Here is a 137,400-nt window from a genome sequence, read left to right as displayed (position 1 = left end):
AGCACACCCAGGACCATTACCATTGTTGTAAAGTTACAGAATCATGGAAGTCTGAAAGGACCAATCCCATCCCTCATTTTATTTTCCCTAAAGCTAGAGAGTTTCTGAAATGCTTTTGCCACTCTTCCTTCTCTGGACTCAAATTTCATTTAACAGATCTTTGTCTTGACAGTAGTTCTTCCTCCTGTTTCCCAAAGCCATTCCCACATACTATTACAACATCCTGTTGAAGCAGCACATCCATAACTTTATTATTATTATTATTATTATTATTATTATTATTATTATTATTATTATTATTATTATTATTATTATTATTATTATTATTATTATTATTATTATTATTATTATTATTATTAGCTTCTTCTGAAAAAACCAGTACAATCAGTGGCTAGGGGAAGCTTTGCTCAGCTTTGATTCGTGTGCTGCTGGAGACAATAGATACTCGTGTCCATGTTATAGATTAGATCACTACTGTAAAGCATTCTACTTGGGGCTGCTCTGAAGACCACTCCAAAACTTTACTTGGTACATTGTTAGCTGGTGAAGGTTATAGACGGATACTATGTTAGTTATCAAGATTTTTCTGAGTTCAGTTCAAGCTGCTGTTGTTAACCTATGATGGTCAAATATCGAAGGGGGAGGGGAAGGAGGCTGGGGAGGACAGGACTGCTTACAGAAAAGGAGACAAAGAAGGTATGTTTCCAGATTCCAGGAGATTGCATTGTTTAATTTAAGGGACCCAGAGCTGGCCCACCAAGTTGGGATGGGCAGAGACAATTGGATAGTCAGGGAGGAGCCCATTTCTCATGTTAGTCCCCCCAAACCAGGCTACGAATTTCTGATATTTCAAAAGGCTAAAACAAACAAACAAAACCCCTCTGTAGAACATCGGAGACTTCACTTCTTGTTGCACCAGGCTGGTTTTAACTCTGATTTTTAAAATTGGTTAATGGTTCATTTTAATTTTTAATTTTCCTTTTAGTAGACTTTCTTATTTTAAATGCATGTCTTAGATATTTATTTGTGCTTTTTGCCCAGACAGGACATGAATTTCATTTATGAAAGGTGGACAATAAATCACAAAATTTAGTGCTAGAAGATGCATGAAAATTGCAAGAGTGAGGATAATGCATCTGCACTTCCTCATAAAAAAGGGCAAATAAAACCATGAAATTACTTTTGCTTTTATGGCATCCCTGTTTGAATACAGAACTTGTTAGAGCTTATTAGAAGTTATGATATTCACATATAGAAATAAAATTAAGAATTTACAGTATTGTTGCTTACCCCCCCTTCTTTTCAATTTTGTACAATTATTGGGGACAGCATTGAGAAATCCCTGCAGTTTTGTTGGCAAGGTTTCAAAACTGGTTGCCATTGCCTCCTTCCTAGAGCTGAGATAAAGTGACTGGCCTGAGATAAAGTCATCCATGTCTAAGGCAGAACTAGAACTCATTGTCTTCAGTCAAATATTGGTTACACTATACTAAATCGCCTTTTGCTGCTGCTTAAATGCATTTAATTCTTGGACTTGTTCAGGTATAATTATTTTTCTTATATAGCTATGTAGGAATGTGCTGCTTTGATACAGAGAAACCTGTTTATTTTAACAGAATGCAGTGATTCAGCTGCGATTTGATCTAGTTTCAATAACTTTGAAAATTGCATGAACTACTGTTATCTCATGCATCAGAAATAATCAATATATACAAACTGACAATAAGTTTGCTTTAGTTATTTTTACTTTATTTTCCAAATTAGTACGCAGAAAACCTTTTCTTTTTAATGTCTTCTTCACATTCTCAAACATTTCTCAGCATTCTGGGCTTTTTCATCTGAACCTGAAAACCATTTAAGGATGTTGAGTTTCCTCATATTTTTTCTGCTTAAATATGATATTTTCCATATATTTAGTATGCTAAGTAGAGTTGAAGTTTACTGTTTCTTCATTTGAATTACTCTGATTTTTTGCCATTAATCATGCTTTGATTACTTTTCACCATTTATTCTGATTTAATTACCACAGTCAATTATATTGCAATGTTTCATTTATTGTCCTTTAATGCATGCATCTTTATATATTATCATTATTTTTTTTCAGAATTTCTCATATTTTTGCTTATTGGTCTTAAACTGATACTTCCCAAATGCTGTTTTGTTACAATGGACAGCTTCCTGGAGCAAAACAAGATAAAAGGAGCTAAAGCAACAAGTAGTTTTTAATTGAATTACAATATTTAGGCTTTTTTTATTGTCTGACAGCTGTTCCTATTATTGCCATATCTATAGAGCTTTGTTGAAAAATTGGCAAGACTACTATCAAAAGCAAGAAAACAAAAGTGGCTCTTCCATACTTCTTTAATTAATTAAATTTATAGGCTACCCATCTTACTTTGAAAAGCAACATGTGTTAATTGGCATGCAAAATCTCTTATTTAGATAAAATAGCATTTTGATTGAAATTTAAACTATGCAGCAGCAAAGACAGCATCTGAATAAACTAAATTCAAATAAACTTGGTTGTTGAAGAAGATTCTTGAGCCAGCTTTGTAGACAACCAAGAAAGAAAGCAATGAATCATCAAACAAATCAACCCAGAAGTCCCACTTGGGGCACAAATGACCAGACTCAAATTATTCTACTTCAGACACATTATACAAAGACCCAATTCTCCAGAGAAGACTCTAATGCTGGGAAACATGGAAGGAAAAAGAAGAAGGACAGGATCAGCAGCAAGGTAGACGGACTCAGTTATAGTGGTGATGGTACACTACTGGAAGTCCTGAAAGACCAAATGAGGGATAAATGGTCATGGAGAAAATATCCATATGGGGTTGTTAAGTGTTGAATATCAAAATTCAAATTTATTGAAGGATTTTTTTGTAATGTGTTTATGATGACACATGATATAATGACATTTTAAACTTAACAACGGCCAAATGATAATAATGTCAACTGCTGCCGGCATCAACTTCCCTTCGCCCTGTGCGTTCCCACAGAGAGGGCCTCCTCAGGGTGCCACCGGTCAGAGAATGTCGTCTGGTGGCCCCCAGGGGGAGGTCCTTCTCTGTGGGTGCCCCGGATTTATGGAATCGGTTGCCGGTTGAGCTCCGGATGGCGCCCGACCTTCGCTCCTTCCGACGTGATCTGAAGACTTATTTGTTCGAACAAGCCGGCCTGGCGTGATGGGGGATGGGTTGGGATTTTATTGTTGTTTTTAATATATTTATTTATTGTTTTAGCTTGGGCATTGTGTTTAATTCTTTTTTAACTTTTGTATCTTTGTATTTTTATATGTTTGCGCCGTTCACCGCCCTGAGTCCTTCGGGAGAAGGGCGGTATACAAATAAAATTATTATTATTATTATTAATATTCAGTACAATTTTGTGCAAACTACATGTACATTATCTATCATCTATCATCTATCTATCTATCTATCATCTATCTATCTATCTATCTATCTATCTCTATCTCTGTCTCTCTATGTCTATCTATCTATCTATCTATCTATCTATTTATCTATCATCATCATCTATCTAGCATATGCATCTAGATTTGCACAAGAAGTCTTTATGCATACAATTTAGCTATTAATTGCATTTTCTCTTTTTATTTTTTAATATTTCTTCTTTTCCCTCTTTGCTGTGTTCTGTTACATAAAATCTAAGGAACTCTTAATTTAATAAATAAAATAAATTATAAATATTTTATAATCATGAAGTCAAGAAAAGAAATGTAATTTAGTGGTAAAGCAATATATTCCAGAGTGCTCAAACTCTGGGACCCAATTGTCTGTTCCAATGGAATGTTTCCTGCAGCTCATGGATGGCCTGGTAGAAAAATATAGAATGAAGGAAAGGGAAATTGCTATTGCATTCATGGACTTCTTAAAGGTATTGACAGACAGTCCTTGACTTACAACCACTAGTTTAGTTTGAATTTACAATGGCACTGAAAATAGTGACTTATGACTGGTTTTCACACCTATCATCATTGCAGTATTCCCATGGACACGTGATAAAGATTTGGGCACTTGGCAACTGGCATGTATTTATGACAGTTGCACTGTCCTGGGGTCATGTGATCACCATTTGTAAGCTTCCTAGCTGGATTCCAACAAGCAAAGTCAAGAGAGGGAAACAGAATTGCTTAATGACTGCATGATTCACTTAACAACTGCAGTGATTTGCTTAACAATTGTGGCAAAAATGGTTCTATTCACTACTTTGGGGGGTATATCTTACAGCAGCCTTTTGGGTACCAGGGACTGGTTCCATGGAAAGAGGTTTTTCTGCAGATTGCAGGGGTGGTGGTTTCGTGTGCTGTCTGCATCCCGTGGACGGGGCTTCGCTTGTTTGCGCAGCCCGGTTTCTGGTACGCTGTGGACCAGTGCCAGTCAATGGATGGGGGGTTGGAGACCCCTGTCCCAGAGAGCAACTACTGCTGAGAAAAATCAGGATTCAGAGCCATATTTTTAGGGGGATTTACTCACAAACATTTGGAGTTGTTCAGATCCAAGAAATAACCTTTTCTAATGAAAGCTAGACATAAAAAATGTGGGATTGCATTTATGTATAATATCACATTCTTTCTTGAAATAAATGAGAAGCTGCATGTGCCATCTACGGCCAGGAGCCGTATATTAATTAACAGTATGATTTGATCATCTGTGCAACAAAAATAAATGATTGCTCTTGTTAATGAAATAATGGTCTTGTTAATGGGATAATTCCAGATAAATGAATCAGTCTACGCATTGAATTATCACACTGATGGATGATTTGGCTTTTCCTGGAGCATGGTATGAAACCTTGCTTAAATAAGAATGAATAAAACATTTTTTTTAAAAAAAATCTGCTCAGAACAAATGTAGAAATATTTTCACACTCAAAAGCATGCCATATAATATAGCTGTTCCTAACCACCTATATGGTAGAGGTGGATTCAGCAGTCTCTAAATCAAGGATGTCCATTACAAAACGAATCCCACTCAGCTTCAAGGCTGCCAAGTGCCCTACCAATATGGGTAGGAGAAAGAACCTTGAATTTAAACACGCTGGAATTTAAATTATTGATGTTTTTGCATTAGCAATAGGCAAACAATTGGTTTATAAGATTTTGTTCTTCTCTACAATAAAGATCTTAAATTATCAGAACCCCATATGAGACTTTTCAGACAAGTCTAGCCAAGGAATCTAGCTAAGTTGTGGAAACAGCAATTTATGGCTGAGCCCAGATTAGGATGTCTGACAGATACTAATGAAGATGTAAACTATCACTACTAGCTGACTCCAGTCTTCCAAGAGATAGCATCTTCTAAGACAAGTACATATTTTCCTTAGGTACGCAGGTATAAGGTGCTGATGGAAACTGCCTTGTGTTGTCTTTCTAGCTTAGTAATCTGAAGGCAGATCATAGCACAGATCTTCCTCATCACTTCCCTGATTCTTTCTAACCAGAGATTCATTTTGGAATATTCTGCTTTATCAATGAATCTCAGGTAAGTGTGCACTGGATGAAACCCTTAAGAGATTGTAATTAAAACAGGAAATCTAAGAGAGAGAGAGAAAAAAATCACTTATAAAACTATGGTAGAGAAGTATTCCAGGTAGATTATGGGGAGATATTTAACTTTAATTTTTCCTATAAAATATTTTTCTGTAATAAAGGCTATCTTTTTTAAAAAATTAAGGTTCTGACCTTAATCAGAGCTGTTAACATTGTTCCCTAGTAATGATTGGCTATGCCTGAAGCCATCTGGAGTGTGAAGTTTTAATCCATCTGTTTAAATGTTCTAGTGAAAGTGTTGTACATATGAAGTCTTTGAATTGTGAAGATGTTGGCCTCACTTTCTTATGTATATCAATGTATCTGAAAAGCACAGATATTTTCCCCAAATGTTGTGACTCATAAAAGGAAGGATGTTCTCCACTAACTTCTCCAGGAGATTTTAAATATGGTGTCCACTTACATCTACTGTTTTTAGGATTTATGCATTTTCCTGATGGTGAAAAAAAATAGCCAGCCTTAGAAATAGGGATCTGAGGGTCCATCTTGCCATTTGTCAGCTCTTGACATAATGTAAGCTGAATTCAAAGATTGTACACAAAGGCAACCGTGCTGCTGGGTTGAGGTTTTTGTTGTTGTTGTTTTTACATCTCACACAACTACAAAGATGGAACAAACTTCAGCTGACAATAATTTCCCTTTGGTACAGTTCTTAATACTATAGTAAACACGCTTGACAATAACCTTATTAATACATACAATAGTGAGAAATATGAGAATCTTGCGCTTTTGAGAACTTCAACTTCCTCAGACACTAAACCAATAGGGAAAGATAATCGGAGTTGTGATTTTGAGAAGGGATGTCTAAGATAAGTCTTAGATTTTAGATTCTGCAGTAAATACAATGACTATACTGGGTTTTTTTGATGTTGGGTATATCATCCATAGAGGGACGCGGTGGCTCAGTGGGTTAGGATGCTGAGCTTGTCGATCAGAAGGTCAGCAGTTTGGCGGGTCGAATCCCAAGTGCTGCGTAGCAGAGCGAGCACCTGTTACTCGTCCCAGCTTCTGCCAACCTAGCAGTTCGAAAGCACGTAAAAATGCAAGTAGAAAAATAGGGACCACTACAGTGGGAAGGTAACAGTGTTCCATGTGCCTTTGGCATCTAGACATGCTGGCCACATGACCACAGAGACGTCCTCGGGCAAGCGTTGGCTCTTCGGCTTTGAAACGGAGATGAGCACCGACCCCTAGAGTTGGAAACGACTAGCACACATGTGCGGGGGAACCTTTACCTTTACCTTATATCATCCATGTCCATCAAATTGTTTCTTTTATAGAGGAGTCCTTACTTTCATCTCTCTTTTGCTGCTACAGTATGTACACAAAAGTTGGAATAACCAAACTTCAGGACTATCCATGGCAAATACACACAGTATATTTCCAGTAACCCTGGGAAGTACTATGATGTTTGTTGTTATAGATATAATATTTGGATTGTTGATATTAAGTCCTCTGGCTATTCATTTCTCTATTTCTTAGTGTCTGCTCGCTTTTTGCTTTCTTTGTTCTACCGATTAAATATTTTGATGTTTGCTGATGTTTATTAAAGAAACTTTAAGCTATATGCCTCTTTTTTGCTGGCGTAATTGAGTGTTGTTTCTGCTTGCTCTGATCTGGAATTGACTGGGTATGAGCCGGGGTTAAAACTAAACTGGAAATTACTCACTGTAATTTTCTAGCACTTGTCACATTAATATGTAATGGCAGGCTTGAAAAATATCTAGAGAATATCTATAGCAAAATGATTCTTAAAAATAGCAATATGAAAAGGGGGGAGGGATATTAATGTGTGCATACCAATAGGTCTTATTGTGGTAGTATGCAGATACAGGATTTTGTTAACTTTTCTACACCTGGAGCTAGCATTATTTTTCACCATCTCCATCCTACAATTTTCCTGACAGATAGAACAATTAGTCAGTGGAACAATTTGCCTCCAGAAGTTGTGAGTACTCCAACACTGGAGATTTTTAAGAAAAGATTGGACAACCTTTTGTCTGAAATGGTGTAGGGTTCTCTGCCTAAGCAGGGGGTTGGACTAGAAAACCTCAAAGGTCCCTTCCAACTCTGCATTCGGTTATTTCTGTTAAGTCCAGATCCTAACCAAGGCACCATCCAATTCTCAAACAACTTGGCTCAGTTTTCTTTCTCTTATTTAACAAATTTATGTTGCTGCTGACGTTCTGCATCTAAGGAATTTTGAGTGACAAACAGAAATAAACATAACTATACTATACCCAATCATATTAAGAGAAAGTGGTTGGAGCCCCTAAAATGACATTATTTATATATCATACAAAACTCCGTCTATGCCAGACTGCCATCTTCTTACAAACATAACTGTGGATTCCTCTATTTTTCAGTCTTTTTTTGATTTAGATTTTTTTTAAATTTTTTAATCAGGTATTCCTACACACCAGTTAGTGGGATTTCCAATCTGAGGTGGGGGTAGGAGCAGTGGGGCCCAATTTTACTTACCATTCATGGGTCAGCCTGGGCTTTTTGGACCTGTAGGACTCTAATATGAAGGTGTTCTTCAGAAGATACTGTTGCACAAAAATCACTGGAAGAACAAGTTGGCAGATTCTGGGGTGAGAATATTGGGTATGAGCAAATTATTATGGTTAATATTCAAGGTGTTAGCTGTTCATTACAAAGCCCTTCAGGGCACGGGGCCAAGATACTTCAAAGTCCATCTCTCTCTGATTCTCTCTATCCATCCTACTCGACCTGCAAGAAGGAGTATGCTTCAAGTTGGCTTTGATACTTGTTGCTATTGGTTTTCTATTTTATTGTATGTTGCCCAGAATCAATGAGAGTCAGGCAGAATAAAACCGAGTGAATGAATGAATGCCTTTCAGTGGCAGCACCCATCTTCTGTAACAACTGAGCATCTGAGATTAGACTGATCCCTATCTTGCTGAACTGAAAGAATAGGCTATTTGGCCACATAGAGTCCATTGGAGTTGTGTGACCAAAAAGTTTGAATGAATGAATGAATGGTTAGTAGTACTGTCATGTTCCTGTCCTAAGTTTTTTTTATAATCATTATTTACAAGATCCCCCTTTGGAAGTGCTATCTGCCTATCAAATGAATGCATCTCACCTAGATGACTGAAAGCAGCTGTGGCAGCTAAAATCATAATTCAGGGAACTCTTTATAAGCATTAGTGAATAGATATACATTTTCAATTTTTCACCTTTATGCTATTATTGCACAATGTCTCACAGGCCCAAGACTGTTACTTTAATCACAGTGTATAATATTCCCACTTCTATCTCTGTGATCCTTGAAAAAGATCAAGAGTACTCAACTGTGAAATGATTTGCTAAAACAAGGGGATATATATAACTGCATGAGAGGAAGCTGGTTTTCAACACAGGGATTGCCCCTGTCTCTCCATATTGCTCTCCTGCCTTATGAGATACAACTCTGAATACATTCTGAAATACAGTATTAATATTCAGGCTGAGACTTCATGCAGAGACATCCAGAATTCACTCTTTAAATCCCAACTTTTCCTGTCATTCTCTTAATGCTCCCCCCCCCCATTTTTTAAAAAGTTTTTTCACTTTGGCCACACTGGTGAAATCTTGCTTTTTTTTCCCTCCTCCCCTCCCAGACATTAAATATCCCATCTTCTTTTACAATGGTCTTTTATGTTAAAAAAAAATGTGTGTAGTTGCTCACTGTGGAAATTGCCAGTGGCTCATGCTGTTTCTATCAGGGAGAACATTAAAACTCTCCGCTAAATGGGAAATGGTGATTCACTTAGCAAAGGTTAATGCCTTCCTGCTGGAGTTCATGTCATCTGAGACCATTGCCTTTTATTAACATGATCATTTCCCCCAGCTACCAGGGAAGATTATAGAACAAAGAGAAAACATTGTCTGCTTGTAAATATGAAGCTAAACCTAGGTAAGATTTTCAAAGTAGAGAAGTGGAAGATTGCTCTTTTCTTTTCTAGCCTTCGTTTTTAAAATGTTTTCTCTAAGTGGGTATATTTCTTCTAATACAAAAATAAGGACTTTCTCACTTCCTGAAGCATTTGTTTGAGAAATGCCTTGGGTGATTATCCCATTGTTATTCATGATCAGGTTTTTCTTAAACCACAGTTCCTTTCCTAATTTTGTTTTATTTAAATCTCAGTGGATGAATTGGATTGGGATTTCACACTTTCAGCCAGACTATTAGAGTGTTTATTAAGGAGTGGCTTTTATAGTTCGGAAAGATATAGCAACCACAGCACTTGACTATAGTTTAATCAGTGATTGAATAATATCAGTTAAACTTTGGGATATTCTTTAATACAATTATCATCCAAGGTTGTTTTCTTGTCTTCAAGTCACTGTTGATTACTGGGAACTGCCTGGACTAGCCCCTGCAGTTTCCCATTGTCTCCTTCCTAAGACTGAGAGAGAGGTACTACCCTAAGGGGGGGGGGTCTATGGTAATTCGCTGTGGTCAACTCGCCATGGCCAACTTGCCACAGGACAACTTGTTGCTGGACAAAAGAATAACAAAGAAATTGTGGAAAAGAATCATTAAAGAAAGGATGCAAAAGGAGGGACAGAATGAAATGTGGTCGACAAAACATAATTTTTTTTTATTTAAATAATTAAATAGAACTGTTAAACTGTTCCACAGTGAATTGTCTCATGGCAAGTTGGCTGTGACGAGTTGTCCTGTGGCAAGTTGGCCCCAGTGAGTCGTCCCATGGCAAGTTGTCCCATTCCTGCCCCAAGGTTACCCAGCTGATTTTGTCTTAAGTCAGGACTAGAACTCATGGTCTCCTGTTTCTAGCCTACACCAAAACTGTCTCACCTTATGTCTCAACTACCCATGTAGAAAAAGAGGTTAATGAATTTAATTGGATTATATGGATTAGGAAACCCATATGAACCAAGCAAATACCGGCGGACAATACCCAGGGGGAGGGCCTTCTCTGTGGTTGCGCCGGCCCTTTGGAACCAGCTGCCTGTAGAGCTTAGGACTGCCCCTGACCTTCGCTCATTCCGCCGGGACCTGAAGACCTGGCTCTTCGAGCTTTCTGGCCTGGACTGAGAGTATTAACTGGGGTTTTAATTGTATTTTAATTGTAATTGGGGTTTTTAGTTCAAGGTTAGTGTAATCATTTTAATTGTTTTTAATTTTTGTAACTTCTTGTATTGTTTTTAAAAAACCTTGTGAACTGCCCTGAGTCCTACGGGAGAAGGGCGGTATATAAGTCTAATAAAATAAATAAATAAATGATTTATTAATTTCTGCCCATGCAAAAATATCTTCACAGGTAATGTGGTCTTTTAACAAACCAAATTATGCCTGTATGTATGGGCATCACCAGATAGAATACATAGAAATAAAATTAATAAAATTAATTGTATTATTGCTAAAAGAAGGGCTCAGTTATAGTATCTAACGTATGGCCAGGACATAAGTTTGACTCTGACTGTGGACAGAAATTGCTCATTCACAACTTCCAAGTTAAGCTAAAATAGCAGCAGCAGAGGGCAGTCAGTTTCCATGATATACAGGTAGCCTTCACTGACTGCAATTGGGACTGGACAACTCTGTCAGTAAACAACACGGCTATGAAGTGAAAAGTCACATGACCACGCCTCATGACATCAGTTCATCGGTTCTGACTGTGGTTGTTCAGCAAATCACTGCAGGTTAAGTGCAAGGCCACATGACTGCAACTTGCAACTTCCTACCAGCTTCCTCATTGAATTTGCTTGTCAGAAGGCGGCCGTGAAGATCAGAAATAATGATGGTGTAATTGCAGGACACTATGACCATCATAAATGTGTGCCAGTTGCCAAGCACCTGAATTGCAATTGCATGACCCCAGAGACACTGCGACAGCAACAATTTTGCGGACAAGTTGTAAATCTTCTTTTTGCAGCTCCATTGTAAATTTGACCAGTTGCTGAACAAGTGGTTGGTGAGTGAGGACAACCTGTATCCATCACTTTCAAGGAGAATATCAGGAATTGCTGTGAAGTCCTTTAAATTCGTTGATACAGAACCTGAAGAACTGTGGAATGAAATGAAAGAAATGGATGAAAGAATGAAAATGGAAAGAGACTGCCAAATATCACAAAAATTGAGGTCAAAACAAATTGTGAAAATTGCCAAGAAGAGAAGCTAAAGTAAATAGTAATCTTAGGAAAAAACTTAACAAAGAGTTTCAGAGAACTATTAGAAGAGACAATTAGTAATATGACAACATCTGTACAGACTTTGAAATGGAAACAAGCCATGGGAAAAATAGAAAAAGTCTTTCAAAAGATCTCTAAACTCAGAAGTTCCCTTCTCAAACTGGAATGCTAAAGTATGCCTATGAACAGGTAGCAAACTGATCCAAAGAATATCAAATAAAGAGGGAAGGAGTTTAATGAAATACAACACAGATTAGGGCCTTACATGGAAAAATAGATGCCAGATGTTCAAACTGGCTTAAGAAAAAGCTGAGGAACATGAAAGACGATTGCGTGCTGAATAAGCAAAAGAATACCAAAAATATCAATATGTGCTTTACTGATAATAGAAAGGCCCTTGGTTGTGTTGGTTATATTAAACTGTGGAATGTGTTTAAAATGTGTTTACATGAAACCTCATATTGAGATATGTGTCCTGTGCTGTTTTAAATTCTGTACTCAGAAGGAGCATCCACCTCAATTCTCTAGTGTAAAATTCAAGATAAAAATTCTGAACCCACAGAATATATCATTTTTGAAAATGGATTTTTTCGTTAATAGTGACACTTTGCCTGGTTCATTTGTCATCGCAAATACAGGAGACTCTATTCTAAATCTGTGACAGCCCAAGAAGCCATTAATCCCAAGGAACTATAAATGATTTCCAAAATGGAAGGCTGATATGGGCAAATATTGTAAAAATACTCTCTACGTAGAAATAAATTCCGTATTTGGGTACACATCATGCTGTAATTGGTTTTGAATTATTGACCCTGTCATATCACATTTATTTTCTTCTGCAGAATGTACATGGATAAAATATATCTTCCTTAGCATCTCAGCTTATACAGTTGAGAGATGAGGTTTGGAAATTTGCCTTTTCTTGATTTTATTGCTTGCTTGTGAAAAGATAAGTGTTTATAAGTGTATCTCCTTGAAAGATACATACTTGTTTCATAACATTTCAGCTTGGTATCCTCCTTGACATTTCCTTGTGACACTTGTCTTCTCCCAAAACACCTTCAAAATTATCATGGTAAATTGAACCCTTTGGTTTAAATGGATACTTAAAAACTGAGTAACCCATAAACTCTGCTAAGTGCAAGAGGATCCCAGAAATTTGAACTGATAACTGAGGGAAAGGACAAAGTAATGCCTCCCCATTATTTATACAAAATCTCAAGTATTTTTATGTTCTTTTGACACTGGAAACGAGCCAGTGTCCTCACTGCACCTTTCTTAGGAGGCAGGGCAATTGTTTAGTAAAAATAACTCAGCCATCTGATATCTCTCTATTACTCTCCATTGCTTCCAACAGGAAAAAATTAAAAAAAATAATCTTATTAATGGGATGGAATAAGTTGGGTTGGAATGGAATAGAATGGAATATTCCGGGAGAACGTGGCTGGTTGGATAGAATCCTGATTCCCTTTATAGCAAAGCTGTTTAAATTTTGGTGGAGGGGGATAACAGAATAACAGAGTTGGAAGGGACCGTGAAGGTCTTTTAGTCTAATTCCCTGAAAGCAGGAGACGCTCATACCATTTCAAACAAATGGTTGTCCAATCTCCTCTTAAAAACTTCCAGAGATGGAGCATCCACAACATCTGAAGGCAAACCATTCCATTGATTAATTGTTTGGTCAGGAAATTTATCGTTTCTACATTGGTTCTCTCTTTGATTAGTATTTTGAGGCAATGTCTTTGGCATTAATCAATGTCTTTGGCATTAATTTGGCATTAATTTAGCTGTAATAAATTATATTTACCTATTTATCTGTCAAAAATGGCTACTATAATGGGTTTGGGAATCTTTGCTTTGAAATGATTAAACTTCATTGAGGAACTGTGGAATTAAATGAAAGAAGGCAGCAAATTGGTAAAGTTGCTTTATTAGATACTTTATTGGAAATATAGCTAATGTTTGGGATTGGGATTTAATTTTTCATTCATTTTTCAGGACAATAGTATTACTGTACTCTGTAATATAACCACGATTGGGTGGTCACTGACCTTGAGCCAGACATCCTAGAATGTGAAGTGAAATGGGCCATAAGAAATCTGAGCAACAACAAAGCTAGTGGAGGTGACAATATTCCAGCTGAGCTATTCAAAATCTTAAAAGACAATGCAGCAAAAGTGCTACACTCAATTTGCCAGCAAATTTGGAAAACTCAACAGTGGCCACAGTATTGGAAAAGGTCAGTTTACATTCCAATTCCAAAGAAAGGCAATGCCAAAGAATGTTCAAACTATCGCACCATTGCACTTGGTGGAGCAGTGGGCTAATGCCTCCTTAAGTAACACCAGCTGCCTGCAACTAGTGCAGATTCGCATCCCACCAGGCTCAAGGTTGACTCAGCCTTCCATCCTTCCGAGGTAGGTAAAATGAGGACCTAGATTGTTGGGGGCAATAAGTTAACTTTGTAAAAATGCCGCTTGGGCCCCCCCGAAAGCCTTAATAAGCAGGTATATACATAGAATGAAGGCTATTGCTAAGCACATTGTGCTTTAGATTGTAAGCCGCCCTGAGTCTTCGGAGAAGGGCGGGATATAAATGGGATTAAAAAAAATTCACATGCTAGTAAAGTTATGCTTAAAATCCTACAAGCTAGACTCCAGCAGTATGTGGATCGAGAACTACCAGAGGTACAGGCAGGATTTCAAAGAGAGAGGAACTAGAGATCAAATTGCCAACATATGCTGGATCATGGAGAAAGCTAGGGAGTTCCAGAAAAACATCTACTTCTGCTTCATTGACTATGCTAAAGGCTTTGATTGTGTGGATCACAACAAATTGTGGCAAGTTCTTAAAGAGATGGGAGTACCAGACCATGTTATTTGTCTCCTGAAAATATGCGGGTCAAGAAGCAACAGTGAGAACTGGACACGGAACCACTGATTGGTTCAAAATTGGGAAAGGAGTCCTGTCAACCTGCCTATTTAGCTTATATGCAGAGCATATAATTCCTGGCAAATAGATGGGGAAGAAATGGAGGTAGTGACAGATTTTATTTTTCTGGGCTCCAAGATCATCGCAGATGGGGACCGCAGCCAAGAAATTAAAAGATGCTTGCTCATGGAAGGAAAGCTATGGCAAATCTAGACAGCATACTAAAAAGCAGACAGCATACTAAAAAGCATCACACTACCAACAAAAGTGTGTATAGTCAAGGCTATGGTTTTCTCAGTTCCAATGTATGGCAGTGAAAGTTGGACCATAAGAAAGGTTGAGCGCCAAAGAATTGAGGCCTTTGAACTGTGGTGCTGAAGAAGTCACCTGGGAGTCCCTTGGACTGCAAGGCGTTCAAATGGGTCAGTTCTAGAGGAGATCAACCTTGACTGCTCTTTAGAAGGCCAGATCCTGAAGTTGAAACTCAAATACTTTGGCCACCTGATGAGAAGGAAGGACTCACTGGAGAAGAGCCTAATGCTGGGGAAGATTGAGGGCAATAGAAGAAGGGGACGACAGAGAATGAGGTGGCTGGATGGAGTCTCTGAAGCAGTAGGCATGGGCTTAAATGGACTCCAGAAGATGGTAGAGACAGGAAGGCCTGGAGGAACGTTGTCCATGGGGTCGCAATGGGTCGGACACGACTTCACAACTAAGAACAACAACTCTGTAATATTAACATATTAATGTCTTAATAGCAAAAATCTGTTTTTTGAATTTAGAAGTAATAAAAGGAAATAAGTTTGAATTTATTAAGGATTAATTATAAAAATAATTCATAATTATACATAACTATAAAACTGCATTATATTGATCAAAGTCTCTCTAGATTGTACTATTGTAATTAAATTGGTATATATGATTATCTCTGGTGGCAATCTCATTTAGATATTCATTTTGGTTATAGGTATTTTGGGGAAATTGGAAAATTACAGAGCAGCCTTTAATAATTAATGCTACTATAATTTTATTGTTAGTCTTTCAAGATCTTCAACAGCTATAAAACACAAGAAATTAATTTAGTTTTTGCTATTTGCTGGAAAACGTCCTTTGATTCTTTTGTGGATCAATGGCATTTTAAAATGTGAGATACAACATTAAATGAAAAATTAATAACTGAGAATCTTGAAGAATTAATAATTATTTTATTCACTATTTGTCCCACTTTTTAATGCTACCAATATAGTAATTCTAAATAGATACCTGCCTATATAAATACAAGATTCATATTCAATGTTTAAAATTGTGCATCTCATTTTAAGATTAATTAATCAAATAATGCAGTTATTTGAGGTTTATTCATTATTTATTTATATATTGATTTAATCTGTTATGTGCCATTGCATCATTGTTAACTCTTAGCAACCATTTCTCCATAAAGGTCTGCCCCTAACCTGATCTTTCAGCACTTCCAATAGTGTACAATTGGATTTCTTTTATCTAATCATTGTCTTAGTTGTGTCTCTTCCTCCTGTTCCTTAAAGTGATTCCTACTGCCCGTTATCCCTTCCTGCTGGTCATCCACTTCTCCCCTGTCCCCTTTCTCAGTACCTAGAGCTAGGGTCTTCTCATAATATGTCTAAAGTAGAGTAATTTGAGCTTGATCTTTTGTACCTCTAATGACAGCTGATTTGTCTGATGATCCCATTAGTTTACTTTCTCAGCTGCCTGTGGTATTCTCAGGAGTCTTCTCCTATACCAAAATTAAAAGCATCAACGCTCTTCCTATCCTGTGTCTTCAAAATCCAACTTTCATTTTTTTAGAGTGTCACAGGAAAACCATGGCTTACGCTATTCAGAATTTTGTGATAGGCATCTGAATCTCTTTCCCAAGGCTTCCATGGCTGCCCTACCAAGTATTAATATGCAACACATTTCTTGACTGCTTGTTTTTTTATATTTGATGGTTGATCGTAAAAAGCAGAAGCTATCTACCACTTTGATATATTCACTGTCAATTCTAAGGCTGGTTGCTGTACCTGTTGTCATTAGTTTGCTTTTCTTAATATTTTAGTCTCGGTTTTTCTTCCACTGTGCTCTCTGACTTGTATTACTAAAGCTTGCAGATAATTTGCATTTTCAGCTATCAGAGTAGTGTCATCAGCATATTGCAGGCTATTGATGTCTCTTCCTTTATTTTTAAAACCATGCTCGTCTTCTTCCAATTCAGTTTCCTTTAATAGATATTCAGCATATAGACTGAATAAATAATTGAGGAGAGATTATACAGTCTTGTTTCACTCCTTCAGTGATCCAGAGGCATTCTGTTTCACTATGACTTCTGTTCCGTGTAGAGGTTTCACATAACAGCAGGAAAATATTCTGGGATTCCCATCTTCCTAAACATATCAAACATAATTTGATATGTTTGACACAATTAAAGGGCTTTTTGTAATCAATTAAGCATATATTAAAACCTTTTTTGTATTCCTTGGACCTTTCTAAGACTGTGTTGGTAGTTCTTACAGGTGGGCCAGGAATGCCTGGGAATTCTCTTTATTGTTGTCACAGTTTGAATATCTGGCATTTCCCTCTCCATACATTCCCTTAATGTAGATCTCTAATCTGCATTCCCCCTTCATGGACTACTGCCTTGTCGTGGTGAAGGGGCTTGTGTAATTCAATGAAGCTATGAGCTATGCCGTGCAGGGCCACCCAAGACGGAAAGGTCAAAGCAGAGAGTTCTGACAAAATGTGATCCACTGGAGAAGGAAATGGCAACCCACTCCAGTATCTTTGCCATGAAAACCCTATGGACAGTACCAAAGGCAAAACGATATGACGCTGGATCAGGTCGGAAGGTGTCCAATATGCTACTGGGGAAGAGCAGAGGGCTAGTACTAGTAGCGCCAGAAAGAATGAAGCGACTGGGCCAAAGCTGAAAGGACGCTCAGCTGTGGATGTGTCTGGTGGTGAAAGGAAAGTCCGATGCTGTAAAGATTTTTTCTCCATAGGAACCTGGACGTGGTCAAACAAGAGATGACAAGACTGAACATCGACATCTTAGGTATCAGCGAACTAAAATGGACAGGAATGGGTGAATTTAATTCAGATGACCATCAGGTATACTACTTCATAGTTAATAAAAGAGTAGGAAAAGCAATACTGGGATACAATCCTCAAAATGACAGAATGATCTCAGTTCGAATCCAAGGCAAACCATTCAATATTACAGTAGTCCAGGTCTATGCCCCAACCACCAGTGCTGAAGAGGATGAAATTGACCGGTTCTATGAAGCACTACAGCACCTTATAGAACTAACACCCAAAAATGATGTCCTTATCATCATGGGGGATTGGAATGCTAAAGTAGGAAGCCAAAGGATAACCGGAATAACAGGCAAGGTTGGCCTTGGAGTACAAAATGAAGCAGGGCACAGGTTGATAGAATTTTGTCAAGAGAATACGATGGTCATAGCAAACACTCTTTTCCAACAACCCAAGAGACGGCTCTACACATGGACATCACCAGATGGTCAACACAGAAATCAGACTGACTATGTGCTCTGCAACCAAAGATGGAGAACCTCTATACAGTCAGTAAAAACAAGACCAGGAGCTGACTGTGGCTCAGACCATGAGCTTCTCATTGCAAAGTTTAGGCTTAAACTGAAGAAAGTAGGGAAAAGCGCTAGGCCACTCAGGTATGAATTAAATCATATCCCTGTTGAATATACAGTAGAGGTGACAAATAGATTTAAGGAATTAGATTTGATAGACAGGGTGCCTGAAGAACTATGGACAGAGGTTTGCAACATTGTACAAGAGACAGCAACTAAAACCATCCCAAAGAAAAAGAAATGCAAGAAAGCAAAATGGCTGTCTGAGGAAGCTTTGCAAATAGCTGAGGAAAGGAAGGAAGTGAAAGGCAAGGGAGAAAAAGAAAGATACGCTCAATTGAATGGAGAATTCCAGAGAATAGCTAGAAGAGATAAGAATGCCTTCTTAAAATGAACAGTGCAAAGAAACAGAAGAAAACAATAGAATAGGGAGGACCAGAGATCTTTTCAAGAAAATTGGAGAGATGAAGGGAACGTTTAATGCAAAAATGGGCATGATAAAGGACCAAAACGGCAGGGACCTAACAGAGGCAGAAGAGATTAAGAAGAGGTGGCAAAATTACACAGAACTATACAAGAACGAGCTTAATGTCCCTGATAACCAGAATGAGGTAGTCACTGACCTCGAGCCAGACATCCTAGAATGTGAAGTGAAGTGGGCCTTAGAAAAGCTGAGCAACGACAAAGCTAGTGGAGGTGACAGTATTCCAGCTGAGCTATTAAAAATCTTAAAAGACAATGCAGTAAAAGTGCTACACTCAATTTGCCAGCAAATTTGGAAAACTCAACAGTGGCCACAGTATTGGAAAAGATCAGTTTAGAAAAGAATGTTCAAACTATCACACCATTGCACTCATTTCTCATGCTAGTAAAGTTATGCTTAAAATGTGGCAAGTTCTTAAAGAGATGGGAGTACCAGACCATCTTATTTGTTTGTCTCTTAAGAAACCTATATGTAGGTCAAAATAGATGGGGAAGAAATGGAGGTAGTGACAGATTTTATTTTCCTGGGCTGCAGATGGGGACTGTAGCCAAGAAATTAAAAGACGCTTCCTCCTGGGGAGGAAAGCAACGGCAAATCTAGACAGCACACTAAAAAGCAGAGACATCACCCTGTCAACAAAAGTGTGTATAGTCAAGGCTATGGTCTTCCCAGTTGTAATGTATGGCAGTGAAAGTTGGACCATAAAAAAGGCTGAGCGCCAAAGAATTGAAGCCTTTGAATTATGGTGCTGGAGAAGACTCCTGCGAGTCCCTTGGACTGCAAGGCGATCAAACCGGTCAGTCCTAGAGGAGATCAACCCTGACTGCTCTTTAGAAGGCCAGATCCTGAAGTTGAAACTCAAATACTTTGGCCACCTAATGAGAAGGAAGGACTCACTGGAGAAGAGCCTAATGCTGGGAAAGGTTGAGGGCAAGAAAAGAAGGGGACGACAGAGAATGAGGTGGCTGGATGGAGTCACTGAAGCAGTAGGCGTGAGCATAAATGGACTCCAGCATATGGTAGAGGACATGAAGGCCTGGAGAAATGTTGTCCATGTGGTCGCAATGGGTCGGACACGACTTCACAGCTAACAACAACACAACAAAATCTGCATTAGATGATCCTAAACATTGTTTTTACTAATATATGACTTTAAGAAAACAGTGAATAGATTGCAATAATTGCATAGCTTATTATGACTGGATTTTTTAATCAACATTCAGTAAATCACAATGGGGTGATGCACACAACAAATTATTGAAAAAATCACAATGAATAGTTCATATAATCAGTGGCTGAAAAACACAATAGCTGAATTGGCCCCAAACCCAAATCAAACAAACCAATCAGTTATGGAGTAATGTAATACACAAATCCAGCCATTATGAGAATACTTTATATGAATAGTATGGAAGAGCTATTTTCATGAATGTTACAGCTCTAGTGTAGAACCCAGGTTTCTACTCTAGCCCTTCCTGAGTGATGCCAACAGGTAAACTGAGATTACAGCACACAGAATTACGATTGTGCCAGTTGATGTGCCAAGCTTTAGTTAGCCTGTCATAATCATAATTAATATTCATAGCCTTTCCTCATTTGTTCTGTCTAACCAGACTGTTTATCAAAATTTAATCCTATTTCCTTCTTTTTGATGAAGATAAATTCTGCCACACTGCTTGATTTGTGCACCAAGCTGTTTTTGCTTCACATCTATAAAAACATCTCCCAACTGGACTCCAACTGAATTTTAAAAAGTTTATACAACAGTTGTGTTAATTCCATTTTTTCCCCAAAGAGGAAAAGTGTGCAAGATTGCAAATGTTGTTAGTTTAACTTCAGCAACTTTGTGTAGGTTCCAGTAACTTACTTATATACTGTTTCATAGTGCTTCCAGCATGCTGGCTGGGAGCTGGAGGCCACACATCTTAAGGTTGCTGAAGTTGAGAAACATTGGTCTACTAATCAGAACTATTAGTCTCAAATACTTTTTCTAGAAACGGAGTCTACAGGACTTTACACCTACTTTACACTGTAGGTGTAGTTCTATGGACAAAGCAAAAGCTTTAAAGGCTGCCACTAAGTCATATATCATATATTGTCTGAACGGTAGTGATAACCACTTCCATACTTCCTACAATACATTATGGACGCCCACAATACATCAAGCCACCAGAAATAAAAATGAACCGAGGGAGAGACTTCAGAATAGCGTAGCAACAATTCCATTCTCCGCAGCTGCCAAGAAGGCGAAAAAGCATCAGCAACTACCTAACGTCTTGAAGACTCCGAGTACGCATGCGCGGAAATGGAGGCATTCAATGATGAGTTCTAGACTAGAGCTTGACGACTCCGGGTTGCGCAGGCGTACTAGCTTGTTTCCTTTACGGCAGCAGCTCCTTCCCCCGAAACAATCATGGCGACCGGATTTGAAAGCGAGCGGGTCTTAGCGGCGCGTAAGGAAGAGAAGCGTCGCCAGCGCGAGGCGCTGCTGCAGCAGGTGACCCACCGGCTCTGCTTTTCGCCCCGCTTTCGCTGGCTTCCTTGGGGGAGTCGTGGGTTTCTGATCTTTAAAGCAAACTCCAGATTTGGGACTCGCCTTCCCTGCTGTCTCTTTAGGACAGGGGTCTTCAAACTTGGCCCTTTTATGACTTGTGGACTTCAACTCCCAGAATTCCTCAGCCAGCAAAGCTGGCTGAGGAATTCTGGGAGTTGAAGTCCACAAGTCATAAAAGGGCCAAGTTTGAAGACCCCTGCTTTAGGACATGACCGAGCCCTCCCGGCTAGACCTCTCGGCTCTCGGCTTGGAGACGTCGCCATAAAAACAAACCGTTATGCCAGATTAGGCGCCCGATGTAATAAGTGGGTATCTTTATCTCCCCCCCCCGAACGTTTTCCGGAAATTATGGGAAATGTAGTTTTACCAATGAAGCCATCACTCGTATTGCTCCTAGAAAGATGCTCCCATGAATTGCGGTCACTGGCAGTTTTGGAGTCGGGGAGGGGTAGGGAAACCCCCTGGGCAATAGCATTTCATTTATTAATATAGATCCCCCCCTCTACCCAATTGCTCTGAGTGGTACCCAGAGTAAAGTGATCAAAGTAATTCCACCGTTACTTGATTCTCAGGGATCTTCCATAAGGAAGTATTTTTGGATCTGCGAATACCTGCTTAGTCTTATTTACAACTAAATTCGTCCACTGGATTGTTGGGATTTCATTGGAAATGAGAGAATTAGTCTTGTACAAAAGTCAGTTTTAAATTGTAGGCAAAGTATTAATGCATCATTGAATCATTCTGAGTGGGTATCATAGTGAGAGTTCCTTGGTGCCCTCTGAGTTTGGTTGTTTTCATGTTTTCTGCAGATGTTTCATTACCCAAACTAAGTATCTTGGAGTCTTAGTGGACAATCACTTAAATATGAGCCAATAGTGTGTGGCAGCCGCCAAAAAAGCCAACAGAATCCTCAGTTGCATTAACAGAGGGATGGAATCAAGATCATGTGAGGTACTAGTATTGCTTTATAAAGCCTTGGTAAGATCACACTTAGAATACTGCATTCAGTTTTGGTCACCATATTATAAAAAACATGTAGAGACTCTTGAAAGAGTGTAGAAAAGAGCAACAAAGATTATTAGGGGGCTGGAGGCTAAAACATACGAAGAACGGTTGCAGGAATTGGGTTTGTCTAGTGTAGTGAAAAGAAGGACTAGGCTCCAAGATTTGAGGGGCTGCCACAAAGAAGAGTCAACCTATTCTCCAAAGCACCTGAAGGCAGGATAGGAAGCAATGGATGGAAACAAATCCAGGAGAGAAGCAACCTAGAACTATGGAGAAATTACTTAACAGTGAAAACAATTAACCAGTGGGATGGCTTGCCTTCAGAGGCTTTTAAGGACAGCCCTTGTCTGGAATGCTGTAGAAGGGTCTCCTGCTTGAGCAGAAGGTTGGATTAGAAGACCTCCAAGATCCTTTCCAACTCTGTTATTCAGTGTACTGATGATGTTACCTAGTTTGGGTAATGAAACATCTGCAAGAAAACAAGCTCAGAGAGAACTGAGGACCTGTCATTTCAACCCTGAGCTACAAATATTTTCCTTTATTGATTATCATAGTATCATGTTTACCTTTTTTGTTCTCCTAGTCTTTTTATTTCATAATTCATTTTAAGTTGTATGTAAGACAAAAGAGTAGTATGGGCTGAGAAATTTGCACAGGGAACAAAGGGACTTAGATATAAGTCCACCATCTGCCATAGATGGTTATTATATGCCTTATCCCAACCTACCTTACAGAGTTATTGCTGTGAAGGAAAGTGGAAGGAGGGCATTATAAGGCCCTGAGTTTTTGAACAAAAGGTTGGGTAAGAAATATCAATCACTAAATGATTTTGTTTTTTGGTCCTTGGTGGTCTTAGAGTCAGGGGAAAGAAGTGTCTTTTGATGTACATGTAGATATGTGTTATTTGCAAGTCTTCAGGTGGAAAAGGATCCAAAGAAATGATTGCATTCAGAATTTATAACTTTCTTTATTAAACTTCTGCAACATATTTATTCACAAGCTATAGGTTTCTTGGTAAGATTGAAAATTAGGGGAGTCAGAACCTGTTTTAAACTTTACAACCTTGGTTTGCAAGAACTGTGTCAAGTTAAAAATAAAAATGGGATATTATAAGAAAATGTACTTTAGGATTATTCCACAAATATTGTTTAGCTCAAGAATTAGTTTGAGGGTCTGTAAAAAACTAAAAAGAAGAATGCATTCATGGAATTGGGAATAATTAATTCAGGCAGCCAAAGGGTATAATTGTCTCATTTTGGGCAAAATATTACTATTTATGCAAAGAAATTCCTTTTTTGTGTTGGTTTCCCACCAATAGTGTGGGAAAAGTTCTACAAATTAGAAACATTTTGGGGTCATTTTATGGCTCCTGTCCTTACTTTGGGAGATGTGAAAATATTGTAGTAGTTTTATTTAATGTAGACCACTCCAATCCCAAAGGATTCTGGCAGTTCACAAAAGGCAGAAATAAGGACAATGAAATAGTATAAAAATAAAGATTCTAAACCAGAGTAAGATTACAGACAATGAACTCAGGCCAAAAATATGATGGAAAAATCTATTTTTTAGAATCTTGTGGAAAGCAAGGATGGAGCCAAGTATGTCTCTGGGAAAAGTATGTTTCATAGCATAGAGGCTAACAGCTGAGAAGGCTGCTGTATCATTCTTTAATGCATATAATTATCTCTGTGAATCAATTGCACAGAACTTCCACTATACTAAGATTGTTGATAAAGAATTAGCAGTCCTACGTTTGTATTTCTTGTGTTGGATGAGGAAAACACATCTTTCTCCTGTCCTGGCCACCTTTTACAGAGGCAGGATTGAGAATGTTTTAACAAACTGTATCACTCTTCGGTTTGGTGGTAGCAGTGCCTCAGAGAGAAGGTCCATACAGAGAATGATAAGTTTAGCTGAGAAGATTATACGAAGCTCGTTTCCCATTATTCAGGATACTACTTATAAGCGCTATGTGCTTAGAGCTCAGAGCATTGTTAGAGACCCCACACATCCACTTCACAGTCTGTTTCTGTTGCTCCCCTCTGGAAGGAGGTTTCAAAGTATTTATAGCAGAACCACTACATTCTGTAATAGTTTTGTTCCTTATGGCATCCGTCTTGTAGATTCAACAGGATTCTTTTTTTTTGCCATGTAGATGTCTACATTTGAACTAGACTGTGATATTTCTCTCTGTCATATGTGTGTATGTGTGTATATGCATAATGGTATTTTTTGAGAGCTGAATGCAATGAAATTTCATTTTTATGCTGATTAGTGTACATTTAAAGTGAAAATAAAGTATCCTATCCTATCCTATCCTATCCTATCCTATCCTACCCTACCCTACCCTACCCTACCCGACCCTACCCTACCCTTTGCAGGTGATAACGTCAATGAACTGTGGTACTGAATAAAATTGTTGATTATATCTTGAAGGATCAATAATTTAATATATGAGGGAAGACTAGACAGTTCACTGGATGTATTAATAAAACTAAATTTTAAATAATGATATGTAATGAAGATGGTTTGAAAAACACACTGATACTTGAGGGAATCAAAGACAATAGAAAAAAAGGGTATCGGAAGACAAAACAGCTTAATAGTGTTTCTGATATGAGCTTGAGATTATAAGAACTTGAAACAATTATGGACAGAAAATCCTTGTAAACAGTTATCTGATCACAAAGAATCAGAAGTGACTGAACAGTGGTTCATATCAGAAATACTATTAAGCTGTTTTGTCTTCCGATACCATTTTTTTCCTATTGTCTTTTATTTTCTCAAGTATCAGTGTGTTTTCCAAACAGTCTACCTTTCTCATTACATATCAACATTATTTAAAATTTAGCTTTACTGAACAGTGATGACAAAACCTGAAACTTAATTTATTATACAGGAATATGGTTACTTTGCAGGGAGAACCTTGGAATTCTGCTTGATTAGATAAGGCCCCCCAGTAACTATTTTCATTTGTGTGACGAGAATACTGTAAGGCTGAAATATTAAAGATTTATATAAAGCAAAAACTTCGAATACCTCAGATAAACACGGATGTGTTGTGAAAGAAAGCAAGAATATTACAGTAATGCGGCCTTCTAAGCTAATAATGAAAATCAGGAAAAATGATAGCTAGTAAAGTCTGTAGCCTACATTTTTCTCTCATATTCAGAATACAGTAAGTAGGTAAAATGATTTTGAATCTTTATAGAAATGGAAATATGATTTCATAGGAATAATGGACACTTATGTAAGATAGGCTCCATATTGGAACTATCTGGGCTGTGAAAAAGCACTACTTATTCATACATTCAGTTGAGCTACCTTGAGAAAACATCTTCTCCCAGTCCTCCTGGTTTCAAGTTGTCTTGTCATCTGTGGATATACTAGATCAGAGGTCCCCAACCTTTTGGGCACCAGTTGTTTGAACCTTTTATCTTATCATATGAACAGCAATTAAAGACAAAGCCAGAGAACACGTGTAAGTTAGATTTAGCCAATTGCCATTTTGGTCTGTCACATTATATAGGAGTATAATGATTGAAGGATGCAGTTTGTTGAAAAAGAATAGAAACCACTGTAAGGCAGGAGAAATTAAAACTAGCAGCAGTCAAAGTGAAGTACAGTAATTTCAAAATACGTTGGAGATCAGTTAAGTGAAAGAATGAATAAGAGCAGGTAGAATATATGTAGCCCAGAATTGAACTGTGAGGTTCTTGGCTCTCTGTCGTTTATTGTTTGCTTGCAAATGTTTCATTATCCAACTAAGTAACATCATCTGTGCTAGTAAGTGTGGGGCATCTCCACATTTATTTAGAGTATCTTGCACGGCCAGTGTTGGTGTGGGGAAATATTGTAAGTGTAGATGGGCTGTTAAGCACCCCAGTTTTGATAAAATGACCTGGTCATAACTTGAGTAGGAAACCCTGCAGAAGATCCAGGGCAGTAAGATTGAATAGGAAGATCAAAAAACACTCACAGAGAGAATAATGGGAAATCATTTCTGTATTCTTGTCAAACAAGTTACATTTTGTCTGCAAAGTCCCAAGAATCTAGCTTCATTTGCTGGAGGCTTAACCCATATCATAGGTGCTAATCTACAGTGAACTCCTCTACATTTCTTGTAATCCCATTCTAACATATAATTGTAAGCAAGTATTCTTGTGTTTCTAAATAATTTTGTTTATGTTTGTACAATAATGCTAGATATATGTAAACATATTGTTCCAGTACTCAGGAATGAATAATATGGATGAATAAATAATTCTTAATAGGATTGGCAACACTATTACTATATCTTAGAAGACTGAGGTTCTATCACCAGAACTAGACTTGGAGATGTTAGAGGCTCTCAGCAATGGCAGTAAATTAATTGACTTAAAAAAAGATACTAAGGCTGCTTGATATGGATGGTTCATTAGAAAGAACCATATAATGATGTGCTGTGGCTAAAAATGTGATTGGTGCTTTCTAACAGTTGCTTAAATGAGAGTCAATAAAGAAAAATTTCAAACAAACAAACAAATAAAATGCACTTCTAAAATGCCAGTTTTCTCCAGCCTGGTATCCTTCAGATACCAATTATCAACCTGCTACCCTATTCTTCGAATTTCCAGATGTCTTAATATTAATATTAATATGTCTTGATAGGGAATAATGTCAGTTGTGACTCTAAAATATTGGCTGGAGGGAAGAGAGCACACATTTGGAGAATGCTGATCTTTGTCTTATGGTGGATTTGTATCTTGTTGAGTTAATCTTTATTACTTGTGTTTCAATCAATAGTCATATATTTACTATGCTTTGGAATCAAGAAGCAATTATCCAACATGAACCAGAAATGATGGAATCATCTCAAATTAACCCTAAATCAGTCCAGATGTAACCTCGAAATAATTGCTGGCATTGCCTGATAAATTTGTTCTTGAAGCTTACTTAGGAAAGGAAAATGAAAATGTTTTACTCTAGTCTGGTTGTTTCCATATAGCCAATGAAATATTGGAGTTTCTTTTCTCTGAAAACATGAACCAAATCCTGGGGAAAGAGTAATGTTGGGTGGATAAACTCTGAGTAGTTCAGAACTGTATAGATGCAGTTGTTTCATGAACTATTACCATTTATCATCAAGCAAGTCTTGTATGAAAAGGTCCATACCAATTTTAGCTAATATTTTAAAGTTAATATTAAGTAGATGTTAATATTATGTATGTGTAAATAATAATAAAAGTATGTTCTTCATGGTTTACTAGCTTTTTAACAATTAATAAGTTACATAGATTCACAGCAAAACTCTAAAATAATTCACTTCCTACTCAGGGTGGTTCTGTGCCCTGTGTGTTTGTGTATCTTCTTATGCAATTCAAATATGTATTCACAAATTAATGAGTACAAACCTTGAACGCCGAGTATTTATGCTCCTGAAAAAGTGAACAACATCTAAAATTAGGCATTGAATTTCATTTGCCCAAGATAGCATTAAATGAAAACAAGGCTATTAAGAAAACATAATCCTATTATATGTAATATGTTTATAGTTGTAGTTATTGTAATAGGATATATTCATTTGCCCTGTTTGTTAATTTTAAGCCTGGCGTCTATTGAAAAAGATAAGGAAAGTTTATTCACTGTTGTAAATTCAATAATTCTTCCAGCCTTAGGTATTTCACTGTGTAGTTTTAACTGGGTTAAATGGCTCATTCCTAAATCTGTTTTGGTTTAGAGACTTATCGGATGATTTGGGTAGCATTGAAGCATGGAAATAGAATAAGAATTGTATGTCATCAGTTTGTGTTTGTTTTGTGTTGTCCCATTTTTGTCATTCTGCAAGTAGGAGCTAATGAAATTAAGTACTGTTTATCCATAATTCTGTTACCCTTAATTTTACATATCTATTATGGCTAAAAAGAGAGCAGATCATGGTATCTGAAATCAAATGTTTGTGAACTTGGGGTGTGTGTGTGGCTTTTTCAGGGGGGGAATTTACTTTGTGCAAAATGGCAGACAGGCAGTTATGCATGTCAGATGTTAGCTTTTTCAAGGTCTTATTATCTGGAGTTTCATTATTCTCTGTTGCTAGGCAGGAATGAAAACTCTATGAATAATGTATAGAGACATGTATCATCAGAATGTCACAATTTCAGTAAAGGATGCCTATCTTCAGCAAAAAGTCCTACAATCACATAAAATATATGCCTATCTGCTTGGTTATTATGGTAGGATAGAAAACAACAACTGTTTAAATTTTTAAGTTGAAACCACCATATCCAATAAATGGAAGAGTGTATGGGGCCAAACATTGAAGGACATTGCTAAATCAGCACAAGATGTCTTGTTACTATACTTACAAATTCCCTCAGTGCTGACTGCCAGAGGGAATTATGGAAAATTTATTTAGAACAGGGTCTCTGTCCTTATGAAGAGTAGTATTGAAATATGTGAAAAGGAGAGTGACAAGGCTTACTTATGTTCTGCTCACCGATTTGTGACAGTCATCAAAATAGAAACTAGTTTAGGAGAACTGCAAATTCTGGGATATTTTTTGAAAAACGTAGTGGTGCTTGAGGGGATGTTAGAGGCGCATCTGTGGAGCTGTCATCCCTTCTATGGCATAACTTAATAATTATTTCATTTAGATTTTTTTATATTTTATATTTATTTTCTAGAAAGTTATGTCATTGATTTATTGATTTTATATATATGTATGTGTGTATGTAATTTTTATTAAGGAGTTTGATTATAATAGTAAAATCTAATACAAACTAAACTTTGTGGTTTAAGACAAAAAAAGAGAATAGAAAGGAATATAAAGTGTAACAAAAAGAAAAGAAAAAGTAAGAATATAATAAAGAAAAAAAGAAATACATAAAGTGACTTCCAACTTTTATCATGTATAAACAGATTTAATAACTCTTCACCTCTTCTAAGGGTACAAATGTTTATCTCTTCATCCCATATTTTATTTTATTTTATTTATTTTAATTGCATTTATATCCCGCCCATCTCCGAAGACTCAAATCTATAAAACATATTTTCAGTTGGGGGGTTAGAAGGTCCAAAAGGGTTGCCAGAATTAACATACCTTGTTTTTACTTTGATCAAATAAACCAACTTTATATTTATTTTACTGCTAATAAACTTAATATGTAGTTCATTCCAATATTGTCACAGGCCTTGATTTCTCTTCATTTTTTCTTTATCACTTTGTCAGAATTCTCCAAAGCTTTAACAATCCGATAGAAAAATTCCATAGCAAAAAATATTCAGGTCACTCTCTTGGTTTATCATTTGTATTTTCTTTTTAAAATTTAAAACCTTATCCAGTTTATTTTATAGATTAAGTGAAACATCTTTTTGTAAGTCACTGTCTTGTCAGTTGTAAACCCACTTTTCATACCATTTTATCTTGTTAGATAAAATGTGTTGTACATCTGCTATTTGTTCAATAACATCTTTTGGACATAAGACAGCATTACTGACATTGTTGATACCGTGCCTATTTTCTGATTCCCATTCTTCAAAATTCTCCTTCAGTTTTTTTTTTATTGTTGGAATGTTTTGCAACTTTTTAAATGCTTGTGATGAAAAAACTTAATTCCCTCTAGTATCCAGATTTTGAAATCATGAAATTGCTTGTCTTCCTTTTGTCTTGTAAAACCAAAGCAATATATTTTTCATAAGAAGTTGTTTGTACTTTATCATTCCAAAATGTACAAAAAATTCAATATTCCAATTCTAGCTGGATCCCTAGTTTGTTTATAACTTTATAAGATCAAAATCTTATTTAGTTTTTTTGCTGTTTATTTCAGATTCTTTAAATTCTTAAGTTTATGAATACATTTTCTTTGGTTCAAGATTGAAAGCAGATTTACTCAGCATTTTCAAACTTGTATTCCAAAGGTCTGTAATTAGCTTAGAAGTAATTAATGAGCAATTTCTGAAAGTGTTCAGAAAGGTTGTGAACCTTATGTCCTATAAAAGTCTCCACCATGGAAATTCCCATCAATCAATTATATTTGAATGCTCCTGAAACTTGTGATTCACAATTGAATTGATTCTATCATATTTGATTATAGTACTTTGGTAAATGAGGTGTTTTACTTTGAAGTGATATTAAAACATTATTGTGTGTAGAAAAGGAAAAAAATGTTATTTTGCCATATCTCTTTTGTGTTTGTTTTAATATCTTTATAGATTTATTGGTCACTTTCATAAGAAATATATTTTGAACTGTATCTTTATGACTTACTTGGACTTAATTATAAGATGTCAATTTAAATCGCTATTCAAGAAGGCTCTATTTAAAGTATTTCCCTGTTCATTTACATTGTGATATTTAACAATGTTATTTTTAAAACATACATGGATGAATAATTAGAATATTGTAAGAAAATAAAATGGGAGATTTTCTTTCTTTCTAGAGATTTTTTGCAAACAGAGTTGGTGTATTTAAAAGAATGGGTACATATATGGGTACATATAATTTCCTATTCAGTGTCAGGTGAAAGACATTACCTATATTTTAGAAGTTTTGGGCAGACTTTTAAGTTTGCAGAACTCTATACTAACACCCATTCAGCTGAGCCTAGTGTATAAGATACTTGTGAATTTTCTCCCAAAAAGGCATTTCAGAGTTGAAAGGACCATGGGAATATCATCTTTTCTTAGGATCACACAATCATAGAAAAAGATGTAGCTCTGTTAATAAATGCAGAGCGGTGGTACATTTGTGTCCCTTTGAATGCAAAATAAGGTATTTGAGATACGCATTTATGAATAAAGAACCTCATATCCAGATATTTGATTCGAGTGCCAGAACTGAACAGCACAAATGGATCCCTGTACGCAAGATGTTTTGGGAAATGGACACTTTCCCCTGATTTTCTCTTTAGCAGATCATCCAGAGATCTGCTGCTAAATCCAAATACATAATTCTGTCAAGCTGTCAAATGTATGATCTGACATCTACTAATATATAGATTCCTAACTAGTAAATGTGAACTATGGCTAATTTATAATAAAAGGGCTAATCCATTGTGGCTTTTTAGTAAGAGGTGGGCTTGGTGCTGGACAGCCTTCTGTTAATGAACGCTGAAGTTGCAGTTTTGAAAATGATAATTCAAGAGTTTATATTTGTTGACTCAGTGAAAACTGGCCCCTTGGCGTGTGGGCATGAGATTTTAAGAAGCAGGATATCTTCCTTCTGAATGTTCTTATTGATATGTGAATATATTTATATTTGAGCATCTTATTAAACATTCCTCATGTGCCTGGAACAGTAGAACGTAAAGGCATTGCCTGTGATATAAAGATACTTCAAATAATCTATACTACACTAAACTGGCTCCATACTTTTTTTTATTACTAATTAGCTTTATGGGAGGGGAGAGAAGACAGTAGCCCAGAGCTGTTTGTTTGAACAACTATATTTGGGTAGCATTTATTCTAGTCCTAAACCTTGATATCGTGATATGTATAAAACTGGGTTTTTTTCAACGCACATATCTGCACATGGATAAGGCTTTGAGAAGTATCCATTTCATGTGTTTTGCATTATGCAAAAATAATTAAATTATTTTAAAGTGAGAATAAAACAGATCCATTTGGAAAAATTCTAAAATAAAAATTCTAATAGCATATTTTAAACTAGGTAAGCCATATCTAGGTAACGTAAATATTTTAGTGAGGCTAAAGCAATTGGAACAGTGTAGTAAAGATATTGTCATTACATTGTTCCCAATGGGTATGGGAAACAATAACAATAGCAGATCATTTAGGAGGGATGCATATAATTAGATAAATAGACAGGAAAAAGGAAAAAAATGTGCCAGTCTAGGATTCCAAGCAGTGCAATTCCACAGTTATATTTGTGTGTATGTGTGTTTGAGTATAATGCAATATTTGAGTAAGTCTTTGTGAAGATTTAGATTTCAGTAAAATATTCTTTGATAAATGGGATGATTTACTTTAGGTTTTGGAATTCAATTTTTTCCCCCTTAAGCATTCATAGGCGTATTATACTTTCTAGATCTTATAACAGCTTTTAGTAGCAAAATTAAGCTCACAATAATTCTTTTTCTTTTAAAACTCTCCAGCTAGTCTTATGCTTCATTGATTTGGTGTAATCAAGTATCTCTGAGATATAATGAAGCATCACTGATTTATTCCAAATTGAGCATTTCACTGAAGAGCTAAGTATTACTTTATATACATATTTGCAATTTGCTGCATTATCCGTGTCCCTTTTTCCACTTTAGGCAAAAGCTAATTATGAAAAAGATGAAAGACGCAAGGAACTGAAGCGATTGCGTGGGGAAGATACTTGGATGCTGACTGATGTGAACGAGCGTTTAGAAGAAATGAAAAAGGTAAGACCTGCAATGGGCAATATATTAATGGCTGTGGGAAAGCCATGCTTTAAAAGACTGCTGATATTGCTGTTGCAATCATTTTTAATTTGTGAATAAGCAAAAGTTTTGCCCACTTGTTTCCATTCTAGTTATGCTGAACAGGTAACAGCCATTTTAAAATAATATCAAAATATTGCTTAATTCAATTAAAAAGAGATGCAAAATTACATGATGAGGAAATGACTGCATTGCTAGTACCATCATCAAAATGCTTTTCATTTATCATCTTTCTGCCATCAGGGAAAAAAAATCCTCTGAGGTAAGACTTAAGAATCTAAGAGAACCGGCTGTTAAGTAGTTTAAATACATGCTCTGTAAAATTTCAGGTTTTAACTTAATGAATTTATAGAAAAAGCAAAATGGGGCAAGTGCTTCAAAATGTGATAATAGGCAGTACAAGCCAAATTCAGTCAAAGTCCCAGGATACCAATTTTCTGCTAGGTTAGCAAAAAATAAATAGTTTTTGAAAAGAAATTTGAATGAATTTAAAAACAAATTCTGGAACATAAAAGCAAACGGAATAAATAAATTGTGAAATGTTGAACTGATGTTCAGCATAGATAATGACAATATAATTATTACATGTTATGAAGGTGTACAAAATACCTCTTGCCACCAATAATTACAAATAATCCAAATAAGATTAGTAAGCAAATATTAGCACTAAAAGATCAACACAGTCCAATTGAAACAATGAGCTGGGGATTTTGCAGAGGATATGTACCTAATGATTTACCAAAGGTATTAATCTGCAACAGTCATCTATTAGACCCCCCTCCTCTAAATCATTAATTAAATTAAAAATATTTTAAAACCCTTTTTAAAAGTTACCAATTTTCTGTAGAGATGAAAGGAAGAAGAATGACTGGCAAAGGCCTGGCACTCATAGTCACCTAGGAGTGAGAAAGAAGAGTGAGAATTAGAGGAATGTAAAAAAATGAACAAAAGTATAGGTGGATATTGGGAAATTTGTGATCAATCTCTCTTAAATACACATACCAGTTAAGATCCAGTGAAGAGCCCTGCGCTATACTGACATATGAGAATAAGATTGAAAAGATTGGAATAGCCAAGGTAAACTGTTCTGGAATAAGTTCAGAGGAAGGAGAGAAAATTAGAAACTATTAAAATAATGTAGACATGGAACAACCAAGACATACACCAATAGCATCTCCTCTGCTAGGGAGCCCAGGTTCCTATGAACATGAATCAAGTAGTGGCTAGGAGTGGCAGTTGTGGCTACAGTTTCAGATTGTATTTCCAGTTGTTTCCATTCCTGCATCAGGAGAATTCACTTTCAGTCACTTGTGGCCTGATCACTTCCAGAATGGATTACTGCAATGCTATACTGTAATGTTAAAATACTATGAGGGGTTGGGCTTGAAGAGCATCTGGAATCTATAACTGGTTCAAAATGCAGTGGTGTGGGCAATTATGTGGGTTCTTCGATCAGCACATGTTATAACTGCTCTGTGAGCAGCATTGATTGCTACTTTGCTTCTAGTTTCAATTCAAGGTGCTGGTAATGGCCTATAAAGCCATATATGGGGTGGGTCAGGTTTTTTGAGTGACTGCCTTTCGCTGAGGCAGGAGAAGCAGGAGAGGCGTTGTCTTTGGATCTAAAAGAACCAATTGCCACTTATAAGCTGCCAGGAGCACCTTATTAATGATAGCACAAATGCTGCCCCAAGGGAGGCCATTTTCTATAGTACCTAGCATTAGGTAGTATAGAAAATGGCCTCCCTTGGGGCATTTATGCTGTCATTATAGAAGCTCCACACAATGCAACCCTTCCCCCCTGCCGCCAAAAAAAGTCTTCAAAACCCGTTTCATCACCCTGCTGTGGTCAGGAAACTGCAAGACTTGACCTTGACTGACTGGCACATGACTTCTGGAAGGGGACTTGAATGACTGAGACTTTTGCAGCTTTGAAACTATATGAAGATTTCCCCCTTCCCTTTTATTCAGCAAGCAAGAGTGAAAAACAAGCAGGCTAGCTCAGAATGAGCTCTAAACTGCTAGACTTTCCTTAATATGAAGGAAAAAAATCAATACGTCAGTAAACTCCTCAAAATAGTGGTCTTCTGCATTGCCACCACAGCTAGTAATGAGGAAAATCCGTGCTTGCTTTTTTGCAAGCATACTTAAAAGAATCCAGAGGTTTTTTTAAAAAAAAAAAACAAGTTCATCAATCCTTCCATATCAGACAACAAAAAGAATGGAAGGTAAAGAATGAGAACGGGGAAATAGTATAAAGAGAGCTCTCTATAAATTATTCAATGTCATTCTCTAAAACTAGAGATACATTCAGAGGCAGAAAGTGGGAGAAGCTAGAGGGGTAGTGGAGGAAAGAATGAACAGTGCCACTGTAATAAAGAAAAATTCTCATAAGTACTCATCTGAAAAAGAAGAGTAGAAAACTATCTTTATGCCTTGTCTTTATCACAAATCCTTCTGTGTTAAGCTAAATGTTATATAATTGTCTCAAATTGCTACATAACATTTCCCAATTCACTGGCTGCTGGTGCTAATAAGGAATGAAAAATGGAGAAATGCAGCTGAAGGGTCCTGAGCAGGGAATGAAGGGTTTCCCGAAAGAAAACCTGTTGCAGGTAGTGAAAGGGCAGGGCTTTTCAACCACTGGTACGGGTACCACCTGTGGTACATTGGCACCTGGCAGGTGGTACGCGACCATCCTAGAAAAGTGGTAGCGGGGGAGGGGAATGAGCTGAACCGGTGGTAGCACCACACAAGCCTGAGCGAGAGACAGCTGGAGCTGCAGGGCTGTCAGGGCTCAGCGGAAGCGCCAGGATCAGCACCAGGCTCCATCTGGAGCTCGGTGCTGATCCTGGCACTTCTGCTGAGCCCAGAAGAAGTGCCGATCAGCTGGAATGTTGCAGCATCTTGAGGGTCTTGTGATTTACATTCAGATGCTTGGCAACTGATTCATATTTATGACGGTCACAGTGTCCCAGGGTCATGTGAAGTGACCCAAACCTGCTGCAACCACCCAGCAGATGGGGGGAATAAAAACCAAACACCCCCCCACCCCCACCCCTGCTGCCAATCTTCAACAGAAATGCTCACAACAATGAAAACCTTGGACAGGAGGAAGAGCGCCGCCGGGTGGGCAGGCAGGCATCTTGCATGGCTGTGGCTTGGGGGGCATTTTTTTCAGTGCCATTGTAACTTCAAACAGTCATTAAGCGAAGTGTTATAAGTCGAGGATTACCTGTACTTCATCACTTTTTTCCTTTTTTTTTTTTTTTGGTCATCTAGTTTTTGACACCTTGCTAGGCGACTGGTGGTACTCAGATGTTGCCATATCCTAAAAGTGGTACAATGGGTGAAAAAGTTGAAAAGCCCTGCCCTAGGGCTCCAGATAACTCATGGTTGTGATTCCTAGTTCTAGTGCACATTTGCAGCCAGGAGCAACTTGACCAAAGTAATCTTGATAATAAGAACATACAGTTCAACTCTGTATTTGGCAGTGACAGACCCTGCAGAGGTGGAAGAAATAGGATGAGATACATTTTGCCAAAGCGAAATTATTTGACCTCTCCTTTTATCTAAGGTCATTATCAAGCAATTATTACCTCCTTCCCACTGCATTTCTTGATGTACTTGATTTGCTCTTCAGGAGAACATATAATCCCCTCATCTCCCAAATAACTGGTTCTGAAGATGACACTTTACTTAAACAAACATTAATATACAGTAATAGAGCTGAAGTTCAAATAACATAGGGCATAATCGGTTATAGTTACAAAGGGTGTGACGGGAGCTTTTCATCCCATCATAATGGTATGGGTGATAACAATACATATTTTACAATGGCACAAATCTGGTGTAGTAGTTAAAATGGGGCAGAATGAGCAGAACAGAAAAAATACGCAAAATTCAATACTGCAGCAGATGTCATGTCTAAATATAGTGAAGTTTGTCACTGGCTGCATAGTATAAAATTCTAACTGTTCATCGGAATGTAGAGGTTTTTTTTCTGGTGCTGTCTTGGTGACTGCCTGGACAAGTCCCTGCAGTTTTCTTAGCAAGATTTCAGAAATGGCTTGCCATTGCTTGCTTCCTAGGGCTGAGAGGGAGGGACTGGCCCAAGATGAGCCAAATGGCTTTGTGCTTAGGGTGGAACTAGAGCTCACGCTCTTCCAGTTTCTAGCTTGATGCTTTAACCATTGCATCAGGTTCCCTGGGGGTGCGAGATGATATTCCAATTATAGTGTATATGCATAATTTGTTGCCGTTATTTCAAACTTTTGTAAGGGGTGCGAGAATATATCAGAAACGTTCTAGGAGTGCGGGGTATAGAAAAAGGTTGCGAGCCGCTGCACTACATAATCTGGTTCCTAATGGGAGCCTAAACTGGTAAACTGTCTGGAGAGGTTGCTTGATAGTTCAGCGTTTAATATCATTAATATGCTGAAGATACCCAGTTGGATATGTTATGTTGAGTCATGAAGGAGATGGTTTGGGCATCCTTTCCTGATGCTTAGAGGCTGAAACAGGTATAGGAGCAGATGCCACCAAAGTTACTCCTTAATAGGCAAGAATTATCTTTCAGAGACTAGGGGAACTTTGGGAACATCCTGGATCAGCAGGTAGAAATCATGGCTAGCGGGCCCTATTCCCAGCTTCATTTGGTCTACCTGGGAGAAGAGAACCTTGTTACTGTAATTCATGTTCTTCTCACCACCCAGTTGGACTACTGCAATGAGGCCTACTTGGGGCTACCCATAAAGAGTATTTGGAAAGTACAGTTGGTCCAGATGCATCAGCCTGGGTACTTTATGTCTCCTGGTGTTGGGAGCATATAACACAGTGATGGAGTATAAAATATGGGGTAAATCAATACTCAGCCAAATCAGATTATCACTTAGTTTCATGTACAGAAAAGGTATCTACAGTAATAGAGCTCGTGGTATCTCTTTGGCCATTGGTCAGTACACTGAATCAACGATGGTGATGTCAAACGAAGAAGAGACATGATACTTAGTCAAATAAAAATTCACTTGGTTGGCAACAATAATAATTGTAGTTTTGTAAAATCAAATTTGTTATTGTAGAATACATCTTTTATATGTATGTTTCTAACGCGTGCTAAGTATCTTTCTATAAAGAAGCTTTGAGTGTGATATGTAATAAAAGAAATCATTAAGCAAAGCATCCTGGGATGTTTTTAGCAGGGCGGTGATTTAAAAATGATAAAATACCGTGTAATTTCCTCATTCTAGGTATGTGGCTTGTCGGATTGATACAAATGTTGCTTTTTGTAGGAACATTCTGTTACAAAGAAGAAGAAGAAGCATTCAAAAAAACATAAAAGAGAAAAGAAGAAAACAACTAAAAGAGAAAAAAAAGATGATTTATCTGATACTAGCTCGGTAAGTTTTAAAATCCAAAATGCAAAATAGATCATTAGGAATTCCACCTCTGTTAAGAAAGTAGGCTGAACAGATAGTGAAATGAACATTCATTTTGAAGCATACATCTGATGTAATATGGAAGAAATAGAAAGCACACATTGTAGAAAGAGCCAGATTTCAGTTATTGGGTCTTTTCTCATAGTGCTATATACATGCAGCATGGCTAATAATGCATCATTAGACACAGCATACACAATATTGGCAAGCTTGAAAAGTTAAATATTGTTCTGAACCAGCCAACTACCGGCCTTGTAATAAGGCAAACCCCTGTTCAAGCAGTAGAGACTGGAGAGCGTCTGAGGCTGCAAAGCGTCTGCCAAGTTTAATTCACAAGCAAAACAACAGAACAAGAAACACAAGAACTTGAATCCTCAAGCGGAAGGGTTGCTTTCAGCAACCAGCCCCTCCCCAAACACTCCTTTTATTTAGAGTTCAGGGCGTGGTCTCCCTGTGCCTCCTCCCGAGGAGTCCCACAGCCTTTCTTTGTTTGTTCCTGCTCGACTGCCTCCTGCGTCGGGCGTCCTTGAACAGGGCCAGCTGTGGGTCATCATCCTCCGCACTATCGGGCTCACGCAGCTGAGAAGAGGGCCCCGGCTGGGAGCTCTGCCAAGCCTGCAAGCCATCATCAGCCGGTTCGTCTCCCACACCCTCCTCCTCCCCCTCATCTGAGTCATCCGATACATCCGAGCCGGCAGCCGGGCCCACAGGCTGGCCCTGAGTCACAACAAATATGTACTTGTTTGTCTCGTTATAGCTTCTACTGATGCTGTTCATTGTAATACTTGACAGCAATGTTATTTGGACTCTATTCTATATTATTACTAGATATGCTATGCACAATTTTAGCTTAAGATTCTCCAATGGTAGATTTAGCTTAAGATTCTCCAATGGTAGAAAGTCTCTCAGCCTTCTATAATATAGTAACCTCCGGATAGTATTGGATTTCAAATCCCTGATGCTCAGTCCAGGGGTGTCAAACTCAATTTCATTGAGGGCCGCATCAGCATTGCAGTTGCCCTCAGGGGGCTGGGTGGATGTGGCCAGGGTGGGTGTGGCCTACTGCATAGGCGTGGCTAGAGTGCGTATGGCCTACTGGGTGGGTGTGGCCAGCTCTATATCGTTCACATCAAGGGTGCCTATGGGGGCCTGGGCAGGAGTGGGACAGATCTGAGGGTCTCTGGCAGAAGGAGGGTCTCTGGGCCAGGGCCAAGGCAGTGGGAGCCATTCCCTCACTGTTTCCAGGATGGCTTCGCGGGCCACATGAAACCACTTTGCGGGCCGGATCTGGCCCCCGGGCCTTGTGTTTGACATGTCTGGATTAGTCGGTCTGATACAAAGCAGTGTTTTATATCTGGTGGCTGCATACTTTTTCTTAAACTATAGATCTGCCTATGATCAAGGTCGATTATTTCACTTGAAGCAAATGTTAACAACACAGTTGTCTGCATTTTGTTTGGGTTTTTCTTGTAATTGTGTTATTATGCATAGGCTATATTGTTGATTCTTCTCATCATTCCCACAAGTTCTGTCAATCATGAGTTCCAGCTGTGAAAATGTGTTGGCTTTATTTTAGCATTTTAAGTGGTCATTTATAACAGGAAGACTGCAAAAGTAATTTCTTTGAAAAGTCTTTGGAGAGTTTACAACCTGTCCTTTTATGTAGCGCTGTGTTGTTAATAATAGGACCCAGGTGAACAAATTGGTAGCCTATTTTCAATGGCGAAAAGTGACTGTAATAAATATCAGCTGTACTTATTTTTTATCTGATTGCCAAGTCTTATAAATACATTTAAAGAATTTCAGTCGCCAATAAGACTATTAGAATGTTATAATAGTCCCTTTATTCTCTCATTCTAGATAGCTAAGATCACTCTCTTATTCGTATAGAAAAGAAAATAGTTTTTAAAATGACTTTTACATTGTTTCATTGAGCTTTAAAGGCCTCTACAACCCTCTAAAACACCTTTGATTCTTTGAAAATATGTTCTTAGGGTTCTTCAGAAGACTGGGTAGAAGCGCCTGTTGCACAGTCTTCTAGCACTGACCAATCTTGGAAGCTAAAGAAGGAAGAACAACCTAAAGAAGAAACAGAAGAAAATCCTACAATTCAGGTAAGCATCTAGGACAGACATGTCAAACTCACAACGTCATGTGACGTCGCGCAACGTATCGGGACGGTTTTGCCATTGCCGGCAGTGGGGTGGGCGCGGCTTCCAGATGACGTGTCCGGCCTGCGGGCCGGCAGTTTGACACCCCTAATCTAGGAACAACCTTTTTGTAGATGGGAACTGTGCTTAACATTTGAGGAAAGAGGTCTAGAATCAATAGGGAAATGTCATACGTTGCAGGGTCAGGATTTCTTGATTTTCCTTGGATTGGGAAGATTTTTTTTAAGTAACGTTAATCCTATTTTAAGATTTATCATTCAACTTTTGTGTGATCATGCCTCGAGATTCAGTGGGCTCCATCCCTTCGGAGATTTTGGAAAGCTTTAAAAACGTGGCTCTTTTCCTGAGTACAGATGTTGATAGGTTAATTTCAGCTGTGATACTGATATATTCCTCTGCACTTGGTTGCCACTATGTATATGTATTACCATTGATTGTAGTTGTGCTTTTAACTTTATGTTAGCTTGTTGCCATTGTGATCAAGTGATGATCATATAAATTGATTAAAATAAACAAATCAATAAGACACAGGCAATTATTTCTGGGTTTTTTTCCTCCACAATTGTGGTTGAAAGTTCAGCATGATTGCAAACAAAAATTACCAGTCCAGGGACAGAAAGTTTCAGACTTCCCCTGGGGTGGTGATTTTTTTTAAACCTACAATGCAGATCCTAGTGTTCTAAGGATAGTTGATAGATTTCCATCAACTACTAGGTTCTAATTTCTAAGTAGAAAGTGGTTCACAGTATTCTGGAGGAAAAAAAAGTGCTGCAGGAAACACCAGGAAATTTATTTATTTATTTATGGGATTTGTATGCCGCCCTATCTCCCAAAGGACTCAGGGCGGCTAACAACGATAAAAACACAAAATACAAACATTAAAAGGTATTAAATCAAATTATCCCATAAATAGTCCAATTAAAAACACAATAAAACAAAATTCCATCCTTGATTTTTCTAGTTCTGACTACATGCAGTCCCAGATCCTAGATGGTAAAGATTAATTGTGTGCCATCAGAGTGACCATATAGATACATTTTCTCCATGATGATATGCTCCTAACTTGATCCTGTCTTCCAATGCTACATGAATTGCCATTGTAACTGAATCCATCTACACACCTCGTTGGGGCATCATGTAGTCCTTATTTGGACTTTTGCCTCTTTGTGTAGTCCTGGGATTACAATGGCAATCAGGACTGCTAGGATAGCCATCACTAAGCAATGCAGTCACATGACATAGCTCTGTATAATTGAATCATCATCCCAATTGTTACTGGAACCTGATGGTTACCTGTATTTCTTGTAATTAATAAAATGTTTTGTTTTGTTTCTTGACTGCTGCTGATGATAAAAATTGTGGAAAGTATATGTGATAGTGTCTGGATAGAAATGACAAGAAAACTATTATATGAAGAAAAGCAAGTGTTTCACCAAAGTTTGGAATGAGTTAGTTGTTTTTTAAATATAGGAAATAGGAAGCAGATAATATTCTCTGATTTTATCACAGTGATTCCTTTTTTTTAGAGCGTAGATATGATTTTCCCTATCCCACTGTTAATGCTAACAGAAATCAAGATGAACCTAATGAACTTTTTAAAACTTTTCAACATGCATTCTCTCTCTCTCTCTCTCTACACACACACACACGCACACACACACACACACAGAGAGAGAGAGAGAGAGAGAGAGAGAGAGAGAGAGAGAGATCATCTGTTAGTAAATGTTTTCCTAAAGAAAGTAAAACAGTTAAATCTGAAATGTGCAATAAAACCACATTAATCTCTGGGGGTATGAGGATAGCATTATGCAAAAATTCTTTTCAGTCTTGAAAAGGGCAAACAGCAAACCTTTTACATTAAACAACAGGGCAAGTGCTGTGAGGATGAGGATTGTACCATTTGAGCTTCTTCCGCAGTGGCAGAAGCATTTGGGAAAACCTTCAACAATTCAGTGTAGAGGCAGATTTTTAAAAACTACATATTATTTCTGGCTCCTTTTCAACAATTATTTGGGGTTAGTAACACATTTTAAAATTTCAGTAAAATCATTTAATGTAAGCCTACATTAATATGCTTATCAACCATTTCTTTATTAGCTTATCCCTTTAAAAAGTACCATTCACAAAACATTTCTACAGGGCTTTTGGGAAAATTTAAGGGTGACTCTTTTCCTGTAAAAGAAATATTTTTCACAGTTGCTGGGTCAGTGCTGAGTCCTGTGTGCTTGACTGCCCTTGCAGGATTACCGAAGGCAAGTGTACATGTATTGCTTGGCCAAAAATGTAAATAGGTTGAGTTCATTTCAAAGCATTGCATGAATTGCTGATATTATAATGCTTTAATGTTTATTGTGGGTTGCAGATGCCAATTATTTTAATACTTTGGGGAATGGGAATTATTAATTATAATAAAGGGAGCAGATCTGTTAATTATTCTCTTCCACTGGGTCATGAATATGTTCTCTGTTTATTTTGTATGGCAGATCCCCAGTTCATATTATTTTTATATCCTGTGGTTCTGGAAAAATTGTTTTTCTTGAAAGGCTTTCAACATTGCCCATGACATGCAAATCCTATTCAGAGTATCCAAACTGGGCCACAAACACATGTGTACATTTATTGAATTAAGCTTAATGGTTTATGTGACATTTTGACAGCTTGAGGACTTAACTGTTGTAAGAAGTATATAATGCACCTGACCTATGATGCCTGATTGAATAAAACAGATAAATGAAATGGTACACATTGTGTACCACCAGCATCTTGTAAAATTGTCAAAATATGAGACTCCTAACAGAAAAATAATTTCCCAATTTTCATATACATTTGCATATATTCCTATTCTAACACGATCTATTGTCATTAGTTAAAGTGCATTCTTTTAAACATATGTATGGGATTTTAAAAAATGATGGATGGGCTAGGCTTATGAATTTCTTAAAATTTCTTCAAAATACCTATCAACTTTCCTTATTCCACAGCCTGTAATTCATTTTTTCTGTTACTTATCTCAAAATAATCTGTTCCTGAATTTGGATCTCTTTTAATAAGAAAAAGAGGTGTTTCTTTTTTTACAGAGGGATGAATGGATGACTTTAGATTTTATGTCTGTAAAAACACTGTCTGCAGCATCACTGAAGGCTGAAAAGGGGAAAGAAAAACTATTGAAGCAACAAAAGGCCCAGGAAAATGAACAGGTAAGTTTGGTTACTAATTGATTAAAAGATTGCAAGGAACTAGCCAAAATGTGTATTTTTTCAGTTGTTGTTGTTTGTTGTGAAGTCGTGTCCGACCCATCGCGACCCCATGGACAACGTTCCTCCAGGCCTTCCTGTCCACTACCATCTTATGGAGTCCATTCAGGCTCACGCCTACTGCTTCAGTGACTCCATCCAGCCACCTCATTCTCTGTCGTCCCCTTTTTCTCTTGCCTTCAACCTTTCCCAGCATTAGGCTCTTCTCCAGTGAGTCCTTCCTTCTCATTAGGTGGCCAAAGTATTTGAGTTTCAGCTTCAGGATCTGACCTTCTAAAGAGCAGTCAGGGTCGATCTCCTCTAGGATTGACCGGTTTGATCGCCTTGCAGTCCAAGGGACTCGGAGGAGTCTTCTCCAGCACCATAGTTCAAAGGCCTCAATTCTTTGAGGCTCAACCTTTCTTATGGTCACAGCCATACACTGCAACTGGGAAGACCCTAGCCTTGATATGCACTTCTCTTGGCAGGATGATGTGTCTGCTTTTTAGTGTGCAGTCTAGATTTGCCATAGCTTTCCTCCCCAGGAGTAAGCGTCTTTAATTTCTTGGCTGCATTCCCCGTCTGCAGTGATCTTGGAGCCCAGGAAAATAAAATCTGTCACTACCTACATTTCTTCCCCATCTATTTGCCAGGAATTGAGAGGGCTGGATGCCATGATCTTGGTTTTCTTAATGTTAAGTTTCGACCCAACTTTTGCACTCTCCTTCTTCACCCGCAACAAGAGGCTCTTTAGTTCTTCTTCACTTTCTGCCATTAGAATGGTGTCATCTGCCTATCTTAGGTTGTTGATATTTCTTCTGGCAGTCTTAATTCCAACTTTTGATTCATCTAGCCCTGCCTTTCTCATGATGTGCTCTGCATATACGTTAAACAGGCAGGGCGACAGTATACAGCCTTGCCGGACTCCTTTCCCAATTTTGAACCAATCGGTGGTTCCGTGTCCAGTTCTCACTGTTGCTTCTTGACCCGCAAATAGGTTTCTAAAGAGACAAATAAGATGGTCTGGTACTCCCATTTCTTTAAGAACTTGCCACAGTTTGTTGTGATCCACACAATCAAATGCTTTAGCATAGTCAATGAAGCAGAAGTAGATGTTTTTCTGGAACTCCCTAACTTTTTCCATGATCCAGCGTATGTTGGCCATTTGATCTCTAGTTTCTCTGCCTCTTTGAAATCCTGCCTGTACTTCTGGTAGTTCTCGTTCCACATACTGCTGGAATCTAGCTTGTAGGATTTTAAGCATAACTTTACTAACATGTGAAATGAGTGCAATGGTGTGATAGTTTGAACATTCTCTTGAGAGCCAGTTTGGATTCCCAATCTTTATTTATATGTAGCCATAGGGCATTCCATCCAGCAGTAATAAGCATTCTGATTGTCTGGTTGATTCTTGCCAAAAAATGAAAATAAAATCCTAGGAGCAAATGAAGCCATACTTTTCATGATGTATATGAATTAGAAAAACAGAATGATTTTAATATAAGTAACATTAAATAAATTTCTTTGCAAACAAAATGCATGGACCTTCGCGGAATTTTAATTAGATTACTTTGGCAAATAACAATTGGTTTCCTGTTTGTTTTAAACTAAAAAGCCTGAATTATTTTATTGCTGGCTTTGAGGCTAGTGTTGAATTTTGATTTCTTACTTTTAACTGTATTTTAATTATTCATTATATTAATAGGTGGAATGCCTTCTGGCTACAGATATATAACAAATAATACTTTTCTGTTAATAATCGACTTATTGCTATTGTAGACAAACTAATTTTTTTGTCATATATTATTTATTATCTGAAATAAGTTAAAGTTTTTGGGTGCTTTTTCAATCTTAGTTTTTAAAACGTTAACGTACAAAATTAGCAATAGCAGTAGCAATTTAGACTTATGTACCGCCCAATTGTGCTTTATAGCACTCTGTGGGTGGTTTACAATATCAATATTATTTGCATATTGCCTCCAACAATTTGGCTCCTCAATTTACTGACTTTGTCAGGGTGGATGGCTGAGTTAACCTTGAGTCCCATCAGGATAAAACTCTAGGCTGTGAGCAGAGTTTGTGTGCCATAGTGACTTAACCACTGTACCACGTTAGAACATATAACATAGAATAACAGGATTGGAAGGAATCTTGGAGATTTTCTAGTACAATCCCTGCTCAAGCAGGAGACCTTGTACCATTCCAGACAAATGGCTGTCCAGTGTTTTCTTGAAAACCTCCAGTGATAGAGCACCCACAACGTCTGTAGGTAAACTGTTCCACTAATTAATTGTTCTCACTATCAGGAAATGTCTCCTTACTTCTAGTTTGGATCTCTCTTTGATAATCTTTCATCCATTACTTGTTTTGCTCTCAGGATAACAACAACAACAACAACAACAATGATGATGATGTTGTTGGAAGGGACCTTGGAGATCATCTAGTCTAACACCCTGCTCAGGCAGGAAGCCCTATATCATTTCAGACAAATGGCTGTCCAGTCTCTTTTTAAAAACTTCCAGTGTTGGAGCATTCACAACTTCTGGAGGCAGGTTGTTCCACTGATTAATTGTTCTAACTGTCAGGAAGTTTCTCCTTAGTTCTAGGTTGCTTCTCTCCTTGACTAGTTTCCATCCCATCCGTTGCTTCTTGTCCTGCTTTCAGGTGTTTTGGAGAATAGCTTGGTTCCCTCTTCTTTGTGGCAACCCCTGAGATATTGGAACACTGCTATCATGTCACACCTCGCCCTTCTTTTCATTAAACTAGACATACCCAATTCCAGCAGCCATTCCTTATATGTTTTAGCCTCCAGCCCCCTAATCATCTTTGCTGCTCTTTTCTGTACTCTTTCTAGAGTCTCAACATCTTTTTTACATTGTGGTGACCAAAACTGGATGCAATATTCCAAGTGTGGCCTTACGAAGGCATTGTAAAGTGGTATTAACACTTCACCTGATCTTGATTCTATCCCTCTGTTAGTGCAGCCTAGCATTGTGTTGGCTTGTTTGGCAGCTGCAGCACACTGCTGGCTCATATTTAAGTGATTGTCCACTAGGACTCCAAGATCCCTCTCACAGTTACTACAATTAAGCAAGGTACCACCTATACTAGATCGACTCCTTCTTCTCTGTGACAGCCTCTCAGGTTCTGGAAGACTATGATCCCATCACCCCAGTCATTCTCCTTGTTAAACTAGACATAGTTTATTAGCTCAGTCGTGCTTCATATGGTTTCGCCTCCAGACCCCTTATCATCTTTGTTGCTCTTCTCTGCACTCATTTTTAGGGCCTCAACTTCATTTTTTTGTACCATGGTGACTATCAGTTAAAATTAGTTAGTGGTCGCCATGTTACCAAATTAAGTAAATACAGAAAAGATAAAACACGTAGCTCTGGGATTTGTTTCGAATGACCATGGAGGTAAAGTAAATTTGATGAGGCACAAACACTTGACCATGTAACATTTTGGTTTTTTGAATTGCTAAATAGTTGCTGCTTTCAGAAAGAGAGCTGAACCCATATTGGAAAGATGGTGGTACAGGCTTACCAACAGAAGTATCGACATCAGTGAAAGGTAATATCTTTATATGAATTTTGACAGTCTCTTTTTCTATAACATTCTCTGTCTGGCAATTCTTCATTAATATGTTCATGTTAAAAGAAAATAAAATTAATATTAGCTGGTAACGACACCGTCATTAAAATTGTAGCTCATAACTTTGCAGAATATTTTAACTTCTTTCTTTTTCTTGTAATCTTAAGAGCTTGTCCTTCAGTTTCTGTAGCAGAGTCCATCACGAACTAATTAAAGAAAGAAGCCAGATTGTACTAAGACATGATGAACTGTTGTCATCTCATTTGGCCTGTTTCGTCCCATTATACAAATTGCAGCTTTAAAATATTCAGGGGCTGAACTTTGTGAATCCCATTTTAAATGAAGTACATCAAGGATGCTATTGGCCCAGAATATTATTTATGTAACCCTTCTTCATGTCTCTCCTTTCTGTGTTAGCTATTTGGTCTCCTTATAGAAAGAGCAAACACAAGGGATGTGTGTGTGTGTGTGTGTGTGTGTGTGTGTGTGTGTGCGCACGCGTGCTTGTTTGTGTCCCAAACTTTATAAAATTATGCAAATTCTCTGGTGTGCTAAATGGCAAATAGTGTTGGAGGATGGAACAGCACTTATTAAAAAAAAGGCTAACTTCACAATGTTTGCAACTTAAGTTACTTAAGTGTCAAAATGCCGAAAGAAAGAAATACTGAAATTGCACGTGTCAAAGAGTTGAATTTTATCTGTTTCGATATGCTTCTAAATAAAAATTCATTGGAATATGAAATGACCCTAAGATTTATTTTATTACAACTACTTTTCTTGCTGATTTCCCCCCATATATTTCCATTATATGTTCCTAGTTATTCAAGTAAAAAACAGAATATTTTTCCCCCTGTGGTTACCCATTGAATATGCTATAAGAGTGATTAATGAGAAACTATAGAATCCATTACTTCCACTGTCTCTCTGTCAACTCTGTTTAATTACTTTTAATAATTTTTAATTTTTGTATCCTGTTTTATTATGTATTGCCCTGTTCACCGCCCTGAGTCCTTCGGGAGAAGGGCGGTATACAAATTAAATAAATAAATAAATAAATAAATAAATAATAAACTTCAGGAGAAGACTAATGTTTAAAGACTATTAGGTGGACTGTGGTTTTCAAATGCATGATAGAACATGAACACAAATGGGAGAAATGTACCATTGTTAAGAATATTCCTGACTGGACTAACATACGTTGCATATGCAGTTAGTATACTAAGGTTGTTAGGGTAATTGTAGTAAATTGCAGTTCGCAAATAATATATTTACTATCATTATTCTATAGCAATAGCAGTAGAAGATGGTGGATTAAGCTGGCTAAAGAAATCCTACCTGAGAATGAAGGAGCAGTCTGAGAGAGAAAAACGAGACTTGGAAGAAATTGTAGCTGAAAGATATGGGGTAGGTAGAGGAAGGATGATAGTGAAAATATTTGTGCAGGATAAAAAATGAAGCTCCTCAGTGAAACTTCCATAAATCAACATCTTAGCTACTGCTAAGCTTGTAAGCCGCCCTGAGTCTTCGGAGAAGGGCGGGATATAAATGGAATTAAAATAAATAAAATAAATAAATCTTAAATAAAATATACACTAATAAAAATGATCTTCATTTTTGGGGGGATGGTCACAGTGCTGCGTCACAAATACCCAAATCACAAAGAACAAGACCTTAAAAAAAATGTACTTCATGCCTAATACAGCTAGTCCTTGACTTACAACAGGTCATTTAGTGACCGTTCATTTAGTGACATGATCATTTTTCATACTTATGACCATTGCAGCATCCCCGTGGTCACGTGATCAAAATTCAGATGCTTAGCAGTTGGTTCAGATTTATGACGGTTGCAATGTCCCGCGGTCATGTGATCGGCTTTTGCGACCTGACAAGCAAAGTTAGTGGAGAAGCCAAATTCACTTAACAACCAACCGTCTTACTGATTTAACAACTGCAGTGATTCACTTAACAACGGTGGCAAGAAAAGTCATAAAATAGGGCAAAACTCACTTAACAAATGTTTCACTTAGCAACACAAATATTGTGGCTGTAACTCAAGGACCACCTGTATTCTTTCCCCTGAGATCCCACGGGGCCGTACCTTTCTGAAATACCTTGAAGATCTGGCTTTTCTCCCAATCACTGAGGCAGTGTAAGGTCAGATGTGCTTCTCTCCAAATATTTCTGCCTGTTTTTTTTAAGATTTGGCACAATTGACATGTTCCTGCAGCTAAGATTGGCTATTTAATTGGATAGTTGCTGGTACTTTCCATGACAAGGTGTTTAATGTTGTTGTTAGGGTTTTTCTCTTCAATTTTTAAACAATGGTTATTAATTATTTTTTTGTTACCTAGCATTGCTTTAGTGATTGAGCAGATCTTAAATTGATTGATAAGTAAGCCAATCCCTCTGCTCAGCTATGAGGCTCACAGGGCATATCTGCAAAGGACTAGTAATTTGACAGGTAAAAGGAGTGATTGAAATCCTGAGTTTCTTGAAGGGATTTATAAGCTATTAGCAGGTTTCTGAAACTCAGCGATTTCAAATGATGTTCATTTCAAAGTTAACATTACAGGTTTTTCTTTCATGTGTTTACCTTAATAGTATTTTCTTTATACAATAATATGTGCTTTTTCATCTGTCTTGTAGTCAGTGGAGCTATTTCAGTCCAAGTTAAGAGAAGCTGAGACAGCTGCAGTCCAAAAAGAAAGTGATACAAGGGACTGGCGAAAATGCAGATATGTGGAAAGCAAAAGTACTTCGAGAAATGGCAGAGAGAAGCAGGAGGAAAACAATCTAGAGAGTTTTTCACATAAAGGACAACTTAAAAAGGAGTATAATAAAGTATGTTCTGAGGACCCGAAAAATTACAGAGGAAGTGAACGGATGGAAACCAAAAAATCAAGGCCGAGTAATAAAGAATCTACAGTAGTAGACTGGACCTATACAACCAGAAAAGATCCTCATCAATTAAATCATTATGAGAAACCTTTCTCAAGCTCTGTGAAAGCTGCATTTCTGAAACCAAGCATTGAGGGTGATGAAGGAGGCAGACGGGCGAGAACTTCATCCCAATTATTGACTTCTAGTTTTATGAACTGTGGTTTCCGGAAACCTTTTGATGATGCTGATGTGACCCCAAGATGGCGCAAAGCACAACCCAAGGATGAAATTGGAAAAGCAATTCTAAATGAAAAATCATCTGAAATGAATAAGGCTGTTACCAGGAAGGAGGAAGAGCCAAAAGAGAAAGGGGAACATATCTCAGAAACTGCAGTGGAAGAAAAGGAGATGGTGGAGAGTAAACCATCATGTTCTGGGTATTTAGATATCTTCTTGTTTGGAAGTAGAAGATGGTTTTATAGTTGCACTACTGCTTTGTCTGTCTCTCTGTCTGTCTGTCTTGCCTGTCTGCCTGCCTGCCTATCTATCTATCTATCTATCTATCTATCTATCTATCTATCTATCTATCTATCTATCTATCTATCTATCTATCTACCTACCTACCTACCTACCTACCTACCTACCTACCTTAAGATATGCTTGGAAGTTTGCAATTGTGCTATGGGCATTCTCATAAAATGGCAACCATGGACAACTTGAATGTTCAAAAAATGATTACCATTTTTGTTTTTTACTTAAAGTCAGGGCAAAGAAATTACTGCCCAGCATAATTTTAAGTTCTAAGAAAATTGGCTTGTTTCCTTACATCCTTATTAATGACTAATGCCTTGTTTTAATGATCATGGGTGTTTAACAACTGCAGTGGAAATAAGATTGTAAGTCCATTGTTAATCAGTGATGTCTCACGTAATGACTGCATCACTTAGTGATGGAGTTGCCACTCCTAATTGTGGTTGTTAAATGAGGACTACCTGTAATAAGTTCTGAACTGGAAGTTTGTATAGATACTTAATCCTACATGTATATCCCCTATATATGATTTATAATGCTACAAGAATAAAGAACATTATTATTCCATAATAATTTATGGATGAATAAAGGCAAGGAAATAGTTTACACAGTTAAGGAAATATAAACTCTAGTTACTATATCATGTAGTATGAGAGTTGTCTTTTTAAGACAAGATGGCTTGGTTTTCTTGATCTTCTTAGTAATATATAAAATATTTTGTTTAGTAGGCTTTAAGTTTTAGATTTTATTATGAATTCATGCTAATCTTGAATGCTGCTCTGTCTCTTATTAAAATATACAATATAGTAACTAATGAACGACCACATTATGTAAGTAAAGTATAATTCCTGTCATTCAGATGTCAAGCTACAACTTCCTCATCTGTGATTAGTGCACACAAGCTGGTAATGATAGCATTTGTATTCAATGATATCTAGAAAATAAAGCTTGCCTATCTTTGCAATGGAATATAGTTTGTAGAATAAAGAAGATGGAGCACTGCAACAATATGTAGCATGTTTGCATATTTCTTGAGTCTATGGCAGAGATCATGTAAATTTTTAAAGTTAGCATCAAAACTAGGAAAACTAACTAATTTGAGATTTCAAGTAATGTAGCAAATGTTCTTAACAAATTCTAAAGGTTTTTTTTAACGTACATTTAAAAGTGAACGTAGTCTGATGTAAAATACTCAGGGCCTAGGCTGAATTTTTTGAATGGACGGGGGGGGGGGTAAGATAACCCCATAGGATTATCATAAGCCAATTTTCCCCAGCTAAGTTATCCAACTGAGACAGTGAATGGCATATTCTCTTTTTCTCCATGCATAATGCCCTGTGTTTGTATTTGACCAGATCTGTTTCAGAGGATGAGACTCCTCTTATTCTCAGTGACGAAGAAATGAACAAGCTGGGGGCCAGGATTGTAAAAGCAGAATTGATGGGAAACAAGGTGTGTGATTGATTTATTTAGATTTCTTAAAAGACAGATACAATACAGCACTTTTAAGATACGTTGTCATATTCGTGTTGGAAGCATCAAGGTGCTTCTGGATGGAAAGGATTAGCCAATGACATCACTGTTCCCTTGGGACACCCAGTTGAGGGCTCCTTTCATGTCTGCATTAATGAGCCCACTGATGTGGTACCTATTCGTTTACTTGCATTTACACACTTTCAAACTGCTAGGTGGGCAGGAGTTGGAGCGAATGAGGGGAGCTCACCCTGTTACACAGCAGTGCTTGGGTCTCGAACATGGGCTTGTAAATTGTCAACCTAGAGTCCTAGAGCCACTGTGCTCCACACTTTAAATCTAATTGTTCAATACTGTTCAAATATTATCATAGTTTCAAAGTAATAAAATAGATTTATGAAAATATTCTATTAGTATCCTTAGAAGCTACACTTGATTTCATTATGTTTGATTTCTTGTTGACAAACATTAGCTGGAATCAAGAGTTTTGAGTAGTTTTAATGAAACTTCAGTTTACATAGCATCAGCATTTATTTTATAGGTAAAACTTGAAAAATTATTCATAGAATATTTTGGCATAAAATGCATTGTATGTTTTTAAAAAGTTACATTGTGCAATATTTGTTCTGTTTGAAGGATTTAGCCGCAAAACTTCAGTCTCAGCTTGATAAGGCACGCAAGCTAAAAGACAGTGGAGCACAAGCTGAAGCTAGAAAATCTGATGAGGTAAGGGATATGCATTATCCTGCATTCATTTTGGATTACTGCCATTGGAAATAAAAGATTTAACGACAGGTGTGCAGCACCTAAGGCTGTGACAATGTTAAATATAATTCTTAGCATTGGCAGAGAATACCTACTAAACAATTAGAAATTATAGTGTGTGGTAAAGTATTAGCCTGTGAAGGAAAGCTGTGAAAAGACATTGTTCAGAATCTCAGGTCCTTAGAATGATGGCTTATTTGGTAATTTTAAATAATATTCCTATAGAGTTGCTTATCTCTTATATTTCAGAGTATATATACATTGTTAGTTTGCCATAAACAAGTATAGAGTCTACATACAAGAATTTTCTCTGATTTTGGTATATTGTAGTCTTGGGAATTAATTTCCTTTTAAAGGTGCATGGATTTTTTGTTTGCCTTAAGCCTTACTTCAAGATTCTGGGACCATGTTTCTATCAATGATCTTGGTTAGTTTCTCAGTAGTTTTAAATAATTACTTACTTCTCTTGAGAAAATAAAGAGCAAGAACAGATTTGCAGTTCTCTTGATGTAATTGTTGATTATATGCAATGGGAATATGAAAGGAAAGTGGCTTCAAGGAGCTGTAAAGGGGGTGGGTGATGTTTTATGTACTTGTTCAGAAAAGAACTGGAATTAAGATGGCTAGCAAAACTATTGATAAAAATCAAATCATTACAGAAGAAAACAAAAGGAAACAATGAAAATAAAAAAGGAAAATGAAGAATTTCAAAAGGAGCAATAAAAAATTCCAACTTTGATGAAAATAGCAATGTGATTCAATGCAAGAAGGCATCCAGTGATACATTTTAGGGCAAAAAAATCTTAATATTCCATATATATTGATGGTATTTATTGGTGGTGACTCCTAAAGAAAGATTTTTCTGGAAATAGCACTTTGCTTTGAGATGTGTCAGCTTCCCCCCCCCCAAAAAAAATAAATAAAAAATTTAAAAATTTAACAGTGAGTAAGGTTTATGGTGAAAACATATTTGTAACTAGGTGTGATTTCAAAGAGGTGGTGATGAGAAACTTGTTAAAAACATAGCATTTTGAATTTCTAAAGATTTATTCCGGCCATATTTCTTCTCTACGCAAGATGTTAGGACTTGTACTGACACCAGAGTTTTCTGGATGATTTGATGATGCAGCTGAATATCTGGCTGATTTCATATCTGTGTCTAAGTAGGACTGTGCCTATTTTAAAAGGATAATTATGTTATGAAATTTAGAATAGAATAAAGCTGGAAGGGACCTTGGAGGTCTTCTAGTCCAAATTTACAATTTACATTGATACTATTCACGTATTCTTTCTGTCAGAACAGGTATTAATCAAAAGGCTTTGGATTTCAGTACTATCACTCTGCTGATAACATCTTGACTTATTGGTCTTTTTAAATTAAAGCCAGTGAAGCTCTTTAAAACAGAGTTGGCTGTAAGTAGTAAATTATAGGAGATGGAAACAAAATAGAGGAGTTCTTGGTCAGTCAAAATAGATATATCTCTAACCTAGAATATTCTGTTGGAGTTCACTCTCTCTAAAAAAACTAATTTGTATAATTTGGTATAAGCCTAGATACAGAGGTTTCAGTTGTGGACAGAAGCACCATAGGTTTGTAAACCACAAGAATCCATTCCTCTTATAATGTTAGAATACTTGAATAAGACCACAAGAAATCATTTATCTGGGTAAGCTAAAATAATATATTTCCTTGACAAATGGAATCCAACCCAGTCTTACATAGATGAACAGCTTCTGGAATTTAAGATATTGTTGTAATGATATATGAGAAACTCCTTCAGGAATGGATGAAAGGATGATCCCTAGGGGAATGGTCAGATAAGAGAGGACATAGGTGCGTAATGAGTGGAGAACGAGAAAGGACCTTCCAAAATGTCTCAGGCTTAAAGGAGGATGGTAGGAGATTTGTACTTTTGAGACTTGCAAGATTGATGTCAGTGCAAGTAGACAAGAGAGGAAACACAACCTGATGAACTAATTCTACTTTGTTGTAAGGTTATATTAACAGAATCTTGCAAATTTTGTATACAAATTTCCCACTTTCCCACTGTCTCCTTTACAGCCTTAGATATTTCTCAAGATCTTTGTCTCACATACCATTTCAATTGTTAACCTTCAACTCCCAGCTTCCTTCATTAGTGGCAGAACTGGAGTTCCATGAATGGCTTATCCTTCTTCAAAGTTCAGTATCATGCTGTTGGTGTTCACATTTAATATTAATTATGCAAAAATTCCGAATGCTTAAATAAATGAAGAAAACTTAAATAGATCAAATAATGACACTTTTTTTTCTTCCAATACCTTTCAGAATTCTAATATGAAAACTTCCTTGATGAGGAGTAAGTTAACTCACCTTATAGAACTAGCTAGTTTAATTAAATGAACTACATTGTTCAACAGTGCTGTTTTTCATTTTTATATTAGCATGCAAGTAACAAAAGCAAAGCTCTTGGCTCCAGTATAATCATGCCAGACATTACTTCAATAATTATGTATGAGTTGTAAAAGTGGCAATTAACTGAATGAAAGTCTGAAAAGGAAGGGTTTCTGAAAAATGGAAATTAAATGTAAGAAAACTTTTGTATTTTCACATTTGAATGCATTCTATATATGCATTCTTAGTTGTTAAAAGCAGAAAGGGACATATTTGGAAATAAATGCATTTAGACTCATAAGAGCATCTTCACTTTGGATCTTAAGAAAATTAGTGAATGCATTGTACAAAGTGACAATATTTTTTAAAAGATTTTTGTAAGATTGTGGCTTGCATGAGAAATTTTGAAGAAAAGTATATTCTTTTGCCTTTTGTATTGTAATATATACAGAAGCATTTGATATTTATTTAGACTGTAAATGTTTTACTGCTTTAATTATGTTCAGAATGCTACTCATAAAGAATTGCAAAAGCCAGTAATTGCAGGGAATGAGGTTAGATGACAGTTTCATAATAATTTCTGCTCATTTTCTCTTCTGCTTTTCAAGTGAAGTTAATGGTTCCTTTTTTTCAGTAAAAGCATTGGTGTATTAAGCCAAGAAAGAAAATGGTGCCATTAAATGTAATTATTTGAATTTTGGTAATATGGTAATGTGATTTGGGAAGCTCGGTATTTATGGAAAAAAGATCCTGGGTTGACCACCTTTAGCCCAAATTTAAAAAAAATAGTTTACCAATATGAATTATTGATTACTAATTACTTTGAATCTGATTTTATTCATACCTTCATGATAGTAGTGAGTGTTTGAAGTGAAAGTTTATTTAGTTAAAAAATATATAACTGATTATCTTAAATACATAACTCTGGACAGCAAATAACAAACAGTACATATTAAGCAGTCAAGCACGTTTATGCTCTTATTAAGGAGAGAAGCTGTAGTTAACATCAGTGCTGCAATAAAAACTGTATACTTAAAAAGCAAAGGGCTGTGTGCTTCTGTGCCAATTTCCTGGCTTTTAAACTTGCTAAAATATTACCCTGGTGCATTTAGCAGTTATATGCATACGATATTCCACACCAATTAGTTACTACTTCAGCCATTCTACTTTTAGAAGCTTCAAATGCAGTAGATATAGTATTAATTTTCTTTTTCCATTTAAGGCAACAATTACTGTCATTGAATGTTCTTTTCATATTGGAAACTAGTGATAGGAACTATTTCAAAGTTAAGCATAAGTACTCCAGGTTGATTTAGGCAGCGCATATTAAATCTACCTCCCAAATTGAAAAGTGTAATCATAAGTGTAAGTAGAAACACCAGGCAAGAAAGAACAGCAAATTAGAAAGCCATCAAATTTAACGTGTTGCCAAATAATTTCTCTTTGAGCTAAGACATAAGAATTTGAATTTTTATGAATTCCAGAATGTTTTCAGGATCATATATGTGCCACGAATATAAGTAAACTATAATCCTATGGTTTATGGCACTTCAAAGAACAGTTTCAACAGTTCTTCACTTGAAAGATATATTAGAAAGATACATGAAACAGTAAAAGTCAGGGAAAATGGAAGTACAATGATCCAAAATCACCTAAAAAATGACAGTTTGGGAATTAATTCTGGGTACCATCGATACCAGTGGAAAAGAGGAGAAGTTATTTCAGAAGAGTAAAACATAAAGGCCTTTTTCAAACAGCCAGCAAAAAGGATATTATAAGGATGTATTATAAGGATATAGTAATGTGAAGTTATAGCAGAGGATGGTTTTACTACAAATGATAACGTATGACTGCATTAAATAAATGGAGCCAAAATCCTTAATACAAATATTATTTTAATATTGAAGGTAGAAATAAAGTACGGTTAATCTGTGCAAGTCATTTTTTCAGCACTTTCATTGACCAAGTTTGTTTTTAATTTACCGTATATACTTGAGTATAAGCCGAATTTTTCAGCCCACTTTTTGGGCTGAAAAATTCCACATCGGCTTATACTCCAGTCAACAAAAAAACTTACCGAGGACTTGTGCACGGCCGAGGCTTTGGTGCTTCCGGGATCGCCCGCACCTCTCCCAAGCCACCGCCGTCCGAGACCTGCCGAAGTTTGGGGAGGTTTGGGGAGGTGCGCGCGCACCTCCCCAAACTCCGCGCCTTGCCTGCCTGCTTCTTTCCGCAGCGGAAAGAAGCAGGCAGGCAGGGCGCGGAGGAACGGAGACTTGCCGACGTTTGGGGAGGTTTGGGCGCCTCCCCAAACCTCGGCAGGTCTCCGTTCCTCCGCGCAGACCTGCCGACGTTTGGGGAGGTTTGGGCGCCTCCCCAAACCTCGGCAGGTCTCCGTTCCTCCTGCCGACCTTTGGGGAGGTTTGGGCGCCTCCCCAAACCTCCCCAAACCTCGGCAGGTCTCCGTTCCTCCTGCCGACCTTTGGGGAGGTTTGGGCGCCTCCCCAAACCTCCCCAAACCTCGGCAGGTCTCCGTTCCTCCTGCCGACCTTTGGGGAGGTTTGGGCGCCTCCCCAAACGTCCCCAAACCTCGGCAGGTCTCCGTTCCTGTTTGGGGAGGTTTGGGCGCCTCCCCAAACCTCCCCAAACCTCGGCAGGTCTCCGTTCCTCCGCGCAGACCTGCCGACCTTTGGGGAGGTTTGGGCGCCTCCCCAAACGTCCCCAAACCTCGGCAGGTCTCCGTTCCTGTTTGGGGAGGTTTGGGCGCCTCCCCAAACCTCCCCAAACCTCGGCAGGTCTCCGTTCCTCCGCGCAGACCTGCCGACGTTTGGGGAGGTTTGGGCGCCTCCCCAAACCTCCCCAAACCTCGGCAGGTCTCCGTTCTTCCTGCCGACCTTTGGGGAGGTTTGGGCGCCTCCCCAAACCTCGGCAGCTCTCCGTTCCTCCGCGCAGACCTGCCGACCTTTGGGGAGGTTTGGGCGCCTCCCCAAACGTCCCCAAACCTCGGCAGGTCTCCGTTCCTGTTTGGGGAGGTTTGGGCGCCTCCCCAAACCTCCCCAAACCTCGGCAGGTCTCCGTTCCTCCGCGCAGACCTGCCGACCTTTGGGGAGGTTTGGGCGCCTCCCCAAACGTCCCCAAACCTCGGCAGGTCTCCGTTCCTCCGCGCAGACCTGCCGACCTTTGGGGAGGTTTGGGCGCCTCCCCAAACGTCCCCAAACCTCGGCAGGTCTCCGTTCCTGTTTGGGGAGGTTTGGGCGCCTCCCCAAACCTCCCCAAACCTCGGCAGGTCTCCGTTCCTCCGCGCAGACCTGCCGACCTTTGGGGAGGTTTGGGCGCCTCCCCAAACGTCCCCAAACCTCGGCAGGTCTCCGTTCCTGTTTGGGGAGGTTTGGGCGCCTCCCCAAACCTCCCCAAACCTCGGCAGGTCTCCGTTCCTCCGCGCAGACCTGCCGACCTTTGGGGAGGTTTGGGCGCCTCCCCAAACGTCCCCAAACCTCGGCAGGTCTCCGTTCCTGTTTGGGGAGGTTTGGGCGCCTCCCCAAACCTCCCCAAACCTCGGCAGGTCTCCGTTCCTCCGCGCAGACCTGCCGACCTTTGGGGAGGTTTGGGCGCCTCCCCAAACGTCCCCAAACCTCGGCAGGTCTCCGTTCCTGTTTGGGGAGGTTTGGGCGCCTCCCCAAACCTCCCCAAACCTCGGCAGGTCTCCGTTCCTCCGCGCAGACCTGCCGACGTTTGGGGAGGTTTGGGCGCCTCCCCAAACCTCCCCAAACCTCGGCAGGTCTCCGTTCCTGTTTGGGGAGGTTTGGGCGCCTCCCCAAACCTCCCCAAACCTCGGCAGGTCTCCGTTCCTCCGCGCAGACCTGCCGACCTTTGGGGAGGTTTGGGCGCCTCCCCAAACCTCCCCAAACCTCGGCAGGTCTCCGTTCTTCCTGCCGACCTTTGGGGAGGTTTGGGCGCCTCCCCAAACCTCCCCAAACGTCGGCAGGTCTGCGCGGAGGAACGGAGACCTGCCGAGGTTTGGGGAGGTTTGGGGAGGCGCCCAAACCTCCCCAAACAGGAACGGAGACCTGCCGAGGTTTGGGGAGGTTTGGGGAGGCGCCCAAACCTCCCCAAAGGTCGGCAGGTCTGCGCGGAGGAACGGAGACCTGCCGAGGTTTGGGGAGGTTTGGGGAGGCGCCCAAACCTCCCCAAAGGTCGGCAGGTCTGCGCGGAGGAACGGAGACCTGCCGAGGTTTGGGGAGGTTTGGGGAGGCGCCCAAACCTCCCCAAACAGGAACGGAGACCTGCCGAGGTTTGGGGACGTTTGGGGAGGCGCCCAAACCTCCCCAAAGGTCGGCAGGTCTGCGCGGAGGAACGGAGACCTGCCGAGGTTTGGGGACGTTTGGGGAGGCGCCCAAACCTCCCCAAAGGTCGGCAGGTCTGCGCGGAGGAACGGAGACCTGCCGAGGTTTGGGGAGGTTTGGGGAGGCGCCCAAACCTCCCCAAACAGGAACGGAGACCTGCCGAGGTTTGGGGACGTTTGGGGAGGCGCCCAAACCTCCCCAAAGGTCGGCAGGTCTGCGCGGAGGAACGGAGACCTGCCGAGGTTTGGGGAGGTTTGGGGAGGCGCCCAAACCTCCCCAAACAGGAACGGAGACCTGCCGAGGTTTGGGGAGGCACCCAAACCTCCCCAAAGGTCGGCAGGAGGAACGGAGACCTGCCGACGAGCCTTGGCCATACAGGGTATTCCTGTGTATTCAGGCTTGCAAAATGGCGGATCGAGCCTCTGCTGGCGGCAGAGGCTTGCAGAACGGCGGATCGGCTTATACTCGAGTCAATAACTTTTTCCAGTTTTTGGGGGTGAAATTGGGGGTCTCGGCTTATACTCGAGTCGGCTTATACTCAAGTATATACGGTAATCCCTTTAAATCTGATCTGGTTGCTACTCTGTGAACAGATTTCTCTTTGCATGGAAGTAATTGTTTCATTCAGATCACAGCTAATGAACAGAAACTGCCAAATTATGTAATGGAAAGGAGGCAAGGCCAGTCTTTGTGAGCATTACTTTGGGGCTCATAGGAGCAGTGTTGATGAGTCAGATGGAACAAGGAAGGATGTGTAAAGGAAGAAATTAGACGGCGAAGGAAAATGCTGGGCTGAACTTGAAAATTGTTGCAACCCCTTTCAAATTAATTTGGTGATTTATTTTTTTTCCCTTTTGGCCTTTCTGTAGAAATCCGTCATCAGAAATGTAATGTGCTGATTTGATTAAAAAAGCTCCATTAACTTTGGGTTTTTCTGTGCTCATAAGCCAAAGTTAGTTTATTACCTAAAAGACATTAGTTTTTATATTCATTGTCATCTCAAGCGGCATAACCTATGCTGGAGAGGGTTATAAAATTCACATATTTGGCTTAGTTTCAAAATCTAAAATATGCATTAATTAAACCAAAATTGCTTCTTCCGTGATTCAGTGTCATCCAATTAATGGTTTTTAAATTTTGAGAAGCAGTTATATAATAAACTCATCAATATATAACCATATGTGTAATTGGTGTTCTAAAGGTCATTAGTCAGAGGTCTCCAAAATGTATAGAAAAGATATATAAGTAATTACACAGTTTATGATGAGTAATTAAGCTATATTCCTTAAAGATAGATGTTTGGCTTTCAGCCATTGCATCTGGGAAATATGGATGGTCTTTCAGTTAATTGGAAGTTTGGAACATATATGTACATAAGTGCGTTGATTAGATTATTGTGTTATTTGTATACTTTTTAAAAACCTTTGTGAGAAGTAATATGATAGGACAGAGTGGAACCTTTTTTTTAATTAGGTGACTGAGGTCAGTAAAGGAGGAAAGTGACAGGCATCATATATGATATTCAGATTCTTTAGTATCACTAGGTTTGCTACAATTCAATTGAATATTTTTCAAGATATAATAATATATTAAATTTATATGGTGCCAATGACTGGAAAATTTGAAATGTATTTTAGAATATATATACGTTCTGGAAGTTAAGCCTTTTGCTGGTGTTCATTGACCACAATTTTTATCTTATGTCTAAGATAAGACAAATCCTTAACTTATTCCATACTTTCATGACCTCATTCCCTTCAGATGGGTGGATTGCTTAATTCATTCTGGATTGAGAGGAAGGGGTTTCAGATACCTGAAGACTCTTAATGACCAAAGAATGGAAACCATACACAAGATAACAAAATAGTTTATGGTAGCAGAGTTGCAATACCAACTAAATAAAAGGTTAGTAGAGGAAATCCTGTTTGGATTAGCTGAGATCATGTTTCTACAACCCAGCTGAATATACGCAAAATTTATCTTGAAATTACTCTTATCAAAATTACACTATGAAACTATTTTTACTTTCCAAGGTTACATCATATTCTCAAGAATACTCCAGTTACTATTGGAAAATGTGAAATCCTTGTAAGACTTTCAGACCGGAGGAAGATAATGTCAAATCCCATTCTGATTATCTCAATATAGACACTTTTCTGTTACCACCAAGTAGTCAAATTACAAGAGCCTTGGTGGAGCAGTGGGCTAATGCCTCCTTAAGTAACACCAGCTGCCTGCAATTAGTGCAGGTTCGCATCCCACCAGGCTCAAGGTTGACTCAGCCTTCCATCCTTCCGAGGTAGGTAAAGTGAGGACCCAGATTGTTGGGGGCAATAAGCTGACTTTGTAATAATGCCGCTTGGGGGGGCGGCGAAAGCCCTAATAAGCAGGCATATACATAGAATGAAGGCTATTGCTAAGCACATTGGTTTGTGCTTAAATTGTAAGCCGCCCTGAGTCTTCGGAGAAGGGCGGGATATAAATGGGATTAAAATAATTTTTTTTTAAAAAAAATGTCATTAACTAGGGTTTGATGTCTGGTGATGATATGGATCAGTACTGACTAACTTGACCTGTTTCTATTGTTTTCTTTCCAATAATCTTGACTCTGCCCATTGTTTTCCTCTTCTATTTTCCTTAACTTTGTCAAGCGTAATAATTGTTTTTCCTGGTCCATCATTCAAGTGCCTCAAATGCTCAAAGAATGTGGTTTTCTACTTACTGATTACTTTAAGAGAGTAAGTCATATTTTTTGATTGGTGATTCCTCCCATTTAGGCTACTCTTAGTAAAGTGTTCCAATTGCATAATCTGAAAGTGTTTTCCATTTTTCTCTTGGCATTTCTTATAGTGCAGCTTCACAACCGTATGTTACCACTGGAAAGACCATTGTTTTAACTATTTCAGTCTTTATTGTTATAAGAAATGTCTGTATGCTCATGACCTTAAGTTAATTGTAGGTAGTGCTTACTTAGCAACCACAATTGGGACTGTCAGTTTGATCATTAAGTGAAACTTCCTTTTGCTTTACACACCTGTGAAGGTCACAAATGTGAGGATTGTTTGCAAAATTGCGTTTTCATCACCATCATAATGGCAACTGCCAAATGAGGCAGTCACTAAACAATGATCTATCTATATTGCTTTTCTTTCTAGAATTTATTCTTCTCCAGCACACTGTCAGCTTCATTTTTGAGCCTAAAAAAACCCTATTGTCTTCTCTTATTCACCGTCATCTATTCATTAGTCATTCAGGTTGTTATTAACTATTTTTCTCAGTATCAGCATTAACTCATTTTTTTCACTTTCCATTTTTAGTTTTATAAAAAAATGTTCTAAGTTGTTTTTTAGGTAACAGTAGTATCTGCACATCTCAAACTCCATTTTTTTGTATCTTCCAATCTTGTCATTCTTTTACTATAATTCTGTAAGTTAACTATATAAGTTAAACTAATATAGGGAAAAATATTGCTACACTTCCTTGCGTATTTTGAACCACTTGGTTTCTCCAAGTTATTTTAGCTAATTATATTTCATGTGCTTTTCTGAAATCTTTGTGTTAATTTAGTATTTTGCTGTTTTGTGAGATCTTAAGCAAAACTAACAGTATGAGGAATGATAATTGGTATATTTTCCTGTGGAATTAGTTCCTGATTATTCACTCTCTCACCAAATATATTATCATTTGTAAAAAAAATCCAGCTTTTCTATCTTTTTAAATCTTATTGATACTTCTTATTTACTTATTTTCTTTCTTTATTTATTGAGCCACCCATTTCACCGAGGGACTATTCTGAGTGGCTTAAACAATAAAACAGAAACAAATGATAAAAATATGTAGAAATAATAATAGCAAAGGAATAAAACAATAAAAATGAACAATGGAAGTACCATAATATGAAATTAAAAAGATAAGTGGAGGGGAAGCGGGAAGTACAGGGGTAGGTGGAACCAACTAGTTGGAGGTTGGACTAGAACAGGGGTTCCCTTTACCGGGCTGTGGCCTAATTGCCACTAGGCCACATGAGTGGCCGGCCAGTGCTCACGCCTCGTTGTGGGCACTTTTGGCCCCACTTGCGTAAGCTTCATTGTGGTTGCTCGTGGCCACACTCACACGAGCCTTGTTGTGGGCTCGCAACAATTAACCATGTTACTAATTCAACAACTACAGTGCTTCACTTAACAAATGGGGCAAAACTCATTTAACAAAGTTCTCACTTAGCAACATAAATTTTGGGCTCAATTGTTGTAAGTTGAGGATTATCTGTACCCACTTATTGGAGTACATAACATACATACATACATGCATTTGTGTGTGTATGTATAAGTATGTATTATATCTGTCTACATAAATCTATCTATCTATCTATCTATCTATCTATCTATCTATCTATCTATCTATCTAATAATAACTTCACATATATTTTTCCAATACTCCTGAGTATTCCTGCCTCAAGCTATAAATTGCCTTATGATTTCTTTGGTCTTAAAAAGATCTAATTTTCCTGTTCTGTTGTATTCTTTGGTTGACATTTTAGTTTGAGCTCTCTTGCCCTTGTTTGATATTGAAGCCATGAATTCAGTTGTCAGATGTTCTTTTTGTCATCTAAGACTTCCATCATCTCTCTTGTTCTGGCTATCATAATAGCTTTCTTCTCTTTGAAATTTGGAGCCTTTTTGAGCACCTGCTTCAGATTTGGTAATTCCTATCTCTACCTCAATAGGGACGCGGTAGCTCAGTGGGTTAGGACGCTGAGCTTGTCGATCAGAAGATCGGCAGTTTGGCGGGTTGAATCCCGAGTGCCGCGTAGCAGAGTGAGCGCCTGTTACTCGTCCCAGCTTCTGCCAACCTAGCAGTTCGAAAGCACGTAAAAATGCAAGTAGAAAAATAGGGACCACTACGGTGGGAAGGTAACAGCGTTCCGTGCGCCTTTGGCGTCTAGTCATGCTGGCCACATGACCACGGAGACGTCCTCGGACAAGCGCTGGCTCTTCGGCTTTGAAACGGAGATGAGCACCGGCCCCTAGAGTTGGAAACGACTAGCACGCATGTGCGGGGGAACCTTTACCTTTACCTTTACCTATCTCTACCTCTAGCTTTTCAGGCTGATCTTTGCAAAAGGAAACATGCATACTAAATCCTAACACTGATCTTACAACATAAGGATGTTCAAAACTCACCAACTTGGAAAGAGAATATTCTGCAGATCCCTGGACCATTCGGTTTCATCCCTCTAGACCATGCTGAAGTTTTTACTGACTGTGCCATTCCACATGGTGGTTTGTCAGATAGTATAGATGACATTGTTTAGATCAGGGCTTTTCAACCTTTTCACCCATTGTACCACTTTTAGGATATGACAACATCCGAGTACCACCAGTACTTGGTGTCAAAAACCTGACCAAAAAGAAAAAGAAAAAAGTGATGAAGTACAGATAGTCCTTGACTTACAACAGTTTGCTTAGTGACTGTCGCTCTTCCTCCTGTCCGAGGTTTTCATTGTTGTGAGCATTTCTCTTGAGGATTGGCAGAGGGGGTGGGGTGGGGTTAGGGTTATCTTTTTTAAATATAATTTTGTTGAAAAGTTTTAAAAATGACTAGAAATTTAATGTAGACTAAAATAGAGTGAGACAGGAGAAAAGAAAGAAATAAAAGAGAAAGATTGACAGGAAAAAAAGAAAAGTAGAAAAAAAGAGAAAAAAATGCCATGGTTATTAAGTGAGACGTCATAAGATTGCAATTTGTGACTATCCCTGTTGGCTTCCCCGTTGACTTAGCTTGTTAGAAGCTGGCTGGGAAAGTTGCAAATTATAACCACATAACCAAAGAATGGCTTGCCTTGATCAACATTTGATTTTCGAATTTCTAAATGACGTTCACTTCCTTCACACCGGGAAAACTCTTGAGTCTTCATTTCTACTGTGGATTGCTCTTAGTTCTCCTTCCTCTTTGGCAAAGGAGACCCAATCAGGAACTCACACTGTTACTGGTGTAGCTCTCAGAGTATTGAAGCTATTGACCCCTTCTATCATATTAGGATTACAATCCTCGGAAAATAACCATCACTGCTTCTTTGCAAAAAGCCAGAACTGCGGCTGATGCCTTGTTGCTAAATAGGTGTTAAACTTGCCATGTCACGTGATGTATTGTGACTATTTTTGCATTGCCAGAGCTGGGATGGGCATGGTCTCCTTATGATGCAACTGGCCTGCGGGCCGGCAGTTTAACACCCCTAACTTAGGGGATTCACTGAAATATCCAGTTTGTCCAGTGTGACTAAACCAGTATTTGTCAGTATTAGCAACCTTAAGATCTGTAGACTTCAATTCCCAGAATTCCCTAGCCAGTAAGATATCTTAATAATTGCCAGGTTGAGAAACCTTGGTGTAAACCTGAAGCGGCCAATGTTTTGGGCACCAGGGACCAGTTCTGTGGAGAGAGGTTTCCCACAGACTGGAGGGGGTGTGGTTTTGTTTACGGCTGATGCCTGCGGCTGATGCCTTGTTGCTAAATAGCTTGCAGGCAAATGTTTTTGAAAAACTGAAAAAGGAGATTTTTGTTTTGTCTTTTCCAGATACCTTTGCATATAGTGCTGGGAGTTCTGCAACATTTTGCCCCAAATTTCATTTTCGCTCTCAGGGTACAATGTACTGCATAAACCTCAAAATTTTATGTCACCAACCTTTTTACAGAGCACAATAATTAATTCAGGAGTCCATGAAGTTGGTTGAACACATTATTTTGTGTGGCTTTTTTCAGGCTTGATTTATTTTTATTTTCTTCTAATACACAAGTTGATGAACTTTACTCAGAACCTCTCCTTATAGTCTCCAATCTTAGTTTTGGTTGTCCCATTTTATCCCCTATGCATTGGAGTTACTTACTTGGTTGCATAAATAATAAGTATGCATTCAGATTTGCAGTAGTTCAGAGATTAAGTTAGTTTTTGATCAATTAGGGCACAGGTGTTAAACTTGCCATGTCACGTGATGTATTGTGACTATTTTTGCATTGCCAGAGCTGGGATGGGCATGGTCTCCTTATGATGCAACTGGCCTGCGGGCCGGCAGTTTAACACCCCTAACTTAGGGGATTCACTGAAATATCCAGTTTGTCCAGTGTGACTAAACCAGTATTTGTCAGTATTAGCAACCTTAAGATCTGTAGACTTCAATTCCCAGAATTCCCTAGCCAGTAAGATATCTTAATAATTGCCAGGTTGAGAAACCTTGGTGTAAACCTGAAGCGGCCAATGTTTTGGGCACCAGGGACCAGTTCTGTGGAGAGAGGTTTCCCACAGACTGGAGGGGGTGTGGTTTTGTTTACTGCCTGCATCCTGCAGATAGGGCTTTGCTTGTTTGCGCTGCCCTATTGCTGGCATGCCGCAGACTGGTGCCGGTCCACGGAGAAGGGTGGGGAACCCCTGGTCTAAATATTTCCATTCCACTTTGCTTGTTAATGCTATATGACATCTTTATCTAAATATTGCTGTTCTTTTGTGATACTCGATCTGGATTGATTTTGTTTAGTTTTAGTAGAGAACTACATTTATTTTGCACCCTATTGGACCTGTGCACATGTTTTTCATTAGCCCAGCTTGTTTTATGTTTGTCTTTAGCAATTATTATTTTTCCCTTTCTCTGTCCCTCTCTGTGACAGAGCTATTCTTAAAATTTTATTAATTACCCAATAAACATTGAAAATCAGGGCCATTTTAATAGATAGTGACCTCATGTAATCAGTCTGCTTTGCTTAGCTGTGCGTTGTGTGCCAATTATGCTGCATTGTGGAGCATTTTCAGTTTTTGATGTGAAATTATAGAACAGTCTACCTAAGAGCATTATTTTAGTTAGCGTGCCATCCACCCAGGGCGCTTTTAGGGCTAGGAGGCTTGTTGAATCAAAATGCAGGGATTGGTGGCAAGGTTTTTACTATGTAATCTCTATATACAATTGATATAATTATACCTAATGCTTGATTAATCAAATACATATGATATATGTCACAGAGTATGTGCAGCATGCAAATTCTTGTGCTTTATAATTTCAAGGTACTTGTTCTGATGGCCAAAAGAAGGCTTTTTACGTATGTTAGTCTTTAAGGTTTAAATGCTGATGTGCAGTTCATCTGTGGACACAGAGGTGGCTCTGCAGTCCCACTCTGGAGGAGTCTAACACAGTGGAGGCAGTGAAACTACATTGTTGTGGTAACTGTGGGTGTTATTTTGCGATGCTGTTCACAGTTTTATATCAGGCTTTGGCAGCTCTTGCCTCCAAAACCGATGGCAGCTTCATAGCACAAGGGTTGCCAGAAACTGGTAAACTATATCGGCATTGAGTCCCTGATTATCAGAGCCCAAATGAAATTAGTAGGACATGTCATCAAAATGTAGTTCCTGTCCAAAATTAGAAAATTAAAATCTGATCTAGAGCAACTGGCTATGCTGACGCATTGCACGAAGCCATAATGTGTGTTTGGTTTTGTTTAATGTGTTATGTAAATCAGTTATTTATGTTTGGAATCAAAACAGTTTTTTTATGTTTGGAATCAAAACACAGGACACAAAACAAATAAGGCTGACTACAGACTTTATCAGATAGCACATGTTGGAGGGTAGCCACCAAACAGATAGTGAGAGACACCCCTGCAAACAAAGAGATGCGTTGATATTCACACATTCCAAAAAGGAAGGGAAAATGATGCAGGCAGATATATGCATAAATAATAGATGATGTAAGCATGCATGTTCATTAGTAATAGATCTTGGGTTACTTCCCCACCTTCTACAGTTAATATCTTCAAAAAGAGAATACCGTAATTGTCTTAATGAAAAGAAACATGTCAAGGGGTTGCCAAGGGAATATTCTGATAAGATTTGCTGTAAGGTAGCTGCTTCAAGGATGCATTCCTTAGGTATCTATTTTATTAATGGCTCCCATTCATCTGAAAATTTACTACATTTAGTAAATCATAGCTTACAGTTTTTCACATTACACAAACCCATAGTATGAACATGTTCTCTCTGTTAAGAAGCATTCTGTTCTAATATGTTCATTTATTTATCTCTAAGTATTGGAGTCTTCCAAATCATGAAATCACTCCCTTTTTAAAGATTGGAAATAATGTTTGCATAATTCGTGTGATTTTCTTGATTCAAATGACATTTCTGTTGTGGCTGAAATTCACTTGTAATATTGATGCTCTGTGTATTTCCAAATGAGTTAATGAGTGACTTTCTTCACAAAGGCTGAATACTTTTAAAATTATAATGAAATTACACTACATCCTACTCGAAATCTGGTTCTAAAAGAATAATAACATGCCATTCTGCCTTCTTAAAACTAATTCTGGCCATCTAGTCAGCTAAATGGGATGGCAGAGTTAATCTCACCAACTACCTTCTGGTGAATGAAGGTTTTGTAGGTAGTCAAGCCTAGCAGGGCAACATTTTCATGAAAAATTTTAAGTCCATTTTTTTGTGGCAGTGACTTCATTAAAGTACACATGACTTCTTCTTCTTCTTCTTCTTCTTCTTCTTCTTCTTCTTCTTCTTCTTCTTCTTCTTCTTCTTCTTCTTCTTCCTCCTCTTCTTCTTCTACTTCTTCTTCTTCTTCTTCTTCTTCTTCTTCTTCTTCTTCTTCTTCTTCTTCTTCTTCTTCTTCTTCTTCTTCTTCTTCTTCTCTGGGTTATGTAATCTGCCATTAATCTTGAGCAAATAATAAATAATAAAATAAGCTCCTGATGTGGATAAGCTTTTCTGAAAGTAGTTCATGAAAGAGCTTCTATGAAATTTGAATGAGGCTTTTTGATTAACAAGTATTTTTAACTTTTATTTGTATACCTTACTGCATATTTCATTGACTTATTTCAGAATAAATAGGCAATTTAAAAGTACCAGTGTCTTAAACATTATATGGAAGATTGTTGTCCAATAGCAACGTAGAGGGTTGTTTTTTTGGGGGGAGGGAACTAATTTTTATTTTTTTTTTATTTTAATTCCATTTATATCCTGCCCTTCTCCGAAGACTCAGGGCGGCTTTACAAACTTAGCAGTAGCCTTCATTCTATGTATATGCCTGCTTATTAGGGCTTTCACACACCCCAAGTGGCATTATTACACAGTCAGCTTATTGCCCCCAACAATCTGGGTCCTCATTTTACCTACCTCGGAAGGATGGAAGGCTGAGTCAACCTTGAGCCTGGTGGGATGCGAACCTGCACTAATTGCAGGCAGCTGGTGTTACTTAAGGAGGCATTAGCCCACTGCTCCACCAAGGCTCTTTTAATAACAATACTTTGCAACATCTGCAAGTTATGAGGGGTTTGTGGCATTAGATGCTGCATGGAATTCAATTTTATGTATTGTTAGTGTGAAATTCTCATAGGACAGTTATATAAAGCAATCCTTTAAAATAGTACTTATATAAAGTACAGTAGTTATATAAAGACAATATCACAGTCCTTTTGGACCATGTATGAAAAATTGTCCAATAGCAATGAACAATCAGTAAAATGCTTTTATAAAAGTATTATGAAACATCTACAGGGCATGAGGGATGTGTAATATTACATCTTTTAAAGTCTCCGTGGAATTCAGTTGCACGCTAATGAGAAATTCTCATAACTTTATTTGAGAGTTAGTGGTAAGGAGAAAAAATAATAATAGTAGTAGTACCGTATTTTCCAGCGTATAAGACGACTGGGCGTATAAGACGACTGGGCGTATAAGACGACCCCCTACATTTCCTGTTAAATTATAGGGTTTGGGCTATACTCGCCGTATAAGACTACCCCTCTTCCGGACTTCCGGTGGCGGCGCGGCGCCGAAGACAGCCTTCCCGGGCTGCCCGCGGCTCAGCTGTTTGTTTTTTCGCCCGAAACAGCGCCGATCAGCTGTTCGGGCGAAATTGAAGCCCCCTCCTCAGGAGAAGAGGAGGGGGTGAGGCCCCAGGTAGGGGTAGAGTTCTCCGGGGCCGCCTGAGCTTGGAGCTTGGGCGGCTGAAGGATTGAACTCCCCCGAAGCCTGGGTTGCTCCCAGCTGGCCGGCGTCTCTGCTCCGAACTTCTTGGAGCAGAGCCAGGCGTCTGCGAACCATCCCTGCCTGAAGAAAGGACTATGATTTAAAGGAGCAGGCAGAGCGGTACAAGAGGTAAAGGTGAAGAGGATTATTTTACTATACTCTCTAGCTTGTTGGACTTTTTAAACTTTAAGTGAAAGTGCGTCATAACTGAGGACTAAAAGATGGCGGCGAAACCTCCCCCTAAAACTCTTCGGAGCGGTGGATCCTCGCCGGTGCAACAATCATCACTACAGGCGTTGCACCCTCCTGAAGTGCTGACATCGAAGGACTTACGAGATGCTCTGGATAAACTTTTGGAATCAATCAATCAATCAATGGGTGATAAATTTGCACAGATGGAGGAGAAATTGGAGAAATTGGAGGAGAGAATGGAAGAGAGGATGGAACAGAAGTTCAGCGTGATGAAGGTAGACATTTTGTCTTCAGTGCATAAAGTGGCGGGATGTGTGGAAGAATTAGATGAAAAAATGGATGATCTGGCTCAAGGGAATGCTATATTAGAAGTAAAAGCACGGGAGAATGAAAATGCAAGAGACAAAGTGGAAAGAGAGTTAAGCCTAGCCCAATATTACCAGATGCAGTTTGCTGTCAGAATCAGAGGTTTAAAAGAGAATATTAAAGAAGATTTAAAGCAGCTGATCTCTGAGGCTCTTGAAGTGGTATTAAAACAGCCAGCATCTGAAATAAGAGCAGCTATGGATAAAGTGTTTCGGGTGAATTCATGGATTGCCAGACAGAGAAAGTTGCCTAGAGATGTGGTGGTTTATTTTGCAAAAAGAGAGATTAGAGATCAAGTTATACAAGCTGCCTATGATGCTAAAGTGGTGATTGCTGAACAAGAAGTCTTGGTTTTAAAAGAAATTCCTCCAAGGATTTTAAGGGGAAGGAAGGACTATACATTTCTCGTGCATGAGCTTAAGCAAAGAGATATAAAGTTCAGATGGGAGATTCCAGATGGGCTGATGGTGATGCATGAAGGTAAAAGGTATCGGCTGATTACTGTGAAGCAAGCGCGTGATTTCTACAATAATGTCTTAAAAGCAACCCCATTAACACTTCTGGAAGCTGGAAAGGGATCGGGAGAAGGAGAACATCAAGAGGATGAAACAGAGGAAAGTGGTGCTGGAGGAGATCAAGTTACAACTTCTCTGGATGATCCTAGAGAGCAAAGAGTAACGCGTGCTGCTTTAAAACGAGCAAAGAAAATAAAAGAACAAGATCAGCAAAAGTCTTCAGATTCTTCACAACGTACATATAGTCAAGCTGTGGGAGGAGCACGGCCTAAAGAAGTTAGTCCTATCAAAGCTGTGCTCCAAGAGCTTTGGGAGGATATGCATGGCAACTAAATTTCTAACCTGGAATGTTAATGGACTAAATTCACCGCAGAAGAGGAAGAAAGTTTTTCAATATTTAAAACAATTTAAGATAGATGTTATATGTTTGCAAGAAACGCATATTAGAGTTTTGGATCAAAAGCATTTATTGAACTCGAGACCGGGTACGCAATTTGTTGCCTCTGCAGAGAATAAGAAAAATGGAGTGGTTGTTTATGTTAAAAGTGCCTTAACAGCAGACTTAATTGAAGCAGATAAGCATGGAAGATATGTTATGATTGAGCTGTTGTTAGAAGGTAAAAAGACGCTTCTAGTTGGATTATATGCACCTAACCAACAACAAGCTGATTTTTTTAGCTTACTCCACACAAAGCTTACCCAGTTGGACTATAAATCTTTTATTTTTATGGGAGACTGGAATGGTGTTTTGGATGTACAGTTGGACAAGGCTGGAGCTTTTAAGCGCATTCCAAGTCATGCTAGACTGCCTAAATCTTTTTTTGAAATGAAGGATGACCTGGAATTGCGAGATATTTGGCGTGAGAGACACTTGCAGGAGAAGGATTATACTTTTTATTCTGACAGACACCAATCTTTTTCGAGGATTGATTTTATTTTGTTGACTAATGATTTTTTTTTGAGAACTAAAAAGGTGAAGATTTGTGCAAGAACTATTTCTGACCACAGTCCAGTTTGGTTGGAGATTGATAAGGAGAAAAGAGACAGGCGCTCGTGGTGCGTAAATGAGAATTTGTTTAGAAATCAGAGAAATGTGGAAGAATGCAAACAGCGGATGAAGGACTTTTTTGAGATTAATATGAATAAGGGTACCTCTATGGACATGGTTTGGGATGCTAGCAAAGCCTATATGAGAGGGGTGTTGATATATATGAATAATAGACATAGACGTGCAGTGGAAATTAGAAGGAAAGAACTGGAGAATGAAATAAAGGAAAAAGAAAAGGCTTTGATTTTGAATCCAGAGGATGTGAAGGTCAAGGAGGCTATTAGACTGCTAAGAGGACAATTTGATAAATTAATGGCAGATCAAGTGGCAACCAATCTGCGGTTTGCTAGGCACAATACTTTTTGCAACGCTAATAAACCAGGCAGATGGTTAGCTTATAGACTGAGGAAGAAACAAAGGGCCTCTAATATAGATAAGATTGAGTATAAAGGAAGGGTTGTGTTTCAACAGAATCTTATTAAGGATGCTTTTGTGGATTTTTATTCGAAATTATATACTAAAGAGGAAATTAATGTAAAAGATATTGATATATACTTGGAGAATGCTAGCATCCCAGTTCTTACGCAAGTACAAAAAGAGGGGATTAATCAACTGATTACAGAAGAAGAAATTCTTACAGCAATTAAGGAACTGAAGGTGGATAAAGCGCCAGGCACGGATGGCTTGACTGCGGCCTATTATAAAAATCTACAATTTGAGATGATAAAGCCGTTAAAGGAACTGTTTCAGACAATTCAGAGGGGGGGAAAGGTGCCACCGTCTTGGAGAACAGCTTTTATCTCTTTGATTCTGAAGGAAGACCAGGATGCTACTCAAGTTAAAAATTATAGACCGATATCGCTTTTAAATACAGATTATAAGATATTTGCTAAGGTTTTGGCTAATAGACTGATGAGGGTTCTGCAACAGGTGATTCATGGGGATCAAACGGGGTTTATTAGTGGTAGGCAAATGAAAAATAATGTGAGACATATAGTTGATGTGTTAGAGTTTTTGGAAAGGCACAACCAGATCTCTGCAGCGTTAATCTTTTTAGATGCTGAAAAGGCCTTTGATCAATTGAATTGGCAATTTTTGTTGAAAGTTTTAGATAAAATGGATTTTGGGGAAAAATTTTTACAGCCGATTAGGGCATTATATCAAAAACAAACTGCCCGAATCATAGTTAACAATAGCCTGACAGCAGCATGTAATATTGAGAAGGGCACAAGGCAAGGGTGTCCGTTATCGCCCTTGTTATTTGTGTTAACATTAGAGATACTATTGGTTAAGATTCGGAGCTCGGAAAAAATTAAGGGGATACAAGTTGGAGATCAGGACTATAGATTGAGAGCATTTGCAGATGATCTGGTTGTTACAGTGACCCAGCCAGAGAACTCTGTTGTGGACCTGATGGAGATAATAACACAATATGGGAAGGTTTCTGGATTTAAAGTAAATACACAGAAAACTAAAATTTTGGCTAGAAATATGACAGTTTCACAGAAGGCTCTCTTAGAAGGATTAACTGGATTTGAGATTGTTAAGAGGGTTAAATATCTGGGGGTGATTTTGTCGCCCTCTAATACAAAGCTATATAAAAATAATTATGAAAAACTATGGGGGAAAATTCAAAAAGAATTGGAGAGTTGGCAAAAATTGCAATTGTCTTTGTTGGGACGGATTGCAGCAGTGAAAATGAATATCCTGCCCAAATTTTTATTTTTGTTTCAAATGATACCGATTCTTAAGAAAGATTCTAATTTGGAGTAATGGCAGCGTGGTATCAATAAATTTGTGTGGGCAGGGAAAAAGCCACGAGTTAAACTTAAGATTATGCAGGATACTCGTGAGAGAGGTGGCCTTAAATTGCCTAATTTTAAATTATATTATGAAGCTGCTGCATTAGTAGGAATAAGCGACTGGATTAATTTGACGCAATTGAGGTTATTAAATCTTGAGGGCCATGATTTGTTGTTTGGCTGGCATGCATATTTGTTGTATGATAAGAAGGTAGATACTGTGTTTAGGATGCATATTTTAAGACAGGCATTGCTGAGAGTCTGGAAGAAGTATAGACATAAGCTAAGCAGCAAGATACCATTGTGGGCAATTCCAAAACACGCAATAGAAAATATACATGCTGGTTTCAAACATGATGTGACTACGTACAAGGAAATTTTAAGCTTGGAAAGGAATGTTTGGTGTTTGAAATCATATAGCCTCTTGCGAGAAGAGAAGGTTGTTCAAACTTGGTTTCAATATATTCAATTACAGGCCAGGTGGAAAGAAGACCAGAAAAATGGATTTACAATGACTGATGAAAATTTGATAAAGCAGATTAGAAATCAGGGACCAGCACATATTAAACGGATATATCTTGCATTGATAGAGATTGACTCGGAAACAGAGCTTGTTAAGGATTGTATGATTAAATGGGCCCAAAACATCCAGGAAGTTATTACAATGGACACGTGGGAAAAGATTTGGGTGAGGAACGTAAAATTTACTCAAGCTCAAAATCTAAGAGAAAATTTTTACAAAATGTTTTATAGATGGCATCTAGATCCTAAAAAGCTTGCAAGTATGTATCCGAATTATCAGCCTAAATGTTGGAGGTGTGGTGATGAAGATGCAACATATTTTCACATATGGTGGACATGTAAGAAGGTTAAGGCTTTTTGGATAAAAGTCTGGTGGAATATGCAGAAGATTTTTAAACAGAGGATAAAGTTTTGTCCGCAACTTTTTTTGTTGGGAATAATTGCAGACGCTACAGTTGTGGACACCAAGCTGATGTTGAACTTAATTACGGCGGCAAGACTTTTGATAGGCCAATATTGGAAGAAAGAGGAACTGCCGACCATAGAAGAGTGGACTTTAAAGGTTTCCGACCTGGCAGAGATGGCGAAGATTTCGGCCTATTTGAAAGATCATTCGCAAGAACGTTATATTATGGAATGGAGAAAATGGATTGAGTTTATCCAGAACAAGTATAGGGTTAAGAAGTTTTATGTAGCATTCGAATAAGTCTTCTTTCGTTTTTTTTTTCTTTTTTTATTCTAGTTTCTTATATATATTTAATATTGTTAAGGTGTGTCTTATCCTATATAAGCTAGAGAGTGATGGATTTTAGAATTTATAGTTGTTAGTATATGGTTGTTTATGATTGCCTTTTTATATATATATATACCTTGTATTTAGCTCTGGGAAGTCGGGGGGTGGAGGGGGGGGTGGAGGGAGGGGAGGAGGGAGGGCGGTTGGGGGGAGGTAGGGGGGGGAGAGAAAAAAAGAAAATAAAAAAAAGACTACCCCTCTTCCAACGCACACCAAATAAAAATTAAAAAACATTAGATTTGATTTTAATATGGTAATTTTAATTCAAATGCTTATGACATGCAGGTACTTAGTAGGAAAACTGTCACTTATAAACATAAGGCTGTTTGTCATCAAACATGTAAACATAAAACAGTGCAAGTGGATTAAACTGAAGAAGAAGAAGAAGAAGAAGAAGAAGAAGAAGAAGAAGAAGAAGAAGAAGAAGAAGAAGAAGAAGAAGAAGAAGAAGAAGAAGAAGAAGAAGTAGTAGTTGGAGGTCATCTAGTCAAACCCCCTGCTAAGGCAGGAAACCCTATACCATTTCAGACAAATGGCTGTCCAGTCTCCTCTTAAAAACTTCCAGTGTTGGAGCATTCACCACTTCTGGAGGCAGGTTGTTCCACTGGTTAATTGTTCTAACTGTCAGGAAGTTTCTCCTTAGTTCTAGGTTGCTTCTCTCCTTGACTAGTTTCCATCCATTGCTTCTTGTCCTGCTTTCAGGTGCTTTGGAGAATAGCTTGGCTCCCTCTTCTTTGTGGCAGCCCCTGAGATATTGGATCACTGCTATCGTGTCACCCCTCACCCTTCTCTTCATTAAACTACACATACCCAATTCCAGCAACCGTTTCCTATTTTCCTAATTCACTTTTTCACTTTTCCTAATTCACTCTAAAGCTTTCCCTGCGCAGAGCCTTATGTAACACCAGCTGCCTGCAATTAGTGCAGGTTCTCATCCCACCAGGCTCAAGGTTGAGTCAGCCTTCCATCCTTCCGAGGTAGGTAAAATGAGGACTCAGATTGTTGGGAGCAATAAGCTGACTTTGTAATAATGCTGCTTGTGGGGGGTGTGTGAAAGCTCTAATAGGCAGGCATATACATAGAATGAAGGCTATTGCTAAGCACATTGATTTGTGCTTTAAATAGTAAGGCGCCCTGAGTCTTCGGAGAAGGGTGGGATATAAATGGGATTTAAAAAAAAGACCAAATGGGAGATCCGCTCCAGGTTTTCTAGCCAGCCCGCCCAGTTCCTGAGTCAAATGTGTCCTTAGAGCTAAGATGCTGCTCTGCTACGCATTCCCCACCTGCCTTTCAAATTGCTCTTGCATTCCCCACCTGCCTACAGCTGCTCTTCAACTTTAGAAGGAAAGACGCCCAGACCCCAGCCTGTAAAAAATCACAGACTGCAGCTTCTACTCCAATTGGTCCCGCTTTCCCTGCGCAGACTAAATGGGAGATCCGCTCCAGGTTTTCCAGCCAGCCCTGTCCCTAAAGTTTCAGCACCCGGTGTATAAGACGACCCTCTAGGCAGTTTACATACTTCCCCCAATAATCTGGCTCCTCATTTTACAGATCTTGGAAGGATCTGAGTCGATCTTGAGTCGTGTCAGGATTGAACTTTAGGCTGTGGGCAGATTTAGCGTGCAATACTGCATTCTAACCACTGTGCCACTGCTGTCAGTTGGTAAAACTCTCCAGACATTATTGGATATGGCTATTTAGTTATTTGTACAAATAAAAAGAACACTAGCTAGTTGGGAAAGTACAAATTCTTTCTTTAGAAAAGAGACTCAGTTCCATTTCCAGATTCTCTTAGAAACTTTTGAACAAATTAATCCTAATGCAAATTATGTCCGTTTAACCTAATCTCAATCCCACACTGAGTAGAGAGTGGTGAATCAGTTTTTTCCTCCACAGTAAATATCATATGGTAGTGGATGAACACCAAAATCTGGCATGTATTACCAAGATTGGATGGGCTCTGATGGGTGTGTAATTTTGGTTTTCCCTGACATTTTCCCCTCAGTTCAAGGTAACATTTAATGTCAGTCACAAAAAAACTGACCTATATTAACTGGTCTGTAACTTTGAAGTATGATGAAATTCTGTTTGATCTTTTAAAGGTTTGGGGAATAATGTATGCATGTCCATTAAGTTAAAATATTTTCAAGCCTACTTATAATATCAGCACTTAGTAAGAGAAATTATACAAAATAGGTCATTTATATGTGTAGAGTATAGATTTTGCTCTTGGAAGAATCTTAATTCTGTGTTTATTTTAGTAGAAAAAATTGTTTTGAATTTTCTGGATTTCGTCAGTTCTGTTTAAATGTCATATTTAGTATATAACAGTTGTTGGGTTTTTAAATTAAGGTGCAACACCTGCTTTAATGTTTTCTATTTTGTTAACTCTCTCTGTTTTATTTATTTTTTATCTTAATAGACAACTGGTTTTCAAGAAGACCATGAAGCAATCTTGGTCAGAACTGATAAATCTGGTAGAGCATGGCCTGTTAATATTCCAGAAGAAACATTGGATCATGTAGCCAGAAGGAGGAAGAATCAAATGGTGGGTGTTTTTACATATGTGTGTGTATTACTTCTTATATTAGTACATACATATATTAATAAAATATGTAATATGTAGACTACGTCTTATTAGTTCATACTTCCTAAACCTATCTTGTGTGAGGTGGCATTAGAGCAATAGTGACCTTGAAGTCCATGTACCATAAAAAGCAAATTCTTAGCTATTTCATTCGTCTCTTTTATTATGACCTGTGTGGAATAGTAGAGTTCGCATCAGTTCATCAATAAGGGGAATTAAGATTTTATCTGCTTTTTTCTAGGAACTTTCAAAACATTCCAATTTGAAAATGCCTGTTTCAAACTTGAAACATTTTCTTGAGCTGTTTTGGGAAGGAACAAGGTTTTTGAAATGGTTGGAATAGTCCATTTTGAACAGAATAGAATGCTTTAAATGTCCCTGTTTTTGTTTTCCCTTTGAAGGAATGATGATTTGTAAAAATGTTCTAAGAAAAAAAGCCATCTTTAAGATGCTTTTCTATAATTTTAAACAGCTTTTTCAAGATGCCTATGTTGTTGATCATACCAAAAAGAAAATTATATTATTCCATGCATTCTATCAATTTACATTTTGTTGAAACTGATTTTCTATACAGGAAGTCCTTAACTTATGATTGTAGTGGGACCAGAAAATTCATCATTAAACAGTGAGACATCATGGAACTACACCCAATTTTATGACTTTTCCCCCATGGTTGTTAAGTGAATTATTAAGTGAGACATTTCCTGCTGGCTTCCCCATTGACTTTGCTTGTTGGAAAATGGCTGGAAAGGTTGCAAATTGCAATTGTATTATCACAGGATGCTGCAACCGTCGTTAAAGCGGTCCAGTTACCAAGTGGATAAATCATGATCATGTGATTGTGAGGGTGTTGCAATGAACATAACTTTGAGGATGGGTTATAAGTCAATTTTTTCAGTACCATCAAAAGTTCTAACCATCAAAAGTTCTGACCTGAATGATCATAAGTCAAAGACTACCTGTAATTTCAGATGTTGGTTATGGTAGCATGATTCATAACATTTTTCATGGGTTTGTTTTAAAATAAGTTGGAAATCATATCAACAATCTTGATTTTTTTGGTACTGATTATTAGATCCCTACTCATGTGGATAAGGAAAGAGTCCGATATTTTCAAGATGATGATAATTTGGACCTGAAGGATTTGATCAGGAATGAAAAGATGAGTACATCAGAGGATCAAAATAAGCTTTTCATGAGAATGGCATCAAAGGTAAGACTTGACAGTCTGAATTCTTACTAAAAATTAAAAGGAGATTTTCAATATTTTATTTCTTAAAGTATTATTTCATATATTCTAAGATGTCTTTAGACTTATGTTAGAATTTAATTTTGAGGAAATTAGCTTAGTAGTATGATATTTTAGATACAGGGCTTTCATTTAATAGATTGTGTAAAGAAATTTCATTTTTAAGAACAAGCATATCAATTGCTTCTGTTCTTCTGTGGTATTTATATTCCTTATGCCCATAATTTTAATTTTCAATAGATTTATAATAGCATCTTAAAATTTCAGTGCTAAGGTAGGCTGAGGCAGAAACAAAAAAGTTTTCAGTTTGTTACGGTGCCAGACCCAACAGCATTTTTAAATCACAACCCTGTTGCTATAAAATTAGGATTGTTAATACTGATTTACAGATTACAGACAGATAAATGACAGTTATATGCATAAATCTCATCTGGTGTTTGGTTTGTCAAAATGATGAAATATGCATTGTGATGTCATAATACAAGATCCATCTCTTACGTATTTGTGTGCAACATCCCAACATAAATACAAAGGAGATGTGTCCCAGCATTTGTTTTGTCTTTATCTATCTTTGCCTTTGTGGACTTATACTTTCTTCTTTCTTCTTTTTTATTTCCTGCTTTGAACTTTGTTATTGTTGGAACACTTGTAATGGTTCTTTTATGAGTTCTAATGATTTGATGAAAAATCAATATAAATGTTCCAATTAAGTGTTTCTTTTTGGTTATTCCAACCTAGTTTCTCAAGTGTAATTTACAACTAGATATGTCAGCTGGGGCTGTCATGGCTTCTCTTGCCTGTTTATAATGATAACCAACAGAAAAGCATTGAAGCCACGTCTCAAGGTTTGAAAAGCACCACAGGGGAAACTTTTGTGTGTGTTAAATACATAGCTCAAATGTTCTCTAATAGCTTATGTGTGCGCACTATAATGTTGGTTTAATTTATATGTATACTGTTCTATTTCTGAAGACTCAAAGTAAACTTCAGAAAAGATTAAAGATACTGAACAATGATACTGTGATACTGACCATTGGTCTCTCTTGGTCTAGCAGCAGTACATTTTGGTTGGTGGAACATGACGTTTCTCCCTCCTTTGACACCATCCACTGAGTAAATGTTCTCCCACACTAGTCTGCACCCTTCTTTAGCACATCTGTCTGAATTGTTCACCGCTCCACTTCAGCAGTCTTCTGGCTACCCTTGAATTAGCATACCTAATGTATTGTAAAGAATTACACCTAATGTAAAGAATTGAGGCCTTTGAACTATGGTGCTGGAGAAGACTCCTGCGAGTCCCTTGGGTTGTAAGGGGATCAAACCGGTCAGTCCTAGAGGAGATCAACCCTGACTGCTCTTTAGAAAGCCAGATCCTGAAGTTGAAACTCAAATACTTTGGCCACCTAATGAGAAGGAAGGACTCACTGGAGAAGAGCCTAATGCTGGGAAGGGTTGAGGGCAAGAGAAGAAGGGGATGACAGAGAATGAGGTGGCTGGATGGAGTCACTGAAGCAGTAGGCGTGAGCTTAAATGGACTCCAGAAGATGGTAGAGGACAGGAAGGCCTGGAGGAACATTGTCCATGGGGTCGCGATGGGTTGGACACGACTTTGCAACTAACAACAACAATGTAGATCAGAACTGCAGAGCCCATTTTACATCTCCAGACAACTTGCTCTTTAATAAAGTATCAATTTTTTCAATGGCCAATGTTGTCTGTTGAACAGCCATTCTATCTCTTCCCTCTAAGACATGGGTGTCAAACCCATCATATGACGTGTCGTGACGTATCATGACTCTTTTTGCATTGCCGGTAATAGGGTGGGCGCGGCTTCAGTATGATGAAGTCGGCCCGCGGGCTGGCAGTTTGACACCCTTGCTCTAAGATACACTTTCTCTTCCCAATATTCCTCCTAGTTTTAAAGATTCCACCATCCTTTTCTAACACCTTCCTCCTTCCCATAAGACGATCTTATGGGAAACTAAACCAAACTGCTATTCACTAATTCTGTTAGCCACTTGCTAGAATATAGTGTGTGTTTAGATACCTGGGCTGCCTTTGTGTTGCTGACAGATTCACACAGGGGTATGGCCTCCTGTTACCTGTCACAGTGTGGCTCAGAAATTCTGGGAGTTGAAGTCCACGAATCATAAAAGAGCCAAGGTTGCCTACCCCTGCCTTAGAGTCTTGTGCTGTATCATTTGAAGTTCTGCCAAAAGCAAAGCAAATGAAAATTGAATTCCTTTTTCTTCAAAGTTTGCAGTGGTAAATCAGTGGTCTGAATTCCAAGGGTGATGGGGACCATTGAAGGTAATTTGGCCATGGTTTTCCATCTGACTTTAAAAATACCATTTCATTTTCATAAAAGAGAGTGGTTTGAAAAGTAATTTTTCCACTAGTCCATTTTTTTTACAATTTAGGAATGGATTAATTTTACATTTAGCTCAATGCTTGAAAAAGGTTAAAAATTTTGAACACCTGTAAAAACCATTAAACCTTCTTAATTCTAACAACAGCTTAGAGAAAGATGATTAATCCAAAGAGTTGGCTTTTTCTTTGGTATAAAGAATTGAATTTCTTAGAGTAGCCCCAATATTCTACGCTGTATAATAGATTGACTTTCAGCATATGTATGTGTGTGTACCTGTGTATACACACACAAACAGAGATAGTTATATAGAGTTATATTTATATGATATATAACAATAGATGAAATCTGTATTCAGATTTTAATTTTAAGGATTTTTGCTTCAAAACTTTTTTTCTCATTTTTATTAATGATGTGTACAGAATTGACAGATTGGGATGATTTCTTGTTTGATATCTTCATTTGAGGGAGAAATAAAAAATACATTTGTTGATAAAAAAGATATCTTAAAATTGTTAAAAGCCAGAAAATAATATTTTGCTTAGATAGTGAGAAAAGTGACTCTTCAAACACAGAAAAGGATGTTAGAATAAAAATGGCAAAGGCACACAAGGAAAATAATCTTAAAATAATTGGTTCTAAATGATAAATGAAAAAATGAAGTGGGAATAGCAAGCAAGCTTGTTTGTTTAATTTTTTTCTCCTCGCCATCCCCTACTAGGATTATGTCACTAGCCAAGGCCATTTTTGTGTTGGGAATCATGACAAATCTTTAAAATGCCAAATCTTTCCTAAGTTATCAGTTGCTAATTATTTTAGTTTTTCTGCCTTCAGGAAATTTTACTTGTCTTTCCAGAAACTCTGTCATAGAACTATTGAAGACCTTAGTTTGTAGGAGCCACTGGCCATATTTATTAGGAACTGTTAGCCTGTCCAAGTGAATAGATTTTCTTTGCATAATGAATGTGAACATTGGAATGATGGACAACTTGTCCTTCAGGAAGGTTTACCTGTAATTTATTTAACAGCTTCTTTAAAAAGAATAAAAGTAAAATATGATTATCACCATTATCCAGTTTGCTGGGAGATTTTTATTCATTTCTAGGTTCCATGTCTTGTTTTTTTAGTTTTTTGTGAAGGTGCATACTGGCCACGTAACAGAGTGAGCGCCTGTTACTCGTCCCAGCTTCTGCCAACCTAGCAGTTTGAAAGCAGGTAACAGCGTTCCGTGCGCCTTTGGCATCTAGTCATGCCGGCCACATGACCACGGAGACGTCCTCGGACAAGCGCTGGCACTTCGGCTTTGAAACAGAGATGAGTTGGAAACGACTAGCACGCATGTGCGGGGGAACCTTTACCTTTACCTTTATACTGGCTATTGCACATTATGTGATTTCAGTTAATCTTCCTTTTTAAAAAGTAAATCACCATTGGCTATAGAAGTGTTCCCCAACGTTTCCAGGGTGGCGGCCTGGCGGGGGTGCAGTGGGGATGTTTTTGTTCGAGGGGCAGGTACGCACATACACACGACCAGTTTCATTTGTGTGAGCAGTAGGCACGCATGCTTGCTGCTCACATGAGTGGGACTGTGAGTGCCTGTGCCCACCACACAGCCCGGTTCCTAGTGGGCCACAGCCTGGTAGTGGGCCATGGCCCAGGGGTTGGAGATCCCTGGGCTATAGGTTTTCTTTTGGGAATATTTTCCAGTAGCACTCTTAACTACATTTTGTATGGGAATGGTATATTTCAATACTGACAACTGAACTACTAGCCTTTTAAAAATACTCTTTGCTAAGACATCTATAGCAAACCCTCCAAAATAATTGATTTTTTTCAATCAATTTCTTAGCAGTTTGCCAGCATCTATGCAGGAACAAAGACTTCTGAAAGAAATCAATAAACTTTAACCACATAATCTAATTTTTTGATTATTGGTTTCATTTCATTTCTGCAAAGATACTGATTTTATTATATTTGTGTGATAAATTCATTTAATAATATTGAGGTTCATTTAAAAATACTGATGTCCCATGCAGAAATTTTATTCTGCTTCTATTGTTTGAGAGAAGTGAAATTAAATTGAAATAGTTTTTCTTGTATAAAAGAACTCCTGTAGATTTTATTCTGTACAACGTAGTATCAACTGAGCCCTTTATAAATAGTTTGGGAATATCTGTTTTCTTTCTATTGTTGGTAATTTGGATCCAGCAGTTTATGGATGATCATCATGCAAAATAATCTAATAATAATCTAAAAATAGCAGTTGCACTTAGACTTATATACCATTTCACAGTGCTTTATGGCCCTTTCTAAGCGGTTTACAGAATCAGCCTAATGCCCCCCACAATCTGGGCCCTCATTTTACCCACCTTGGAAGGATGGATGGCTGAGCCAACCTTGAGCCGGTGAGAATTGAACTGCTGGCAGTCCGCAGAACTAGCGTGCAATACTGCATTCTAACCACTGTGCCACCACAGCTCTAATTAAATTAAATTAATTCTCTGACTTTGTTTCAAACTGTTCATGGACATTATTCATTCAAATTCAGGTGCATACAGGTATGATAGGATTTAAACTAGTAAAGAGATTTGAGTAATGAAACTAAGCAATATTTAATTAAGATAAATATTCTGTACTATTAATGTGAATGAAATAACATTAAGTACATTTAAACTCCTTTTTTGCTTTTACAGGCCATTTGTCTAAAATCTTTTGTTTCACATATGTCCTATTTTCTGTAATACATTTGGAATCGTAACATTCTTGGAATACATATTCTACCATTGAGATTGGATGATGTCAGTGTTGCCATGGCAATTTAAAATCATATTGATACAGTTTACACAATCTGTACACCTTTTTTGTTCTGGCAGTTTTTCACGGCAGCTGCAACTCTTGCATTCATGTGGAAGGAGCATCTTGAATTGGCTATTGCATTAGTGTTATTACCAGAACAAATGTTAGTTCACCAGATGAATACAAGAAAGAACGGAAACAGCCCACAGAAGATGATGAGTAGAAAATTTGTTAAAAAAACTGCTAATAAATTTAGAGTCAAATATAAATAGTCCTCAAATTATGACATCAATTCGGATGAGAACATTCATTGCTAAACTGTGTGGTTATGTAGATCGACATCACGTAACTTCATCGCTTAGCAATGGCAATCCCTGTTACCATCATTAACAGAATCCATTGGATGTTAGCTAAGCACCTGATCCAAGCCATTCCCAGCTTGGTCCCTCCCAGCCCTGACCCTTTCAACTTCCCTGCAATCGCTGGCCTTTTGACTGTCCTGCTCCCTGTCTTGTGGGACACCAAGCAGCCCCGGAACCATGTGGGTTTTGGGCTGCTTGCCATATTGTAGCTCAGGGGCTTCTTGGTGTCCCACACTTCTGGGGCTACAAGAAGGCCTTGAGCTGCATGCAGCAAAAAGCCATAGCTGCCACAGCAGCACCATCTGAAACTGCATTCATGCCAGTCCTGTCTAACAGCACACAGCTACAGTCGCTCCTGCGTTCCATAACTCATCATCAATAAGACCTTTGCTGTCTTTTGCTGCCTTCTGCTCTGCCATTGGACACGCAAAGCCTTCTTCCTCAGGTCTCATGAGAAAACTGCTGAGTATGACTTGGGAAGAAAGCCCTGCATAACCAGGAGTTGCCAAGATGGGCATGCCTCATCAGCAACAGGAGACAAAAGACAGCAATGTCAGTTGGAGGCATGGAGGGCAGGAGGCCAAAAGGACAGAGATGGGGGGAGATAGGCCAATGGGGAAAGTTGAAAGGGCTCCCATTTAGACAGGCTGCCAAGTGACTGGGAGTGCCTACATTGCAGGGCTTTTCAACCAGTGGTACGGGTACCACCTGTGGTACATTGGCACCTGGAAGGTGGTACACATCCATCCTACAAAAGTAGTGGGGGAGGAGAATGAGCTGAACCAGTGGCAGCACCGCACAAGTCTGAGCAAGAAATGGCTGGAGCTGCAGGGCTGCCAGGGCTCAGCAGAAGCACCAGGATCACCACCAGGCTCCAGCTGGAGCTCGGGGCTGATCCCGGTGCTTCTGCTGAGCCCAGAAGAAGCGCCGATCAGCTGGAATGTTGCAGCATCTCCAGGATCTTGTGATTTACATTCAGATGCTTGGCAACTGATTCATGTTTATGACGGTCACAGTGTCCCAGGGTCATGTGAAGTGACCAAAACCTGCTGCAACCCCACCACCCCACCCCCGCTGCCAATCCTCAACAGAAATGCTCACAACAATGAAAACCTCGGACAGGAGGAAGAGCGCCGCCGCCTGGCAGGAAGGAGGTGTCTTGCTCGGCTGTGGCTTGGGGGACACTTTTTTCAGTGCCATTGTAACTTCGAACAGTCACTAAGTGAACTGTTGTAAGTCGAGGACTACCTGTACTTCATGACTTTTTTCCTTTTTTTGGGGGGGTCATCAAGTTTTTGACACCTTGCTAGGCGACTGGTGGTACTCAGATGTTGCCATATCCTAAAAGTGGTACAATGGGTGAAAAGGTTGAAAAGCCCTGCCTTAGGGGATGGGCATAATTACCATTTGTTCGGCACCATCGTAACTTCCAATGGTCGCTGAATGTATGGTTGTTAAGCAAAGACTCAAGTTTACGTTGTGACAAGACTTTGATTGTACAATTCTGTTGACTCTTCCCTTTTCTATGTTGAGACACTTTGCCAAAGTAGACATTTTAGTAGTGCTCTCTCCCTCTCTCCTCCCCTCTTAACATAATTGAACCTGGCCTTTGCAAGGCAATTGCTTGTCACTCAAGGCTTTCTTCCCCATTAACTCCTAAAGATAGCAGTTCCTTAAACAATTCACCAAAAGTTCAAATAATGATTTACTGGAGATTCAGAGAGGAAATCTTCAGCTTCAGATACTCTCACAAAATGGAAAGTGATTTATAAAAGTTTAGGCCGGGTGTCCTCAACACTTTTGGACCAGTGAGCAGATCTGACATTTTGAGAGTTGAGGGCATTGTCTTGAAATGGATGCTTGGAGAGTGTGACCTTGAAGCCTAACAAAAGCACTAAGTTAAAGTCATCTTTCCTTTTTTTTCTAACAATTTCCTCAGGTACGGAAGTAGGCCTCAAAGACTGTGATAGAAATGCATGATGTGCTTGATGTTATTTCTTTCTTTCAGCATGTTAGCTTCTCATTTTTTATTTTTAATTAAAAGAATCTAAACAAATATAATTAAATAGAGTAGGGAGTTGGGCAGACACACCTACGTACTTTTTGGCAAGCTCATTGTCATCCTAGGCCTATTCCATAATATATAGAACTGTTTGTCCTTCTCATTGCAATAAACTAATAGGATTGTCATTTTGCTAGTCATTTCTTCATGCTATTATACATCAATGTAGTTTTAAATGGTTGATATTTTTTTTAAAAAAACCCCAAACCCTCTCCTTGTTCCTTTTTCATGAAGCCAGCGTGAGAAAGGGTCCAGCCCTTTTTTTTAATAGAACATCTAGTTGACATAACACGTGTCAGAGATAGTTCTGCGATAGGCTTATTGTCTTTATAGTGGGAAAGGAGGAGGAGACTAAAACTGATCAGCTTATTGTTTTGCTAACTGTCAGGGCAGTGTTCAGGTGCCCAAGCAATTGGTTCTTTTGGATCCAGAGACAATGAACCCTCCAGTAAATAAAAGGATTCTTAGCATCATTAATAAGCGCCAAAGAATTGAGGCCTTTGAACTATGGTGTTGGAGAAGACTCCTACAAAACCCTTGGACTGCAAGGTGATCAAACCGGTCAGTCCTAGAGGAAATCAACCCTGACTGCTCTTTAGAAGGCCAGATTCTGAAGCTAAAACTCAAATACTTTGGCCACCTAATGAGAAGGAAGGACTCACTGGAGAAGAGCCTAATGCTGGGAAAGATTGAGGGCAATAGAAGAAGGGGACGACAGAGAATGAGGTGGCTGGATGGAGTCACTGAAGCAGTAGGCGTGCGCTTAAATGGACTCCAGAAGATGGTAGAGGACAGGAAGGCCTGGAGGAACATTGTCCATAGGGTCGCGATGGGTTGGACACGACTTCGCAGCTAACAACAACAACAAAGCTTCATTATTAGCTCAAGCAAAAAAATTAAAAGTGTAACATAAAAAACATAAATACAAAGCAAGATAATAGTCAAATCTCTTACAGACCGCCAGGGAGCTCCTTAATAATGACAGCTGATATACCTCAAGGGCAGCCAGTTTCCACAATACCTAGTGGTAGGTTCTATGCAGAAGCTCCCCACAAACAATGACACTTTTTTTAATCAAAATGTGGCAACTTGACTTCATGGGTCATGAGGCTGCAAGATGCTGATTTTGATTGACTGGCACATGACTCCGGGATGAGAATCAAAGGTCTGAGACTTTCACAGTGGGAAAAGCTTTGAAGGTACATAAGATTCCCTCCCACCCGCTTCTTTGTTCAGCAAGCAAGAGTGAAACACACAAGCAGACTACCTCACAATAAGCTCTAAACTTTTAGGCTTTTCTTTATACAAAGGAGAAATCAAAATACATCACTAAATTTCTTGAAATAACAACGTTCTTCCACATTCCCATTAGATTTATTCTCAGTTTTAGGGTGATCTTTTTTGTTTTGTTTTGGGGATCTCTTGAAGATATTTTTCAGCATTGTGTACTGTGATGTATTTAAGAATACCGCGTATAATTGCATTATTGGCTGCATAAAGGTAATCCAGAATTTTCAAAGCTTTGTCTCTGGCAGATGTAATTGCTGCAGTAGAAAATCAGTCATAGTCTGAGACTGTGTGTTTTTCGGTGTGCACATGTATCATTTGGAAATTCACATATAGTTTATGATTGATGGAAACTCCTCACTTGGTTTTTGAGCTGCTTGTGTCTGTTCTGAAAACAAACATTGCTTATAGACAGGTCTCAACAGGTCTAGGATTTGCTTTAAGGTGTTATCTGATGCTTCAAAATAATAAACTGTAATGGATGACTGAAAAATCAAGAAAATGAAATGTACTTTCAATTCTCTCCACTTTGAACTATTTTCTCACTGGAATTCAAAACTCTTCTTCCTACATAATTATTTTCAAAACCCAAATGTAGAAGAAAATATGTCAGCATGACATAAATTAGAATCTTATTTTTGCACAGAGAGGAGAAACATAAAATTTGCAACTGAAGGGAAATCTAAATGGTATTATTGATTCTGTTTTTTATTCAAATTATATCTTGTACATGCACACACACAGAGACACTCTCTCTCTCTCTCTCTCTCTCTCTCTCTCTCTCTCTCTCTCTCTCTCTCTCTCTCTCTCTCTCACACACACACACACACACACACACACACACACACACACACAGAGTATTTGTGTTTGTATGTGTGTGTATTTTCTCTAAGCTGAATATCTCAAATACTTCCACCCTGACCTCCTTAACCGTGCTTTCACAGAGCATTTTTAAAAGTATCTATTTCATCTTAATCATCCTCTTCTGAAACGATTGTAGCCTGTCAATATTCTGGAAATGAAGTACATAGAATTGTATAAAGTCCAGGTGTGATCCTATCAGCACAGTGCAGACTTCACATGTCTGTTACCATGCTTCTTCTAATGCAGGGCTTTTCAACCAGTGGTACGGGTACCACCTGTGGTACATTGGCACCTGGAAGGTGGTACGCAACCATCCTAGAAAAGTGTTAGTGGGGGAGGAGAATGAGCTGAACCGGTGGCAGCACCGCACAAGCCTGAGCGAGAGATGGCTGGAGCTGCAGGGCTGCCAGGGCTCAGCAGAAGCGCCAGGATCAGTACCAGGCTCCAGCTGGAGCTCGGCGCTGATCCCAGTGCTTCTGCTGAGCCCAGAAGAAGCACCAATCAGCTGGAACGTTGCAGCATCTCCAGGATCTTGTGATTTACATTCAGATGCTTGGCAACTGATCCATGTTTATGACGGTCACAGTGTCCCAGGGTCATGTGAAGTGACCAAAACCTGCTGCAAACCCCCCCCCCCCGCTGCCAATCCTCAACAGGAATGCTCACAGCAGTGAAAACCTTGGACAGGAGGAAGAGCGCCGCCGGGCGGGCAGGCAGGTGTCTTGTTCGGCTGTGGCTTGGGGGGCACTTTTTTCAGTTCCATTGTAACTCCGAACAGTCACTAAGCAAACTGTTGTAAGTCGAGGACTACCTGTACTTCATGACTTTTTTCCTTTTTTTGGGGGGGTCATCAAGTTTTTGACACCTTGCTAGGCGACTGGTGGTACTCGGATGTTGCCATATCCTAAAAGTGGTACAATGGGTGAAAAGGTTGAAAAGCCCTGTTCTAATGCATCCCAGAACACATTAGTCCTGGCAACTATCTCACTAGTGCTGGTTCATGTTCATTTTGTAGACACTGACCACACTCATGTCATTCTCTAACATAGTGTTTCCAAAGCCATCCTGCAATCTGTAAAATGCTGGAAACAAATGGAATAAAGGAAGATAAGCAACACCCTCTCACACAATATTAAAACCTGGTGAAAAGACCGTGTATTTTGGGAATCTTCTATTGAGCTTTCTCCAGGACTGCTTCCTATCAGTATTGGTGGAAATAATTTTATGGGTGACTTGGTTGAGATTTTTCTTCTTTCAAACATAAACATAGCATTGAGTTGCAGAAAACTTCCTCAGAGATATGAACCACAGCAATGTTAATGGGCTGGTGAATTTCTAGGAAAGACACAATTCTTTATGTTAGGCATCTTTTTGTGTTTCCTGTAAATGAATGACTGTGAATGAATGGTTTGAAAACATACACATTTTTTTAAAGAAATCAATCATTTTAAGTGAATACTGGATACTTTAAGGAAAATGAAAAGGGGTGACATCATCTTAAAGACCTGAAAAATAATGCTATCGAATAATAGTAATAGTATCAAAAGCAAGCACTAGTGGAAAATAAACAATAAATTGATAATATATTTTGTCTCAAAAATTATAATTCTTTAAACCCACACATCATTACCGACCTATTAAAACATGTTTTTGGGTTCTTTTTCCAGTTACAGATGGTATTGGTAAGGAAAAAAAACAACAACTAATGTTAGTGATAGATGAAGGGTTGAGTCTAATTGACCTATCCTGCAACATGGTTTCTTCATAATTTGTGCTTTATATATATAAGACTTAACATTCTATGTTAAGAAAGTTTGAATTCTGTAACTCATATCCAAATCGCCTTACAAGCCAATAGATAGTATAGGTTATGCTTAGTTTGCATGATTTATTCCGGTTGTATTGAACATAGAGAGAAACACTGCCCTAAGTTTGGATCAATGAGGCAGAAGAAGCCAAGCACACTATATGATACAGTCATAATTAGCATATTTGGGCACAGCAAGACATGACCTATAAAATAATGTTGGATTTATATACAACATTTCACCCTAGAAGGGACCTGTATGTTGCTAAGAGTTGACACTGATTTGATGACAAACATCAAGCGATCTTGTGAAAAAAGGGGGCATCAGTGAGGGTTCATTGGGAATTTTTCCACAGCATATATTCCTCAAGACATGTAAGATACATTCTCCTACCTAGTGGATAATGAGTCTCTGAGAATTGGAACTGAGCCTTTGAATTCAGCACTTTTCCTATAATTGGGCTCCATTAATGTGGAAGCTTTGTCCTGTTCTTGTCCAGACTGCAGTACGGTAACTTTGGGAGTATTGAGTGTGGTTTCTATAGAAACACAGGTAGATAGAACAGTAACTTTTAATAAAGATAGTTTACATTTTAAAAAAAGAGAAAGGTGAAAAGAATATAGGTTGGAGAGGGGGAATGATACATAGTATTTAAAAAAAAGAGAGACATTTTCTTTTTCCATAATAGAATGATTTTAAAATGATGATAGTAATTTGGATAGACTTTAAAGGGGATTAAAGAAATTCATGAAGGGTAAAATAGTTGGAGGCTATTAACTGTTATGGCTATATGCCTCTTCATTTCTATTATGGTGACATTACTGATTTATTCCATATCCTCATTGGACCTCTATAAGTATCTGTTTAGTCACCATAAAAAGAAGGTGCTACTCCAGGCCTATATTTTAATCCAGCAGGGGTCTTGTATATTAATAAGCAAAGTACCTTTCATGTGATTGCTTTTTCACCAGATGGGTGCAAGGAATACTTGATTCCTAGTGATTTCATTGCTGGAATAGTAATGATGCTGTTTCTTAAGTTGCTTTAGTATACAAAGAGAGCTACTTTAGTGCAGCAGTTAAGGCACTGGATTCAAAACCAGGAGACCATGAATTCTAGTCCCCCCCATTAGGCACAAAGCCAATTGGGTGACTTTGGGCCAATCAATGTCTCAGCACTAGGAGGAAGGAGGTAATGGCAAACCATTTCCAGAATCTTGCCAAGAATACTGCAAAGAATTGTCTATGCCAGGGGTGTCAAACTCAATTTCATTGAGGGCCGCATCAGCATTGCGGTTGCCCTTAGGGGGCCGGGTGGGTGTGGCCAGGGTGGGCGTGGCCTACTGGGTGGGTGTGGCTAGAGTGCGTATGGCCTACTGGGTGGGTGTGGCCAGCTCTATATCGTTCACATCAAGGGTGCCTATGGGGGCCTGGGCAGGAGTGGGACAGATCTGAGGGTCTCTGGCAGAAGGAGGGTCTCTGGGCCAGGGCCAAGGCAGTGGGGGCCGTTCCCTCACTCTTTCCAGGATGGCTTCGTGGGCCGCATGAAACCACTTCGCGGGCCGGATCTGGCCCCTGGGCCTTGTGTTTGACATGTCTGGTCTATGCTGTTGCTTAGGAGTCAGTACTGATTCAAAGCCACAGAACAAACAGGCAAACAAAAACAACAACAAAAAACCTACTTCTGACATCTGAAAGGCACAAAAAATAAACAGAAAACAAAATGAAAACATAATGCATATACAAGACAATCCAGGTTTAAAAACTGCTCTCTTCTTTTGTATGTACCTTTAAAATAATTTATAAGATGACTTAATTTAAAATTCAGTGTGTTGTTCAGATTAATTAGTACAAGAAACAAAAATACAGAAACCTTTCTGCGTGTGATACATTGTCAAGACTTTAAAATTGTTTTACATTAACTTTCAGTGCCACTGAGTGTTATGCTGTCAGTATATATTAAAAGAGAGTGACTTGTGGAATTCTAAATGATGCCAGAATTAAACTTTTAAAAAAGCGCTACTTAAAAAATCAGTTCATGAAATTATAAGCTTAGCTTCATAAATACTTCAGATTACCACACAGCAACAAAAATATTTCTTGTTTTATAAAAGGACCAGTTTACTATAGTGATTAAGGCATAAAGATAGAAACTGGAAGATTGTGAGTTCTTGTCCCATCTTGGGCATGAAGCCAGCTGGGTGGCCTCCTCAAGAGGAGAGGGGGTTGTGAATGCCAGACACCAAAAGGAAAAGATTTCCTATTTCAAATCTATAGGATGGGTTTGGCCTTGTATGGTAAAGGTAAAGGTTCCCCCGCACATGTGTGCTAGTCGTTTCCGACTCTAGGGGCCGGTGCTCATCTCCGTTTCAAAGCCGAAGAGCCAGCGCTTCTCCGAGGACGTCTCTGTGGTCATGTGGCCGGCATGAGTAGACACCAAAGGCGCACGGAACGCTGTTACCTTCCCACCGGAGTGTTCCCTATTTTCCTACTTGCATTTTTACGTGCTTTCAAACTGCTAGGTTGGCAGAATTCCCACCGTAGTGGTCCCTATTTTTCTACTTGCATTTTTACATGCTTTCGAACTGCTAGGTTGGCAGAAGCTGGGATGAGTAACAGGCGCTCACTCTGCTACGCGGCACTCGGGATTCGACCCGCCAAACTGCTGATCTTCTGATCGGCAAGCTCAGTGTCCTAACCCACTGAGCCACCGCGTCCCTTGTATATCCCTATATAAATTTGATTTAATAGATTCCACTCGTCTAAGAACTCATTTTCCCATACCTGGAGCAGCTTTTGAATGCCAAAATTTACCTATCATGACTGTTTCTTAAACAGTTGCTGCTGTTGTCATTACTTGAAGTTTGCATTATCCCCGATCCTTTATCTAATGAAGATTACAAGAATAAAGACAAGCTATGGGCTTTATGTGAGGCAGCAACTCCCACTGATGAAAAGCAGGATGCCTTAATAAAAATGAAATGAGATTTGGTTTTTATTAGGGCTGTGCAAATATAGCCAATGGAGCTTCACTGGTTGAAACACACTCCTTTGAGCTTGGAAGCAATTGCATCTTCCTGAAGATTCAGTATGACTGCTTTTGGAGTTTTCACATGTTGTCTTTGTATGTGAGTGCACATACAGCCACCTCATGGCAATCCCAGCATTGTCTGAGTACTTGGAGGTTGTGCACCTAGCACCACTCCACTTTGTGCCTTTGCCCTTGGCAAAACACCACAGTGCTAGTTGTTATGTTTAGCGGTATTGAGTGTCTAGAAGTCAGCAAATAAATTTTATAATCCAAGTTTAGTTTTCCAGCTCACTTGAACTATCTTTTGCTTAGTTTTCAGACAAAACTGATAGAGATTATTACACCCTGGATGACATGTTTGTTTCCAAAGCAGCGAAGAGAGAGGAAATTGGAAAAGTGAACGAAAGGGAGAGAAACCAAGCGATCCGTGAGCATCAACGTCTTGCTGCATGCATGGAAAAATGCCCTCATTGTTTTGGTAGCTCTGAACTTCCTAAACACCTAATCATTGCAATTGGTAACAAGGTAAGGGAGCAGCATCAGTTATTTTGACATATAAATGGAAGAACCAAAAGGAGGCTGCTTTTTGTGCATGATGTTATGAAATTAAAATTAACATTGCTTCTTATGACATGACTGATTGCTTTTGAATAACCCTGCTCTTCCATTAAGAGGAAAAAACTCTTTAAGGATGCAGCAAATACGAATATGACTCTGTCTTGAATGATAATAGTTAATCTTCAGTACTTCAGATTTGTTGATGACCTTCTTGCAATGATACACAAGATCTGAATATTTAGGTTGCACAAGGAGAGTAAATAATTAGGAGGCCACAGCAGAGTTGAGTTATAAGAGAAGAAGAGTCATAGAGGAAAGGTGAAATTATAATTGGTAGAAAAAAACAAAAGCACAAAGACAAAGTCATTTGGATATTAAAAAAACAATGGTTATAGTCTCTCCTCCTTATAAAATGTATTTGGAATTAATTTCAAAGAGTTGAAAGAAACCATTTTAAGCCATCACATTCAATCTTCTGGTCCTTGCAGAAATCCAGCATCCTTGACGAATGTCGTTCAGCCTGTGCTTGAATATATTCAGTGAAGAGATTCCAGTCCAAATTAGATGACATGGCAATCTTTTGTATCTTTTCAGACTGTATACAAGCAAAACAACCTTACAGCTGAGAAATAATAATGTTTCCTGTTTTGCCACTTTTTCTCATCAGGAACCTGACCCATATGGATCTTGTCCTGTATGGATATATAAAACCGTGGAGTATGGATACTGTTTAGCAGATTCCCCACTGCTGGAACTTTTAGTTCCTTTAAAATGAGAGTCCCTCTAAGCAAGTCTTATATCATGTCTAGTTTGGCAAGAATGATTCATGGAAATCATAAGGTCAATATGCAACAATGCTCAAACGTTGCATTTTCTTTTCAAGGTGTACTTATCCTTGCCAAGGTACCAGTCCCTTACCGAAGGTCATTGCCTGATCACTCCTATGCAGCATTACACTGCTGCCACACTTCTAGATGAAGACATTTGGGAGGAAATTCAGGTGAGCTCAGCTTCTAGTTTGATCCAGCTTTTTATGATGTGCTGTAGGTATATCATGGCAACAAGCTTGGTTTTGGTATGTACTTTACACCAGGGGTCTCCATCCCCCATGCCATGGCCCAGTCCTGGGCCCTAGGCTGTTTGGAACTGGGTTGCAGAAGTGGCGGGCAAACATGTGAGAAACTGCATTTGTGAAAGCGGCGCATGCAAGTGCTAAACCGTCCGCTCCGCCCTGCCACCTCCGCTGGTCCGCCAAGCCAGAAAGGTTGCGGACCGCTGCTTTACACAACAGCTGACGTACCCTTTCTTCTGAATTTCTATGGATGACTAGTATTGTAGTTCATATTCTGCTGAATTGTGGAATTAGTCCTTTGAATTATGAAAGTTTGGCAAGAAAAATAATCTTATATTCTTAGGATTAAGAGTTTGTAGTCCACTAGATGAGGACTGCAAGTTTAGACATTTCTTGAGAGCTGTGTATAAAGTGTCCTTATCTCTTCTAGAAGAAGAGTGAAAACATAGTAAATAAAACATGAATATGGTCTGTAAAATATGTAGTGTGTCTGTTTTCTTCCCAAATGCTTTTGATAAAAAGTATTTTATTGGAGTTTTCCAGACTTCTGTGAAGACCAGTTTTCTCAAAAGAAATCACAATGCATTTGTTGACATGACAATCTCACTGTTACTGAAATAAAAATGTTTCAAAACTTAAATCTTTCAGTTTAAGGCCTTGGCAAAATAAGCCACAATGATAACCTTGCTAATGATTTGTAATAGTTCTAGTTGCCAAGTCAGATATTTATTTTTATTGAACTTAAAAATAGACAGTTTATCTTTGGAGATAATATTTATTTGGGATGATTAATGGTGTTTACTAGAGATCATTTAAGCCCTTAAGAGCCTTCAAAGATTCCTCACATTCCTCAGATAGAGGAAACTGAAATTCAGTGAAAAGCTAAATATAAATTCTCAAATATGGTAGCAACCCTTGAATATATACATGTATACAAAGTTCTATCCATTCCACCAAGGAAATTTTATCAAAGTAGTGTCACTTTGTAGTGTTTTTATTGGGCTAAAGAAGTGTTTAGATGTGAAAAACAAGCTATCCAACTTGCACACTGAAAATTTTGCAGTGCAATATTCTAGTGTCATCTCAAATTAATTTGGGAAATATTTGATAGTGTGTGATATATCATGTCTTCCCTTTATCTGGGATGTTCCAATGGGCTGGATTGTCACATGTGTGATGGTGGACTAGATGACCAAAATGTATCTTTTGATTAAAATATTCTGTGATTATTGGTTTCTCCTCCTTCTCCTCCTCTTCCTCCCCTCCCCCTTCTTCCCTCCCTCCCTCCCTTTGATTTGATCTTCAATTTAATTCACAGTCTTAATAGTTGAAGTCTTAACCAATGACCTAAGAGCTGTTAAGGTAACGTCTGAGTATATAGGCAGTTCTGAGTAAGGTAGTGTTTTACAAAGTCAGAATACTCAGGTCTAATAAGTTAAAAATGTACACATATCTAGGCAACCCTTTGGGTATTGTTCCAAGGGCTCCTATTACTATTGGTACAACCATTTATTTCTTCCTTCAGAATTGCTCAACTTCAATTTACAGATTGCGGTATTTCGTTGTTTTTTCTAGTTGTTTCTCTTCAATTTGTGTATCACCTGGTATTGCTACATCAGTGAACCAGACTTTTTTCTTTTCCACAAGAGTCATGTCATGCATGTTGTGGGCCAAATGTGTCTCTATTTGAATTCAAAAGTTCCACAAGATCTTGACCTGTTCATTTTCAAGAACTTTGTCAATTTGATGTTCCCAGTAATTTTTCCAATGTGATTTTGGCAACTTGATCTTGATGTAGATCAGGGATGTCAAACTGCCAGCCCACGGGCTGGATGCGTCATGCTGAAACCGCGCCCATCCCAGCTCCGGTAATGGGGGAAAAGTTGTGCTAAGTCACGACACGTCACGTCACATGGTGACTTTGACACCCCCTGTTGTAGATAATCAGTTTGTGAGATTTTGCTGCAGCCACTGATAAGGTGATCCACTGCTTTATTTTTCTTGTTGTATAAGCGACAGTTGCTCTTGTTACTGACATGTTGAATTTTTGCTTTCATGGAATTGGTCTGCAAGGCTTCTTCTTGGGCAGCCAAAATGAAGTCTTCAGTTTCTTTCTTCATTATCCCAATCTCGACCATCTCCATGTTAGTTTTGTATCTACCTTTTCTTCAGTGTCCTTCAGGTATTGACTGTGCATAGGCTTCTTTTTCCAATTAGAAACTCAATGCTCAATTGTTTCCTTTCGATATTCTGCTTTCAATCTCATTATTTTCAAGAGATTTCCCTTGTTCACCTCCTTCAGCAGAGGCTCTTTTGCTTTTTTATGTAGTCATTTAAGCCACGTTTTTCTTCTTCTGCACTTTGATTCACCTGTTTACAGTCCTCTGCCACCCTGAGATCTAGGCAAGTACAATTGTTCAATATCATATTTTGGGTGCAGAGCATGGTGCATTGTCATATAGTTTTCTAGTCTTTTCGATCCAAGTTATCAAGTTATCTTTCAATCCTAGTTGAATACAATCAATTATTCCATCTGAGTATTGTACTACGGGCACAGCCTAGCTTTAATTGCCTTTATGATATTACCTCCACCTAGATTTGATCTCAAGATTTTCCAGACTCACTTTATGTATTTTGTTGAAGTAGCTTCCTTGACTTGGTTGTGCAACAGGTCAGAGGCATCCAAAACTCCTAAGTACTTGACCCTTCTTCTGGTGTTACTGCTTTTATCAACTCTTCATTATCAAGTTTGAATCCATCATCTTCAACCATTTTTCCTGCCTTAACAGCAATTATTGCACATTTGTCAATGCTAAATTGCATTTCAATGTCTCTGTTAAACTCCTCGTCCTCCTTATTTATTTATTTATTTATTTATTTTAATTCCATTTATATCCCGCCCTTCTCCGAAGACTCAGGGCGGCTTACAAGCTTAGCAGTAGCCTTCATTCTATGTATATGCCTGCTTATTAGGGCTTTCACACACCCCCCAAGCGGCATTATTACAAAGTCAGCTTATTGCCCCCAACAATCTGGGTCCTCATTTTACCTACCTCGGAAGGATGGAAGGCTGAGTCAACCTTGAGCCTGGTGGGATGCGAACCTGCACTAATTGCAGGCAGCTGGTGTTACTTAAGGAGGCATTAGCCCACTGCTCCACCAAGGCTCTATGAGGATGATGATAATGATGATGGTTGATTGCCCAGTCAGCCAGATGTTTAGACTAGATTTAGCAATTTTGTCCACCTATTGAGTCCATCCCAAGGAAGTGGATAGGTAGATGTTTAATAATATTAAAGGTATCGTCATAGGATGTAAGTCTGTTTTTGTTATTCACTGATGGTGATTTTGTGAACGCCAATAAATGTTCAAGTGATGCTCCAGATGTTTTGGAATTATACTCAAAACGCCTATTGCTATAGGTGGTCCTTGACCTATGACAATGATTGAGACCAGAATTTTTGTTGCTAAGCAAGGCAGTTGTGAAGTGAGTCGCACCCGATTTTATGACCTTTTTGGCCATGGATGTTAAGTGAATCACTGCAATTATTAAGTGAATCATGCAGTTGTTAATTGAATCAGACTTCCCCCATTGAGCTTGCTTGTCGGAAGCTGTCTAGGAAGGTTGCAAATGACCCTGGGATGCTGCAACCATCGTAAACACATGCCAGTTGCTAAGAGCCCAAATTTTGATGACATTTATTTATTTTATTAAATTTATATACCGCCCTATTCCCGGAGGACTCAGGGCGGTGTACAGGGAAAATCAAAACAAACATACAAAAATTAAAATCAGATTAAAACAATTAATTAAATAAAGTCCCTGAAATTTAAAACTAAAACCTAATAAAAATTAAAACCCGTCAGCCTGGGCCAGACAGCTCAAAGAGCCATGTTTTCAGGTCCCTGCGGAATGAGCAAAGGTCGGGGCAGTCCTAAGTTCCATGGGGAGCTGGTTCGATAGGGCCGGCGCGCCCACAGAGAACGCTCTTCCCCTGGGAATAACCCGCCGGCATGATGTGACTGTATGTATGCTGCGATGGTTGTAACTGTGAGGATGGTTGTAAGTCATTTTTTTCAGTGCTATTGTAACTATGAATAGTGGCTAAATGAATGGTTGTAAGTAGAGGATCACCTATATTGTACTATTTTTGCTTTATTTTGGCGTAGTCATTCTACTTCTATTTTCAAGTCTTTATATTTTGTGATTTTCTCCAGTTGTTTCTCTCCTCTTCTGCTGTTTCCAGCTATTGCAGTGTCTCCTATCCAACCATTTTTTTTGTCTTTCTTATGAACAATTGTTAACTCTGGGGTGTTCATTTTCTATTACTTTGTCTGTTTTGTGGTCCCACCAGTCCCTGCCTTTAGGCAGGTGATATTCCAATGCACCATTGTTGCTTTTTTGTCATGTTTCTAATCAGTCTGTTTGATCTTCTTGCAGCAGCTAAATGAGTGGTCCACTACTTCTTCGGCTTTACACACACATACACAAAAATATGAAATTACAGTTGCCAGTTCTTTAGCTGATATTGGCCTTCCTGTAGAAGAACTTAGCATGTTCGAACTTATTGGCGCGTAGTATATGTGCAGATCCAAGCAGCGTGGCCTTTTTAATTGACAGATGGAAATTTTGTCAATGCACAGTTTTTGTAAGTGTTATCCAACATATTTTGGTATGGCACTAGGGGTGCCAATAATATAACCAGGGGTGCTCCTGGTGCCATGCCAAAATATCTTGGACAGCACTTACAAAATGATTGTTGGCAGTGCCATGGTTGGTTTATGACATAACATTTCAATTTCTAGATCAATCCAAATGCAATCCTATATTAAATTATCCATCCCCAGTGTAGAGGAAGCACTGAATAATTTCATAAAACTGGGAGTTCTGAGCATTTCTCTCAAATCCCTGTTCATCCTTTGTCTCTGTTGCTTGAAACAGACACATTTACTTGGCACAGAAACTGGGCACGTAACTATTTAATCTTTATTAGCTTGCTGTTAATAAAGCCTGGTTTTGTCAGCTGCAATATTCAAGAACCATCTTATTTACAAAATAAAGATCTTTTCAAATCTCCTCTTGTACTCAGCTTGCCCAACAGATTCTAATGCATTGCAGACAATAAGGAAGACGGTGGGTTTTTTTTCTTTAGCTGTGGTCAAACAAATAGGAAAAGCAATATTAAAAATGGGTGTCAGACATATCCTTTGGAATGCCGCCATTATTGATTTCAGTCTGAAATATATGAAGTTTGCAGTTGAGCCATAAACAATTGCACTCTGATCATAGGTATGAAATACAAAATCTCAGAGAAGGTTTAATGAAATCTATAACAAGTGAGGGCTATTGGATCTCGGTTGCAGAAATCCCGATGATCACTCTGTAGCAGGAAAGAAAAATAAAATAGCTTTTTGTCTCGCCTTCAAAAGGTCATCCAGATTTTTTTAAGCTCAGAGCTAATACTCCTAGCAAAGGCCTTTGCCTCAGAGCTGAGCCGAGCCATGTCTTTTGGAAAGTCAAGCTTTACTCTTTTATCTATTTTAGTCTTAAGTCTCTCATTCCATCAGCCATGTTGTTATGGTGTGGATTTTGTCAGTTTCCCAAGCGAGAAACTTGGCTTGTGTGACATTGATGTTGGTAAATTGGGAGATGTAATGTTTGTTGTTCTTACTCTTGCTGTCTCTGTGTTCCCAGACGTGTTGGTCTGAGTAATGGCAGATAAGGCTACAGGGAAAGGAAATTGGTAAAAACTAAAAATTACACTGGTTGGTCTAAGCTGCACTGAGTGTACTTCTCTTTGGAAATGACATTTTGGGATAAAGGATTTCTTGTTTCCAGTTTTGTTCCTAAGTTCAAAAATATTGACAGGACGATCTGATTTAAAATATTATCCTATGGCTAATATTACTGGGCTTTTCAGGTGAACATTGATTCCTTTCTCAAGCAATTTTAGGCCATTAATATAGTCATTATGATGGATGCTTTATTCTCGGCTGCTATGTATTTTAATATTTGTATTATTTTAATTGTCTTTATTCTTTAAGTTTTGTTTGTTGCTCAGAGTCATTTGATGAGGTGGCAGCCATACAAAATACGTAAACAAAATACATAAGTAACAATTTTAATGGTCTGTGGGAATCTAGGCAACTTCAGTTTTGCTAACTTCAAGCAATATTTATAAATATCAAAATTGTCTCCTAAATCTTCTATAGAATTAAACCTGGTACTTGTTACTATAGTGCTGGATGATAACTTAGCCTCATTCTAGTAACTGCTGTGACAAAGCAGAATTTTAAATGGTTCTTGAAGATGCTGGCTAGGGGTTTGTTTCTCTTTATTTTTCACTTAATTATCATTGAAAGTCAGACGTTCGGAAGCCAGGATTTTTGGTTGACAGCCTTTGCCCATCTCTGCAACAGCCTTGAGGCTGATTTGAATTCTCAGGACAAAGCACAGTGAAATGAAAATCTGAAATGGAAGTTTGTTGGCTGTCTTCAGATTTTCTTCAAAATTTTTTTTGCAGAGATTAGCCTTGACGTATAGTCTGAACTTTGCCTCACTCTCCTCTTTAAAGCATGCCTTACTTAGGTTTTTGTCGTATTTTGTTTTCTTTCAATACTGCCATTAACTCTGTATTACTTTATTAGAGCACCAAGCATCTTGGCAGCCAGCATCAGGCTATTAAATTATTTGGTTTGACATTGTTTCTGGTGCTTCATGAAAACAAAAGATCTGTCACCTTTCAACCTGGGATTCTTGTGACCATAACATATGGTAGAACATATGCAAGTCCTAGATTCAAACTAGCATCTCTAGATAATAATAGTTCAAGTAACAAAGAATGGATGTCAGGGGGAACTTTGCATAAGCCTCTGGAGTGTTTCTGCCCTTCAAACTATGTAATGTTTTTCTGGAAGGACAAGTGGTCTGATTTATTATAAGGCAGTTCAGACATTTACATAATTGTTAGTAAGAAAATAAACAATGCAACAATGGTTAGGCTGCCATTACCAGATGTATTAGTATTTGATTTTTGTATATAAGAATGTACTTCTTTTCATTTTTATTTTTATTCTGTATGGATGTTTTGGCCTAAGCAGCAAATACAAAAAGTTTCATTTGCTTCTCATTGCATATCTGGTATTACACAATAAATAGTTGCTTTCATAATTAAATAATAAAGTTTGAAACTGTATTTCATGAGTTAGTATAGTATGTTTCCTCATCTTATTTGGCTTATTTATATTATGAAATGTGAGTTTTATAATATATGATGCTGTAGAATCGGCCAGTGATTCAAGCAGATACAGACTTACGGTTATTATTTTGAAGACCTCAAGTTCTTAGTACTTTCATCTTCTTTATTGAATATTATTACAACATTTCAAGTTTGGGTTATAGACTCATCTTTCATTTACTGGAAATCTGGGCTGTGATTTCTGCCTTTTCCGTTTATTTCTAAAAAGTCCCAGTTTCCAAACACCAGGGCAGATACAAACTGATTCTCTCCATAATTATTTGTGACATTCCATCCTATGTAGGAGAATGAGTGAACGTGAACAGAGGTCAAGTCTGTTACAGTTAACAGGTTGGATAAACTTCTGCGGAACGGAGATGAAAGATGATTGCTTTTCTTTAAGGGAACATTATTATTGCACTTAAAGGTCAATAAAGCCTGCTGAAAATGTCACATTTTGACAAATTATGTAAATGGAAGGCAGAATGGTGGCATTTGGAGTCAGTATAAGACAAGAGATTAACCTCTGTATAAATGTGCCTAAGGACCCCCTGTTGTTTCTACCTTCATTTATGTTATCCAATAAATGAACTGAAGTATGGCTTTCCTTTGACATATAAGAAGACACTCTCTGCATCAAGGGAATCCACAAGAGGATCCTCTGACATTCTGCGTATTGTATAAATATTTAAAATTATCCAGTATGTTCAATTATCAGTTCATTGTATCTTGTTTTGCATGCAACAAGATGAGCCTATGAAAAGTGTAAGACTCCTCAGTTCACTGCAGACATTTGCAGAGTCACATTGCCTAAAATTGTTAAGGTTGGAAACTGTTGTTTTCCTCTCTCTCAACGCTTCCTCCCCTCCATCCCACCTTTTCTTGTACCAGGTATTCAGAAAAACCTTGGTAAAGATGTTTGAAGATGAAGAATTGGATTGTGTCTTTTTGGAGACAAATTTAAGTAGAAGCAAACAATATCACATGGTATATGAATGTATTCCTCTCCCAAAGGAAGTGGGGGATATGGCCCCAATCTATTTTAAGGTAACCTTTTTATCATCTCTGGTTTTCTTTCAACCCTAAAGCAAAAGTAACCCTAAAATGAGTTGTGTGAAATTACTCATGATAATATTGTATTCAGGTTCTTAAATGATTTGTTGTTATAAGAAACTAGTAAAGGCATATCTCATTTTATTATACTTCCCTTTATTGTACTTTACAGAAACTGTATCTATTTATTTTTTTACAAGACCTTCCACCAGCAAAAAGATTATGTCTCGCTGATGATAATCAGCATTTTTTTGGCAATATAGTATTTTTTAAAGTATGCCACTACCTGGAAATAGTCATATTAAACTAGCTGTGGAGTTGGTATTATCTGCTTTGATCCATTTCCCAGGGCAGAGATGAAAAGCAAACTTTTTTTCCATGAATGAGACCCACCAGCAGAAGTGAATATAGGATGTTTTAAAAAGGAAACCAAATTTTTCTAAAGAGGGTTGGTTGCTTTGGTTATGTTTGTCCAAACAGACATTTTGAACCCACAATGCCTTTATATACTGTGTATTTTGAATCAGTTTAAATTTCATGTAAAGATATTAGTAAATATGAGAGCTTTTACTGACATTATGATTCTTTGCCCTGACGCTGAGCTTGTCAATCAGAAGGTCGGCAGTTTGGCGGGTCGAATCCCGAGTGCCGCGTAACAGAGTGAGCGCCTGTTACTCGTCCCAGCTTCTGCCCACCTAGCAGTTCGAAAGCACGTAAAAATGCAAGTAGAAAAATAGGGACCACTATGGTGGGAAGGTAACAGCGTTCCGTGCACCTTTGGTGTCTAGTCATGCCGGCCACATGACCACGGAGACGTCCTCGGACAAACGCTGGCTCTTCGGCTATGAAACGGAGATGAGCACCGGCCCCTAGAGTCGGAAACGACTAGCACGCATGTGCGGGGGAACCTTTACCTTTACCTTAGTGGTGTTGAGTGTGAGTGTGTATACACATTTCACATAATTGTCACAATTATTAAGGACCAATAGCATTTATAATTCTGTAAAATGAACATTCTTATTTTGAAACAATTTATGTCAGATTAAAGTTAAAATGCAGTTCTGAAACTGTAAAATAAAAAGAGAAAGGTATAGAGCAGTGATGGCAAACCTTTAGAGACCGAGTGCCCAAACTGCAACCCAAACCCCACTTATGTATCGTCGGGTGCTGGGTGGGCGTGGCCCTTTGGATGTATGTGGTCAATTGGGTGGGCATGGCTGCGTTGGTAACGGCAGAGTGGGTGGGACTAAAAAGTTCAATCAATCAATTTCAACTTTGCGAGATCGTTTTTTTCCCCATGAGAAGTTGACATTGATTGATTGAACCTTTTTTTTTTTTTTGCACATGGCGGCGGAAGCCTAAAACGAAAAGGTTTTATAAAACCCAGCTGAAGGCCTAGGACTGGGGCGACAGTGTGCGTGCCCACAGAGAGGGCTCTGCATGCCACCTGTGGCATGCGTGCCATAGGTTCGCCACCACGGGTATAAAGTTATTACTACATCAGTCTTCATTATGCTTTAATCTAATACATAAATTGAATTATATATTTAATATGTACTAATGAAATTTTGGAGAGCCAGTTTGGTGTAATGGTTAAGGTATCAAGCTAGAAATCAGGACACTGTCAGGCGCAAAGCCAGCTGGGTGACCTTGGCCCAGTTATTTTCTCGCACTGCCATGGAGGAGGCAATGGCAAACCACTTCTGAAAAACCTTGCTAAAAAACCCTGTAGTTTCTGAGAATCTGACACAACTGAAAAGGGGAGGGGAAAAAAAAGAACTTTACTTTGCCATTTTGTGGAAGTTTTATACATTCTTGCAATATTTTTTTCCCTCCAGAAAGCTATAATGGAATCAGATGAAGAGTGGGCCATGAATAAAAAGCTAATTAATCTAGGTTCAAAAGATGTTCGTAAATCGGTATGTATTCCAAGCTCATCTCTTGTAATGCAAAGCTGATTTCTACATGTGAATGTGAGCAATCCTTTAAAAGACAGTGTTTTTATATATATAAAAAGACTACATAGAAAAATACATTAAATTAAATTGATGAAAAAAACATATCTGAATTCCAAGGCTAAATCTAACCGTAGTAACTTGTGTGTTTCAAGGAAACTTGAGAGATATCAGTGGAAATACTTTTTAATTATCTTGTAAGTTCTTGAAGGTATCGGCTTTATTGGTAGATTTTCACTGTTTCAATTCCATGTGTCTTACATATGTAATTACTCTATTGAGTCCCATTAAGTTCACTAAGAGTTTAGAGAAAGATGTGTGGCTTGCATTTATTTATATGCAGTGCCTTATGGGAACTTGCCCCTTCATGGATTACTGCCTTGTCGTGGCGAAGGGGCTTGCGTAATTCAATGAAGCTATGAGCTATGCCGTGCAGGGCCACCCAAGATGGAAAGGTCATAGCAGAGAGTTCTGACAAAACGTGATCCACTGGAGAAGGAAATGGCAAACCACTCCAGTATCTTTGCCATGAAAACACTATGGACTCTACCAAAAGGCAAAACGATATGACGCTGGTAGATGAGCCCCTCAGGTCGGAAGGCGTCCAATATGCTACTGGGGAAGAGCAGAGGGCTAGTACTAGTAGCGCCAGAAAGAATAAAGCGACTGGGCCAAAGCCGAAAGGACGCTCAGCTGTGGATATGTCTGGTGGTGAAAGGAAAGTCCGATGCTGTAAAGATTTTTTCTCCATAGGAACCTGGAATGTAAGATCCATGAATCAAGGAAAGCTGGACGTGGTCAAACAAGAGATGACAAGACTAAACATCGACATCTTAGGTATCAGCGAACTAAAATGGACAGGAATGGGTGAATTTAATTCAGATGACCATCAGGTATACTACTGTGGGCAGGAATCCCTCAGAAGAAATGGAGTAGCCTTCATAGTCAATAAAAGAGTAGGAAAAGCAATACTGGGATACAATCCTCAAAATGACAGAATGATCTCAGTTCGAATCCAAGGCAAACCATTCAATATCACAGTAGTCCAAGTCTATGCCCCAACCACCGGTGCTGAAGAGGATGAAATTGACCGGTTCTATGAAGCCCTACAGCACCTTATAGAACTAACACCCAAAAATGATGTCCTTATCATCATGGGGGATTGGAATGCTAAAGTAGGAAGCCAAAAGATAACTGGAATAACAGGCAAGTTTGGCCTTGGAGTACAAAATGAAGCAGGGCACAGGCTGATAGAATTTTGTCAAGAGAATACGATGGTCATAGCAAACACTCTTTTCCAACAACCCAAGAGACGGCTCTACACATGGACATCACCAGACGGTCAACACAGAAATCAGATTGACTATATGCTCTGCAGCCAAAGATGGAGAAGCTCTATACAGTCAGTAAAAACAAGACCAGGAGCTGACTGTGGCTCAGACCATGAGCTTCTTGTTGCAAAGTTTAGGCTTAAATTAAAGAAAGTAGGGAAAAGCGCTAGGCCAGTCAGATATGAATTAAATCATATCCCTGTTCAATATACAGTAGAGGTGACAAATAGATTTAAGGAATTAGATCTGATAGACAGAGTGCCTGAAGAACTATGGACAGAGGTTCGCAACATTGTACAACAGGTAGCAACCAAAACCATCCCAAAGAAAAAGAAATGCAAGAAAGCAAAATGGCTGTCTGAGGAAGCTTTGCAAATAGCTGAGGAAAGGAGGGAAGCGAAAGGCAAGGGAGAAAAAGAAAGATATGCCCAATTAAATGCAGAATTCCAAAGAATAGCTAGAAGAGATAAGAATGCCTTCTTAAATGAACAATGCAAAGAAATAGAAGAAAACTATAGAATAGGGAGGACCAGAGATCTTTTCAAGAAAATTGGAGAGATGAAAGGAACGTTTCATGCAAAAATGGGCATGATAAAGGACCAAAATGGCAGGGACCTAACAGAGGCAGAAGAGATTAAGAAGAGGTGGCAAAATTACACAGAAGAACTATACAAGAATGAGCTTAACGTCCCTGATAATCACAATGAGGTGGTCACTGACTTCGAGCCAGACATCCTAGAATGTGAAGTGAAGTGGGCCTTAGAAAAGCTGAGCAACAACAAAGCTAGTGGAGGTGACAGTATTCCAGCTGAGCTATTAAAAATCTTAAAAGACGATGCAGTAAAAGTGCTACACTCAATTTGCCAGCAAATTTGGAAAACTCAACAGTGGCCACAGGATTGGAAAAGATCAGTTTACATTCCAATTCCAAAGAAAGGCAGTGCCAAAGAATGTTCAAACTATCGCACCATTGCACTCATTTCTCATGCTAGTAAAGTTATGCTTAAAATTCTACAAGCTAGACTCCAGCAGTATGTGGATCGAGAACTACCAGAAGTACAGGCAGGATTTCGAAGAGGCAGAGGAACTAGAGATCAAATTGCTAACATACGCTGGATCATGGAGAAAGCTAGAGAGTTCCAGAAAAACATTACTTCTGCTTCATTGACTATGCTAAAGCCTTTGATTGTGTGGATCATAACAAACTGTGGCAAGTCCTTAAAGAGATGGGCATACCAGACCATCTTATTTGTCTCTTGAGAAACCTATATGCGGGCCAAGAAGCAACAGTGAGAACTGGACACGGAACCACTGATTGGTTCAAAATTGGGAAAGGAGTGCGGCAAGGCTGTATACTGTCGCCTTGCCTATTTAACTTATATGCAGAGCACATCATGAGAAAGGCAGGGCTAGATGAATCAAAAGTTGGAATTAAGATTACCGGAAGAAACATCAACAACCTAAGATATGCTGATGATACCACTCTAATGGCAGAAAGTGAAGAGGAACTAAAGAGCCTCTTGTTGCGAGTGAAGAAGGAGAGTGCAAAACTTGGGTTGAAACTAAACATTAAGAAAACCAAGATCATGGCATCCGGCCCTCTCAATTCCTGGCAAATAGATGGGGAAGAAATGGAGGTAGTGACAGATTTTATTTTCCTGGGCTCCAAGATCACTGCAGATGGGGACTGTAGCCAAGAAATTAAAAGACACTTCCTCCTTGGGAGGAAAGCCATGGCAAATCTAGACAGCACACTAAAAAGCAGAGACATCACCCTGTCAACAAAAGTGCGTATAGTCAAGGCTATGGTCTTCCCAGTTGCAATGTATGGCAGTGAAAGCTGAACCATAAGAAAGGCTGAGCGCCAAAGAATTGAAGCCTTTGAACTATGGTGCTGGAGAAGACTCCTGCGAGTTCCTTGGACTGCAAGGCGATCAAACCGGTCAGTCCTAGAGGAGATCAACCCTGACTGCTCTTTAGAAGGCCAGATCCTGAAGCTAAAACTCAAATACTTTGGCCACCTAATGAGAAGGAAGGACTCACTGGAGAAGAGCCTAATGCTGGGAAAGATTGAGGGCAATAGAAGAAGGGGATGACAGAGAATGAGGTGGCTGGATGGAGTCACTGAAGCAGTAGGCATGAGCTTAAATGGACTCCAGAAGATGGTAGAGGACAGGAAGGCCTGGAGGAACATTGTCGATAGGGTCGCGATGGGTCGGACACGACTTCGCAACTAACAACAACAACATGGGAACTTGAATTGGGTTATATGCTATAAGTTGAAATAATTTTAAATTTTCTAGCTGAAATTTCCAGCTATATGGTTTGTTTCCTTCAGAAGAGCTATGATGCAGAATTGGGAAGAGAGGCTATTTTATTTAGCTTTATTATCCTGCCTTTCTTCCGGGGGTTCAGTGCTGCTTATATAGAGAACATCTTTCATTTTTATTTTCTAAATAGCTACTCTGTGAGGTATTTGGGATCAAGAAATAATGATTAGCCCAAAGTCACCTACTTAGCTTCCATGGTGGAGGCTGGCCTTGAATCTTTAACTTTTCAAAGCCTCTTTAACTTTGTAACCTTTAAATCTATAACCTCTAATTTTAACTTGGTTTTAATTCAGTTTTAACTCTGTTTTTTTTAATTCTGTTTTTTTACATTGCTATATGTTTTTTATTTGTAAACTGTCCAAAGTCACTTAGGTGAGATGAGCAATGTAGAAATTGGATAAATAAATCTAGCCCAAACACCTAAACCACTATGTTGGGAATTCATTGTTGGGAGTTCACTATGTAGGGAAATCTAATTAACTAGATCCATGGCAATCTGTCAATTGAAATGTCTCAGCCAGTGTTTGTACAGACCTAGCAGCTATTTATCTTTCTGTAGCTCCTAATTCATAGTTCTTCTTCAGGGCAACTAAATATTCAGATGTTTCCAAAATCAATGTCATATTCTCCTTCTCCTTCCCTCTTTCTCCCCCTCCTCTCCCTCCCTATACAATGGCCTTGAGATTTTCAGAAAATAGAAGACGATTCTAAATCATACAAAGAGCAGACTTTCTAGTTCAGGATTAGACAACATTTTGTAATTTTGAAAGCACGTCACGGATACTTTTACATGCGCAGAACTTGCCTATTTACAACAAGGCCTCATAGCTGACATGTCTGCCAAAAAGCCACCTGTTTATTAGCAGGCAAATTAATGAGGTTGCCACCCATCATTGTGTTACAAGCCATAGAATGCTCTCCTCTCATTCTAGCATACCTTTATCTTTTTTTTCCTGTGCTGATTTTATTTTTGTAATACTTTATGTTGGTCACAAAAACATCATTAAACATCATTAAAAATAATGCTGGAGATATTTTCCTTTGCAGTGTGTCTTTACTTCTATTGTTATCTTTCATACAAAGCAACCTTAGGCTGGGAAAGGAGCAATTAATAATATCACAGAAATTAAAGATACAAGATTAAGATAGGCAAAAATGTTACTTTTTCCCAATTTAGTATACAGAGTCCTATCTACTGACAATTTTTACATTATTTTTTTAAGCATGTTCTCCTAGGTTATTTGACTTTATATAGAAAAAAATGGGTGAGCTATGTAATGGGTTATTTAACACTGTTCTCTTAAATCATAAAAGCATGTAGTAATGGTAGGATCATTTATTTTCAGAATAAAAAGTAAAGTATCAACCTTCGTTTCATTTTATAGTTGCAGAACTAAATTTCAGGGGTTAATGCTTCTACCATAAAATCATTTGTGTTTCTTTTTTTCTTTGTTTGATATTCCCATTTACTTTCTCTGGTTATTCTTCAACATTAAATTGACTATGGGAAGGTGAATTTTGCAAAGCACATTTAATCTCAAGGTTTGGAAAAAAATAAAGGCGTGGTAACATGTCTAGCTAACATAGCTTTAAAATAGAAGCACATGTCTTTTATTTGTACATCAATGGGAGTGTGTGCTTAAAAGTGTTGATGAATTCTTAGAACACCCTCCCCAGATTACTGATATCATTAAGCCTGCTTTAAAAATAAATATTGTATGTTTGCACTGCTTGAGAATTCAGGATGGCCATAGATAAGACATCCTGTATTTTTGAAATAGGTAGAGGTTTAGAAGTACTCCTCAAGAATTAGTCAACCTTTATTTGCTGTTGGATCCCATCATTTTCTGAAATATTCTGGAATTTTTTTGTATTATAATTCTAGACAGCTTTTTTTTTAATTTGTCTGATGAAAACTGAGGAGAGACCGTGTGAGAGCAATTTGCCCTTTGGGGGTTTTTTCCACCACGTCTCCCATTTGTCATGGATTGTTAAGGAGACCAAGCCCACAGTGCAAAATTTTAGCTTTAGCAAGCTAGGCTGGAATCTCTATCCTACACTGACCTCCTTCCACTCACAAGGTTTATCAGAGAGTCAAACATTTTTGCTTACCTGACTCCCATCAAAGAATAGTTGGAATACAGGCCAAACTCAGCTGTATCGAAAGCTATGTGCAATAAAGAGCATTTAGAAACAATATTCCAAAAAACATACAGTATTTTAAATGTTTATATGACCAATTATGTGTTTATGGACAAAAATCAAAGCTTCTCTGGCATCCCATGCAAACCCTTAAAAAGCCCTGCCCATTTGGGATTTAGCTTGAGTAAATTTGGAAACTTTAGAACTTTGGAAACTACCTGAAGGTAAATATATAAGCCATCCATCAATTTAAACATTTTAAGGATTTAGAACTGAATGTGTTTGAATGAAATAACTAATGCACTGTCTGATTTTTGTTTTGTTTTTTGTTTTTTTGTATTTAGGTGCCAAAAGGTTTGCCTTACTTCTCTGTAGATTTTGGCCTCCAAGATGGTTTCGCTCATGTCATTGAAAATCAATACAAGTTCCCTCATTACTTTGGAAAGGTATTGAAATGTTCAGTTTCTGTTTCGTAAGATTAGTGTTTCCTATGTATTTACTTAAGATATTTGCTGTATATACGAGCCAAGAGGATTACACCCCACAGTTTTATAACTATATTCTTCAGAATTACCTGAGGATATAAACATTGTTCTTTATCTGGGGTTTAATTGGTTGTCAAAGCAATTGAGCAAACCAATTGAGCAAAGTGAAAACTGTTGATAAGTATTTCCTTAAAAAATTTTTTTAATATGGGTTTGTTATTTTTTTTAAAAAAGCTAATATACTCTATTGCTACAAGCATCAGGAATAGATTCATAGAATAACTCCAGGTATGTTACCTAGTTCTGCAGGTGATGAATAGCGAATTATTTTAGTTCAAATCTGTATTTTAGTTCAAATCAGCTTCCCATGGCCTTTGGGAGATCTAGCATGCATAAAACATTTTAATGTGGTAGCCAGTTAGATGACTCATCTCTTCTTATTATGCAAAGCTACAATGATTTTCTTCTGCTTGGCACCCTTTGTTCGAACAGGTGTGGGTTTTTCTGGTTATTTTAAGAAAAATAATATTCTTTCCTTTTTTTGAAAGGAAATAATTGGTGGCATGCTAGATTTGGAACCACGGCTTTGGAGGAAAGGACTACGAGAAAATTTTGACGACCAGAGGAAGAAAGTGTTGCATTTTGCTCAGAAGTGGAAATTGTATGACTTCACTAAAAATAAAGAATGAAAATATACTGCAGATGCTGATATATTCGATCCTGAAAAGTTAACGAACCATCACAATCTATGAAATTCCTTTTATGAAAAAACTCCTGCTGAAAATAGACATGTTTTATAAAGTGAATACTGGAAGGGATAATAATATCTTAAGGAAGACAAAAAATGGATAGAAGCTAAGATATTTGAGTCATGTATAAATGATGTCCGATGTACAGTATGTAGATATGTGCTTGAAGAAAATGTGAAGCCCTTATTTTAATGGATAAGGAGTGTATCTTCTTAGCAATATTCCTGCCGTGTGTTCTTTAATATTTCTCTGTTTTACATTATATATAAGCCTAACTTGTCTTGATAAATGATACCATGATAAATGATAGAGGTTTTTTAAATATTGAAAATGTTGACATTTTTAATGCAGTACGCTTATAGTTTTAAAAATATTCTGTTTAAGTGTTGACCATTTGAGAAGGTTTAGTCTGAGGCACACAATTGCAGTTTAAAAGAAAATTGATGTAATGTAAATTCTTTTGAAAATAATGTTGTAACTTTTGAATAAATATGTCCCAACCCTTAAACACAAAGGAAGAAAATATTTCTAAAGTATTGTTTCTTTAAAATGTTAGGAATACCAAAGATTTGTGTTTACATTTGTAAGGAATCTTGTTTCCTATTTTTTAAAAAAAAACAAATAAGGGAGTAATTGTTAAAGGTAGCCTTTTCCCTCCTAAAATGGACCCATAATCACAGACTTTTAGAAAGATAGTAAATCAGGTAGGGATATCTTCTAAATTCAACAGCGACTATTTCCAAAATGTTGCAAAGAAAAATGCAGGGAATGTAAGACAGACAGGACACAAAAAAATTCCATATACAAAATTCTTTTTGAACTATGTGGTATTTACTGATAATAAAAGGCTGGTATATTTTTTCTGCTCACCTTTGCTTTACCCCGAGAACTAAAGATATAGTATAAAGAAAAATAGATTGAGATCCCTTTTGAATGTGAATGGTGAGAGTATCCACTCTTTGGGATTATTGTATGATACTATAAAAGCTTAATGAATGGTTGAGGGAGCTAGGCAATGTCTAGCCCAGGGGTAGGCAACCTTGGCTCTTTTATGACTCGTGAACTTCAACTCCCAGAATTCCTGAGCCAACTATCTGACTTTAAAAGTACCATTTCATTTTTATGAAAGAGAGTGGTCTGAAAAGTAATTTTTTCCACTAGTCCATTTTTTTTTTACAATTTAGGAATGGGTTAATTTTACATTTAGCTCAATACTTGAAAAAGGTTAAAAATTTTGAACCCTGTAAAAACCATTAAGCCTTCTTAATCCTTACAACAGCTTAGAGGGAGATGATAAATCCAAAGAGTTGGCTTTTTCTTTGGTATGAAGCAGGGCTAGGCAACCTTGGCTCTTTTATGATTCTTGGACTTCAACTCCCAGAATTCTGGGAGTTTGAAGTCCACGAGTCATAAAAGAGCCGAGGTTGCCTGGCCCTGGGCTACTCTATTGAAGAAAAGGATTAGGGGGGACATGATAACTGTCCTCCAGTACTTGAGGGGCTGTCACAGAGAGGAGGGGATTGACTCATTTTCCAAAGCACCAGAGGACAAGACAAGAAAGCTTGTTGAAGAGAGATACAACCTAGAAGTAAGAAATTTTCTAACAATGAGAACAGCTAATCAATAGAATTCAAGTAGTCTCAAATTGCTATCACAATTGAGCCCAAAATTTATGTTGCTAGGTGAAACATTTGTTAAGTGAGTTTTGCCCCATTTTTTATGACTTTTCTTGCCACAATTATTAAGAAATCATGGGGAGTTGTTAACTGAATCTGGGTTCTTCATTGATTTTGCTTCTTAGAAGGTCGCAGAAAGTGATCACATGATCCCAGGACTCTGCAACCGTCATAAATAAGAGGCAGTTGCTAAACGTCTGAATTTTGATTGCATTGACCATGGGGATGTTGCAATGGTCGTAAATGTGAAAATGGTCATACGTCACTTTTTCCAGTGCTGTTTTAACTTTGAATGGTCACTAAATGAACTTGTAAGTTGAGGACTACCTGTAGCTTGCCTCCTTGTGGATCTCTCTAGGTTTTCAAAAATCAATTAGACAACCATTTGACCTGAATGGTAGTCTCCTGCCTTGAGCAGGGGATTAGACTAGAATACTTCCAACGTCCCTTCCAGCCCTATGATTCTATGTTCTATTGCAGGGATGTTCAAACTTGGCAACTTTAAGACTTGTGGACTTCAACTCCCAGAATTCTGGGAGTTGAAGTCCACAAGTCTTAAAGTTGCCAAGTTTGAACACCCCTGTTCTTTTGTATAATCAGTCTACATTAAATGATCATCTGAGCTCAACATACATTGCGTCTTCATTTCCATTAAATTTGGCCTACACACTGGCTACAGTCTAATGACTTGCAGGTTTTCTCCTTTTTTATGAAATTTATGTCGGTACTAGGACAATCTGGACTGCAATTGAGAAATGGAAAGTTACTTTTCCATCATGTAACTGAACAGTCAATGCCCAAGGCAGCCACTAATCAAAGTCTACCTGATGAATAAGCAGTTAACCTAACTCTAAAGAAATATATACTAGAACTTCAATTTTGCCCAAGCAAACACAGTCAGTGGACTTTGGATGAAACAGATAAAATCTTAATGTGGAATGTTTCTCCAAACAATGGATAATCCTCATTGTTTACTAATAAATCTGGATAAAGCTAGTAAATTTTACATACATTCAGATTTAATGGCCATTTGACTTTAACAGATACTTGTTTCTCCTGCACACAACTGGTTCATAAAATCTAGATTGTTACTATAGTAGACATTAATAGGATCTGCTCCAAAAGCTTTAGTTCCTTTTCATTCCTATTTGGCTTTAAAGTTACATCCTGGTTGCCTTTAATGATGATACATTTACATTTTGAGTTTCATTGCACAAAAGTGAGTCACATTAGTCGTTCAATATGTACCAACTTCATTTCTCCAGGAACAACAGATAGATCTTTCTTAGGTTCCTCCTGAATATATTATTATTAATTATTAACTATTATTATTATCATCATCATCATCAATAGTCTTTGGGCTTGGGATCCAGTGACTTTTACATAGAAAGTCTGCATTGTGTCTGTTATACCATCCAGTTTTTGATTTCCACATTTCCACATTTCACTGTTTTGTATATATATGCACCCAGACATACTGCAAAGCTTTTCAGTGGGATCCATAATCTGATTTGATCTCAACGTGTAATATTGAGCTCTAATATTTGGGTTCTAAAGTGTGCAAAAAACAAATTTATCCATCACATTAATAATAATAATAATAATAATAATAATAATAATAATAATAATAATAATAATAATAATAATAATAATAATAATAATAATAATAATAATAATAATAAGTTGGAAGGGACCTTGGAGGTCATCTAGTCCAACTCCCTGCTCAGGCAGGAAACCCTATACCATTTCAGGCAAATGGTGTAAAAGATTTTACATGCCGTAAAAGATTTTAGATGCTTCAGAGATAATTGGCCTTAATTATGTGTGGTATAAGATAACATTTCTGATGATGGACTCAGAGAATAGCAGGCCAATTCCTTGCACAGAATTAATTTTATTTAGCATATGGCTTATTAGACCTGGATTTGCAATATATATTAACATTTTATCTAGATTAAAAAACAATACAATATAAATGTTAAAAAGATCTATATTCAATTACCAATGTCTAGGCCATCTATCCAATGGCACACAGCATCATTTATATCAGATACTGGATCGGTAAATGCTCTCAGCTTACAGCTGTCACAATGTGATCTACAATTTGACATGGGATCCCATGGTTACACTGTAGAGTGGATACTGTGCCTCATTTGTAGAGAAAGTCCTGACAAGCACCAAGTGAGGTGCAAATTTAATTAGACTTAATTTAGACTGAAAATGCTCTGTGACCATGGAATGGCCTTGATGGAGACCAGGAAGAAGAATAAAAAGATTGAAGGAATATAATGGAGTGAATACCAGGAATACTATTCTGTGGCTAATGCTGATGGCATAGTCAGAATGGTGAAATTATAAATAAGAGCAGCCCTGTTTGGGATGTGTGGAAAGAAAATAAAAATGTAATTCAATATTAGATAGAAAGCGCGTGAGAAACTGAATATTTTGGGTTTCAACTTCTGAAGGCAGCTTATCACAAAATCATTAGATCTTCCTGGAAACCTTTATATCTAATTCATCCTTACATACACAGGCACTTGGATTCCTCTGCATATACTTATTTGGAATTAAGTCTCAATTATTACAATAATTTCTGAAGACTCTATAATCCATGGAAACTGTAAAAACGGAGCATTTCTTCATCTTGAAATTTTTGGATTGCCCTGCCTCCAGGGCAATCCTGGAGGATATAAATCACCTGCACCCAACAGATTACATCCCAGAGTTCTGAAAGAGCTGGCAGATGTTATCTCAGAACCATTGCACCACATTTTCCATAAATCCTGGAGCACCGGGGAAGTACCTGAGGATTGGAAAAGGGCTGATGTGGTTCCCATCTTCAAGAAAGGAAAAAAAAAACAGATCCAGGAAACTACAGACCAATCAGTTTAACATCAATACCTGGGAAGAGTCTAGAAAAGAATAAAAAAGCAGATCTGAGAACAACTAGAAGCAAACAAAGTCATAACTAGCAGCAGCACGGATTTGTTCAAAACAGATCATGCCAAACCAATCATCTCATTCTTTGATAAAGTGACTAAACTAGTAGACCAGTGAAACATAGTGGACATAGTATACAGAGACTTCAGTAAGGCATTTGACAAAGTGGACCACAACCTACTCCTTGGTAAGCTAGAAAAAGGTGGAATAGACACAGCACCACCAGATGGATCTGGATCTGGCTGACAGATCATACTCAATGAGTAGTCCTCAATGCCACTACATCCACATGGAGAGAAGTAAGCAGTGGGGTATCACAAGGTGTCCCAGATGCATGTAATTGACCAGTTTGGAATAGGATACTGGACAGACTTCAGGAATTTGAATCTGCTTTGCCTTCTCTCCCATGACAGGACCCACCCCATATGAGCAGATGTGACAATAAAACCAATACTTTAATTAGTTCCAGAGAGGAAAAGCATTGGCTACGTTCAGAAAATGTCTTAAATTCATTACTGAATTAATTGCTTTCTGGGGTTTATAGAACACGCTGCACTGGGTTTGCATAACACTTTAAACCACAAAATTAACATAAACCAATGTTGTGCTGCATGAGTGCAATTGCTATGGGAAAAACTTAACTGAAATAAATGTCCAAGGACAAGCTTGAATGTGTGGGAAAGAAAGCCTACTTTCCCAAAAGATATTTATAGCGAGTGCAAGGCAAATGTCATCAGATGCCCTTGATAAAGGAAGGGATTCAGTCTCCTACAGATTCATTGAAAGTGATGTGGGAGTTAAATTCACCTTATATTTCTTTTACCTCAGATGCTTAAAGGTATTCTTTCTGTCTTGCTCTTCTTTCAGTTACAAATGCCACTCTGAGAATTATAGTTGTGGGTAAGTAATCTTTTATTTGTTCTCTATCCACATGATGGAGACTTTTGAAGCTGCAGATCTGAAACCCTGCAGTAATTCTATTTTGAACTTCACTGCTTCTCAGGTAGGACCTAAATAAGTCGTTAAAGCATAGTAATTGAACACAGCAGTCACTGATCCTGCAGTATCACCACAGGGCCTTCTGCCTGAATGGAGGAAAACTCCAGGACTATATATCTCCTACACTTAAAAATAATCATTTTAAACAATAAACTCAATTCATCCTGAAGATTTGGAGCAGGGAACAGTAAATTAAGAAGACAGTACAAAATAACTAAAGTATAACAAACTGAACAGCAGCCCATCAGAACTGATTCTATAAAAGTCATCCAAATAAATTGACTTTCCAATGTCTTAATACAGTACATCCTTCTGTTTTATATTTTCTATTGATCCTGTTTAATATCTGATTTTTTCCACAGACCACTGCCTAAAACCAGCCCTTATTGGAGCCCTTATGAATGCAACATTTTGTCCTAGTCTCTAAAAGTGCGTGCAACTATTAAGAGCTATAATCATTTATCTAAAAACCCCAACAACCCCAGGGTGTTGGGATTTGTTTGTTTTTGGCTTGAAAAAGATTAATACTAACCAGCATCCACTCAACACTTTTGTAAAAAGTTGCACAATGGATTGGCTGTGTGTTTTTCAATGTCCAGAAGGATTGACTCTAGGTCTGAGGGGAGCTGAGTGGCCAAAATTAATTCTGATTGGTCCTCCTCTACACTGGTTGTCTGAGAGCTTCTCTGGTGGCAGATTTCCTCAGTGTTCCTGACAGAACATGGCTCCAGGGAACTATAGAAAGTGGTGAGTAGATTTCATACTGGGAGACAGAGAAGAAAAGAATCATGGTGTTGATGTTCCTGTTGATGGAACATCAAGACTTAGCTGCAGGAACAACATGGCCAACATCATATTGCCTTGTCCAAGAAGGGGAAACAGATTCATCGCTGAAATGTTCCTTTTTTTCTAGGCAGTTCTTTTTATTTCTCCACATACTTGCCTGCTGTCTGCCAATTATTTTTGCTAGAAATTGTCTATACTATATGCTGCTAAAAAATCTTTATTCCCTCCTAGCTCTCTAGAAGATTTTCTTTTTTCTTCTTCTTGTTTATTATACAAAAAGGGATGCGGTGGCTCAGTGGGTTAGGACGCTGAGCTTGTCGATCAGAAGGTCGGCAGTTTGGCGGGTCGAATCCTGAGTGCCACGTAGCAGAGTGAGCGCCTGTTACTCATCCCAGCTTCTGCCCACCTAGCAGTTCGAAAGCACGTAAAAATGCAAGTAGAAAAATAGGGACCACTACGGTGGGAAGGTAACAGTGTTCCGTGTGCCTTTGGCGTCTTGTCATGCCGGCCACATGACCACGGAGATGTCCTCGGACAAGCGCTGGCTCTTTGGCTTTGAAACAGAGATGAGCACCGGCCCCTAGTCGGAAACGACTAGCACACATGTGCGGGGGAACCTTTACCTTTACCTATTATACAAAAATATTTCCATCTAAGTAAACTTCCTGTTTAAAGCTTCAGCATATTATCTTTTCACAGACTCTGAAAAGAATAAGCTGTAGGGAAATAAAAAAATTGCAAGGCTGATAAGGAGATGATGTGCTAGCACCAGGCTTCCTTCGTAGATCCTGTGGCTTGGAGATCAATCCTGAGTTACTTCAATAGCCTGAGATGCCAAACATGCTTTGCTTCCCTGCGTGATCCTCCATCTTATTTCAAGATTAAAAAAGTATTCCTAAATAAGAAATGATGTATAGGTCAGAAGATAATGGAGAATGCAAGCTAAAGGGGTGTTGGTGTTTGAAGTCATCAAGCAGCAAGGTCCCACAGTGCCTGCTTTCTTTGTATATTTATAAATAAATGAACCCCTTCATGGATTACTGCCTTGTCGTGGCGAAGGGGCTTGCGTAATTCAATGAAGCTATGAGCTATGCCGTGCAGGGCCACCCAAGACGGAAAGGTCATAGCAGAGAGTTCTGACTAAACGTGATCCACTGGAGAAGGAAATGGCAAACCACTCCAGTATCTTTGCCATGAAAACCCTATGGACAATACCAAAAGGCAAAACGATATGACGCTGGAAGATGAGCCCCTCAGGTCGGAAGGCGTCCAATATGCTACTGGGGAAGAGCAGAGGGCTAGTACTAGTAGCGCCAGAAAGAATGAAGTGACTGGGCCAAAGCCGAAAGGACGCTCAGCTGTGGATATGTCTGGTGGTGAAAGGAAAGTCCGATGCTGTAAAGATTTTTTCTCCATAGGAACCTGGAATGTAAGATCCATGAATCAAGGCAAGCTGGATGTGGTCAAACAAGAGATGACAAGACTGAACATCGACATCTTAGGTATCAGCGAACTAAAATGGACAGGAATGGGTGAATTTAATTCAGATGACCATCAGGTATACTACTGCGGGCAAGAATCCCTCAGAAGAAATGGAGTAGCCTTCATAGTCAATAAAAGAGTAGGAAAAGCAATACTGGGATACAATCCTCAAAATGACAGAATGATCTCAGTTCGAATCCAAGGCAAACCATTCAATATCACAGTAGTCCAAGTCTATGCCCCAACCACCGGTGCTGAAGAGGATGAAATTGACCGGTTCTATGAAGCCCTACAGCACCTTATAGAACTAACACCCAGAAATGATGTCCTTATCATCATGGGGGATTGGAATGCTAAAGTAGGAGCCAAAAGATAACTGGAATAACAGGCAAGTTTGGCCTTGGAGTACAAAATGAAGCAGGGCACAGGCTGATAGAATTTTGTCAAGAGAATACGATGGTCATAGCAAACACTCTTTTCCAACAACCCAAGAGACGGCTCTACACATGGACATCACCAGACGGTCAACACAGAAATCAGATTGACTATATGCTCTGCAGCCAAAGATGGAGAAGCTCTATACAGTCAGTAAAAACAAGACCAGGAGCTGACTGTGGCTCAGACCATGAGCTTCTCATTGCAAAGTTTAGGCTTAAACTGAAGAAAGTAGGGAAAAGCACTAGGCCAGTCAGGTATGAATTAAATCATATCCCAGTTGAATATACAGTAGAAGTGACAAATAGATTTAAGGAATTAGATCTGACAGACAGAGTGCCTGAAGAACTATGGACAGAGGTTCGCAACATTGTACAACAGGTAGCAACCAAAACCATCCCAAAGAAAAAGAAATGCAAGAAAGCAAAATGGCTGTCTGAGGAAGCTTTGCAAATAGCTGAGGAAAGGAGGGAAGCGAAAGGCAAGGGAGAAAAAGAAAGATACGCCCAATTGAATGCAGAATTCCAAAGAATAGCTAGAAGAGATAAGAATGCCTTCTTAAATGAACAATGCAAAGAAATAGAAGAAAACAATAGAATAGGGAGGACCAGAGATCTTTTCAAGAAAATTGGAGAGATGAAAGGAACGTTTCATGCAAAAATGGGCATGATAAAGAACCAAAATGGCAGGGACCTAACAGAGGCAGAAGAGATTAAGAAGAGGTGGCAAAATTACACAGAAGAACTATACAAGAATGAGCTTAACGTCCCTGATAATCACAATGAGGTGGTCACTGACCTCGAGCCAGACATCCTAGAATGTGAAGTGAAGTGGGCCTTAGAAAAGCTGAGCAACAACAAAGCTAGTGGAGGTGACAGTATTCCAGCTGAGCTATTAAAAATCTTAAAAGACGATGCAGTAAAAGTGCTACACTCAATTTGCCAGCAAATTTGGAAAACTCAACAGTGGCCACAGGATTGGAAAAGATCAGTTTACATTCCAATTCCAAAGAAAGGCAGTGCCAAAGAATGTTCAAACTATCGCACCATTTCACTCATTTCTCATGCTAGTAAAGTTATGCTTAAAATTCTGCAAGCTAGACTCCAGCAGTATGCGGATCGAGAATTACCAGAAGTACAGGCAGGATTTCGAAGAGGCAGAGGAACTAGAGATCAAATTGCTAACATACGCTGGATCATGGAGAAAGCTAGAGAGTTCCAGAAAAACATCTACTTCTGCTTCATTGACTATGCTAAAGCCTTTGATTGTGTGGATCATAACAAACTGTGGCAAGTCCTTAAAGAGATGGGCATACCAGACCATCTTATTTGTCTCTTGAGAAACCTATATGCGGGCCAAGAAGCAACAGTGAGAACTGGACACGGAACCACTGATTGGTTCAAAATTGGGAAAGGAGTGCGGCAAGGCTGTATACTGTCGCCTTGCCTATTTAACTTATATGCAGAGCACATCATGAGAAAGGCAGGGCTAGATGAATCAAAAGTTGGAATTAAGATTGCCGGAAGAAACATCAACAACCTAAGATATGCAGATGATACCACTCTAATAGCAGAAAGTGAAGAGGAACTAAAGAGCCTCTTGTTGCAAGTGAAGAAGGAGAGTGCAAAACTTGGGTTGAAACTAAACATTAAGAAAACCAAGATCATGGCTTCTGGCCCTCTCAATTCCTGGCAAATAGATGGGGAAGAAATGGAGGTAGTGACAGATTTTATTTTCCTGGGCTCCAAGATTACTGCAGATGGGGACTGTAGCTAAGAAATTAAAAGACGCCTGCTCCTTGGGAGGAAAGCCATGGCAAATCTAGACAGCACACTAAAAAGCAGAGACATCACCCTGTCAACAAAAATCCGTATAGTCAAGGCTATGGTCTTCCCAGTTGCAATGTATGGCAGTGAAAGCTGGACCATAAGAAAGGCTGAGCGCCAAAGAATTGAGGCCTTTGAACTATGGTGCTGGAGAAGACTCCTGCGAGTCCCTTGGACTGCAAGGTGATCAAACTGGTCAGTCCTAGAGGAGATCAACCCTGACTGCTCTTTAGAAGGCCAGATCCTGAAGCTAAAACTCAAATACTTTGGCCACCTAATGAGAAGGAAGGACTCACTGGAGAAGAGCCTAATGCTGGGAAAGATTGAGGGCAATAGAAGAAGGGGACGACAGAGAATGAGGTGGCTGGATGGAGTCACTGAAGCAGTAGGCGTGAGCTTAAATGGACTCCAGAAGATGGTAGAGGACAGGAAGGCCTGGAGGAACATTGTCCATAGGGTCGCGATGGGTCGGACACGACTTCGCAACTAACAACAACAACAACAAAATAAATGATTACCTATGCATCCATTGTGCTCTTTTCCAATGAAGATTAATTTTTAAAACATAAAGCAATATTTCTTGAATCATGGATTCCATAAACAAAGAAAGAAATGAAAGAAATGAAAGAAAGAAAGAAAGAAAGAAAGAAAGAAAGAAAGAAAGAAAGAAAGAAAGAAAGAAAGAAAGAAAGAAAGAAAGAAAGAAAGAAAGAAAGAAAATATTGTCAGTACAATATAGTTCTAATTTTCATGCAGTTTTAATAAGTTTTTTTGTTAATGGTCTCAAGCTGCTGCTGCAACTGTTTCTAGAATCTTTCAGAAGTTGAGAATATCAGAAATGTTTATGTCTCCTTCTAAGCATATTTCATCAGCAGTTATCTCAGGAACTATCATGTAAATAGTTTGGGAAACCAATAGCAACAAGAAACAGTCTCAAACAGAGAGAACACTATTCATGGCATCAGTTTAGGTAAAGGATTGAACCTGTCCTTGTAGAATCAACGGGATGACACACAAATGATTTTAACGCCTATTATGCTATCACAAATGACAGAGCAGCATTTTGGCGAATCTATAAAACAGACAAGCAATATTAGAAAAGCTAGGAAATAAAAAATATAGACAGTTATTTTATGACATATCTTCTTGTAGAAACAGAGTGAGCAAAGGAGGGATGCAAGTATGAAGTTGTCTATGATGGAAAAAGAATGGTTTATGGGCAGGACGCAGGACACCTATCAAGATGTCAGGATCAAGAAAGGGGACATGGTTTATACAATGTGCTGGGCCTGTCAGCACACTTTTTCTTCTAACATTTATTTGTTGCTATTGTCTCCCTTGTTTCCACACATTCTGCTTCTCAAGCCACAGAGGAATAGTTCCGAGACTTAAAGAAGACATTAATAATTGGCTTTAAATGAATCAATTAGTGTTGACTACTGTTTAATTTATTGTTGTTTTTGCTTTTCACTTTTGCTTATCAAGTGTTTATTATAATTTATTATTAGGCTCAATGGTTATGGTATTGTATTTTGGATTGTATGATGGCCATAAGTTTAATAGACCCAGTAGCATGCACATTTAATGAATGTACAGTTATTATTCACTCCTACATGGCCCTGTGGCCTTGTGAGCCCAGAGGACCAGGCAGTCAGGCCAAAGGGGTGGGAGGGGGGGGGAAAGGGGACTGGATGGTGCCCTTCATCTTTTTAATTAATTTTTAATCATCCTTGCCTCCTGAATTTAAATTTTCTAAATTTTTAATTTTTATATCCCATTTTTATATCTAACATTTGATTGGACATCGCTCAGAATCCCTCCCTGAGGGAGATAGGTGGGTCAAAAATGTGAACAATAAACAAAGTGCAGCTCTTACATTATAAATAAGAAAGTAGTGTTTGTAATTGTGGGAAGTGTCTTCCCTCAGCCAAATAAAAAGTCAGTTGAATGAGAGTTAGTATCATACTGACCCTCTGAAACTATCATTCAGCATTACAGAGAGCCAGTTTGGTCTAGTGGTTAAGGCACAGGACTAGAAACTCGGAGACCCTGAGTTCTACTCCCGCTTTGAGCCATGAAAGCTAGTCAGGTGACTTTGGGCCAGCTACTGTCTCTCAGCCAACTCATCTGGCAGGGTTGTTGTTGTTAGCCACTTGGAGTTATTTAGAGGCAGGATATAATTAAATAAATAAAATAAACGGCAAATTATGCTGCTATAAAACCCCTAGCACAGTAGAGCCACTTGAGGTCCATTATCATAATAACTGTATGTCATTCTGTGATGCCACGCATGGTAATTCTATAAGTAATGCTCAAGTTATGACCATTTGTTTGCAATCAGGATGGTGCTGAACGAAGGGACTTATGACCTGTGCCTGAAGTTATGGCCGTTGCGGCAGCCCCATCGTCATGTAATAAAAATTCAGATGCTTCAACCCCTCCCACCCCTTTCTTCTGCCCTACCTATGTTGCCCTGCATAGTGGTACTTGGCCACGGTGCCAAGCTTGGGCTTGAAGAAGAGGCAGCACTAGGGCTGAAGTCATTGAGAAATGTGCACAGCTTTTCGCACTCGCCTGTCTCCCTTTTGATCTAGGCCACCCTGCAGAGTAGCACTTGGACACAGCACTGAGATGAACCTGAAATAGAAGCCCAAGCTGCAGCAGTCTCAGCTCATAGCCACTGCCCCCAAGCCTCAACTTTAGCCATAGAGCACCACTGCCGCTTAGGAATGCTGCCTTGCGCTGTGCTCCACGGTGCACAAACTGAGAAACAGTGTAATTGCCTCTGGCACCCCGGGATCTGCTGTGTGCCTCTCACCTTCAGATTCCTTCTTGGTGCCTTTGCCTGGCTTCTATCAGTAATGCAGATCTGAAAATAAAACAGTATCTAAGAAGCTTAATGTCAATTCTTTGGGGTTTTTTTTTTTGAAAAGAAAATCGTATTCTGGCTGGGAATTGCCTCTCCTGAAATATTTTCTAAAAATAACTTGCTGTCTTCTATGAAAGGCTTCTTCCTTCACTTCTGATTTAGAGCCGGGAACCAAATTTTGAATGACAGTGGACCTTCTGGCACTTTGTAAACACCTCTTTTGCAAGATGACCTGCTGGCTGCTTTCCACCTGAGGACAAAGACTGAGTTAGCATAGCTAACTCAGGAATTCTGGGAGTTGAAGTCCATGAGTCATAAAAGAGCCGAGGTTGCCTACCCCTGCTCTAGCCCAACACGGACCCTCAATAGTGCAGCAGCTGAAGAAGAAAGGCAGCCTGCTATGGTCTTGACAGCTTTTGGTCCACATATCTTTCTCCCTCAGCAAGAGTGCAAGGAACCGGAGTGTGATAATTACCCGAATCCAGGAATTATTGACTCTGTGCCACAGAAAAATCATTGGTTAATATGACATAGATTCCTGAAAACTCAAATATCTGCCAGATTCCTTCTGAATTTTGAAAATCAACATTTCCCTATACCTGTAATTTTTCAGCGAGGGAATAACAGTAAGTCTACATTAGTCATCCTCATGGCTGCTAGAATATTATATGTTTTTTTTAGATAACCTTCATTGTCATTTTTTCCTGTGGGCACAATGGCACACATTAAAAATGAAATTTAGTTGCTTGCTCTCAAAGTGTACACATACATAACACACATTTAAGACATACTATATGCAACATATGTATAGACCTACACCCTTACATATAAGTAAGATATAAATATTAATCACTGTCCATCTTGAATACATAACGGAAGGAGGCAGCTTTAGAGTTCAGAAGGTTAATACTGTATGGAACAAAACTGTGGCTGAATCTGGATGTTCTGCTTCGGATACCACGGAGCCCCCTCCTCCCAGAAGGTAACAAGGAAAACAGGTTATGAAGAGGATGTGTCGTGTCTCAGACAACTTGTGGACCCTGCTCAAGCAACGCTTATGTGCTATGTCCTGGATGGAAGGGAGGAAACTGCCAATAATCTTTTCAGCCATCCTCACCACTCTCTGCACTGCCTTCCTGTCTGAAGCAGTAATGCTTCTAAACCAGACTGTGATGCTGTATGACAGGATATGTTAAGAAAGGATCACTTAAGTGGAGCCAGAGAAAGAGTAGGAAAATCTCACTGGTCATGCTGGCTGGACAGTGGGAGAATACAGTACAATTCCAACACATCTGAGGAACACTTTGATGGGATGGGCCTCTCTTGACGGTTCTGCAAAATTCTATGAGATAATTGCTGGCACTCTAGTCAGTGTACTCAGAAAGTAACTTGACTTCTATGTGTGCATGGTAAATATAGGATTGACAAGCTGTAATATGAAAATCATTCATTGGTTAAAGTTAGAATTGGGCACATTTCCATTTATATTACCTTGAAGCTGAATATTAACTTACATTTATTATTCTACCTATATTCAATATATTCTATGGATTTGATGAACTAGACTGACTAATACTTAAGTCCAATCAAGGTCTTCTTCAAATTAATACAAACAAGCCTATCTCGCTGCTTTGCAATTATTATTTTTTTATCATATAAATTACTAATATACTTTTAAAAAATTGCCTGTAATCCAATCCAGATGTGTTATGATAAAGAGATGGACATGTTATTATTATTTTTGCTTTGACATACTAACTGGAGTTTGAGTGGCATATTTCCTCTGGGATGTTTCACCAAGAAATTATAGCATTTGGAAATGTGTAAATTTTTCACAGACTTTCAGACATTACTTTGCTCTTGATTACCATACAATAATTTTGAAGAAGCCAGATGGCGTGTGCTTATTTTAAACATCTGAAGAGGAAATCCCATAGGTTGTAGTTTTTCTCAACATTAGCCATTTTTAAGATGTGTGGACTTCAGCCAGCATGCTCTATCTGATGCTAGCAAGTTCTCAATTTAATGGATCTCTCTAACTTAGAAGAAAATGGAGGACAGGAGTTTCATACATGAATACTAATTTTCCCATCCCAGTCCCTTGTCCCCATTTTTAAGAAGGTACAACAGCGGTTATAGGAAATACATGAATTTGCACTCTCTTTTTCAAGGGAGGTTTTTTTTTTGGCTGATAAATTGAGATGTCTCAGCCAATACTGTAGAAAAGATTTGGGCTAAGGAAATGCATTTGTCTGGAGCTATCATTGAACCAAACAACGTTTCAAGACCACTGAAAGGTATGTGGCAGCCATCACAAATGACATTATTTGGACAGCACTACATTTGTTTTCATCATTTTTTTTATTTTATTTTTAATTCCATTTATATCCTGCCCTTCTCCGAAGACTCAGGGCGGCTTACAAGCTTAGCAGTAGCCTTCATTCTATGTATATGCCTGCTTATTAGGGCTTTCATACACCCCCCAAGTGGCATTATTACAAAGTCAGCTTAATTGCCCCCAGCAATCTGGGTCCTCATTTTACCTACCTCGGAAGGATGGAAGGCTGAGTCAACCTTGAGCCTGGTGGGATGCGAACCTGAAATAATTGCAGGCAGCTGGTGTTACTTAAGGAGGCATTAGCCCACTGCTCCACCAAGGCTCCATCAGAACCAATCTGTTATTTGCTTTTGATTATCCAAAAAATAATAATAATCTCAGGTAGAATACAAAAAAGAGACTTGTCATCAATTACCGTATATACTTGAGTATAAGCCGAATTTTTCAGCCCACTTTTTGGGCTGAAAAACTCCACTTCGGCTTATACTCCAGTCAACAACAACAAAAAAAGAACTTCTACCCCCGTTTGGAGAGCTGCTGCTTTCATCAAACATGGACGAAGGCAGCAGCTCTCCAAATGGGCTGCGGCGGTTTGGAGAGCTGCGCGCGCAGCTCCGCCGCCACCTCTGCAAGCCTCCGCTAAGAGAATGGGGCGGTGGAAGCTTGCCACCCATTTTCTCGGCGAAGACTTGTTTCGGGGGATCCAGCCTCTGTCACCCCCTTCTCTCAGCTGGGCAGCTGAGAGAAAGGGGCGGCAGAAGCTGCATCCCCCGAAAGAAGTCTTCGTCGCTGAGACAATGGGCGGCAAGCTTCCCCACCCCACACTTCGCGGAGCGCTCCAACGCCTTGTTCTCTCGTCTCACGGAGACTTGTTTCGGAGGATCCAGCCTCTGTCACCCCTTCTCTTAGCTGGGCAGCTGAGAGAAAGGGGCGGCAGAAGCTGCATCCCCCGAAAGAAGTCTTCGTCGCTGAGAGAATGGGCGGCAAGCTTCCCCACCCCACACTTCGCGGAGCGCTCCAACGCCTTGTTCTCTCGTCTCACGGAGACTTGTTTCGGAGGATCCAGCCTCTGTCACCCCTTCTCTTAGCTGGGCAGCTGAGAGAAAGGGGCGGCAGAAGCTGCATCCCCCGAAAGAAGTCTTCGTCGCTGAGAGAATGGGCGGCAAGCTTCCCCACCCCACACTTCGCGGAGCGCTCCAACGCCTTGTTCTCTCGTCTCACGGAGACTTGTTTCGGAGGATCCAGCCTCTGTCACCCCTTCTCTTAGCTGGGCAGCTGAGAGAAAGGGGCGGCAGAAGCTGCATCCCCCGAAAGAAGTCTTCATCGCTGAGACAATGGGCGGCAAGCTTCCCCACCCCACACTTCACGGAGCGCTCCAACGCCTTGTTCTCTCGTCTCACGGAGACTTGTTTCGGAGGATCCAGCCTCTGTCACCCCTTCTCTTAGCTGGGCAGCTGAGAGAAAGGGGCGGCAGAAGCTGCATCCCCCGAAAGAAGTCTTCGTCGCTGAGAGAATGGGTGGCAAGCTTCCCCACCCCACACTTCGCGGAGCGCTCCAACGCCTTGTTCTCTCGTCTCACAGAGACTTGTTTCGGAGGATCCAGCCTCTGTCACCCCTTCTCTTAGCTGGGCAGCTGAGAGAAAGGGGCGGCAGAAGCTGCATCCCCCGAAAGAAGTCTTCGTCGCTGAGAGAATGGGCGGCAAGCTTCCCCACCCCACACTTCGCGGAGCGCTCCAACGCCTTGTTCTCTCGTCTCACGGAGACTTGTTTCGGAGGATCCAGCCTCTGTCACCCCTTCTCTTAGCTGGGCAGCTGAGAGAAAGGGGCGGCAGAAGCTGCATCCCCCGAAAGAAGTCTTCGTCGCTGAGACAATGGGCGGCAAGCTTCCCCACCCCACACTTCACGGAGCGCTCCAACGCCTTGTTCTCTCATCTCACGGAGACTTGTTTCGGAGGATCCAGCCTCTGTCACCCCTTCTCTTAGCTGGGCAGCTGAGAGAAAGGGGCGGCAGAAGCTGCATCCCCCGAAAGAAGTCTTCATCGCTGAGACAATGGGCGGCAAGCTTCCCCACCCCACACTTCATGGAGCGCTCCAACGCCTTGTTCTCTCGTCTCACGGAGACTTGTTTCGGAGGATCCAGCCTCTGTCACCCCTTCTCTTAGCTGGGCAGCTGAGAGAAAGGGGCGGCAGAAGCTGCATCCCCCGAAAGAAGTCTTCGTCGCTGAGAGAATGGGCGGCAAGCTTCCCCACCCCACACTTCGCGGAGCGCTCCAACGCCTTGTTCTCTCGTCTCACGGAGACTTGTTTCGGAGGATCCAGCCTCTGTCACCCCTTCTCTTAGCTGGGCAGCTGAGAGAAAGGGGCGGCAGAAGCTGCATCCCCCGAAAGAAGTCTTCGCCGAGAAAATGGGCGCTGAGATTTTCTCGGCGAAGACTCACCTTCTCCCGTTCACCTTTAGAAGCTCCGCCAGGCCCGTCCAGTGCCCTGCTAGCAGAGCTTGACAAATGCAAAAGCTGCTTTGGTTAAACACTGGAAGGTTTAGTGATTAACCCACCCCACCCCACCCGGTCTTCTTGCTGTTTCTCCCCATCCTCACTCACTTGCTGTTTCTCCCCATCCTCACAGGACAAAATAGGGCAGGGCAGAGCCGGCAGTTAAAAATAGGATGCAGATAAAAGGAAAGGTAAGGAGGGGTTCAGGTTGAGAGGAGAGGCTGCGTAGCCTTAGTGTAACTCCTGTTTGGCCTGACTGGGTTGCCTCCGATGGGCTCTGACAGTGGAACAGAATGGAATAGAAAATATGGAATGGATTGGAACAGAACGTAGAACAGAACAGAACAGAACAGAACAGAACAGAACAGAACAGAACAGAATAGAATAGAATAGAATAGAATAGAAATATAGAAAGTGAATAGAATAGAATAGAATAGAATAGAATAGAATAGAATAGAATAGAATAGAAATATAGAAAGTGAATGGAATAGAATAGAATAGAATAGAAATATAGAAAGTGAATAGAATAGAATAGAATAGAATAGAATAGAATAGAAATATAGAAAGTGAATAGAATAGAATAGAATAGAATAGAATAGAATAGAATAGAATAGAATAGAATAGAATAGAATAGAATAGAAAGTGAATGGAATAGAATAGAATAGAATAGAAATATAGAAAGTGAATAGAATAGAATAGAATAGAATAGAATAGAATAGAATAGAATAGAAATATAGAAAGTGAATAGAATAGAATAGAATAGAATAGAATAGAATAGAATAGAATAGAATAGAATAGAATAGAATAGAATAGAATAGAATAGAATAGAATAGAATAGAAATATAGAAAGTGAATGGAATAGAATAGAATAGAAATATAGAAAGTGAATAGAATAGAATAGAATAGAATAGAATAGAATAGAATAGAATAGAGAATGGTAATAAGAATAGAATAGAATAGAAATATAGAAAGTGAATAGAATAGAATAGAATAGAATAGAATAGAATAGAATAGAATAGAATAGAATAGAATAGAATAGAAATATAGAAAGTGAATGGAATAGAATAGAATAGAATAGAATAGAATAGAATAGAATAGAATAGAATAGAATAGAATAGAATAGAATAGAATAGAATAGAATAGAATAGAGCTGGAAGGGACCTTGGAGGTCTTCTAGTCCAGCCCCTTGCTCAAGCAGGAGGACCTATACCAGTGGTGGTGAACCTATGGCACGCCTGCCAGAGGTGGCACTCAGAGCCCTCTCTGTTGGCACGTGCGCCACCACCGCTGCCAGCAGCAGGTCCTTGTTGGTTGGTGGACTGGAAGAAAAGGGAGGGGGAAGCATTTTACATGCGTGCATGCGCGCACGGGGCCACGAGCAGGCACATGCTGCAAAGGGGGCGGGGCTAGTGCCTGCGTGATACTCACTAGCCCAGCCCCGTTCTCACGTGATGCGGTGCCTTGTATCTGCACCCTGCGGCACGGCGGTTGGCGTTTTTGTGCCTTGCGGTACGGTGGCCCATTTTTTGCTCCCCCTTTTTTTTCGTGCCAGAGACGGCACTCAGAGGCGCCTCCCTGTCCCCTCCCCCGAGGGCACCAGAATGCCGATGCTGCCTTGGCACTTTGTGATAAACAAGTGGGTTTTGGCTTGCGGTTTGGGCACTCGGTCTCTAAAAGTTTCGCCACCACTGACCGATACCATCTCAGACAGGTGAATGTCCAGTCTCTTCTTAAAAACCTCCAGTGATGGAGCACTCTTGATTTCTGGTGGCAAGCTGTTCCACTGGGCAGCTGAGAGAAAGGGACAGCAGAAGCTGCATCCCCTGAAAGAAGTCTTCACCGAGAAAATGGGCGCTGAGACGCCTCATTCTCTCGCTCAGCGGAGACTTCTTTCGCGAGATCCAGCCTCTGCCGTGCTGCACCGAGAGAACAGCAAGCCGCCCCATTCTCTCGGCGGAGCACTCCACCACCCCATTCTCTCGGCGGCTTGCCACCCCGTTCTCTCATCTCAGCAGGGGGATCCAGCCTCCAGCTGCTGCATTTCCCAGCCTCGGCTTATACTCGAGTCAATAACTTTTTCCAGTTTTTGGGGGTAAAATTGGGGGTCTCGGCTTATACTCGAGTCGGCTTATACTCAAGTATATACGGTATTACTATTTTTACCTTTGAGTCAATGTTGACTTCTGGTGACTGCCTGGATAAGGTCCTGCAGTTTTTGGCAAGGTTTTTTGAAAGTGATTTGGCATTGCTTCTTTCCTAGATTGAGAGAGAATGACTGGCCCAGGATTATCCTGCTGGCTTTGTATCCAAGGTGGAATTAGAACACACATTCTCCTGGTTTTAGACTTGTAACCTACTTGTACAAAATTACCTTAGCTTTAAACTACAAAACAAGACAGACACGTAGCGTACAGTCAGTGGTGGGATTCAGCCAGTTCGCACCAGTTCGGCAGAACTAGTAGCTAATTTTTTGTTGCCCAGGCCCAGAATGGACTTCCAGAAGCGGCATCCACACAGAGAACCGGCTGTTCACATATTTGAATCTCACTACTGCATACAGTTCTGCAGATTCAGCCCTAAACATTAGCTAGGAAGAATGAGAATTCTCTAATTATTATCTGAACTGAGGATATCCTCTATCTTTATATCTTTTGAATTACATTTTTTTGTCTTTCTTTTCTGCAACATATCCACCCACAATGCCGTATATATATTGAATTCCAGAAAACCATCTCTGTTTAAGAAATTGATCAAAGAAAAGTACAGGTGTTACATCTGGACTTCAAAAACCAGGATGTCAGCTAGAAGTAAAGAATAAGTTTTGTATCTCTTTTGCTTCTCTCCAGTGGTTATCTGGATTTTTTTTGCAAATAACCCTGTGGCCCTAACAAGGATATAAATTAATTTCAAAAATAGTGGAAGTGTTTCACGTTCCATTTTGCTGGATGTTTTTGAATGGAAGATAAGTTTTTCTTCTCCTCTGGGTTCCTTGACAGCAAAAAAGAGCGAAGAGAGCAGGTGTTAGCAAATAGCTGGCAGCTGGTGTTTTAATATGATACGTGGATTGCTAATGTCATTACCATTTAGCATAATGGTGCAGCAGAATGAATGTTAGATATGACATTTAATTGTAATGCTGATTTCATTTGCTGTCAGTTTTATAATTTGTGCTAGAACATGCTTTTCAATGTTCTTGCTAGCTAATGGGTCAGGCAGAATGGGGCAGTGTGGGCTACGTTTCCTACATAATTGTAGATGCAGGAATCCTTGGGCTATGCATTATTTTAAAGCTGCCTGTGAAATGTGAGAAGATGTGAGTAGTATATAGATTGTAACTATCCCTTATTTTTTTTTAAAAAAATAATACTCTCATGGGAATTGAAATACAATTTGAGGACATGAATATTTGTGTATTTCAGTATAGGCAACATTTGTGATGTATACATTTCTTGCTAGCAGTTTTGCCTACAAAATCTGATTTACGAACAGTTACAGTATACCATGAGTATGTTACTATCAGAGAATCATGCCATTCATTCAGAGAAGGACACATAAAAGAAAAAGAAAAATTTGTGTATCGGTTTTGGAAGTGAAAACTAGGTGAGCTCATATTGAAAAGGGACATAAACTATCCAACTTTGTTTCTTGTTCAAACATTTCCTTTGTTATGACACTAAATTCTCAGCAGTTTGCTTTCATGTGCCAGAAAATTCAGGTCCTGTGCAAAGCAGCATAGGACACGCACTTCCATGGTTTGCTCGTTTTCGAGCTGAAAAGAGTCTTGTAGTAGCAGGCAGAGATACTAATGAGTTTAACCCTGACCAGGAAAAAATGTTCTTGGCAAATGAAACACATTTGGCATCTTGCACAGCCTCTTAGCCACCATCTTGCTTCAGTAGCATGTCTGAAACAGTGATGGATTTTGCTTGCATTAAAAGGAGGAACTTTAAAGGGGTTGAAATTTGCAAACTCAGAAAAACAGTTAATTTTGAAAAAGAAGTATTGATTTAGAAGTGATGCCAATTTTTTTTCTCACATATATCTTCTCTTTGGAAGAAAATACTGTTCCCATTTCAAAGCAATTTATACTAGCCCCGCATCAGCCTGATGAACTGAATATTTCAAGCAAGGTCTCTTCATCAGCTATTGCTAGGAAACTCACTAATTGGTTGACAGCACTGAAAAGCAGGAGCCGGGCTCAACAGGCACAGCCTTTTTTGAGTGATGTCTTAGTTTGTAGAAGAACTAGAGACTAGTGTCTTTCAACGATCATTGGGAATTTGGAAATGTTGGCTTTTCAGGGGAAAGTGTCCTTTCCTTCTTTTACTGACAGTCATGGACTGTGGAAGTGAATGGAGTGGAAGGGAGTTATAAACTTAAAGTTAGACTCTGATTACACCAATGAAAAATCTCTAGTAAATAATAATACAATAAAATAAAAATAGCAATAGCAATAGCACTTAGACTTATATACCACTTCACAGTGCTTTACAGCCCTCTCTAAGCAGTTTACAGAGTTTACAGCATATGGCCCCCAGCAATCTGGGTCCTCATTTTACTGACCTAGGAAGGATGGAAGGCTGAGTCAACATTGAGTCTGGTGAGATTCAAACTGCCGGCAGCTAGCAGTCAGTAGAGTTAGCCTGCAGTACTGCATTCTAACCACTGTGCCACCACAGCTCATAACTGAAATTATGAAGTCAGTTAATGGCCTCCACTCCTTCAAGATTATACAGATTTAATTTCTGCTTCTTGGTTTGATTTTGGCATTGAAAGACCAAATGTATTAATGGGACAAGTTTAATTATAGTTTTTTTATCTGAATATCTGAAATTTTGCATTATAGACAGGGTAAGAGAGATAAACAGAAATGTTTCCAGTAGTACAGAACTACATTAAGTATATGAGTTGCAACATGTATAAAGTATGAAAAATTTCCCAGTTGAAATATCTAACTCTTTTTTTCTACAATAAAAGCATCAAGGTTGGTGTGGAATATGGAGAACTAGTCATTATCAGTTCCTTTTGAGAAGACTGTGGCATTAGGTATTAAAGACTGAATTGTAGGCAAATTGGTTTAGCTTTCTTTAGAATCCCATTAGCTGTATCCATGTTGTTAGCTGCGAAGTCGTGTCCAACCCATTGCGACCCTGTGGACAACGTTCCTCCAGGCCTTCCTGTCCTCTACCATACAATGTGCTTAACTAGGGTGTTGATGCACCTGATGATTGCAATCCAATCACAGAGAAAGATTAATTATGGTTGGTTTGGGGTGTTTTTTTGTGTGTGTGTGTGTGGTTTAATGTATATTGTGATTTGTCTGTTATTATCCAAACACATAAAATGGACTAATTCAGTGAACATGTTCAGGAGTTTGTTTGAACATATTTTATATGGCAGATCTAGGCTTGATCCAAATCATTACTGGATAAATGTTGGACATTCTGAGAATTGAAGACTGGGACACCAAGAGGGGAAAGGCTAATTACCACTTTATTGAAGTCTCAAAATATCAAAATATGAGCCAGCAGTGTGTTGTAGCTGCCAAAAAAGCCAACACAGTCCTAGGCTGCATTAATAGAGGGATAGAGTTAAGTGTGGCCTTACCAAGGCATTATAAAGTGCTACTAACACATGAGGTGTTAGTAGCACTTTATAATGCCTTGGTAAGGCCACACTTGGGATATTGTATTGGTTTCCACAATATAAAAAGATGTTAAGACTCTACAAAGAGTGTAGAGAAGAACAACAAAGATGATTAGGGCAGCAATCCCCAACCTTTCCATCTCTGTGGACCAGGGAGGGGGGGGTGAGAGGATGTTTTCACACGGGCATATGCACAACTTCTGCAAATGCAGCTTCGTGTGCTTGCACACTCGCCTGCCGCTTTCCAAAGGACTGTAGCCTGGTACCGATCAACAGACCAGGAGAAGTTAAAACATATGAAGAATGGTTGCAGGAATTGGGTATGTCTAGCTTAATGAAAAGGACTACGGGTGACATGATAGCAGTGTTTCAATATCTAAGGTGCTGCCATAAAGAAGAGAGGGTCAACCTATTCTCCAAACCACTTGAAGGCAGGAGAAGAAGCAAATTATGGAAACTAACCAAGAAGGGAACCAACCTAGAACTAAGGAGAAATTTCCTGAAAAATCAGTGGAACGAGTTGCTTCCAGAAGTTGTGGGAGGCTCCAACGCTAGAGATTTTAAAGAAGTGATTGGATAGCCATTTTTCTGCAATGGTATGGAGTTTCCTGCTTGAACAGGGAAATTCACTAGAAGACCTCCAAGGTCCCTTCCAACTCTGTTATTCTGTTATTTTCATTTTCTTAGGTAGAAGCAGCCCTAGGGAAAGGCTATGATGACACAGCTCTGAATGGAATCCGCTTGTACTGTAGTGATGGCAGAACAATTGAGTCTACAGTTGGACGGTGAGT

General features: G+C 38.9%; 1 protein-coding gene across 4 annotated transcripts; it reads left to right on the top strand.

Annotated features, from left to right (window-relative positions):
* Positions 1 to 21,131: 21,131 nt before the first annotated feature.
* On the top strand, positions 21,132 to 113,979 carry CWF19L2 (CWF19 like cell cycle control factor 2). Of its 4 annotated transcripts, none has more exons than XM_081327096.1 (19): positions 21,159 to 21,269; positions 22,136 to 22,277; positions 32,585 to 32,695; positions 38,026 to 38,133; positions 40,167 to 40,286; positions 43,421 to 43,540; positions 47,065 to 47,149; positions 48,459 to 48,574; positions 49,817 to 50,487; positions 51,937 to 52,033; positions 52,691 to 52,780; positions 78,217 to 78,342; positions 79,457 to 79,594; positions 94,520 to 94,732; positions 95,649 to 95,765; positions 103,967 to 104,122; positions 105,967 to 106,047; positions 112,231 to 112,332; positions 112,920 to 113,979. In XM_081327096.1, exons 2-19 carry the CDS (start codon positions 22,257 to 22,259, stop codon positions 113,058 to 113,060), a joined length of 2,613 nt encoding a protein of 870 aa, XP_081183222.1. In that variant the 5' UTR covers positions 21,159 to 21,269; positions 22,136 to 22,256; the 3' UTR covers positions 113,061 to 113,979. The 4 variants fall into 4 exon arrangements, with proteins under 4 accessions (XP_081183220.1, XP_081183222.1, XP_081183221.1 ...); XM_081327095.1 differs by having other exon boundaries at positions 22,136 to 22,304; XM_081327094.1 differs by lacking the exon at positions 22,136 to 22,277 and having other exon boundaries at positions 21,132 to 21,269.
* The last annotated feature ends 23,421 nt before the right edge of the window (positions 113,980 to 137,400 follow it).

Source organism: Vipera berus, assembly GCF_964194415.1.
Source record: "Vipera berus genome assembly, chromosome: 4".
Lineage (NCBI taxonomy): Eukaryota > Metazoa > Chordata > Lepidosauria > Squamata > Viperidae > Vipera > Vipera berus.
The sequence above is the reverse complement of the archived record's forward strand: the minus strand, read 5'-3'. Positions and strand labels throughout refer to the sequence as shown.

Excerpts from the sequence above, each read along its gene's own strand:
- CWF19L2 (XM_081327094.1), top strand. The coding sequence starts at position 21,186 with ATGGCGACCGGATTTGAAAGCGAGCGGGTCTTAGCGGCGCGTAAGGAA. Across the intron at positions 47,150-48,458 it reads AGTATCGACATCAGTGAAAG|CAATAGCAGTAGAAGATGGT; the intron begins GTAATATCTTTA and ends ATTATTCTATAG. Across the intron at positions 52,034-52,690 it reads CAGAATTGATGGGAAACAAG|GATTTAGCCGCAAAACTTCA; the intron begins GTGTGTGATTGA and ends TTCTGTTTGAAG.